We start from the raw sequence: 135,084 nt of genomic DNA, 5'->3' as shown, positions 1-135,084 counted from the left end.
GAGACGGGGTCAGGGGCAGTGGGGGAAGGGATGGGGGCTGCAGGGGGGACTGCAGGGAAACTGGGGGCCGCATGGGAGGAACGGGGGGCCACGGGGAGATGGGGGGTCCGTGGGAGGGGGGGTGTTGAGAGATGGGGCACAGTGCGAGGGGGCAGAACGAGGGCCTGCAGGGAGACAGGGGGCCACGGGGGGGGCTGTGGGGAGATGGGGGAATGGGGGGTGTAGGGAGACGGGGCCACGGGAGGAACGGGGTGCCGCGGGGGGGAGTGTGTCGGAAGACGGGGTGCCGCGGAGCCAGACACGGGGGGTGGGGTGTCGGAAGACGGGGAGCCGCGGGGGGGTTGAGAGATGGGGGCCGTGTGGGGGAACCGGGGGGTGTTGGGAGACAGGGGGGCCGGGGGGGAGAACGGGGGCGGTGTCGGGAGAGAGGGGGCCGCGGGGGGTGCGTGTTGGGAGACGGGGGGCCTGTAGGGAGATGGGGGGCCATGGGGGAGGTGTCAGGAGGCTGTGGGGGAGAACGGGGAGCTGCGGTGGGGAGTCGGGAGACGGGGGGCCGCGGAGGGAGAACGGGGGTCAGCGGAGGGGGTGTCGGGAGATGGGGGCCGTGTGGGGGAACGGGGGGCCGCAGGGGGGGTGTCGGGAGACAGGGGCCGTGTGGGGGAACGGGGGGCCGTGGGGGGGGGTGTCGGGAGACGTGTGGGGGAACGGGGAGCCGCGGGGGGGGGGGTGTCGGGAGACGGGGGTCGTGTGGGAGAAGGGGGAGCCGCGGGGGGGGGGGGGGTGTGGGAGGGGGGGGGGGGTGGGAACGGGGGGCCGTGGGGAGGTGGAGGGGGGGGGGTGTCGGGAGACGGGGGCCGTGTGGGGAACGGTGAGCCGCAGGGGGGGGTGTCGTGAAACGGGGGCCGTGTGGGGGAACGGGTGGGGGTGCTGGGAGACAGGGGGGCCGCGGTGGAGAACAGGGGGCCGCGGCGGGGTGTCGGGAGACAGGGGGCCATGGGGGGGGAATGGGGGCCACGGCGGGAGGTGTCGGGAGACGGGGGCCGCGGGGGAGAACGGGGGGGCCGCGGCGGGGTGTCGGGAGACAGGGGGCCGCGGGGGTGTCGAGAGATGGGGGCCCTGTGGGGGAACCGGGGGGTGTTGGGAGACAGGGGGGCCGGGGGAGAGAATGGGGGGCCGCGGGGAGGGTGTCGGGAGACAGGGGGTGCGTGTTGGGAGACGGGGGGCCTGTAGGGAGACGGGGGGCCATGGGGAGGTGTCAGGAGGCTGTGGGGGAGAACGGAGAGCTGCGGGGGGGCGTCGGGAGGCAGGGGGCCGCGGGGGGGAACGGGGGGCCGCAGGGGGGGTGTCGGGAGACAGGGCCCGCGGGGGGGAACGGGGGCCGCGGTGGGGTGTCGGGAGACGGGGGGCCGCGGCGGGGGAACGGGGGCCATGGCGGGGGATGTCGGGAGACAGGGGGCTGCGGGGGGGAACGGGGGCCCCGGCGGGGTGTTGGAGACAGGGGGCCGCGGGGGGGAACGGGGGGCGTTGGGGGGGAACGGGGGGCCGCAGGGGGGGTGTCGGGAGACGGGGGGCCGCAGGGGGGGGAACGGGGGCCATGGCGGGGTGTCGGGAGACAGGGGGCCGCGGCGGGGAGACAGGAGACAGGGGGCTGCGGGGGGAACGGGAGACGTTGGGGGGGAACGGGGGGCCGCAGGAGGGGTGTCGGGAGACGGGGGGGCCGCGGTGGGGAACGGGGGCTGCGGCGGGATGTCGGGAGACAGGGGGCCGTGGGGGAGAACGGGGGGCCGCAGGGGGGGTGTCGGGAGACAGGGGGCCACGGGGGGGAACGGGGGCCGTGGCGGGGTGTCGGGAGACAGGGGGCTGCGGGGGGGGAACGGGGGCCCCGGTGGGGTGTCGGAGACAGGGGGCCGCGGGGGGGAACGGGGGGCATTGGGGGGAAACGGGGCGCCGCAGGGTGGGTGTCGGGAGACGGGGGGCCGCGGTGGGGAACGGGGGCCGCGGGGGGGGGTGTCGGGAGACAGGGGGCCGTGGGGGGGAACGGGGGGCGTCGGCGGGGAATGGGGGGCCGCGGCGGGGAACGGGGGCTGCGGCGGGGTGTCGGGAGACAGGGGGCCGCGGGGGGGAACGGGGGGCCGCGGGGGGGTGTTGGGTGACGGGGGGCCGCGGGGGGGGAACAGGGGCCGCGACGGGGTGTCGGGAGACGGGGGGCCGCGGGGGGGGAACAGGGGGCTGTGGGGGGGTGTTGGGAGACGGGGGGGCCGCGGTGGGGGAACAGGGGGCTGTGGGGGGGTGTTGGGAGACGGGGGGGGCCGCGGTGGGGAACGGGGGGCCGCGGTGGGGAACGGGGGGCCGCAGGGAGGGTGTCGGGAGACAGGGGGCCGCGGGGGGGAACGGGGGTCCGCAGGGGGGGTGTCGGGAGACGGGGGGCCGCGGGGCGGAACAGGGGCCGCGGCGGGGTGTCGGGAGACAGGGGGCCGCGGGGGGGGAACGGGGGGCCGCGGCGGGTGTCGGGAGACAGGGGGCCGCGGGGGGAACGGGGGGGCGTCGGGGGGGAACGGGGGGCCGCGGCGGGTGTCGGGAGACGGGGGGCCGCGGGGGGGGGGTGTCGGGAGACGGGGGGGCCGCGGGGCGGAACAGGGGCCGCGGCGGGGTGTCAGGAGACAGGGGGCCACGGTGGGGAACGGGGGGCGTCGGGGGGGAACGGGGGGCCACAGGGAGGGTGTCGGGAGACAGGGGGCCGCGGGGGGGGGGTCGGAGACGGGGGGCCGCGGGGCGGACAGGGCCGCGGCGGTGTCGGGAGACAGGGGGCCGCTGGGGGAACGGGGGGCCGCGCGGGGTGTCGGGAGACAGGGGGCCGCGGTGGGGAACGGGGGGCGTCGGGGGGGAACGGGGGGCCGCGGCGGGTGTCGGGAGACAGGGGGCCGCGGGGGGGGGGTGTCGGGAGACAGGGGGCCGCGGTGGTGAACGGGCGTTGGGGGGGGAACGGGGGCCTGCAGGGAGGGTGTCGGGAGACAGGGGGCCGCGGGGGGGTGCCGGGAGACGGGGGGCCGCGGGGGGGAACAGGGGCCGCGGCGGGATGTCGGGAGACAGGGGGCCGCGGTGGGGAACGGGGGGCCGCAGGGAGGGTGTCGGGAGACAGGGGACCGCGGGGGGGAACGGGGGGCGTCGGGGGGGAACGGGGGGCCGCAGGGAGGGTGTCGGGAGACAGGGGGCCGCGGGGGGGGGGTGTCGGGAGACGGGGGGCCGCGGGGCGGAACAGGGGCCGCGGCGGGGTGTCGGGAGACAGGGGGCCGCGGTGGGGAACGGGGGGCGTGGGGGTAACGGGGGCCGCGCGGTGTCGGGAGACAGGGGCCGCGGGGGGAACGGGGGGCCGTTGGGGGGGGTTGGGAGACGGGGGGCGTCGGGTGGGAACGGGGGCCGCGGGTGGTGTCGGAGACGGGGGGCCGCGGTGGTGAACGGGGGGCCGCGGCGGGGTGTCGGGAGACAGGGGGCCACGGTGGGGAACGGGGGGCGTCGGGGGGGAACGGGGGGCCACAGGGAGGGTGTCGGGAGACAGGTCCGGCGGGGGGGGGTGTCGGGAGACGGGGGGCCGCGGGGCGGAACAGGGGCCGCGGCGGGGTGTCGGGAGACAGGGGGCCGCGGTGGGGAACGGGGGGCCGCGGCGGGTGTCGGGAGACAGGGGGCCGCGGTGGGGAACGGGGGGCGTCGGGGGGGGAACGGGGGGCCGCGGCGGGTGTCGGGAGACAGGGGGCCGTGGGGGGGTGTTGGGAGACGGGGGGCCGCGGTGGTGAACGGGGGGCGTTGGGGGGGGAACGGGGGCCTGCAGGGAGGGTGTCGGGAGACAGGGGGCCGCGGGGGGGGAACGGGGGGCCGCAGGGAGGGTGTCGGGAGACGGGGGGCCGCGGGGGGGAACGGGGGGCCGTGGGGGGGTGTTGGGAGACGGGGGGCGTCGGGTGGGAACGGGGGGCCGCGGGGGGGTGTCGGGAGACGGGGGGCCGCGGTGGTGAACGGGGGGCCGCGGCGGGGTGTCGGGAGACGGGGGGCCGCGGGGGGGGGGACCAGGGGCCGCGACGGGGTGTCGGGAGACGGGGGGCCGCGGGGGGGGGAACAGGGGGCTGTGGGGGGGTGTTGGGAGACGGGGGGGCCGCGGTGGGGAACGGGGGGGTGTGGGGGGGAACGGGGGGCCGCAGGGAGGGTGTCGGGAGACAGGGGGCCGCGGTGGGGAACGGGGGGCCGCGGCGGGTGTCGGGAGACAGGGGGCCGCGGGGGGGGGTGTCGGAAGACGGGGGGCCGCGGGGCGGAACAGGGGCCGCGGCGGGGTGTCAGGAGACAGGGGGCCGCGGGGGGGGGAACGGGGGGCCGCGGCGGGTGTCGGGAGACGGGGGGCCGCGGGGGGGGGGTGTCGGGAGATGGGGGGCCGCGGGGGGGAACCGGGGCCGCGGCGGGGTGTCGGGAGACAGGGGGCCGCGGTGGGGAACGGGGGGCCGCAGGGAGGGTGTCGGGAGACAGGGGGCCGCGGTGGGGAACGGGGGGCGTCGGGGGGGAACGGGGGGCCGCGGCGGGTGTCGGGAGACAGGGGGCCGCGGGGGGGAACGGGGGGCCGTGGGGGGGTGTTGGGAGACGGGGGGCCGCGGTGGTGAACGGGGGGCGTCGGGTGGGAACGGGGGGCCGCGGGGGGGGTGTCGGGAGACGGGGGGCCGCGGTGGTGAACGGGGGGCTGCAGGGAGGGTGTCGGGAGACAGGGGGCCGCGGTGGGGAACGGGGGGCGTCGGGGGGGGAACCGGGGGCCGCGGGGGGGGGTGTCGGGAGACGGGGGGGGGCCGCACCTTGAGGTTCTTCCACCAGTACTTGCGCTTGAGCTTGGCGGCGCTGGTCTCGAACTGGGAGGCGCCGGCCTGCAGGGCGTCGGCTCGGTCGTCCAGCTCCGACAGCTTCTGGTCCCGCTCCAGCACCTTGTCCACGTTCACCCGCATGATGTCAACCACCTGGGGGGCGGGGGGAGAGTCAGACCCGGGGAGCCCCGGCCGGAGAAGGGACCCAGGCGTCCGGACGCCGCGCGCCACCCCCCACGCTCACCTCGTCCACCTGGGCTTGAGTCTGCTGCAGCCTCCGGTTGCTGGTGAGGTTGGGGGGCGGTGGGGGGGGGGCCACCCCCTTCTCCTCCGGCGGCGGGGGGCACGGCGGCGGGGGCCGACCTGGGGGGGCAGAGGGCAAAGGTCACAGAGACCCCGCAAGGGGGAAACAGCCCCGAACACGGCCAGCCACAGCGGGCGCTGCCCCCCGGTCCCGCCCCCATAGCTCCCCTCTGTGCTGCCAGCACCCCTCAATCTCACCCCATAGCTCCTCATTCCAGCCCCATAGCACCCTGTTGCCCTTCAATCCTGCCCCATAGCCCCCCCATGCTGCCAGCAACCCTCAATTCTTCCCCATAGCCCCTCTGCACTGCCATCCCCCCATAGTGCCCCCGTTGCCCCTCAATCCCGCCGCATAGATGCCCCCCACTCCTGCACTGCCAGTACCCAATAATCTTGCCCCATAGCTAGCCTCTCCCCACAGCCCCCCCAGCTCCACGGGTGCCCCTCTAACGTGCTTCTTTGGGCAGGGGGCCTGTGGGGCACAGCTGGAGCAGCACCGGGGAATGAACCCCTAGAATTAATCCCCACGTGCAGGGGAAGGCTGCGATCAGCTGGGAAACAGCCAAGTGCCAGAGAGAGAGCAAACGGGGACCGCACTGGGGAGGGCTCTGGGAGGGGAGTGGGATCCAGTGGTTAGAGCAGGGGGCTGGGAGCCAGGACTCCTGGGTTCTCTCCCTAGCTCTGGGAGGGGAGTGGGGGTGAGTGGTCAGAGCGAGGAGGGGGGGACTGGGAGCCAGGATTCAACTTTCATTCATCTTCCAGGCGGGAAGGGCCCACCAGACCATCCGCAGAGAACACCCCCCACCCCGGGGCCGTGTTTCCGGGGAGCCGGGCTGGGATTTGCCCCGGCTGCGGCCTGGGTTAGCCCGTGACCGGCCCCTGCTTCCGGCGCGGGCGGAGGGGCCGGGGGGCAGAGAAGAGCCCCAGAACCGAGCCGAGGGCCGGAGCAAGTGGGGATGCGGCTCCACCTGGGGAGTGGCCTGGGGGGGGGGGGGAATCCCGGGGGCGCCGGACGGGATCGGGCCCCGGTGTTTAACTGGGACGGGGAGGGACCCTTGGAACAAGCTGCCTGGGGCCGGGGGGGGGGGCCGGTCCAGCGTTGGGGGCTCGGATCCGGCTGGGAGGCCTGTCGGGGAAGCGCTTTAGCCAAACTCAAGTTACTGGCTCCAGCCAGGGGGAGATTCTCTGGCCTGGGTGAGCCAGGTTGGCTCCCAGCTCCCCCCCCCCTGCCACCCCCGGCTCTAACCTCTAGCCCCCAACTCCCCTCCCAGAGCCAGGGAGAGAACCCAGGAGTCCTGGCTCCCAGCCCCCCCCCGCTCCAACCACTAGCCCCCACTCCCCTCCCAGAGCCAGGGAGAGAACCCAGGAGTCCTGGCTCCCCCCCCCGCCCTAACCTCTAGCCCCCAACTCCCCTCCCAGAGCCAGGGAGAGAACCCAGGAGTCCTGGCTCCCAGCCCCCCCCGCTCCAACCACTAGCCCCCACTCCCCTCCCAGAGCCAGGGAGAGAACCCAGGAGTCCTGGCTCCCCCCCGGCTCTAACCTCTAGCCCCCAACTCCCTCCCAGAGCCAGGGAGAGAACCAGGAGTCCTGGCTCCCAGCCCCCCCCCGCTCCAACCACTAGCCCCCACTCCCCTCCCGGAGCCAGGAGTGAACCCAGGAGTCCTGGCTCCCCCCCCGCCCTAACCTCTAGCCCCCAACTCCCCTCCCAGAGCCAGGGAGAGAACCCAGGAGTCCTGGCTCCCCCCCCCGCCCTAACCTCTAGCCCCCAACTCCCCTCCCAGAGCCAGAGAGAACCCAGGAGTCCGGGCTCCCAGCCCCCCCCCCCGCTCCAACCGCTAGCCCCTACTGCCCCCCTCCCCGAGCCGGGAACGGAACCCAGGAGTCCTGGCTCCCAGCCCCCCCCCCGCTCCAACCGCTAGCCCCCACTCCCCTCCCAGAGGTGAGGGAGAACCCAGGAGTCCTGGCTTCCCGCCTCCCCCTGCTTTAACCTCTAGCCCCCAACTCCCCTCCCAGAGCCAGGGAGAGAACCCAGGAGTCCTGGCTCCCCCCCCGCCCTAACCTCTAGCCCCCAACTCCCCTCCCAGAGCCAGGGAGAGAACCCAGGAGTCCTGGCTCCCAGCCCCCCCGCTCCAACCACTAGCCCCCACTCCCCTCCCAGAGCCAGGGAGAGAACCCAGGAGTCCTGGCTCCCCCCCCCCGCCCTAACCTCTAGCCCCCAACTCCCCTCCCAGAGCCAGGGAGAGAACCCAGGAGTCCTGGCTCCCCCCTGCCCTAACCTCTAGCCCCCAACTCCCCTCCCAGAGCCAGGAGAGAACCCAGGAGTCCGGGCTCCCAGCCCTCCCCCGCTCCAACCACTAGCCCCCCACTCCCCTCCCAGAGCCAGGGAGAGACCCAGGAGTCCTGGCTCCCCCCCCCGCCCTAACCTCTAGCCCCCAACTCCCCTCCCAGAGCCAGGGAGAGAACCCAGGAGTCCTGGCTCCCCCCCTGCCCTAACCTCTAGCCCCCAACTCCCCTCCCAGAGCCAGGGAGAGAACCCAGGAGTCCTGGCTCCCAGCCCCCCCCGCTCTAACCACTAGCCCCGACTCCCCTCCCAGAGCCAGGGAGAGAACCCAGGAGTCCTGGCTCCCAGCCCCCCCCCCCGCTCCAACCATTAGCCCCCACTCCCCTCCCAGAGCCAGGGAGAGAACCCAGGAGTCCTGGCTCCCAGCCCCCCCCGCTCCAACCACTAGCCCCCATGCCCCTCCCAGAGCCAGGGAGAGAACCCACGAGTCCTGGCTCCCAGCCCCCCCCGCTCCAACCACTAGCCCCCACTCCCTTCCCAGAGCCAGGGAGAGAACCCAGGACTCCTGGCTCCCGGCCCCCCCGCTCTAACCACTAACCCCCACTCCCCTCCCAGAGCCAGAGAAAGAACCCAGGAGTCCTGGCTCCCAGCCCCCGCCCTCCGTAGCACGTGTGGAAGGGAAATTCTCTCTGGTTTATACTGTTCTAAGGTTTTCGTTGCGTTGCAAAGCCCCAGCTCCCGACACACCGACCTACAGAGATGCGAGTGCAGACCCCCCGGGGCCCTAGAGCGTCCCTGGGGGGCATGTGCAGACCCCCCCGGGGCCCTAGAGCGTCAGACAACCCCCGGCTGTAGGGGGCTGAGGTCATCGGGAGAGGGATAGGCAGCTGCCCCTGCTGGAGAAGGGGCTTGGGGGGCAGTGAGATCGGCCAGCCCCCTCCCCCAACATGCACACAGCTCCCCGGGGGCCCCAAAACGGGCACAGCCCCCCATCCCCCCTCACATGGCCAAAGACCCACAGCAGCCCTGCTGCTCGTCCACTGCAGGCCAGGGAGGGCCCCCGTCGCGTGGGTTTTCTCCTGGCTTGTGGGGGGAAGAGGGGGGCTGGCGGGTTTGGGGCTGGAAGCCAGGACTCCTGGGTTCTATCCCCAGCTCGGGGTGGGGGGGGAGGGTCTGATGTGGGGAGGGGTAGGATCACAGCCTTGTCCTGCCCCAATGCCCCTCCAACCTACCCAAGGCCCTGCCAGCCCCACATCCCAACCCCCACGCCCCACTGCTGCCCTGTCCTCCATCCACCCCCCAACCTGCCCTCCAGCCCCACATCCCCCCCATACTACTGCCCTGTCCTCCATCCCTCCCACCCCCCAGGCCCACATCCTACCCTCCCAAATCCCACCACCTGCCCTGTCCTCCCTCCATCCCCCAACCTGCCCCCCAGCCTACCCCCCCCACCCCACTGCTGTCCTGTCCTCCATCCATCCCCCAACCTGCCCTCCAGCCCCACATCCTACCCTCCCACACCCCACTGCTGCCCTGTCCTCCATCCACCCCCAACCCACCCCCTAGCCTCACATCCCCCCCCAAACTGCTGCCCTGTCCTCCATCCCTCCCACCCCAGCCCCAGATCCTACCCCCCCAAACCCCACCGCCTGCCCTGTCCTCCCTCCATCCCCCAGCCCGCCCCCCCACACCTCACTGCTGTCCTGTCCTCCCTCCATCCCCCAGTCAGCCCCACATCCTACCCCCCCAACCCAGCTCACTCCCTTCTCCATCTGTTTCTTTGTGACCTTTCAGTCTCCTCTAAAAATAAAAAACGACACCCCCCCGAAACGATCCCAGCCAGTGGGGGGCTGGGCTAAACCGGCCATGCGGCCCCCACATCGGAGGCTGCGGGGCGCTGGAGAATGGGGGGGGCTGCCCCCCCACCCGGGAAAGCACAACGTGGGGGGGGGGTGCAGGGGGAGAGCCGGGCTGCCAACGAGCAGCCATGTTCAGCGTCATCCTGCCGCCGGAGCTAAAAATACCCGACAGGAGAAATGGGGGACGCAGCCCCCCCCGCTCCAGATCCCCATATTGGGCGGGGCCTCCGATGCCCCCATCTATGTGGGGGGCATTGGGGACCCGCACAGAAATTCAGCTGGGCTGAGGCTCTCCTTTAAACCCAGCATCCCCGGATGGGTGGGGGGCCCCCCCTGCATGACATGGTGGGGGGAGGGATTTCAGCTGCCTGGGTGTGCTGGGGCAGGAGGGAAGAGATGGGGTGATGCTCCTGCTCCCCATCCCAGGCTCCTGCCCCCCATTCCCCTCTTCCTCTGCTCCCCATCCGCGGCTCCTGCCCCCCATCCTCCTCTCCCTCGGCCCCCCATCCCAGGCTCCTGCCCCCCATCCTCCTCTCCCTCTGCTCCCCATCCCAGGCTCCTGCCCCCCATCCTCCTCTCCCTCTGCTCCCCATCCCAGGCTCCTGCCCCCCATCCTCCTCTCCCTCTGCTCCCCATCCCAGGCTCCTGTCCCCCATCCTCCTCTCCCTCTGCTCCCCATCCCAGGCTCCTGCCCCCCATCCTCCTCTCCCTCTGCTCCCCATCCCAGGCTCCTGCCCCCCATCCTTCTCACCCTCTGCTCCCCATCCCAGGCTCCTGCCCCCCATCCTTCTCACCCTCTGCTCCCCATCCCAGGCTCCTGCTCCCCATCCTCCTCTCCCTCTGCTCCCCATCCCAGGCTCCTGCTCCCCATTCCCTTCCCCCTCTGCCCCCCATACCCCTCTGCTCCCCATCCAAGGCTCCCCCAGCTACCCTCCCATGCCAGGCTCCTGCCCCCCTCCCTCAGTCGCCCCCCCCCGACAAGCCCCTGTCCCCCAATCTCCCTCTTCCCCCCCATCCCAGGCTCCCCCCATAGACCTGTGTCCCTCCCCCCCATTCTTCTCTCTTCAGCCTCTTGGCCCCCACCCCCGAGGAGCAATGCAACCCTCCCTCTGTCCCTTTGCAGGGGTCCCCCAACCCAGCCCCCTAGCACCCACTTTCCTTCGTGCATGGCAGGGAACGCAGCCAGGGGCACTCCGGTCCTTTCTGTGCAACCGGGCTTTGCTGGCGCGGGTGTCAACGGGTGTGATCGGACCCCCCCCCCCACGGGTGGGGCAGGAAGATTGCGGCTAGCTGATGCATGGGGGGGCGGTTAATGCAAGCGGAGGTGCATTGCAAGCTATCGATCTCCTTGCTATTGATCCCCTAGTCCTGTCCCTGCACTTGCCCGGCTGCACCCAGCCCCGGGGGCCCCTGGCTTTTGGGAATAAGCCCCCCAAATGGGGAAACGGGCAAGGAAATCACCCGGGGCGATGCAGCCCGGGCATCATCCCGCACCAGAGCCTATTCTTCTCCTTGCCCTGAGGATGCCTCTACCCTGCCTCACTGAGCCCATCCATTGGGAGGGTGGATGAGCCCCCTTCCCTTGACAGGGGAACCTTGCGTGCACCCCGCTTTATGCAGCCTGGAGAGCATTGCACGCTATTTATCTCCTTGCATTGAGCACACCCCAGCCTTAGCTTTACCGAGCTCATCCATTGCGAGGGTGGACAAACTGCCATCCCCTGCGGGGACGGGGGGGAACCCCGGATCTTGCATGCACCCCGCTTTATGCAGCCTAGCGAGCACTGCACGCTATTTATCTCCTTGCACCCATCCATTGGGAGAGTGGATGAGCCCCCTTTCCCTGCGGGGGCGGGGGGGAGCCCGGCTTTGGCATGCACCCGAGGCGATGCAGCCCGGGGACCATTGCACGCTGCTCCCCTTCTTGCATCGGCGGCTACTCACATGTCGGGAGCGGCGGCGGCGCGGGCCGGGGTCTGCGGCGGGGCGGGCGCTCGTCGAGTGGCGCGGGTCCCTGAGCCGAGCGGGGAAGATGGCGGCCGGGCTGGCGCATCCGGGCATCTGGGCGGGGGGCAGGAGGGAGCGGCTGGAACGAGGCCGCTGCAATCAGTGCGGGGCGGGGCCGTACGAGGGGGCGGGGCCACATGGGGAGGGGCGGGGCCACGCAGGGGCAGATGAAGGCACCAGGGGCAGCTGAAGGGGGAGGGGCAGGAAAGGGGGAGGTAACAGAGGAAGGGTGGATAGAAGAGGGGGCAGCAAGGGGGCAGCTGAAGGGGGAGGGGCAGGAAAGGGGGCAGATGAAGGGGAGGTAACAGGAGGGGCAGCAAGGGGGCAGCTGAAGGGGGAGGGGCAGGAAAGGGGGCAGATGAAGGGGAGGTAACAGGAGGGGCAGCAAGGGGGCAGCTGAAGGGGGAGGGGCAGGAAAGGGGGCAAATGAAGGGGAGGTAACAGGAGGGGCAGCAAGAGGGCAGCTGAAGGGGGAGGTAACAGAGGAGGGGCAGCAAGGGGGCAGGGGCAGGAAAGGGGGCAGCTGAAGGGGGAGGTAACAGAGGAAGGGTGGCTAGAAGAGGGAGCAGATGAAGGGGGTGGGGGCAGATAATGCTGGGGGCAGACAGAGTGAGAAAGGGTCATGGGGCAACAAGGGGGGGAGACCAGGGAGATGGGAGCAAATGGGGGGGAGGGCAGAAAAAGGGAGGGGGCAACAGGGGACCGATAAAGGGCCTCGTCAGTCCTATTCTACCCCTCCTCCCCCTCAGGACAGGTGAGATGCCGGGATGGGGGGGCAGGAGGTGCCTGGCCCCCTGTAGCCGTGGGGCTGGGTCAGTCCCATACACACAGGCGAGGCCAGAGGGATCCCCCCCACCCCGAGCTGAGGCTGAGGTTGGGGGGAGGAGATGGGGCAAGCGGTGGGTGAGAAGAGGCTCTGCCCCCAGGTCTGCCCCCCAAGGCAGCACGCAGCGGCACGGGGCACGGTCTGGTGGGTGAGTCCCTGCTAGGGCTGGGGGGCCAGGAAGCCAAGGGCCCCAGGGAGAGGGCCCCAGCACTGGCTGTAGTTCAGGGCAGGGGGCATGGTGTGGGAGAGCGCCCCCTGCTGTGTCCCTGCCCCGCTCCCTGCCCTGCAGCACCCACTAGTGCCCCCCTGGGGCCAGCCCTGCCTGCCAGGAGAGAGGGCCCCCTGCTGAACTCTCCGCCCCCCAGCACCCACCCATCCCGGAACCAGATCCATACGCCCACTCCCCACAGGGGATCCCGGCTCTGTGGGCCCCAAACTGCCCCCCATTGCCCCACACCGTTTTCTCTGCCCCCCCCCCCAACACAGAGACGCAATACGACCCCATGGCAAAGTAAGTCCAAATTTTATTAAAAGGAGGGCGGGGGGCACGCAGCCTCCCGCGGGGACATTTAAAACAGGCGGTGCTGGGGCATCCTCCGGCCCCCGGCAGGAAAGGAGAGGTGGGCAGGGACCCGCTGCCCCTCTGGGCCTGAGGGGGGCGGGCCTAACAGCTGGGAAGGCAGCCAGCAAAAGGGCCAACTGGGGAGGGGGTCCCCCAGCTGGGAAACCCACCAGGGCCAGGGACTGGCAGGTGCACCTTTATTTACAGGCCCGAGCGGGCGTGTCGGCCCCGTGCCCCCTGCCCGGGACCGGCCGAGGGGGGGCAGCACCGAGGGAGGCCAGGTGGAGGCGGCGGGGACTGGCCCCATTCCCCCCTGGCAGAGGGATGAGAGAGGCCGTGGGGCAGGGCTAGTTGGCAGGGGCGGGGTTGAAGACGGGCGGCAGCACCCGGCGGGAGTGGGCCTTCACCCAGGGGTGCTCCAGCACGGCCTGCAGCGGCAGCCGCTCCGCGGGGTTATGGCGCAGCAGCTTGGAGATCAGGTCCCGGGAGCCTTCCGACATGAACGGCGGGAACTGCAGATCCACCTGCCGGGGGCACGCAGAGTCAGAGAGCCCAGACGCCTGGGGTCGAGCCCCGACTCAGGGAGTGGGTCTCGGGGTTAGAGCAGGAGGGGCTGGAAGCCAGGACTCCTGGGTTCTCTTCTCTGCTGTGGGAACTAGGGGAGAACGCTCCTTTGCGCCCGTCTTCCCACTTGGAGCTAGGGTAACGCGCTCAGCCTGGAGCTCAGGACTGAGGTGCCCAGGTGTGAGGGGAGACAGCACAGATTATCCCAGACTTGGGGGACCCCTCATAGGGATGCCAAAGGGGTAGTGGCCCCCTGGCAGCCAAAGCCCACAGCATCAGCCTTAGGGTGATGAGGGATTGCCTGTGCGGCCCCCCACAATGTGCCATGAGTTATTCTGCCACATCTCTCTGGGGCGGGGGCGGCTGATGACAGGGACCCCTCGCCGGGCACCGAGATGTAGCCAGCTCTGAGGCAGGGCGGCTGGTTACTCAGGACCCCTCACCCGGCGCCAAGATGCGGCCACCTCTGGGGTGGGGCGGCTGGCTACTCAGGGACCCCTCGCCCAGCACCGAGATGCGGCCAGCTCTGGGGCGGGGCGGCTGGTTACTCAGGGACCCTGAGATGCAGCCAGCTCTGGGGCGGGGAGGCTGGTTACTCAGGGACCCCTCACCCGGCACCGAGATGCGGCCAGCTCTGGGGCGGGGCGGCTGGTTACTCAGGGACCCTGAGATGCAGCCAGCTCTGGGGCGGGGAGGCTGGTTACTCAGGGACCCCTCGCCCGGCACCGAGATGCGGCCAGCTCTGGGGCGGGGCGGCTGGTTACTCAGGGACCCTGAGATGCGGCCAGCTATGGGGCGGGGAGGCTAGTTACTCAGGGACCCCGAGGTGCGGCCAGCTCTGGGGCGGCGCAGCCCCGCCTCACCTTGGTGATGCGGCGATATGTCTCCGTGTGGGTGGAGCTCTCGAAGGGCGGCTGCCCCACCAGGAGCTCATAGCACAAGACCCCGATGCACCACAGATCCACCTTCTCGTCGTGCGTCTTGCCCTCGATCATCTCGGGGGGCAAGTAATCCAGCGTGCCACACATGGTCCTCCGTCTGTGGGGGGAGCGGTGCGGGGTGAGTGCCACGCTGAGGATGGGGCAGGGATCCCCCCCCCGCCCCTGGCCGGCTCTCACCTGAGCGAGGGCGCGTGCACGGACCAGCCGAAGTCGGCGATCTTGAGCTCGCCCTTGAGGCCCATGAGGAGGTTCTCCGGCTTGATGTCGCGGTGAATCACCTTCTTGGCATGGCAGTAAATGAGCGCGTCAGCGAGCTCCTCCATGAGCTGTGGGGCAGAGCGCGGGCTGTCAGGGGGCTGGGCCGGCCGAAACCCCCCCATTTCCCCTCTGAAATCCAAGCTTTTAAAACACACTGGCGGGGGGGGGGAGGCCTTTGAAACAAGGAAAATATCCACTTGTTTCCACCCGCCCCCTTCTTACTGCCCCTGAAAAACGGGGGCGCACAGGTTAAAAAATAAACATTAGGGGGGAAAAAAATCACTTAGTTCCTCTGCCTGTACAGGAAAATGCTCAACGATATTCTGCTCCCCACAGCACTACGCCCCCTAGCGCCGCCCTGGGGCCAGCCCTGCCTGCCAGGGGAGAGCGCCCCTTGCTGAGCCCCCGGCCCCACTCCCTGCCCCACAGCATCCCCCAGTGCCATGCTGGGGCAAGTCTGCTGATTGGGAAACTGAGGCAACAGAGAGGGGAAGTGACTTGCAGAAGGGCACCCAGGAGGCCAGGAGCAGAGCTGCCACTAGTCCCCACTCCCCCCACCAGGAAAAGAATCCAGGAGTCCCGGCTCTATCCACTAGCCCCCACTCCCCTCCCAGAACTGGGGAGAGAACCCAGGACTCCTGGCTCCCAGCCCCCCCTGCTCTAGCCATTAGACCGCACGCCCCTCTCAGAACCTGGCAGAGAACCCAGGCATCCTGACTCCCAGCCAGATCTACCCACTAGACCATGCTGCCCTCACAGCCAAGGTGGCGATGGCACGTGCCAGGCCTGTATCTAACAGGGGTCTGCAGCCCACATGCTCTGAGCTGGGAATGGCGCCCTCATCTGCCCTTGCCCCTGGCCTGGGGGGCGCTGTGCCTGCTGGACCCCCACACGCTCACCGTGGCGGTCTTCTGCTCGTTGAACTGCCGGCATTTCTGCAGCTCCTTGTAGAGCTCGCCGCGGGGCGCGTACTCCAGGATCAGGTAGACCCGCTTCTTGTCATGGAAGTAATTATAGAGGCGCAGGATGTTGGGGTGTCTGTGGGCCAAAGGCAGGGGGCAGTCAGAGCCGGGCCTGAGCATGGAGAGAGTGCCCCCCGCCCCGCAGCACAGCACCCCCTAGGGAGCCCCCCGCCCCGCCCCCTGCAGCAAAGCAGCCCCTGGCGCCACCCCGGGGTCAGCCCCCCTCCCAGGGGCTAGCACCCCCCACCCCTTTTAGAAGCCCCGGGACCCTTTGGATCCTGCAGCATCCCAGCTACGAGGCTGCTCTGGGAGGGCTGAGGTCAGATCACCAAGGGGCAGGGCAGCTGGGGTGGGGGGTCTCCCCTCCCAATGGGGGGGGCCAGCACTTGTCCCTGCCCCAGATCCCCCCCACCAGAGAGACCCGCACATGCACAGCCTGGGATATTGGTTACTGGGGGGGGGGTGTTGTGTGGGTGCCCCGTGGGTCCCTCCCAGGGCAGGACGGCCCCCCCAGACTGGTCCAATACACGGCTTCAGGGCTGTGCCCGGGACACCCCCACTCCGCTCTGCTTCCCGATCTCCTGGGTCCCTTATCTCCATGCCAGGCTTCGGGGGCCCCCCACTAATCCCTTCCCAGGGTCGAGCCCCCAGCCAGGACCCTGCCCCCCCCCGGGCTGCGGTGGGCAGGGCTCCGTGCCCAGCCACTTCAAGTCTCCCCCGCCCGCGCCCGTCCCCACCCACTGGAGATGGGACTGGATCTCGATCTCCCGCCGAAGCTGGTGCTCCACGCCCTCCTTCTCCATCTGCGACTTGAAGAGCACCTTGAGCGCCACGATGAACCGGGACGCCCGCTCCCGGGCCAGGTACACGTTCCCGAACTTGCCCTTGCCCAGCGGGCGCCCGATCTCAAAGTCATTGATGGTAAAGACTCGCCTGGGGGGGGACCGGGTTAGAGTCGCGGGGGGTGCAGAACAAGGGGTGCCAAGGGATTTGCACGCCCTCGGATCCCCCTCTCCCCCAGGGCCCCACTCCCACGCAGCCCTTCCCCCACAGGGCCTGGCCACCCCAGATCCCCCCCTCCCACCCATAGGGCCTGGCCATCCCAAATCCTCCCCTCCTCCCGGGCAGCCCTCCCCGCAAAGGGCCCAGCCACCCCAGATCCCTCCACCGGATATCAGTTGCCCCACATCCCCCTCCCGTCTGGGCAGCCCTGCCCCCAGATCCCCCTCTCCCACCAGAGAGTGGCCGCCTCAGAAACCTGCCCCCCAAGCCGGGGCCGGCTGCCCCAGAAACTCCCTTCCCCCCAGCAGCCCTTCCCCAGGGCCCGGCCACTCCAAATCCCCTCCCCTGGCCCCAGATCTCCCTAGCCCAGACAGCAGATCTCCAGGGAACCACCTGGATCGGGGTGAGGGGGATGTCAGCCAGGATGGGCAGCCCCAAAGCGAGCACTCTCCCCTCCACAGGAGCCAGATCTCAGTGCTCTCTAAGGGAAAGTGCCACCTCGGCCCCCCACCCCAGCCCCCCACCCCCGCAGAGGCACTCACTGTGGGGTGGGCTGAGCCGCCTGGGGACCGGAGCTGGGCTCGGCGGGCACCCTGCCCGGGACAGCTGCGGAGAGGGAGAGAGAGTCACATCCTAGCATTTCCCGTTGCACCATGTCCACCCTCCCCAAAGACAGGTCCCGGCGGGCTGCCCACAGCTCCCAGCTGAGCTAAACGACGTCCTGTCAGAGTGCGGGCAATGCCCCATCCACCATCTCTGGCCTGGGCGAGCCAGGTCGGGCTGGCTGATCGAATGGGCCCTACTGGACGGTCGGAAATCTCCCCCCCGTGTTTCTCCCCCATTCCTAGCTCCTAGACCCATAGATTCCAAGGCCAGACAGGACCCCAAGATCACCTGCTCTGCCTTCCTGTCTAATGCAGGCTCAAAACTGCCCTGAATTAACACCTGGCTGAGCCTGAGCAGATCTGTTGGGGGGAAGCACAGATCCTCCCTGCCCCCGAGTGTACCCCCAACCTGCCCCTCCTTACCTGACTTCTGGATGCTGGAGGACTTCAGGATAATCTTATTAGTGCTGGCCATGGCTCTCTGCGCCAGCAGCGACTCAGAAGGGGTGCCACTGGGCATGTAGGGATCCTTCCGGGGGACTCGCAGGGGGCCTGGCCCGCTCAGCACCCCATACTGCGGGGAGGAGGGGGGGGAGGAGAGAGAGAGAGAGAGAAGCCGAGGGTTACAGGCAGGCACTGGAGGCCGGAAGGGGTTTCTCCAGGACCCGGCCTCAAAAGAAATCCTAGAACAGATCTGTTAGAAAACCAGCCCATCTCGAGTGGGAAATTGTCAGTGATGGAGAATCCCATTGTCAAATATCGGTTCCCCGTGTAGATATTTAGAGACTTCACCCCTTCACCTTCTGTTTGGTAAGCGAAATAGATCAAGCTCCTGGCGTCTCTCACCCCAAAGCCGGTTTTCTCCCCCTTTAATTGTTCTCGGGGCTCTTCTCTGACCCCTCTCCAATTTATCAGCATCCACCCTAAGTGAACACAGGATCCCAGCAGTGGCCGCACCAAGGCCAAAACCAAAGGTAAAGTCACCTCTGCGCTCCTACTCGAGATTCCCGTTTATACACACCAGGGTCGTGCTGGGAGCTCACGTTCAGCTGATTATCCACATCCTCCTCCTCCAAATCTTTCTCCGATTCCCCCAACCTGTAAGTGTGGCCCACATCCGATGTTCCTAGACGTCTCCATTTACACTTAGCCACGTTAAACACACATCGGTCGCTTGCGCCCAGTTTACTCGATCGCTCGGAATCAGGGCCCTGTCCTTTTCCTTATTTATCACTAGTCTGTGGCAGCTGCTCCTGTACCTTAGCTAGGTACTGAAGGCGCTGAGCGGGGGCTTTCACTTTGGCTCAGCACCTGGCATGGGGGGGCACCTGATCTTGGGCAGGGGAGTCCGCACGGTGCCCTGATCTCGGGGGGAGAAAGGGTCCCCGGCGGCACCGGGGTGGTGGGCCTCGATCTCGGGCGGAAGAGGGTTTTGTGCAGTCCCCAGGTCGGGGGCTCTGATCTCGGGCGGGTGGGGGGGAAGAGGGTTTTGTGCAGTGCCCGGGTGGGGGGCTCTGATCTCGGGCAGGGGGAAGAGGGTTTTGTGCAGTGCTTGGCACAACAGAATCCCTCCCACCATAGGCCCGCAAGCTCAGCTCACCTTGGCCAGGCTGATGCTGGTACCAGGGGTCACATTCTCCTTGTAGGCCATTCTGTGGGGAGAAGCAGACACAGCATCAGCACCAGCCCGTGGTCGCCCGGAGTCCCCACCCGAGACTGCTGCCCATGGAGACCCTGATCGCCAAAGGGCCCTGGATCGGGGAAGGAGGGGGGAAATCCCCGCGGGACACGAGGATCCCCGCTTTACAGAAGAGATCAGAGCGGTTCAGGGTCACACTGGGAGTCGGGAGTCAAGTGCCAGCCCAGTGCCCTAGCCACTAGCCCAGCCTTCCCCTGCTAAACTAGCCGATCTCCTGGCGTCTCTCACTCCCAGGCCGGTTACTAATCCTTGAATCATTCTTATGGCTCTTCTCTGACCCCCCTCCAATTAACCCACGTCCCTCTGGAGTTTAGCTGTACTAAAGCACGTATTTCCCGTGCACCTAGGTCACCAAGCGATCCAGAGTGCCCTGTATCAGTGACCCGACCTGTTCGTTATTCACCATGCCCCCAGCTGTCAGGTCATCTCCAGGCTGTAGTGGGGGACGATTTGTTGTTTTCTTCCAGGCCACTGAGGAAGATGTTAAATAGATCCGATCCCAGTGGGACCCCACTGGAAACAGACCGGCTGTTTGAATCAGCCACGTCAGCACACCCCAGGGGACCTGACGCACAGACACAATTGCTCCCGGGGGACCAATTTGGGGAGGGAATGATTAACCCTCCTTTATGACAAAGACTGGAAAATCGATTTCCTCCCCCAAAATAAGCTAATTCAGCTTCCCCTGCCCCCACTCCACTGGCCTGGCGTTTGCCGGAGGTCTCTGTGGAGGACCAGAGACGCGGACTGAGGATCACCCAATTCTGAAGGGGAACTTTAACACAGAAGTCTTTCCTCCCAGCTGTTTGACAGGTGTTGGAGTGACATAGCTGTGCTGGAGACGCAATGCTCCAGCTCCCCCAGTGCTCGGCCTTCTGGGAGCCGAGCGCTTCCCATGCCTTGATTTCTCTTACCGGCCCTGCCAGCTGAAGGCTTGTTCTCCCATTTTACAGAGGGAGAGCGGAGGCACTGAGGCAGAAATACGTTGTGTCACATAGTGCCTGGTGTGTTCACAGCACAGCTCCCCGTGACTCCAGCTGCAAGCATGTGGCCGGCTGCTCACTTTGGGCACCCAGAAAGGGAGGAAGAACGTCTGGAAAGCATTTGGTGTAAGTGACTTGGCCAATGTCTCCTGGGAACTCTGTGACACTGACAAGGGCAGAATCCCACTCCCCAGGAACAGCAAAAGCCACATCCCTGACACCACGGCCGTGATCCCCGCCAGATTTCAAGTCCCTGCTCCAAAGCTTTGGGGGGGGGGGGCGGGCGCGCTGGAGCGTCTCAAAGAAAGTCCTAAGAATTTAACACGGGGAAAATGCCATATTTTTTTCCTATCTTCCTTCTCAGAAATGGCTGAGCCATTTTGGCTGAAATTTTCTCCCAAAAGTCAGCCTGAGGCAAAGACCTGGACTGGACCATTTCAGTGCAAACGGTTAAAAGTTTGCCAAAGTTATAAGTAGGCCTGGCAGAAGTTGTTTTTTGTTTGTTTGTTTGTTTTTTTAATTTCAATGGATAATATCGATATTTATTTTGAAGCACTTTCCCCATCCCCACCGTTTGCATATTTAAATCCCAGCTGTGCAAAATGATGGTTTTAAGCATTTTCCCCCCAAATGTTTTTCCATTTTAAATTTTCCACAGTCCTCGCAGGAAATTGGCAGGCATCAATTATTTAACGACCAGACAGATTGAAAAAGTGAAAGCTTTGCAATCGTTAAACCACAGAATGTCTAGATCACGTGCCAAAATACAAAGTAAAGACCCTTAAATCAAACTAATGAGTTCTCAAGCAGCATTCTTCTTACTTTGCCTGTCAGTTTCCATTGTTACGCATGGAAGTATTTTTCGTCAGTTTATTGCGTGCAGTGAAATCAACATTCACCCAGAAAAATCTAACCTGTCCAAGCCTAGTTATAAGCAAACTGAAACAGGGCGCCTCTAATAAGCGTTTGGGTTCAATTCACTCCTTCGCTTATAGTGAAAAGCATCTCGCCTGCATAACCAACGCCAACAGTCAGGCCCTCAGCAGCTTTCCTCACAGAACTGCAAAGGTTTTCATTTTGCACAGCATGCATGGGGCCTGTTGGCATTTTGCTAGCAAAGCAAATCACACAGTATGTTATTTTGGGTCTTGTTAAAACCTCTACCAGTTCCCCCTGCCCAGACAGCAGTGGGGTTTTTTACATGGTGAGGATAACAGAACTCAGCCCAGATCAAGCAGAGCCGGGGGGGGGGGGGGAATAGAGATAGGGTGGTGCTTTTTTTCTTTAAACCGTTCAGATTTTCCAAAAAATGTCCATCAGTGACTCTACCAGAAAGGAGACGTTCTCTCTGGCTGAGAAGAATCATTGAAATAGATTGATAAAACAGCTGGAAACCCACGGGAACGCTTAACAACCCCCCACTCTTCCTCAAAGCCTGCTCTAATCTGGAGGTGGGGTGGCAGGGAAGGAAAGATGGGGCCCTGGCCTGGGGGGAAGCGGGTTCTTAATGTTTTCTCTGAATATTATGGGGGTGCCTCAGTTTCCCCTAAGCAGTTCTTGCGTATCTAGGGGGTGGGATCATTGCAGAGCCCTAGAGGGCAGGTGTGTGCAGGGGTCTGGACACAGAGAATGGCTGACACCCTGTTTCCTGACAACTGATGACCTGGGCTCTTCGCCCCTGCAAGGTGAGAGCTAAAGGGTTGGAGAAAAAAGGAATCAGGCGACCTCCTGGCCCGGAAAGGGACAAAGCCCAGAGGAGGAGGGACTGGAGGGGGAGTCAGTTTGGGGCTGGCTGGGGACATGGAGTGAAGTGCAGACATGGTTGTCTGGCTCACTGCCCCCAAAATGGATCCAGCTGAGGGGTCCTGTTCTCTGCACCTACAAGCTCCGTGTTAGACCGTGTTCCTGTCGTCTAATAAACCTTCTGTGTTACTGGCTGGCTGAGAGTCACGTCTGACTGCAAAGCTGGGGTGCAGGACCCTCTGGCCCCCCCAGGACCCCGCCTAGTGGACTCGCTGTGGGAAGCACACGGAGGGGCAGGGGAGGCTGGATGCTCTGAGGTCAGACCCAGGAAGGTGGACGCCGGGTGAGCTGTGTGTCCTGCAGACAGTCTGCTCCCAGAAAGGAAACTCCCCAGAGTCCTGCCTGGCTTTGTAGGGAATAGTTCCAGAGCATCGCCCAGGGACTCCGTGACAACTGGTGGCAGAGGTGGGATGTACTGCACCCCATGGATGGCGCTTCCTGCAGTAAGTGACTGGGGAGCAGTAAAACAAAGGGGGATTGATGAGGACCAGGCATGCTGAAGGCTTAGAGAGGAGTGGTTTCGGGGGGCGGTTAACCCCTGGGAGCGTGTGACCAGCAAGAAGGACTGTGCAGTAATGGGGTTCCCCCTGGGGACTGCGGTGAGCAGTCTCAGGGGCGGAGGAGCCTGCGGCTTGGCCCTGGGAGAGAGAAGGACTTTTGCAGTAACAGGGTCCCCCTGGGGATTGCAGCGAGCGGTCCAAGGGGCGGACGAGTCTGCAGCTCAACCCTGGCAAAGAGGTGGTGACCTGGAGAAGGGCTGGCACACGAGGGGTTCTCCCTGGAAACCGTGGGGAGCTGAGAGCACACAGGCCTGTGAGTCCACAACAACCTGGGAACAGCGGAGTGAGGGCCTGTCACCATCTCCTTAAGAAGGACATTGTCACCCTGAGCAAAAAGAGAGGGTTGGGCATTGGAAAGTTCACCAAGGCACAGTTAATCGTGCAGCTGGAGGAGGAGGATCGCTCTGAGGAGCAGATTCCGGACCCAAATGGGGCTACAGCAGGATCTGGGAGCAGCTGGAGCGGTAGCCAGGCATCCCCAAGACTCCTGTCCCCGACCAGACGGGGGTCTTCACGATCCAGTTCCCCATCGGGGGATCGGAGACGTACGGGATTGGAGCTGAGTCCAAGAGAGCGAGAGGACCGTGAGAGACAGCGAGAGCCCGAGAAAGAGCTGCGGAAGCAGCAGCAGCATGAACTGGCGATGGTGGAGCGGAGAGGCAGAGGGGACCTCCCAGGGGTGAGTGGGGCTAGACCCCGGGGTGCCAGTTCCGCAGGGAACCTTGAGGCTAAATTGCTGCCCCTGGTTAAGGGGGGGGGGATGTGGATGCCCCCTCACTGCCTTTGAGCAGGCTGGAGATTTGAACCAGGGGGACCCTGCGGAAAAGCCCCGGTGTCTAGCTCCCTTGCTGGGTCCCAAGGCCATAGACTCCGTCAGCCAGATGGGTGGGGAGGTGAACAGGCTCCCACTCCTGACCCCAACCTATATGTCTGTGTGGTGTTTCCTGGGGTCAAGCCCCTCCCCAGTTGGAGCGGAAGATGATGGTCAATGGGGAGACATTTCTTGGGTGGCGAGATCCTGGGACAGAGAGATGCTCCCCGCCCCCCTGCACACCGGAGAGGGGGCTTAGGTGGCTCACACTGGATCTGATGCAGTGAGGAAAGTAGCGAGCTTGCTGCCTACCCCCACTGGGACAGCAAGGGCAGCACTGAGCACAGTGGGAGCTGAGACCCCAGCTGAGTGCAGGGAGACACAGGCAGGGCAGGTTATCTCTTGGGAGTGGCAAGGTGCTTCGTAAGGAAATAACTCTGGAATAACAGAGACTTGGTGGGATAACTCACATGACTGGAGTACTGTCATGGATGGATATAAACTGTTCAGGAAGGACAGGCAGGGCAGAAAAGGTGGGAGAGTTGCATTGTATGTAAGAGAGCAGTATGACTGCTCAGTGCTCCAGTATGAAACTGCAGCAAAACCTTAGAGTCTCTGGATTAGAAGTTTAGAAGTGTGAGCAACAAGAGTGATGTCGTGGTGGGAATCTGCTATAGACCACCGGACTAGGGGGATGAGGTGGACCAGGCTTTCTTCCGGCAACTCAAGGAAGTTACTAGATCACAGGCCCTGGTTCTCTCTTCAATCACCCTGATATCTGCTGGGAGAGCAATACAGCGGTGCACAGACAATCCAGGAAGTTTTTGGAAAGTGTAGGGGACAATTTCCAGGTGCAAGTGCTGGAGGAACCAACTAGGGGCAGAATTAGTAGGGGAAGCAAAAGTGGATGGGAACCTGGGAGGCAGTGACCATGAGATGGTCGAGTTCAGGATCCTGACGCAAGGAAGAAAGGAGAGCAGCAGAATACGGACCCTGGACTTCAGAAAAGCAGACTTTGACTCCCTCAGGGAACTGATGGGCAGGATCCTCTGGGAGAACAACATGAGGGGGAAAGGAATCCAGGAGAGCTGGCTGTATTTTAAAGAATCCTTATTGAGGTTACAGGGGCAAACCATCCCGATGTGTAGAAAGAATAGCAAATATGGCAGGTGACCAGCTTGGCTTAACTGTGAAATCCTTGCTGATCTTAAACACAAAAAAGAAGCTTACAAGAAGTGGAAGATTGGACAAATGACCAGGGAAGAGTATAAAAATATTGCTCGGGCATGCAGGAGCGAAATCAGGAAGGCCAAATCACACCTGGAGTTGTAGCTAGCAAGAGATGTTAAGAATAACAAAAAGGGTTTCTTCAGGTATGTTAGCAACAAGAAGAAAGTCAAGAAAAGGGTGGGCCCCTTGCTGAATGAGGGAGGCAAGCTAGTGACAGGGGATGTGGAAAAAGCTAACGTACTCAATGCTTTTTTTGCCTCTGTCTTCACGAACAAAGTCAGCTCCCAGACTACTGCACTGGGCAGCACAGTAGGGTGAGGAGGTGACCAGCCCTCTGTGGAGAAAGAAGCGGTTCGGGACTATTTGGAAAAGCTGGATGAGCACAAGTCCAGGGGGCCGGATGCGCTGCATCCAAGAGAGCTAAAGGAGTTGGCGGATGTGATTGCAGACCCATTGGCCATTATCTTTGAAAACTCATGGCGATCGGGGGAAGTCCCGTGCGACTGGAAAAAGGCTAATGTAGTGCCCATCTTTAAAAAAGGGAAGAAGGAGGATCATGGGAACTACAGGACAGTCAGCCTCACCTCAGTCCCTGGAAAAATCATGGAGCAGGTCCTCAAGGAATCAATTCTAAAGCACTTAGAGGAGAGGAAAGTGATCAGGAACAGTCAGCATGGATTCACCAAGGGCAAGTCATGCCTGACTAATCTAATTACCTTCTATGACGAGATAACTGGCTCTGTGGATGAGGGAAAAGCAGTGGACGTGGTGTTCCTTGACTTTAGCAAAGCTTTTGACACGGTCTCCCACAGTATTCTTGACAGCAAGTCAAAGTAGTATGGGCTGGATGAATGGACTATAAGGTGGATAGAAAGCTGGCTAGATTGTCGGGCTCAACGGGTAGTGATGAATGGCTCCACATCTAGTTGGCAGCCGGTATCAAGCAGAGTGCCCCAAGGGTTGGTCCTCGGGCCAGTTTTGTTCAATATCTTCATTAATGATCTGGAGGATGGTGTGAATTGCACCCTCAGCAAGTTCACAGATGACATTGAACTGGGAGGAGGGGTAGATATGCTGGAGGGTAGAGATAGGATACAGAGGGCCCTAGACAAATTAGAGGATTGGGCCAAAAGAAATCTGATGAGGTTCAACAAGGACAAGTGCAGAGTCCTGCATTTAGGATGGAAGAATCCCATGCACCACTACAGACTAGGGACCGAATGGCTCGGCAGCAGTTCTGCAGAAAAGGACCTAGGGGTTACAGTGGACGAGAAGCTGGATACGAGTCAACAGTGTGCCCTTGTTGCCAAGAAGGCCAATGGCATTTTGGGATGTATAAGTAGGGGCATTGCCAGCAGATTGAGGGACGTGATCGTTCCCCTCTATTCGACATTGGTGAGGCCTCATCTGGAGTACTGTGTCCAATTTTGGGCCCCACACTACAAGAAGGATGTGGAAAAATTGGAAAGAGTCCAGCGGAGGGCAACAAAAATGATTAGGGGGCTGGGGCACATGACTTATGAGGAGAGGCTGAGGGAATTGGGATTGTTTAGTCTGCGGAAGAGAAGAATGAGGGGGGATTTGATAGCTGCTTTCAACTACCTGAAGGGGGGTTCCAAAGAGGATGGACCTAAACTGTTCTCAGTGGTAGCATATGACAGAACAAGAAGAAATGGTCTTAAGTTGCAGTGGGGGAGGTCTAGGTTGGATATTAGGAAAAACTTTTTCACGAGGAGGGTGGTGAAACACCGGAATGCGTTACCTAGGGAGGCGGTGGAATCTCCTTCCTTAGAAGTTTTTAAGGTCAGGCTTGACAAAGCCCCGGCTGGGATGATTTAGTTGGGGATTGGTCCTGCTTTGAGCATGGGGTTGGACTATATGATCTCCTGAGAGCCCGTCCAACCCTGATATTCTATGAATGTTTGGATGAGCCTAGGCAGCCTTGTGAGCTGATGGCTCTGTCTAGTCAGCAGTGTGGGAAGGCGAGGAGAGTGGAAGATGAGTGTCCTGGACCTTACCTGTTACCTGGATGGAGAAGTGTGACAGTGAAGGAAAAGTGCCTGTGTCTGTCAGGGGTATTGACTTGCGTATGGAGGGAGCTATCCCGGTCTCCAAGCAGTTGTCTGTGAACAGCCCTGTGTGCTGGGACCAGGGGAACGAGATCCCAAGCTGCGTGTCTGGTAAAGGAGAAAGCGTCTCCGACTCTTCTCTGTCTGTGGAGCAGACAGAAGGGGCCTTTCAGCCTGTGTTGGTTGAGGATAGTGCAGTTGTCTCAGAGTTGGTTCTGGATTCAGCTAAAGCCCAGGAAGGGAATGGTCCTAAGTTTGTGTCTGCTCGGGAGAATGGCGCTGTAACTAGGTCGCATCCAGTCAGTGTCTATGTAAAATCCCAGGGCCCAGACAATTCTGGTGCTTGTATTTTCCCTGTTGCTAGTGTGTTGTTGGGAAAGGGTGTAGCACTCTGTGTAATCAGGGTGAGATCCTAGCCAGGGCACAAGGAGAGCAGAAAGGTGATTTGATTGTTACACTGACTGATGGTGTGGAAACTTGTAGCAAGAAGGAAAAGATTCCTGAACTTGTGTGCGGCAAAGGGAAGGAGAAGGCTTCTAACCTTTTATCTAGGGAGTCTGCAAGTTTGCCTGAAGGGGGATTGTGTAGGAATCCACCTGATGGGCCAGAGGTGATTCTGGATGTAAGTGAGACCCAGAAAGAGTCTGTTGTTGCTCAGGAAAGTGTTTCTCTAGAGCAAGCCCTAGGTGAAGAGGGTAAGGGCAGAATTTCTGTGAAGGGTGAATTGTTGCATAGAAAAGCCCCTAGGGAAAGGAATCCTCATGGAGTCTTTGCAAGCAGTTTACTGCAACTGAAGGGTGGGAAAGTGATTTAATCAAGAAAGGTTTCAGAGTAGCAGCCGTGTTAGTCTGTATTCGCAAAAAGAAAAGGAGTACTTGTGGCACCTTAGAGACTAACAAATTTATTAGAGCATAAGCTTTCGTGAGCAAATGCATCCGATGAAGTGAGCTGTAGCTCACGAAAGCTTATGCTCTAATAAATTTGTTAGTCTCTAAGGTGCCACAAGTACTCCTTTTCTTTTTAATCAAGAAAGTTTCAGTTCCTAACAGCCAGAAATTTTCTGTTGTGACTGAAGCCTCTGACTTTCCTGTTGAAGGATCCAGTGTGGATAGCTCTGAGAAGGTCTCAGATGGAGTGAAAGCTGTTAAGAAAGTTAAACAGTCCTGTAACCAAGTGGCTGTGTTTGGCCAGCCCGTTGGGGAGACAAGGTTGTTGAGAAAGGGATGTCTCCATGCTAGTTCTGTAAGTGAACAGTATGTGGCCCAGGTCAAGATGGGGGCTCTTAACCAAGAGAGCGGAATTGCAGCCCTCCAGACTGGAGCGCTGGGAGAAGACCCAATCCCAGTTTGACCCCCGGGGGTTTTGAGGTGGCAAAAGGGCACAGACCGCATAAACCTTCCCACATGCAGCATGCGAGTGCTATCGACCACCCCCGACCTAAGGGAGGACGTGAAACTGGAAGGGCCTGGTGTACCTCCCACCAAGCCCCCATAATCCTGCCACTTCCCCACAATCCCCCGCTCCTCCTACCCCCCACATCCCCATAACCCCCCCAGCTCCTCCAGCCCCCCACATCCCCATAACCCCTCAGTCCCCATCTCCAGAACCCCCCAGCTCCTCTAGCCCCGCACATCCCCATAACCCTTCAGTCCCCATCTCCAGAACCCCCCAGCTCCTCCAGCCCCCCCACATCCCCATAACCCCCCAGCTCCTCCAGGCCCCCAGCTCCTCCAGCCCCCCACATCCCCATAACCCCCCAGCTCCTCCAGCCCCCCACATCCCCATACCCCTCAGTCCCCATCCCCAGAACCCCCAGCTCCTCCAGCCCCCACATCCCATACCCCCCAGCTCCTCCAGCCCCCCACATCCCCATAACCCTCAGTCCCCATCTCCAGAACCCCCCAGCTCCTCTAGCCCCGCACATCCCCATAACCCCTCAGTCCCCATCCCCAGAACCCCCCAGCTCCTCCAGCCCCCCACATCCCCATAACCCCCCAGCTCCTCCAGCCCCCCACATCCCCAGAACCCCCCAGCTCCTCCAGCCCCCCCCATCCCCAGAACCCCCCAGCTCCTCCAGCCCCCCGACCCATAACCCCCCGCAGCGCCCCGGCGCTACCTACCCCGGGCTCGCACGCTCCCCTCGCTCTGGCGAGCCGGCCTCCGGCGGGCGCTGACAGGCCGCGCGCTCTGCGGGCACCAGCCAATCGCGGAGACCGGCGGCGCCCAGCCAGGTGCGAACCGGCCAATCAGGGGCCGGAGCTCGCGGTTCAAAAACGCTCCTGGCGGCTCATTGGGCAGGCAGGAAAGCGGAAGGCGGGGCTAGAGTCAGCCGGCCCCCCCCCCCCCCCCCCCCCCATTGGCCGCCGCATCCGAAAGACTCCGCCCACCTCCCTGCTATTAGCCACCGCGCCCGACCGACCCCGCCCCCGAGTGTCCGCCTCTCCCTGCCGGTCCCCGCCCTCTGCCCTGCCATTGGAAGATAACTCCGGCCGACCCCTCCCCCTCAGACTTCCCATTGGCGACCGAGCCCGCCCCTCCAACCCATTGGCCGCCGCGCCTTTCTCCGCTCCATCTGGGACTGTGCCCTCTGATTGGTTGGTACAGCACGCTCGTCACCTTCAGCTCGTTCGCTATTGGCTGTCCGGGCCTGACCGTCCCCTCATTGGCTCTGCCAGCCCCCTATCCCCTCCCCGGCGAACACATGGTCTGAGTAGGCTCGCGCGACCGACGCGGGGGTCCTGAGTCGGGGAGTCTCGCGCCGCTGCTGCACTCGCGTCTGTTGCAACGTCACTAGGGAGCGGACAGGGCTCGCGCCGGCGCCGTTAGGATTAAACAGAAAAAAACGGAGGCCTCTGTCAATCACTCCGTACCGCGGCCAATCAGAGAAGGGAGGCTTGGCGCCCCCTCCTCCATTTTGTGAGGGGTTTGGCTTCTGCCCGGGAAGAGAACGCGGCGACCAGCCAATCACGAGAGAAGAAGAGGCAGAGCCCAGCCAATCACAGAAGCGGGAAGGGTAGCCATCTAGTGGAGGGCGGGGCAGGGGAGGCGCCCAGCCAATCAGGGGTGAGGAGATTCCCCCCCTCCGCCTCAGCCAAGCGCCGGGAACAGATGGGCGAGCGTCCAGCCAATCATAGGGGAGCAAGAGAAAAGGAAGGAGCCGACCAATCACAGTGAAGAGCTGTTGAAGCACCCGGCCAATCAGAGGGAAGGGGGGCAACCCTCAGCCAATCACAAGCAAGAGAGAGGGCTGGGTCCAGCCAATCCCAGGGAAGAGCTGTTGCAACCACCCCACCCCCAGCCAATCAGAGCAGCAAGGATGAAGCTGGTCCCGCCCCTCTGGAAGCCCTTCACCCTGGCCCCAGGGCGGTGGGGGGCTGGGCTCAGAGGCGGGGGTCCTAGGGGCAGCTGGAGCATGGGGCTGAGTCCCTGGCCGGCTTGGCTCATAGCCGGCAGCTGGACCTATGGATTCTGGCTTTCGCCCACATCCAGTGGCAAGGAGTTCCACAGGTTAATCACGTGCTTGGTTTGCAACTGGTGCCCCCCGGCTCACCGTGTGTTGTGCGAAGGGAGTGAAGGACGCTCTGTCCCGGAGTCCCCGGGCGACGCTCTGGAGCTGCTGCCTTCGAAGCCAGGCAGGACCCTGGGGAGTCTCCTTTCTGGGAGCAGCCTGTCAGCAGGACACACAGCTCACCCGGCGTCCCCCTTCCTGGGTCTGACCTCGGAGCATCCAGCCTCCTCTGCCCCTCCGTGCGCTTCCCACAGCGAAGTCCGCCCAGGCAGGTCCTGTGGGGGCCAGAGGGTCCTGCCCCCAACTCCGCAGTCAGACGGGACTCTCAGCCAGCCAGTAACACAGAAGGTTTATTAGACGACAGGAACACGGTCTAACACGGAGCTTGTAGGTGCAGAGAACAGGACCCCTCAGCCGGGTCCATTTTGGGGGGCAGTGAGCCAGACAACCCCGTCTGCACTTCACTCCTCGTCCCCAGCCAGCCCCCAACTGAAACTCCCCCCGTCTTTCTACCCCGCTCGTCTCCCAGGGACTAACATGGCGACACCAACGCTGCAAACACGCCTATCATGTTATTCACATCTCCGGTGGCTTATACTGACGCCGCAAATGTCATTCGCCTCTTGCACGTGACAGAGGGTGATGGTAACATGGTCCCCCACTACGGCAGGAGGCTAGATTGTGACTGTACCGTGATAACGTTTGCACGGGGATAGACTGTGATTGTAATGTTATTGCAACAGGATAGGTTGTGACAGTAACGTTACAACATTGTCCCCTGCTATTACAAGCAGGTAGATTGACTGTAGTGTTACAATGTCCCCACCTATTGCAAGGGTTGTGAGTGTAACATTATGTTGTCTGCTGTTGTTGCAAAGGAATTGACTCTGACTGTAACTTTGTCTCCCCCCGACCCCACCTCTATTTCAAGGGAATTGATTCTGACTGTAATGTTACAGTGCTGTCCCCCGTTAGTGCAAAGGAATCAATTGTGACTGTAACTTTGTTCCACCCCCCACCCCCCCGTGCTATTACAAGGGAATAGAGGTAACTCCCTTCTCTTAATGTGTCAGTATATTTATGTCTGTATCTGTAATTTTCACTCCATGCATCTGAAGAAGTGAAGTTTTTACTCACGAAAACTTATGCTCAAATAAATCTGTTAGTCTTTAAAGTGCCACCGGACTCCTTGTTTTTAAGGGAATAGATTGTGCCTGTCTCGTTGCAGTACTGCCCCCCGCTAGTGCAAAGAGCAGCGCGTGCCTGTAACATTACAGTGTTGCCCCCCGCTAGTGCAAAGAGCAGCGCGTGCCTGTAACATTACAGTGTTGCCCCCCCACTAGTGCACAGAAGGAGAGCGTGCCTGTCACGTTGCAGTGTTGCCCCCTCCAGTGCACAGGAGCAGAGCGTGCCTGTCACATTGCAGTGTTGCCCCCCCGCTAGTGCACAGGAGCAGAGCATGCCTGTCATATTGCAGTGTTGCCCCCCCCAGTGCACAGAAGCAGAGCGTGCCTGTCACATTGCAGTGCTGCCCCCCCGCAGTGCACACGAGTAGAGCGTGCCTGTCACATTGCAGTGTTGCCCCCTCCAGTGCACAGAAGCAGAGCGTGCCTGTCACATTGCAGTGTTTCCCCCCCCCAGTGCACAGGAGCAGAGAGTGCCTGTCACATTGCAGTGTTTCCCCCCCCAGTGCACAGAAGCAGAGCGTGCCTGTCACATTGCAGTGTTCCCCCCCCAGTGCACAGAAGCAGAGCGTGCCTGTCACATTGCAGTGTTGCCCCCTCCAGTGCACAGAAGCAGAGCGTGCCAGTCACATTGCAGTGTTCCCCCCCGTGCACAGAAGCAGAGCGCGCCTGACACATTGCAGTGTTGCCCCCCCCCCGCAGTGCACGCCTGTCACGCTACAACCACAGGGACCCCCACAGCTTCCCCGCCCTACAACAACGCGCCGCGCCCCTAAACTAGCCGCCCGAGGGCCGCCCGCAGCCGCTCGGAGGACCCGCGCAGGCCCCCGTCCCAGCAGCGCCCCCGCCAGGAGGGATCAGACAGGAGCGGGCCGCGGCGTTGCAGACCGCGGCCGCGGAGACTCTAATCACGTCTCATGCGCTCTCCGATCATCACGTGCTGCCCCCGGCGGGGAACAGGTAAGGATGTACCTCACTGACGATACCGAGCCTGCCCCGCCGCCGGGACCCACCGTCCGCCCAGCGCTCTGCCGCTCAGGGTGAGCGCCGCACCCCACCCCGGGAGACACCTCCCCTCCCGTCGCCCTCCCGCCCGCTCCCCTCCCGCCCGCCCGCGGGGAGTGGGTCGGAGGCCCCGCCTGGCGAAAGTCCGCGCGTTACCGGCTCCGTTCTCTTTCCTCCCACAATGCCCCGCGGAGCAGATTTGCATATGCCGCCAGTCGGTAGCGACCGTATGCCTCAGGAAAGAGGGGCATTGGGCTTTTCGTAATAGCGGGGTCAGGGCTCTGACCGTAGCTACCAAAAAAGTCAGGCAAGAGGATGTGTGCGTGTGAACTGACAGTCCCCCCCGTCCCGTGTGCGTGTGAACTGACAGTCCCCCCCGTCCCGTGTGCGTGTGAACTGACAGTCCCCCCCCTGTGCGTGTGAACTGACAGTCCCCCCCGTCCCACCCCCCCACCTCTGGTCCTACTGCACGGACGGGTTTGCATCTTCCATGGGGCTCTGGAGCAGTGGTGGAGGCCCCATTTCCCCCACTCTCTGGCCTCCTTGCTGGTGGGGGGGGCGGGTGTGGGCCCCATCACGCTCATGTCACACAGGGGCACCGAGCCGGCAGCAGCTGTGGCTCCAGGAAGCTGCTCTTGTGATCCCCTATGCGCAGCAGGGAACCCCAGTATGAGCACTCGCCTTTTAACTGCAAGATCTGGGGGTTTCACAGACTGTGTTTTCCCCACAGCTCGCTGGGCGTCAGAGTGACGGGCAGGGCCGCACACCGTCCCACTGCACATCACTGTTAGTTAACGGTGGTACGGGGCATTCATTCTACAGGGCGCTGCCCAGACCCCCCCCCAACCGAGATTGGGGCCCCACGGTGCCGGGCGCTGCCCAGACCCCCCGACCGAGCCAATGGGAAGGCTGGAACTTTGCCCTGGCTGTGTGTGTACAGCTGGAGCCAGAGATGAAACCCCCCAGATCGGCTCCATCGAGAGCTGCTTTGAGCCACCCAAAGGCCTAAGATCTTGCTCCCCCCGACCAGGGTTATTTCGGGTTATTCTGTGAGGCTTGTGGGCTCCTCGGTGCTAACCCCTGATGCTTTTGTTGCTTGTAACCATTAAGCCGGACCCCCAAGGAGGCTGGTTTGGGTGCCTGATGTCTGGAACGGCTGCTTTAAAATCTAGCAAAAGCCTAAGTTCCAGGCTTTCTTTTTGTTTTTAAGAAAATTTCCCTTTTTTAAGGACAGGATTGGATTTTTGGTGTCCTAAGGGGTTTGTGCACCTGTTGTTTAATTTGCTGGTGGCCACAGCTAATTCCCCTTTTCTTTCTCAGCTCTTCCCCGGAGGGGGGGTGAAAGGGCTTGAGGGCGCCCCACAGGGAGGGATTCCCAAGTGCGCCCTCCTGGCTTCAAGGGGTTTTTTGCATTTGGGTGGTGGCGGCATTTACCAAGCCAAGGTCAGAGAAAAGCTGCAACCGTGGGACTTTAATACCAGCCTGGAGCGGCCACTATGAATTGTTACAATCCCTGCGGGCCCTGGGCTCCCCCCCAGCGCCCCTCACTCCTGACCCACAACCCCTGCCAACCCAGCCCTGGGCTCCCCCCAGCCCTGCCGGTGCCCCTCACTCCCGACCCGCAGGCCCTGCTAGCTCAGCCCTTCCGGTGCCCCTCACTCCCGACCCGCAGCCCCTGCCAGCCCAGCCCTGCCGGTGCCCCTCACTCCTGCCCCGCAGCCCCTGCCAGCCCAGCCCTGGGTTCCCCCCAGCCCTGCCGGTGCCCTTCACTCCCAACCTGCAGCCCCTTGGTAGCCCAGCCCCAGGCCCACACTGTATTTCTCCCTCAAGCCTGATGCACCCTCTGCTGAATCAGCCCCCTTCTCATGGGATCACCGCCGTGAGTTCTGCCCCCCAGCCCACGGGGGAGCGGGGAGCGGACTGGAACAGACCCCAGCTCTGGGTAGGAAAGTCAGCTTTATTCATGGGGCAGGGCGGGCCCCGGCCTGGGGGAGGGGGACACAGCCAGAGGGGGAGCAGCTGGTCGAAACAGGAATAATTCTTCTCCCTCGCTGTGTCAGATGCTCCTTAGAGGCTCCACCCCACCGATCCTATCACCGCCATGCAGAGGGGCTGATGCACTGCCGAGTGCAGTACCGCCTGCAGCCATGGGGGCTCTTCGGGGGGGGGGGCGCTGCAAGTTCCCATGGGGCTGACGCAGGGTGCAGTACTGCCTGTCGCCACTGGGGGTCTCCTGGGGGGTACTGCAGATTGCTATGGGACTGATGCAGGGTGCAGTCCCGCCTGTTGCCCCTGGGGGGCACTGCAGGGTCCCCTGGGGCTGACGCAGGGTGCAGTACCGCCTGCCACCACTGGGGTGTCCTGGTGCAGCTCACTGCAGGCTCCTAGGGGGCTAATTCAGCCCTGCCCCCTAGAGGCAGAGCACCAGGTCCTGACAGCCCCATGCAGCCACCCCACCACCTGCTGCCCCGTCCAGCACCCGGCCTGCAGGGCTGAGGAGCAGCGGGGGGGGGGGCCGCTGGCGAGCGCCCCGTCCAGCGTATCCACCCCCCGGCTCAGAGCCTGTGGGGCCAGTGGAACAGACCTCCCGGGGGGCCCGGCTCCGGCTCACAGGGGCCTCCTCTTGAACCCGAAGACGGACACGAAGAGCAGGATCTCGAAGGCAGCAGGCACGGCGCTGGGGGCACAAGGGCAGGCGGGGTCAGTGCCAGGGGCTCTGCCGCGGGCAGGATGTTCCCGAGGGGCCCACCCCACCCCTCCCCCTCGAGGGCATCTACCTGCAGAAGGCCAGGATGTACCAGTAGGTGGCGCTCTCCCAGCGCTCCAAGACGAAGAAGGAGAGGCAGATGGAGGCACTGCAGTGAGCGGCCAGTGCTGGGGAGGAGCCGTCAGGGAAATAACCCGTCGTGGTGAGAACAGGCACCGGGAGACAGGCCCTTTGCCCTCTAGGGGGCATCGGCTGCCATCCAGACCCACAGCAGGCTGGCTCAGGGGGTGGGGAATAGGGCACGGGGCTTGTCCCTCTAGGGGGCGTCGGCTCCCATCCAGCCCCAGGGCAAGGATGGCTGGTTCAGGGGGTGGAGAATGGGGTACGGGGCCTGTCGCCTCTGGGGGGCGCCGGTTCCTGGTGTGCTGTGCTCCTGCCAGTCTCTGACGCTGGGCAGAGGGAAGGGGCTGCGGCTCCTGCAGGGGGCGCCACTGACCTGCAGAAGGCAAAGATCCACCAGTAGAGGCTGCTGTCCCACTGGTCGAAGAGGAAGAAGAGGAGGGCCACGGCCGCGGCAGCGTGGGCCCCGATGGCTGGTGGGGGGTAGCAGAGTCAGGGACCAACAACGGGGACCGATGTGGGGGGCGGATGCAGCTGGGGCAGGGCAGGGGGCTGCCCCCGTCCCGTCTCCCGGACCCATCCAGGCCCTGGTCTCTCCACTGTGGATGCCAACAGTGCTAACCAGGGTGATCTTTGGGGTCAGCTGAGTGACACCCCCTCCTTCCCATTCCCCGCCCCCCCGAGCCAGCCAGTCCCCGCCCTGGGGCTGGATGGGAGCTGGCGCCCCCTAGAAGGGACAGGCCCCTGCCCCATTCCCCACTCCCCTGAGCCAGCCAGTCCCCGCCCTGGGACTGGATGGGAGCTGGCGCCTCCCCGGGAGGGGACAGGCCCTGTGTCCCGTTCCCCATCCCCCCAAATCAGCCAGTCCCTGCCCTGGGGCCAGATGGGAGCCAGCGCCCCCTACAGGGGACAGGCCCCTGCCCCATTCCCCTGCCCCTCAGCCAGCAAGTGCAGATCAGAGGTGGCGCCCCCGGGGGACGACAGTCGTTGTGCTGGGGGGGGGGAAGAGCAGGCAGGTCCCCAGGGAGATGCGATAACACCACTTGGGGGTGGGGGGGAGAGTTCATTCCCCCCCCAAGCAGGGCGGAAGGATACAGAGCAGACTCTGCGTGTTGTTGAACATGGACACCCCGGAGAGGAAGCCGGCCAGCTCCACGGCGAACAAGCCCAGCGTCACTGACAGGGCCACCACCAGCCTGGGGTCAGCGCCGACACCCGGACGGGAGACACAGGGTTACACGGGCCCAGGCCGGGCCAGCCCGCCCCCCCGGGCCCTGCCTTCCCTCACTCCCAGGCCACTTCTGCCTGCCCCCGTCTCCCCACAGGCCCAGCCCCCCTGCAATCTCATGCCTCCCCCACCTCTCTGAGCCCACTTCCGCCCCCTCTGCAGTCCCACCCTCCTCCCCCCCATGCCGTGCTGGACCCATCCTCCTCCCACCTGTCCCCCTGCCATCCCAGGTGCCCCTCGCCCCCCCTACAGTCCCTGGCTGACTCACTCCACGTCCTGGCGCTGGTACTGCTGCTGGCTGTATTGCAGGGGCAGCGAGGCGAGGACGTTGTTGTCCTGGAAGACAGGGGGCGCTGAGATCAGCCCTGCAGGGAGTGCGGGCTGGGGTAGAATCAGGGGAGCAGAGCAGAGGCAGGGGAAAGGATGCCATCCCGACTCCCAGCCCTCCCCTGCTCTAACCCACCAGCCCCCACACCCCTCCTAGGGCCGGGGAGAGAACCCAGGAGTCCTGATCCACCTTGGCTACCCACCTCCCTGCAGCCACAACCCCTCCCAGATTCCTGAAGCCAGTGCTCCCCACACCCCTTCTCTTACCTCTGGAAAGTGACTGTGTGTGTGCGGTGAGTGTGTGTTCAGGTGCACACACTGGGGAATGGGCGAGGCACGATGTGTGAGAGAGATGGAAGGCCCTGCTGTGTGAGGGGTGGCGTTGGAGGATCGTGTACACCGTGTTAGGTGGTGAGTGTGTTGGGAGATCTGTATGTGTCTCGCAGGGCTGTGCATGGTAGTGGCAGGCGGGTGTTTCCGGGGCAGCTGTGCATGTACAAGTGGTGCGTCATATGGATGGGTGTTGGATGGGTGTGTGTCGATGGGGCAGGTAGCCATTGTCAGGATGGGCATATGGTATGGGGATATATTGTAGGTGTGGACGTTGTAAGGGCAGGTGTGTGTTGAAGGCATGGTCGTCGTATGGGTGTACGTCACAGGCATCAGACAGCTGTGTGTCATCATGGTCGGCGTGTTGTAAGGGTGTACGTCATAGGCACAGGTATCATAAAGGTATGTGTCATCGGGGCAGACATGTTATTCAGGTGTACGTCACATGGGTGTACATCCTTGGGTGAGCAGGCAGGCACGCTATATGGGCATACCTCACGAGCATCATATGGGTGTGTGTTGTCAGGGTGGGCAGGTGTCTCTGGGCGGGAGTGTGTATTGGTGTGCATTGTCAGAGCATGCTACATGGGTGTACCTTGTGGGTGTCATGCAGGTGTGCGTCGTCGGGGTGGATGGGTGGGCATGCTGTATGCGTGGGCAGGTGTGCTGTAGAGGTATACGTTGTGCATGTCACACGGGTGTGCATCGTCAGGTTGGACGGGAGGGCATGCTGTCTGGGTGTAGATCATGGGTGTGAGCGATGTCAGGGTGGACAGGCGGGCATGCCGTCTGGGTGTAGATCGTGGGCGTCACACGGATGTGCGTCATTGGGGTGGATGGGCAGGCATGCTTTCTCAGTGTAGATCGTGGGCGTCACACGGGTGTGCATCGTCGGGTTGGACGGGAGGGCATGCTGTCTGGGTGTAGATCATGGGTGTCACATAGGTGTGAGCGATGTCAGGGTGGACGGGCGGGCATGCCGTCCGGGTGTAGATCGTGGGTGTCACACGGATGTGCGTCATGGGGGTGGACGGGCGGGCATGCCGTCTGGGTGTAGATCGTGGGCGTCACACAGGGGTGCGTCGTCGGGTGGACGGGCGGGCATGCCGTCTGGGTGTAGATCGTGGGCGTCACACGGGGGTGCGTCATGGGGGTGGACGGGCGGGCATGCCGTCTGGGTGTAGATCGTGGGCGTCATACGGGGGTGCGTCGTAGGGGTGGACGGGCGGGCATGCCGTCTGGGTGTAGATCGTGGGCGTCACACGGGGGTGCGTCGTAGGGGTGGACGGGCGGGCATGCCGTCTGGGTGTAGATCGTGGGCGTCACACAGGGGTGCGTCGTCGGGGTGGACGGGCGGGCATGCCGTCTGGGTGTAGATCATGGGCGTCACACGGGGGTGCGTCGTCGGGGTGGACGGGTGGGCATGCCGTCCGGGTGTAGATCGTGGGTGTCACACGGATGTGCGTCATGGGGGTGGACGGGCGGGCATGCCGTCTGGGTGTAGATCGTGGGCGTCACACGGGGGTGCGTCGTCGGGGTGGACGGGCGGGCATGCCGTCCGGGTGTAGATCGTGGGCGTCACATGGGTGTGCATCGTCGGGTTGGACGGGAGGGCATGCTGTCTGGGTGTAGATCATGGGTGTCACATAGGTGTGAGCGATGTCAGGGTGGACGGGCGGGCATGCCGTCCGGGTGTAGATCGTGGGTGTCACACGGATGTGCGTCATGGGGGTGGACGGCGGGCATGCCGTCTGGGTGTAGATCGTGGGCGTCACACGGGGGTGCGTCATGGGGTGGACGGGCGGGCATGCCGTCTGGGTGTAGATCGTGGGCGTCACACGGGGGTGCGTCGTCGGGTGGACAGGCGGGCATGCCGTCTGGGTGTAGATCGTGGGCGTCACACGGGGGTGCGTCGTAGGGTGGACGGGCGGGCATGCCATCTGGGTGTAGATCGTGGGCGTCGCACGGGGGTGCGTCATGGGGGTGGACGGCGCATGCCGTCTGGGTGTAGATCATGGGCGTCACACGGGGGTGCGTCATGGGGGTGGACGGGCGGGCATGCCGTCTGGGTGTAGATCGTGGGCGTCACACGGGGGTGCGTCATGGGGGTGGACGGGCGGGCATGCCGTCTGGGTGTAGATCGTGGGCGTCACACGGGGGTGCGTCGTTGGGCTCTCTTACCCGGGACCAGAAGATGGTGATGACGATGACGAGATGGGCCGTGAGGGTCAGGAAGCGGGCGGGCACCAGCCCGCTGACCAGCGCCATCGCCAGGCGCCCCACAGCACCCACACAGGCAGGGTCCCTGGGCAGGGCCTGGCTGGGGCGGAGGAAGCAAAGGTGTCAGGCTGGGGTGACAGCACCAGGTCCCCTCCTGCGGATCCCCCATCACCCCCGTCCCCACCACAGACCCCCCCAGGGTTCCCCCCAATCCCATGGCCCCCCATCGCCGCCACCCCCGTGGAGACCCCCATCCCCGCGCCCCCCTCGTGGAACCCCCCCTCCTCCCTCCCCATGCCCCCCTCATAGGGACTCCTCCCACGCTCATGCCCGCCCTGCGCCCCCCCCATAGACTCCCCCTCCCCCTTCCCCGCACCCCCCCATAGAGACTCCCCCCCCCCCATGCCCTCCACCCCATCCCCGCACCCCCCCCATAGGGACTCCCCTCCCCAGGGAACCCCCGCCCGCGCGCCCCCCACATAGACTCCCCCTCCCCCATGCCCTGCACCCCCACATAGACTCCCTCTCCCCCCATGCCCGCCCCCCCATAGACTCCCCCTCCCCCATGGAACCCCCGCCCCGCGCGCCCACCCCGGGCTCGCGCTCGCTCGCTCAGGCTCCGCGCCCCGGCCCTAGGCCCCCTACGTTGCCCCTGGCAACCGACCGGTGGCTCCCGACTCCGCCCCTCGCCGCCCCGCGCGCGCGCCCGTACGCTCGGAAGAGGTCCCGCGAGAACGGCGCGGCCGGCGGCGGCGAGCCCCACGCCGCCATCTTGAATGAGGGCAGGAAGAAGGGCAGCGGCCCCTCCCTCCTGCTCTGTGCCCTCCCTTAGGGCCATAGGGGACATATAGGGACTCCCCCTCCCCAGGGCAATAGGGGACCCTCTCCCCCAGGACCATATGGGACATATAGGGACTCCCCCTCCCCAGGGCAATAGGGGACCCTCTCCCCCAGGACCATATGGGACATATAGGGACTCCCCCTCCCCAGGGCAATAGGGGACCCTCTCCCCCAGGAACCATATGGGACATATAGGGACTCCCCCTCCCCAGGGCAATAAGGGACCCTCTCCCCCCAGGACCATATGGGACATATAGGGACTCCCCCTCCCCAGGGCAATAGGGGACCCTCTCCCCCAGGACCATATGGGACATATAGGGACTCCCCCTCCCCAGGGCAATAGGGGACCCTCTCCCCCAGGACCATATGGGACATATAGGGACTCCCCCTCCCCAGGGCAATAGGGGACCCTCTCCCCCAGGACCATATGGGACATATAGGGACTCCCCCTCCCCAGGGCAATAGGGGACCCTCTCCCCCAGGACCATATGGGACATATAGGGACTCCCCCTCCCCAGGGCAATAAGGGACCCTCTCCCCCAGGACCATATGGGACATATAGGGACTCCCCCTCCCCAGGGCCATACAGAGACCCCGTCCCCCAGGGCCATACAGATCCCCCTCTCCTCCTAGGGTCATAGGGTATCCATGAGGCTTAAAGGCTTCCAGTCTGCTGAGGGCAAATCCAGCTCCCACGGCCTCCAGGAGCCTCCCCCCCCCCCATCAGTCCCCTCTCCAAATTTTTGTCCAGTCCCTCTTAACCGCAGGCCCATGCCCGCTCCTGACCGCACCCTGGGGGCAGAAAGTGGAGTGAGATCGGCCCTGGGCTCTCCAGGTGGATGGGGCAGGGAACGGAGTTGGGGAGCTGGGCCGAGAACCAGGCATGGAGAGGTGTTCTCACAGGGGTAGAGGGCTCACCTATGTGTGGGGGATGTAGCTCAGTGGTAGAGCGCATGCTTTGCATGTATGAGGCCCCGGGTTCGATCCCCGGCATCTCCAGGGGTTTTGTTATTGCAGCTGGAGCTGTTTCCCTGGGAGGTTGTAGCTCCAGGCGGCTCGCGAGGAGCTGAAAAAATGAAGGTTTCAGTAAAGGCAAGATCCAGCAGCAAAGGGCAAATGATTTATACCCAGGTATTTGCCAAGCAACAATGGGTAAAATGATTTACACCCAGAAATCCGCCAATCAGCGAGAACAACATGACTTATACCCGGGTATCTGCCAATCAGCAAGGAACAAAATGATTTATACCCAGGTGTCCGCCAATCAGCAACAGGGAAAGTGATTTATACCCAGGTATCCGCCAGCCAGCAAGGAACAAACTGATTTATATCTAGGTATCCTCCAATCAGCAAGCGGCAAAATGATTTATTCCCAGGTATCTTCCAATCAGCAAGGGACAAAATGAGTTATTCCCAGGTGTCCACCAATCAGCAAGGAGCAAAATGATTTATACCCAGGTGTCCGCCAATCAGCAACAGGGAAAGTGATTTATACCCAGGTATCCGCCAGCCAGCAAGGAACAAACTGATTTATATCTAGGTATCCTCCAATCAGCAAGCGGCAAAATGATTTATTCCCAGGTATCTTCCAATCAGCAAGGGACAAAATGAGTTATTCCCAGGTGTCCACCAATCAGCAAGGAGCAAAATGATTTATACCCAGGTGTCCGCCAATCAGCAAGGAACGAAATGATTTATATGCAACTATCCTTCCATCATCATTGGACAAAACGATTTACACCCAGCTACGCTTCAATCAGGAAGGGGCAAAATGATTTACACCTGGCTACGCTCCAATCAACGTACAAAACAACATGATCAGCGAATGCTCCTCGCTGACTGCGTTTGAAGAATGGTTGAGTCTTGAAACTACGGGCAGAGGGGGGGAAATCTGGAAAAAATGTATTTCTCATCTAGTTTTGATTTCATAAAGTAAACGTTAAGGAACGGAATTTCTCTATCTACCCCTACCCGAGCTGTCTATGCACTCCTTTGCTGACACCCCCCCTCTATTTACCTATCTACTCACCCCCCCCCAGAAATGTGCCTACTGACAAAGCCAGAGCTCTGAGCCTTAACATCCCCATTGCACCCACAAAGAACAGACTTTCTACAGCAGGAGGGAGAAGCAGTCACACTACCCAGCTGTGATGGCCGAGTGGTTAAGGCGTTGGACTTGAAATCCAATAGGGTTTCCCTGCGCAGGTTCAAATCCTGCTCACAGCGGTTATTTGATTTTGCTCAGCAAGGTGACGCCTGGAGATCTTGCTGGCTCAAGGCATTTTCGGCAGCGAAATGCCAGGCAGGGACCTGTGGGCTGGCACTAGTGGGTTCAGGAAAAGCAAATTCTGGGACCATGGGGAATGACCCCCAAATGCCTCAGTGGGGCTGGCGAGGGGATCCCCCGACACTCGGAGACACACGCCCTGGGAGGCCAGTGTTCAGGAGTCGCTCTCTGACCCAGGGCACCCAACAAACCCCTCATCGACTCTCCAGCCAAAAACCTGCCACTTTGGGTGGCCCCGGCTCCGGTGGGATCCTGCCCTGGGGCCAATCTGGGGACGTGAGCTCGGAGCCAGAGCCCCGATCCCCGCAAAGCGGCCTCCCCAGCCAAACGCCGGCAGGGACGTGGCCACCGACAGGCCGGGACAGAGGTACCGTGGAGATGCCCGGCTGGATTGGCAGCTGCGGGCTGGAACTGGCCCCTGCAGGACCAAGCAGCTGGCATTGTCCAACCCAGAGTGAGACCCCCCATGGCACAGAGAGCCAGAAGGGTTCAGATCCCCGTGCCACCTGCCCCCTGCCAGGGCCTGGGTGGGGAGTGGGGGGCTGATCCTCTGTGTAAATCAAGAGTCACTCCACTGGAATCAGAGGCGCCGATTCCCCTCTCGCTCACCCCAGTCTTTGGGCCAGCACATGGGATGGAGGGCAGAGGGCATCAGCCCAAAAGCTGCCTTCACACGGTCATCCCTGATGACCCTCTTCCGAGCCCCTCCCACCAAATAAGCTCCACCCATTTGAGCCACTGGCTTTGTCTACACTAGGAAATTGACCAGTGCATTGTCAAGAATTAGGGCTGGCGGCAGAAGCCCTTCCCTTAGCCAGATGGCCCGACTGGCTGGAGGAACCCATGGACCTGCGCTAAAGTCCAGCAGCGGCGGTCGATAACCACTCCGAGTCCCCCTCGCATGGGGAAGAACAGAATTGCCTGCATTGCCCTTGGCATGATCGCCGTGTTTGCAACGCGGCATTTGGACCACAGCGCCAATCCACTCTCATGCTTCAGGGCTGCAGCCGGTCAGGAAGTATGTCTCGGCCCCTCCTGTTCTCTGCCAGTTTCATCTCCTGAGAGCTAAGTTGCTTTGGTCTAACTAAAGTCACTCTAGGGGTAGCTGCTTGAAACTGACCGGCCTAGAGGTCAGAGTAGATGCTCTGGTGGGCTCTTAAAACGTGATGGAACAATGCTAACTTTCCCTTCCGTGGTGCTATCTGTCCTACCGATACAACCCACAGTTTTCAGAGTAGCAGCCGTGTTAGTCTGTTTTCGCAAAAAAGAAAAGGAGGACTTGTGGCACCTTAGAGACTAACAAATTTATTTGAGCATAAGCTTTTGTGAGCTACAGCTCACTTCATCGGATGCATTCGGTGGAAAATACAGTGGGGAGATTTATAAACACACACAGAGGCCATGAACCAATGGGTTTTATCATACACACTGTAAGGAGAGTGATCACTTAAGATGAGCCATCACCAGCAGGAAGGAGGGGGGGAAAGGAGGAAAACCCACAGTTGCTAATTAACTTTAGACTGCCCGCCTTGTGAGATTTGCCTTTCACTGTTTCAGGGATGTCGCACCCTGCAGGGATTTTACCCTGGTTCGTCTGCAATCAGAGTGCGGTGTCCCTAGCCTCGGTTTGCCAGAAGCTGGGAATGAGCGACAGGGGATGGATCACTTGATGATGACCTGTTCTGTTCATTCCCTCTGAAGCACCTGGCATTGGCATTGGCATTGTCGGAAGTCAGGATACTGGGCTAGATGGACGTTTGGTCTGACCCAGTCTGGCCGTTCTTACGTTCTTACATCCTGCGTCGGTTTTTCCGCTGGCAAGATCTTTTTTTCCAGGGAGCAGCGTTGAGCATAGGTAGCCGGTTTCTAGCTCCCCACCCACCCTTCCTCAATCCCCAGGTCCTGGGCTGTCTTTCTCCCGCAACTTTTCCTCTGAATTCAGGGGCACTAGTATAGTCTCGGCCCTACAAACAAGCTAGGGGTGGCTTTCCCCACCACGCTTCCGTGGCACAGCCCAATTGTTCCAAGCATTCACGCACCCCATTTCCTAATGGGTGTGCGTAGGCCAGGGTGGTATTTTCCTGACAAGTTTGGGAGGAAACTGGTTTGCTGGAGTTTTGATATCAGTTTGTTAGAGCATCAATCTGATTTCCTGGCTAGTCAGTTTCACCCTGATACCCCTGTACTGAGCCAGAGATTTTAGCTAGGCAAAAGTATTTCACTTCGTGGGAGATTAAACTGGCAGAGAACCAGGCCCGTGGGGTGCCGGGAAAGTTTGGTCCCTGGCAATTCTGCAAAATAATAGCAAAATAATTCCAGGCCAAACCACAAACCGATTTTTGTTTTGGACAGTTGCAGCCAAACAAAACAAACAGAACATTTTGTGTTTGTTTCGGTTGAACAATTTGTTTTTGTTTCTGCCTTTTTTTGTTCCATTTTAAAAAGGAAAACGACAGGGCCTTTCTCAAGAAAGCCTGCTTTCAAATTAAAACATGTCAAAACGAAGCACGGAAAATGTCACCTGGGATCGAAAAGAGTTTCCTTTTTATTTCCAGCATTTTTTCCTCACCTATTTTAACTTAAAAAAAAAAAAAAAAGTGAAACTGAAGGGAATTTAGTAATGAAAGTCAGGGAGGGTCGAAACGTTTTGTGACTTTCAAAACGCACCATGGTGATGTTTTCTATTTTTTTTTTTCATTTTTTTTGTTGGTCAGACAAACAAATGGATGAAACTGACACCAATTCACAAAAGTTTCCCTGGCAGTTGAATGAGAGATGACCATTATCTGTCTCCATTCAAGCCATGTCTGATAGCCCTGACGGCCATTCTACCCACACTGGAGTTGATTTAGATTGCCCCAGTTGGGCTAGGACATTGCAACAGCTGCGCCATCCTGGTGCACCCCCTTCTGGCCATGCAGCGGCTCTGCCTCAGTTTCCCCACCGGAGCTCTAAATGTGGTTCAGTCTGCCCGGCCCTTCTAGGGTAACAGAGCCCAAACCCAGCAGGAGCATAAAACAAGAGTCTCTCCTGCCCTAGCCATGTAACTGCAAACCAGCTTGCGCCCACTCCTGCCTCCACCAGCCATCCGGCAATTCTGACAGCTGCCGATCCACCCTCTTGCGTGAGCTTCCTTTCTGTGACACTGGCAGACCGGAGGCTAGCTTGTGCCGAGGTCCCAGGCCCCCCTGAACCCTGACAAATGCCTAGCTGGAAACCTCTCTGGGTCACGTGGGTGTCAGCGTCATCAGAATAAACATTAGATGTTGTGTCACTAAGCGTTTTACAAACTGCGCGCAGGATGCGCTGCGTGTATTGTTCTCACCCAGCAATACTCCGGGCTATAATGTAACAGCAAATGTTGGCCTTGTGCATACCCCTATACCGAAATAACCCGCCCATCGAGATCGAAGCCTCGTGGAATACAACTGACAAGCTCTTGCGAGAAGCTGGTAAATCCTGTCCGCTGAACGCAAATGAGGATCAAAGACTTTAGACCCGCGTGGGAACTGTTGCTGTAAATATGGGCAGGCGGAAACATTTTTCACGTAGCTCACGAAAGCTTATGTTCAAATAAATTTGTTAGTCTCTAAGGTGCCACAAGTCCTCCTTTTCTTTTTGCGAATACAGACTAACACGGCTGCTGCTCTGAAACCATTTTTCATCTATGGACTGTTCTGATTCCAACTCTGGGTAGCCTTGGGAGACTTTTGGGAAACTGGCAAATTACTAAATCTCTGCTACCACGTGGACTTACAGACCATGACTCACCTGTATGTATATTTGACCTGCTTTCAGCTCTCCATGCCTGCCATTTCTTCTTCCGAGCTAATACACCTTGACAATAGAATTGGCTACCAGCGTTGTCTTTGGTCAGTGATCTAGGAGGCACGTTGATCTGGATTTTCATTTTTCTGGGTGGGTGCTCCAGCCCCGAGGCTCCGCCCCCACTCTGCCCCTTCCCCCAAGGCCCCACCCTTGATCCACCTCTTCCCACCCCCTGCCCGCCACCAAACAGCTGATCAGTGGGTGGCTGGTGGTGTGACCAGACAAGAAGTGTGAAAAATTGGGACAGGAGGTGATAGGCAATAGGTGCCTATATAAGACAAAGCCCCAAATAGTGGGACTGTCCCTATAAAATCGGGACATCTGGTCACCCTAGGTAGGTGCTGACCCATTAATAGACTTAACTTCCATGAATGTAACCAGTTCTCTTTTAAACCCTGATATAGTCCTAGCCTTCACAACCTCCTTAGGCAAGGAGTTACACAGGTTGACTATGCGCTGAGTGAAGAAGAACTTCCTTTCATTTGTTTTAAACCTGCTACCTATTAATTTCATTTGGTGGCCCCTAGTTCTTGTATTATGGGAACAAGTAAATAACTTTTTCCTTATTCACTTTCTCCACACCACTCATGATTTTATAGACCTCTATCACATCCCCCCTTAGTCTCCTCTTTTCCAAGCTGAAAACTCATATGGGACCCGTTCCAAACCCCTAATCATTTTAGTTGCCCTTTTCTGAACCTTTTCTAATGCAAGTAGATCTTTTTTGAGATGAGGGAACCACATCTGTACGCAGTATTAAAGATGTGGGCATACCATGGATTTATACAAGGGCAAGCAGATATTCTCCATCTTATTCTCCATCCCTTTTTTAATGATTCCTAACATCCAATTTGCTTTTTTGACTGCCACTGCGCACTGCGTGGACATCTTCAGAGAACTATCTACGATGACTCCAAAATCTTTCTCCTGATTAGTTGTAGCTAAATTAGCCCCCATCATATTGTATGTACAGTTGGGGTTATTTTTCCCAATGTGCATTACTTTACATTTATCCACATTAAATTTCATTTGCTATTTTGTTGCCTAATCACTTAGTTTTGTGATTTCACCGCAGAGGTGTTAAGTGCCCTGCCAGCCCTGAGCTGCTGCTCCTTTGAGATGGCAGGCCTGGTGCTTTTGTGAGTCGCCAGCGCCAGGGGCTGGAGATCACAGGGGAATGGTGGGTAGGGACCATAATGTCCAGGGGATGGGGCGGGCTAAGGGGGGCCAGTCTAGAGCAGGACTCAAGGGGTCAGATAGCGGGGAGGTCAATCAGTATTGGGGACATCCGGGGCGATGCTTGTGTGACGAAGCGGGACTGTTCTTAATGTTTCCTCTGAATAGTATGGGGGTGCCTCTGTTTCTCCTATGCAATTCTTAGGTATCTAGGCGGTGGGATAAGGGTGTATGATCATTGCAGAGCCCTAGAGGGCAGGTGTGTGCAGGGGTCTGGACACAGAGAATGGCCGACACCCTGTTTCCTGGCCACTGATGGCCTGGGCTCTTCCCCCCTGCAAGGTGAGAGCTAAAGGGCTGGAGAACAAAGGAATCTGGTGACCTCTTGGCCCGGGAAAGGGACAAAGCCCAGAGGAGGGGGGGTGGAGAGAGTTTCAGTTGGGGGCTGGCTGGGGACATGGAGTGAAGTGCAGACATGGTTGTCTGGCTCACTGCCCCCCCAAAATGGACCCAGCTGAGGTGTCCTGTTCTCTGCACCTACAAGCTCTGTTTTAGACTGTGGTCCTGTCATCTAAAACCTCTGTTTACTGGCTGGCTGAGATCATGTCTGACTGCGGAGTTGGGGTGCAGGACTCTCTGGCTTCCCCAAGACCCAGCCTGGGCGGACTCGCTGTGGGAAGCGCTTGGAGGGGCAAAGGATGCTGGATGCTCCGAGGTCAGACCCAGGAAGGTGGATGCCGGTTGAGCTGTGTGTCCTGCAGACAGGCTGCTCATGGAGAGGAGACTTCCCCAGAGTCCTGCCTGGCTTCGTAGGGAGCAGTTCCAGAGCATCGCCCGGGGACTCCGTGACAACTGGTGGCAGAGGTGGGATGTACTGCACCCCATGGATGGCGCTTCCTGCAGTAAGTGACTGGGGAGCAGTAAAACAAAGGGGGATTGATGAGGACCAGGCATGCTGAAGGCTTAGAGAGGAGTGGTTTCGGGGGGCGGTTAACCCCTGGGAGTGTGTGACCAGCGAGAAGGACTGTGCAGTAATGGGGTCCCCCCCGGGGGACTGCGGTGAGCAGTCTCAGGGGCGGAGGAGCCTGCGGCTTGGCCCTGGGAGAGAGAAGGACTTTTGCAGTAACAGGGTCCCCCTGGGGATTGCAGCGAGCAGTCCAAGGGGCGGACGAGTCTGCAGCTCAACCCTGGCAAAGAGGTGGTGACCTGGAGAAGGGCTGGCACACTAGGGGTTCTCCCTGGAAACCGTGGGGAGCTGAGAGCACACAGGCCTGTGAGTCCACAACAACCTGGGAACAGCGGAGTGAGGGCCTGTCACCATCTCCTTAAGAAGGACATTGTAACCCTGAGCAAAAAGAGAGGGTTGGGCATTGGAAAGTTCACCAAGGCACAGTTAATCGTGCAGCTGGAGGAGGAGGATCGCTCTGAGGAGCAGATTCCGGACCCAAATGGGGCTACAGCAGGATCTGGGAGCAGCTGGAGCGGTAGCCAGGCATCCCCAAGACTCCTGTCCCCGACCAGACGGGGGTCTTCACGATCGAGTTCCCCATCGGGGGATCGGAGACGGACGGGATTGGAGCTGAGTCCGAGAGAGTGAGGGGACCGTGAGAGACAGCGAGAGCCCGAGAAAGAGCTGCAGGAGCAGCAGCAGCATGAACTGGCGATGGTGGAGCGGAGAGGCAGAGGGGACCTCCCAGGGGTGAGTGGGGCTAGACCCCGGGGTGCCAGTTCCGCAGGCAACCTCAAAAATAAATTGCTGCCCCTGGTTAAGGCGGGGGGGGGGATGTGGATGCCCCCTCACTGCCTTTGAGCAGGCTGGCGATTTGAACCAGGGGAACCCTGCGGAAAAGCCCCGGTGTCCAGCTCCCTTGCTGGGTCCCAAGGCCATAGACTCCGTCAGCCAGATGGGTGGGGAGGTGGACAGGCTCCCACTCCTGGCCCCGGCCTATATGTCTGTGTGGAGTCTCCTGGGTCAGGCCCCTTGAACCCTCAGTGGAAACGGAAGGTGATGGTTGATGGGGAGACATTCGTGGGGTGGCGAGACCCTGGGACAGAGAGAACGGTTGTCAGGCCTCGGATGGTGCAGCCCCCCCAGATGCTGTGGGTCTGTGTGACCTGTGTGAAGGTCCCAGGGATGAAGCCCATCGCCCTGCCTATGGCCCAGATCCCTGTGCAGACCCAGGAGGGGTGGGGCTGGCTGGTCGTTGGGGTTCTCCAGTATATCAGCTGTGAGACCCTGTTGGGGGGTGACCCCGATCACAGGTGGGTGACCCCTCACCCCGAGTCCTGCTCGCCTGGGCCCTCGGGAGCCCCCAGGCACAGAGCAGGATGATTGGGATGGGCGAGACGCAAGCGGCTAGAGACCCCAGTGCTGCTTGTGCCAGGCGCTGCCCAGACCCCCTGAACCGCAATCCGGGACCCCCTTGTGCCAGACCCCTCCGACTGCAATCAGGGACCCCCTTGTGCCAGGCACTGCCCGGACGCCCCCGACCGCAACCAGGGACCCTCATGTGCCAGGTACTGCCCAGACAGCCCCTCCTGGACTGGGGACCCCCATGTGTCAGGTGCTACCCAGATGCCCGCTGACCGCAACCGAGGACACCTGTGTGCCAGGCGCTGCCCAGATGCCCCCTCCCCCAACCGGGGACACCCTTGTGCTGGGCGCTGCCCAGACCCCCCCATCGCAATCGGGGACCCCCTTGTGCCTGGCACTGCCCAGACCCCCCCCGAGATCAGACCCCCCCTCTTGCTGAACCGTTAGCCCCATTCTCCAGTGGCGGGAGGCCTTGGCCCTGAGAGATGCCCCAAGCTGCCACCGGGGCAGGACTCGGACCCGGGTCTCGAGTCCCGGCCCGGCGCATTAACCCTGCGGCTGCCCTGCCCGTGTCCCCCCAGAGTACGTGCGGGCGCACTGGAGAGAGGACACATTCTTTGGGTACCAGTTTCTGAACGGGGTCCACCCAGTGGTGATCCGGCGCTGCACAGAGCTGCCCTGCAACTTCCCCGTCACGCCGGCCATGGTGGCCTCCTCCCTGGGGGAGAGCACCAGCCTCCAGGACGAGCTGGCGGCAAGTGGGGCGCCAGGGACACCCCTGGGGGGACTCGGCCGTGGTCTGGCCTCTCGGCTCCCGCTCCAGCGTCACTCTGGGCATGAGCAGCCACGGGTCAGAGGTGTCCAGCCGGCCCAACTCCAGAGCCAGGGGCCGCACACGCACTGGCCACTCAGTTCCAGGGGCTAGTCCCAGGGCACTGCTGCGGGGAAGCTCACAGCGCGGGGAGAGGGCACTGCTATGGGGAAGCTCGTAGTGCTGGGGTCTCAGCTTTCCCCCACTTCCTGGGGTCCCCGCTCTGCACCCCCAGATGCGCTGGCCCCCACCAGCCCCCGCACTCCACTCTGCTCCCTCTGTGCCTTGCAGAAGGGGAACATCTTCCTCGCCGACTATCAAATCCTGGAGGGCGTCCCGGCCAACACGATCAACGGCTACCAGCAGTACATCACCGCGCCCCTCTGCCTGCTGCTCCTACAGCCCTCAGGGGAGCTCGTCCCCATAGCCATCCAGGTAACAGCTCCCGGCCCCCCCACGCTGCCTGGCAGGACCCCCCCACAGCCCCGACCCCTGCACAGTCCCAGAGCTGGGCATTGCCGTGTAAGAGACCGGCCCAGGGAGAGAACCCAGGAGACCTGGCTCCCAGCTCCCCTGCTTTAACCCACCAGCCCCCACTCCCCTCCCAGAGCCGGGGAGAGAACCCAGGAGTCCTGGCTCCCAGCTCCCCTGCTCTAACCCACCAGCCTCCACTCCTCTCGCAGAGCCGGGGAGAGAACCCAAGAGTCCTGGCTCCCTAATCCCCCCCAAACCCTTCTGTGTGCCTGCGTGTACCCAGTTGTGTGTGTGTGTGCACGCACACCCCAGCTCTGTGTGTCTCCTCTTCCTAACACTGGATTTGTTGCACCATCATGTCCCCACATCCTGGCACCCGGGTCCCAGCCCCTGGGCCCCCCGGGGGAAGCAGCAGGATTCACATACCTGGTTTGTGCCAACCTGCCCCAACCCCAGCCCTCCTGTGTGTCTTTCCCCCCCCACCGCCACAGCTCAGCCAGAGCCCAGGCCCCAACAGTCCCATCTTCCTGCCCAGCGACCCCGAGTGGGACTGGACCCTGGCCAAGACCTGGGTGCGCTACGCCGACTTCCTGACACACGAGGCCGTCAGCCACCTGCTGCTCACCCACCTGATCGACGAGCCTTTCGCCCTGGCCACCCTGCGCCAGCTGCCCCTGTGCCACCCGCTCTTCAAGGTGAGAGAGGGACCGGGGGGCCAGCTGTGCCCAGATGTGTGGAAGGGAAGAGCCCAGCTGGGGAAACGTGCCGGACGGGCCCTGCCCCCGGCATCCAGCTGTGCCCAGCTGCCCGTGCGTGTGCCCGGCAGGGTGCGTGTGCCTGGCGTGCCAGGCTGGGCGTGCCCCACGCCAGCATCTCCCCCACCTCATGGATGATGGGGGAGAAGGAGCTGCCGCTGGCTTCTCGGTGGGGCCGGATCCTTGCCCCTCCCCGGATATGTGCAGGGGTGGGCTGGGGTGGCTGCCTGCTTGCCCTCACCCTCCCCTGTGTCTCTTCCCCGCCTTAGCTGCTGCTGCCCCACACCCACTACACGCTGCACATCAATGTCCTGGCCAGGACCCTGCTATTCAGACGTGGAGGGATCATCAAAAGGGTGAGAAGATGCCACGGGTCAGGGGCATTGGCCCCCGCTCCCCTCCCAGAGCTGGGGAGAGAACCCAGGAGTTCTGGCCCTCAGTCCTCCTACTCCTACCACTAGGCCCCCCCTCCTGTCCCAAAGCCGGGGAAAGAACCCAGGAGTCCTGGCTCCCAGCCCCTTCTTCTCTAACCATTAGACCCCACTCGCCTCCCATAGCTGGGGACAGGACACAGGAGTCCTGGCTCCCTGCTCCCACAGCTCTAACCACCAGCCCCCACTCCCCTCCCAGAGCCAGGTACTTGGGAGTAAAATGCGCCTGTCGCCCGAGTTACCGGCCTCACCTGGAAGAGGCTCTCTTCCTGTATTGTCTCGCCGTGAAAACCGCATCGGGAACCTCCCAGAGATCAAATCCTTCTGGCCATCCTCCATCTCGGTTGGTCCCAGCGTTTGCACCGGACGGCTCTGCGGATGCAGCTGCTTCTTCATAGAATCATAGAAGATCAGGGTTGGAAGGGGACCTCAGGGAGGTATCTAATCCAACCCCCTGCTCAAAGCAGGACCAACCCCCAACTAAATCAGCTTTTTTCAGCTCATCGATACTGTTAGCAATTAGTTAGTTACTGTTAGTAACTTCAAGAACTCCTGGAGGACAGGTGAGGTCCCAGCAGGCTGAAGGAGGGCAAACACGGTGTCTGTCTTCAAAAAGAAGAACAAAGGACCCAGGGAATTATAAACCAGTCAGTCTAACTGGAAGATACTGGAACAAATTATTAAACAATCAATATGTACCCAGAGAATCATAGGGTTAGAAGGAATGGCCCAAATGGATTTGTCAAGAACAAATCATGCCAAACCCACCTAATTTCCTTCTTGGACAGCGTTGCTGGCCTAGTGGCTGGGGAAAAGCAGTAGACATGATATGTCTTTATTTTAGTCTTTCGACACATCCTATGTGCCAACTAGGGAAATTTGGGCTGGATGGAATTACTATGGATGGTTGAAAGACCAGATGCCAAGAGTCAAAGAGGGAGGGGCGAATCCAGTGGGGGTCCCACAAGAGGTCAGGCCGGGTTTCGGCACTATTCAAGATTGTCATGAATGACTCGGATATGGAGTGGAGAGTTTGTTGATAAAATATGCGGCTGACACCAAGCCAGGAGGAGTTGCAAGTGCTTCAACGGGCAGGATGAGAACTCAAAGTGACTCGGAAAGTTGGGCTGAAATCGACAAGCTGAAATTCAATGAAGACAAGAGTAAAGTGTGCCACTGAGGAAGGAAAAATCCAATGCCAACTCCACAATGGGACATAGATTCATAGATACTAAGGTCAGAAGGGACCATTCAGATCATCTAGTCTGACCTCCTGTACAATGCAGACCCCAGAATCTCACCCACCACTCCTACGAAAAACCTCACCCTGGGTGGGGTGGGAGGCAGGGTCATACTGCACAAAAGGATCTGGGAGTTATGGTGGACTATAAGACAACAATGGAATATAAGATGACAATGTGACGCAGTTGGGAAAAAGGCTAATATCATTCTAGGCTGTATTAACGGGAGTGTCGTGTGTAAAACCCGGGAAGTTATTGTCTGGCCCTAGTGAGACCTCGGCTGGAGAACGGGGGTGGGGGTGTCACGTGTTAGGAAAGATGTGGCCAAATTGGAGAGAGTCTGGAAAAGTGCAACAAACATGATAAAAGGTTTCGAAACCCTGATCTATGAGGCCAGCTTAAAAAGAACTGGGCACGTGGAGTCTTGAGAGAAGAAGACCAAGAGGGGGGACCTGATAGTCTTCAAATATGTTACAAAGAAGACGGTGATCAATTATTCTCTGGTCCTGCTGAAGGCAGGACAAGAAGTAATGGGCTTAATCTGCAGTACGGGAGATTTAGGAAAAGCTTTCTCTCTCTAAAGATACTTAACTCTGGAGCAAGCATGGAGGTTTTGGAATCTCCATCATTGGAGGTTTCTAAGAACTGGTTGGCCAAACACCAGTCAGGCGTGGTCTAGGTTGACTTGGTCCTGCCTTGGCGTGGTGGGGCTGGACTCGGTGACCTCTCAAGGTCCCTTCCAGCCCCACGATTCTACGGTTCTATGAAAACACGGGGGTTGCGAGTGATCAGTCATTTTGGGGTACAACACAGAGTGAAAGATCGGGGAGGCACATTTGTCACGGGGCGTATTGTGCGTTGTCGTGTTGCACTGAAATAGAATGTGGAGGTGTTTCATTCTAACCCACCCCCCCGGCCCGGTGGCTCGGAGGTTGAAGGCTCTCTCTCTGGTGCCTTCCCAGGGCATGGGCTCAGGGCTCGAGGGGACCAAAGTGCTGATGGCCAACGGCATGTCCTGCCCGACCTATGCCTCCCTCTGCTTCCCTGATGACATCCAAGAGCATGGGGTTGACTGCAACCCCAATTACTTCTACAGGGATGATGGGCTGAAGATCTGGTCAGCCATTGAGAGGTAAGGAGCAGGAGCCAGGGCAGAGGGTGGCGAGGAAGCAGATGGCATGTGGAAAATTCCCACCGGCCCAGAGTTGCTTGCAAACACGGCTTTCCTACTACATAAAGAATTCTGAGTTAAAGAAAACTGGAATTCCCCAAAAGGCACTTTTTCAAACACACTGGCCCCACGTAGGCCAAACGGCGATGGGCCTCATAAACACTGCAACGCCCCGGCCCTACGTCCACTCATCTGTTTTGGGAGTGTCCACGTGTCAAGAATATCTGGTAGAAGGTGGGTCAAAAGACCAATTTGACATTGAGTGCTAAGTCGAAACCTTCCTCAAGTTTCATTCTTGGATATGGTGACGGGATCCTCGGGATGCAACCTGGAACTGGGCTGCGCCCCTTAACTCTCCAGCCTGGGCTGTCTCTCCTAATGCTCACAAATGCCTCCAGAAGTTATTCTCACTGAGCACAACAGCATGTGGAACCCCACACACCAAACTAGATTGCATGAATACTCCCAGAGCCACTCCTGAATCGCACGAAGAAGGGCACCAGCCAATTCTTCCCAGCCTTGCACACCAGAACTATCCCATCTTGTCCTGCTCAGAAGCCTGGCCAGTTTAAGTTTTATTACCTAGTCCGCCCCTCCCTCAATGTGGAGAGGACTTGCACCAGTCTTTGTACCAGAGCTGTGATTTCCTGAGCACTTCAACCAAACCAAATTGTTTTAGGTAAAATATAAATAGGTTTATTAACTACAGGAAGATAGTGGTGTGGGGTTTTTTGGGTTTTTTTTAGTGATATACATGGTAGGCATAAGAGGTTAGAGATAGTTACCAAAGAAAATAAAAGGTAAGTGCACAGTCTAAATCTCAAACCTTATTACACTAGGCAGCATTTAGATCAAAAAATTTCTCATCCGACGGGATGTTACAGTTCTTAATACACAGGCTTCTCTGAAGCCTGGGACCAGTCTCCTTAGTTAAAGTGTTCGTCTTCCAGCATTCTTGTTGCTTCCAGCGTAGGTGAGGGAGCGACAGGCCAAGGCATGATGCTGCTGTCCCTTATTTTATACCCTCTGTCCATGCCCAGACATGTCCTGGTGGGCTTTGCTGAGTCACTGGGTTGAGCAATCCCCCTGGTGGGTCTTGTGCAAATGAGTCAGAGAGGGGAACAGTCCCATGTGTGGTGTTTAGGAAGCCTCACTGAATTGTAAATCCCTTGATTACAACTCCCTGCTGATTAATGATCGTTCAACACGCTCCTGGGTGGGGGAAGTTCTTGAATGTCACTAGGAAATTTACAGCATATTTCAGTAACAACCACCCAGCAAAATCTCATAACTTCATATACATTAACGATATATATTTGGAAAGAACGGGTTTCAGAAGTTCATGACCTTTCAATGATATTGTACATGGCATGCTTTGTATGAAATATCAAAACTATATATGAATGACGCTATGGATTTTACAGGGAGCTATTTTGAGGTACAGTGTGTCACAGATTATATTCCTGATACCTGGAGGTTCCCGGACAACAAGGCGGCGTGCTGCCAACAGGCGGCTTTGGGCACTAAAAAATTAACCCTACCACAATGGAAAAGTCAACAGCCATCAATATTGATGCCTGGCTGGTGATCTGGCTGATCACACAGCTAACGAATGACTGGCATTCCAGAGAAAGGGAATGCCTGAAAAATTCAAAGCAATTGGGGCTGACTTATTAGAGGTCTATGATCAATATAGACACTGAAGATAGATGTGTCACATCCTCTCCCCTGCCTTTATCCTAACCTCCTTTACTTACTTTGTGTGGTAGATTGGTTGGCTTTGGAAAAATGAACAAAAACTTGTAAATACACAAAAATGGAGAGGAAAAGCCAAACTTTGGGGAATTTTGCCCAAAACCAAATTCCAGGAAAAGGTCTTGTTGCGGGTGAATGGAAACACTTGGTTTCAGTCAAGCCAAGAGTCAATGGCGACTCTTGTTTAACATATTAAGTTCCACAAGAGCAAGTCCAATTTGAAATGAAAAGTTCAACTCTGCCGTAGATGAAATCCAGGATCACCGGGAGGTCAGGCCGGAAGCTTGGCCACCAGGCCATGCTCCCACAGCTAGGAAAGGGCAAAGTGGAGGGGACACTACATACCAGCAAAAGTGCATGGTAGCACTGGGCTGTTTGCAGTCGCTGGCTGAGTGACGCTGGCGCACTGAGGAGCGATGAGGCCTGCATTGACCCACCAAGCTGACACATCTCTGCTCTCTCCAGCTTCGTCTCCGGCATCGTCAGACACTATTACCCCAATGACACCCACATCCTGGCCGACTGCGAGCTGCAGACCTGGGCAGACGAGATCTTCAATCAAGGTTTCCTGGGGAACGAGGCATCCGGTAGGGGCCATGTGAACCCAGAGCTGCAGTCGCCAGTCACCGGGCTCCATGCGGGGTAGCTGGGGGGCATCTCCAGACTGTGTGACTGTCAGCCAGATCCCAGCTGGTTGTCAATGGGCGTCTCTCCATTGGAGTCAATGGGGCCAGATCCCAGCTGGTGTCAATGGGCGTCTCTCCATTGGAGTCAACGGGGCTAGATCCCAGCTGGTGTCAATGGGCATCTCTCCATTGGAGTCAATGGGGCCAGATCCCAGCTCCTATCAAGTGGCCCTGCAGGGGACAGGGAGCAAGATCTCCGACCCCATAGGGACAGGGTGGCCTGGGTCATGGCAGGGGGACGGGGTCGTGGGGTGACTGGGAACGGCCCCGCCATGGGAAAGACACGTGGCCGAGCTGCGGCCCGTAGCAGGGGAGCGACTCACTGGGGGAGGCTCCGGCTGAGGGAGGCATCGAACCCGGCTCTACGGGTCCCAGCCCAAGGCCACGGAGCAGGGCAGGGCCGGGTCAGCGATGCCCGTTCTCCGTCCCGCAGGCTTCCCCTCATCCCTGCAGAGCATCCCTGAGCTCATCAAGTACCTGACCATGTGGATCTACTGCTGCTTGGCCCGGCACGCTGCCCTCAATAGCGGGCAGGTAGGGAGAGGCCAGCCTGGGCACTCGGGGCCCATTTCCTGCCCCCCCAGAGCGCTGGGGTCCAGCCACCGACACCCCCACCCTGCCCCCCATAGGGTCCCTGGGGTCCAGCCACCGACACCCCCACCTGCCCCCACACGGGGCCCTGGGGTCCAGCCACCAACACCCCCACCCTGCACCCCACCCCACTGACACCTCAATCTGCAGGACCTGCTCTAGCAGCCAATCCCCCAACCATCAGCCAACCACAGTGAGACCCCAGAGACCTCAGGACCCTCCCCACCGCCGCCCTCAGCACCCCGACCCCAGCCTTGACTTTCCTACCGTTGCCCGTGGGTGAGACTGTGACCAAGCCCCAGGTGCTCAGGTCTCTTGGCTGAGCCAGACCTTCCCTGCGCTGGTGCCCCTGGGTGGGGTGAGGAGGGGATCCCTGGCTGGGCTGGGGGGTTCCCAGCTGCTCTGACTGCGGGGGGTCTCTCTGGGCTGCAGTATGACCTTGGCGCTTGGATGCCCAATTCCCGGGCACCTGAGGAACCCCGCCCCAGGCCAAGGGCACACTCGCTGGAGAGCTACCTGGACACCATCCCGGAGGTCAGCACCAGCCTCGCTATCTACATCCTCTGGGCCCTCTTGCTGCGAGCCGGGGGACTCGGTGAGCACACGGGTGCCAGGGGCGTGTGGGGCAAGGGGGCTCAGCAGGGGGTCTCTCCCTGGCAGGCAGGGCTGGTCCCAGGGTAGTGCTAGGGGGCACTGTGGGGCAAGGGGCAGAGACAGGGGGCTCAGCAGGGGGTGCTCTCCCTGGCAGGCAGGGCTGGCCCAGAGCAGCACTAGGGGGCGCTGTGGGGCAGGGAGTGGAGCAGGGGGCTCAGCAGGGGGGTGCTCCCCTGGCAGGCAGGGCTGGCCCCAGGGCAGTGCTAGGGGGCGCTGTGGGGCAGGGGGCGGGGCAGGGGGCTCAGCAGGGGGTGCTCTCCCCTGGCAGGAAGAGTGGCCCAGGGCAGTGCTAGGGGGCGCTGTGGGGCAGGGAACAGGGGGCTCAGCATGGGGCACTTCTCCTGGCAGGCAGGGCTGGCCCCAGAGCAGCGCTAGGGGGCGCTGTGGGGCAGGGGGCGGGGCAGGGGGCTCAGCAGGGGCGCTCTCCCCTGGCAGGCAGGGCTCCCAGGGCAGTGCTAGGGGGCGCTGTGGGGCAGGGAACAGGGGGCTCAGCATGGGGCACTCTCCCCTGGCAGGCAGGGCTGGCCCCAGAGCAGCGCTAGGGGCGCTGTGAGGCAGGGGGCGGGGCAGGGGGCTCAGCAGGGGCGCTCTCCCCTGGCAGGCAGGGCTGGCCCCAGGGCAGTGCTAGGGGGCGCTGTGGGCAGGGAACAGGGGGCTCAGCATGGGGCACTCTCCCTGGCAGGCAGGGCTGGCCCAGAGCAGTGCTAGGGGGCGCTGTGGGCAGGGGGCTCAGCAGGGGGCGCTCTCCCTGGCAGGCAGGGCTGGCCCAGGGCGGTGCTAGGGGGCGTGTGGGGCAGGGAACGGGGGGCTCAGCAGGGGGCACTCTCCCCTGGCAGGCAGGGCTGGCCCCAGGGCAGCACTAGGGGGCGCTAGGCTGCGGGTGTCTGTTGAATGAGCCATTCCGCTGAGTTCTCCGTCTCCTCCCTTGTGGTCGCAGTAAAGGACCGCTGACATTCACATGAGCCGGGGTTTGAACCAGGTCGTCCTGGCCCAGTCGCACTCTGGGGGACACCCATAAATGCCCCCCTGTTGTTTCAATCGGCCGCAGGATTCTCCTTCCCTCCCTGGCCTGAACTCTTCCCAGTGTTGCTACACAGCTGTTAAATACCTGCCCTGTGCTCTAGGCCCAGGGCATGAGGGATCCTTGTGTAACCGGCCGCCCCGCCCCAGAGGTGGCTGCATCTCAGCGCCGGGCGAGGGGTCTCTGTATAACCAGCTGTCCCGCCCCAGAGGTGGCTGCATCTCAGCGCCGGGCGAGGGGTCCCTTCCGGGCTGCCCCTCACCGCTCTCCCGTTCCCTTGCAGAGATCCCTGGGCACGTACCCCGACGAGCACTTCACAGAGGAGCCCCCCAAGCGGCTGTTCGCAGCCTTCCGGGGTGCCCGGCCCAGATCTCCCAGGAGATCCAAGAGAGGAACAAATCCCTGCCCATCCCCTACCATTACCTGTATCCCCACCAAATCGAGAACAGCGGGTCCATCGGAGCCCGACCGGAGAGCCCCAGGGACGGGCCGCATGTGGCCGCTGGCATCACTGTCCCTGCGATCCTGTCCTGGGAGCCAGAAACCACAGCCTGGTTCCATTCTGAATGGCTGATTCTGCCTAGTGGGGTACAGCACGCGGGGCTGGGAGCCAGGACGCCTGGGTTCTCTCCCCAGGTCTGGGAGGGGAGTGGGGTCCTGGTGGGTTAGAGTAGGGGGGGCTGGGAGCCAGGACTCCTGGGTTCTCTCCCTGGCTCTGGGAGGGGAGGGCGGGTTTAGTGGTTAGAACGGGGGGGCTGGGAGCCAGGACTCCTGGGTTCTCTCCCTGACTCTGGGAGGGGAGGGCGGGTTTAGTGGTTAGAACAGGGGGGGGGCTGGGAGCCAGGACTCCTGGGTTCTCTCCCTGACTCTGGGAGGGGAGGGCGGGTTTAGTGGTTAGAGCAGGGGGGGCTGGGAGCCAGGACTCCTGGGTTCTCTCCCTGGCTCTGGGAGGGGAGTGGGGTCTGGTGGGTCAGAGCGGGGGGGTGTTGGGGAGCCAGGACTCCTGGCTTCTATTGTCCATAGGTAATAGGCATAAGTCTCCTGTGCTCACTGTGCCTCAGTTTACCCCTCATCAAAAGGAGATGATGTTCCCAAGCTCCACCACAGGGGGAACTAAGATTAGCCTGGGGCAGGGCCAGGTTCTGACCCCGAGGTCAGCCCCGAGTGGCAATAATGAGTCCCCCCAGGGAAGGACACACCTTGAAATCTCTAGCCTGACCCTTTATTTACATGGTCACATACAGTCGTTAACGACCCCAGTCGTGAGGTGTCTAGTTCATCTCCTCCCCCCACCCCGACACGTTATAAATATATATATAGTCCCCTGCCCTTCCCCCGCCACCCCGGCTGCTTCCCTCCCCCCAAGATACACCCAAAAGTCATTGCCAAAAAAAAAAAGTACAGTTTGTACACGAGTCTATGAAAAATGATAGACAATCAGATTTCCAGACCGGGTGGCCGGCTCCTCCCTCAAAGCTGTGAGCCTCCCGGGCCTTTAAAACACGGCCGATCACGGGCCACCCCTTTAAGAACATTTTTTTTGGTCTGCAGACAAATATTTACCAAGCACATTGAGCGTCATCAGAAATGCAGGTTGGAGAAAGATGGCCGTTCACAGGCCACCCCTTTAAGAGATGGATGATTACATGCCACCCCTTTAAGAAAATTTTTTTTGGTCTGCAGACAAATATTTACCAAGCACATTGAGCGTCATCAGAAATGCAGGTTGGAGAAAGATGGCCGTTCACAGGCCACCCCTTTAAGAGATGGATGATTACATGCCACCCCTTTAAGAAAATGTTTTTTGGTCTGCAGACAAATATTTACCGAGCACATTGAGCGTCATCAGAAATGCAGGTTAGAGAAAGATGGCCGTTCACAGGCCACCCCTTTAAGAGATGGATGATTACATGCCACCCCTTTAAGAAAATTTTTTTGGTCTGCAGACAAATATTTACCAAGCACATTGAGCGTCATCAGAAATGCAGGTTAGAGAAAGATGGCCGTTCACAGGCCACCCCTTTAAGAGAGACACAGCCCCCCCAGAAAAGTTTTTTGTCTGCAGACAAATATCTTCCAAATAAATCAAACCACCATGAAAAATGCAGCATAGACAAAAATGACCACCCCTTTAAGGAAAAACAAAGCTACAGATTAAAAAATGACCATCCCTTTAAGAAATATATTTCCCCCCTGCCCCCCCCACCGCCGCAGACACATCCTGACCAGGTGCATGAGGCACCTCATTCCCACTGCAACAAGATATTGACCGAGTACAGTGGGCCCCTTGGCCTCCACCTCTGGGTGGGTTTTATGGGAGGGGAGTTTCTTGTTGGGTTGGGGGACCGGTGTTTGTCTGCAGATCATTATTGACCAAGTCCGTCGAGCAATGACAAAAAGCCCATGTGGCAGAACCTAGCCAATCAGCCTCGAGCCCTTTATGACTATATTTTTTGCCCACAGATAATATTAACCACGTGCACCTGGGCTGGCATTGCGATAATTTTCCAGACAGGTCACTGGATCCTTGGACCGCAAGGTTGGGCATATTACGATTATTTTTGGCCCAGTTTTTCACAGGCCATTGTAGCTGACTAATGATCTGGATGGGTTAGGCCCCCGCCAAGGGGAAACCTGATCACGAGGCGAGGGCATTTCCAACCATTTCATAACAACTGCGGGGGTATTGCTGTGGGGGAACAGCTATTTCACTCACACAACCAACAAACAGCAGGGAGAAAAGTCATCCCGGCTAAAGAGTCGGCACGGCCGAGAACGCCGAAGACTTGCTATTCCAAGCAAAAAACAACTGGGCGGGGGGAGCCACATTCGTTCAGCCCCCCACCCCCACGGCTGGGGGCAGGAACTGAATGCAGGACCTCAGGCCCCACAAAGCAGCTGTGTTAGCAGGGAGTGAGCAGAACGTTGTTCCCATCACTGCCCCTAGAGGGAGCTAATCCCCCAGCACCCAGATTTATAGATAGATTAGAAAACAAACCTTGAAGGTCCTCTTTACCCATCCCAAAGAAGCAAAAAAGGAGCAAAAAAATATTTGTTCATAGCTTCCAAGGCCAGCTGGACATTTTGCTCAGGTAGTTTGACCTTCTGGAGAACATAGGCAATAGACCTGCCCCAAAATAATCCCTTTCTGGGCGAGCGAAGCTCTTTAAAAACAAAAAACGCACCCAATCTTGACTGAAAACTTGCCCAGGATGGAGTATTCACCCCACACCGCTCGGTAACTTGGCCCAACAGATTTGTGCCCTTTAAAGTCACACCGCCACCTTTAAGAGCAATGGGATAGTAAGGACCTGGGGATTACCATGGAGGAGAAGCTGGCTAGGAGTCAGCAGTGTGCCCTTGTTGCCAAGAAGGCCAACGGCATGTTGTATTAGTAGGAGTGTTGCCAGCAGATGGAGGGACGTGATTATTCCCCTCTATTCGGCACTGGTGAGGCCACACCTGGAGTATTGCATCCAGTTTTGGGGCCCCCACTACAGAAGGGATGTGGACACATTGGAGAAAGTGCAGCGGAGGGCAATGGAAATGATCAGGGGGCTGGGGCACAGGACTTACGAGGAGAGGCTGAGGGATCTGGGGTTGTTTAGTCTGCAGAAGAGTGAGGGGGGATTTGATCGCAGCCTTCAACTACCTGAAGGGGGGGTCCCAAAGAGGCTGGCGCTCGGCTGGTCTCAGTGGTGGCAGATGACAGAACAAGGAGCAATGGTCTCACGTTGCAGTGTGGGGGGCTCTAAGTTGGATATTAGGAAACACTATTTCACGAGGAGGATGGTGAACCCCAAGGGGTTCCATAGGGAGGTGGTGGAATCTCCATCCTTAGAGGTTTTTAAGGCCCGGCTTGACCCCTGGCTGGGGTGATTTAGTTGGGGTTGGTCCTGCTTTGAGCAGGGGGTTGGACTAGACACCTCCTGAGGTCCCTTCCAACTCTGATCTTCTACGATCTATGATGATGGGGGGGCGGGGGGGCCCGTCTCTGACTGCCGTCTAGCGGCCAGCTGCGTGTACTGCATTTGCTTGAGATTTTTCCTTTTTTTAACCCCTGAAACGCCAGGTGAATAAAGAAAAGTCCAGTTGGGGGTGGGCCCACGTCCCCCAGGACAGCCGCCCTGCCGGGATCCCCCACATTCCTCTTGGGCACCGTTCGCGTGGTGCATGAGGAGACAATCCTGGGTGGGTCCAATGGGCACGTCCGGGGGCAAGGTCTGTGGTTTTAACCCCCCCCCGCAGGAGGAAGAGCACAGCCCAGACGTAGGCCAGTGACTGAAACTCAATCCATGAGGAGACGGTAGATTTCAGTGTTACCTGGTGGATCCAGCCCTGGCCCCAGACGGATTCACTCCCAGCCCACTTGAGACAATCGCCTTCTCCCATCCTGAAGATGTGGAAAAGCCCCGTGCCCCATTCCCTGCCCCCCTGAGCCAGCCAGGCCCTGCCCTGGGGCCAGATGGGAGCTGGCGCCCCCTAGAGGGAACAAGCCCCGTGCCCCATTCCCACCCCCTCATGCCCCAGTCCCTGTCCTGGGGCCAGATGGGAGCTAGCGCCCCCTAGAGGGGACAAGCCCCATGCCCTATTCCCACCCCCACATGCCCCAGTCCCTGCCCTTGGTCTGGATGGGAGCTGGCGCCCCCTAGAGGGGAAAGGGCCTGTGTCCCATTCCCTGCCCCCCTGAGCCAGGCAGTCTTGGCTCTGAGGCTGGATGGGAGCCAATGTCCTCTAGTGGGGAAAGGCCCCGTGCCACATTCCCATCCACCCTGTGCCCCAGTCCCCACCCTGGGCCAGATGGGAGCTGGCGCCCCCTAGAGGAGAAAGGCCCCATGCCCCATTCCCACCCCCACCCCCCATGCCCCAGTCCCTGCCCCCTGGAGCCATATGGGAGCCCAAATATTACAGTGCTGGATAGGGAAGCCTCATGCATACAGCCAGCACGGCCGTGGGTAGGAACTGAACCCAGACCTCCAGCCCCCACAAAACATCTTTTAGCAGGGAGGGAGCAAAACATTGTTCCCTTCGCTGCCCCTACAGGGAGCTAATCTCCCGGCACTCAGCCGGCAAACTGCAGTAACCCCATGGGGGCGTCGCTCCATTCCCCCATCTTGTCTGTCCGGGGTTCTCTGCAGAAAGCAATTAGGGTCTGAACAAATCACCCAGCCACCCCCATCTCCTCGCAGTGGTACAGTCTGAACCCCTGAAGAAAGGGGGGGGAGAATGGCTGGTCCCGGGGGACACTGCCCATTACAGGAATGAATGTGAATTCCCAGGTTGACTGAAGTCCCATGATGCACCTGGGGTCCTTGGTTGGAGGTGAACGGTAAATCCCAGGTTGACTGAAGTCCCATAATGCACCTGGCTCTTCGGCTGCAAAGCAAACAGCGATTCCTAGGTCAGGGCCACAGTCCCACAATGCACCTGGGGAGGCGGGACCAGTGCACACAAAGACGAGTCCATTTCTGGTAACCGGCACCAGTTGCCCACCTGCCCCAGCCCATCCTCCTTCCACAGGGTGTGATGGGGTCGAGGTGGGGGAGCAATCTGAGTCTGCCCCGCGGCAGAAAGGCCCACAGGGACTGGCCGGAAAGTGTCAGGTGGTGTTGGCCGCAGATCTGGATAAAGGGGGTGGGGAGGGGAGACAGAATTAGTCACATCAGAGCCACTCGGTCTCCCCCAGTTTCCCCCCGCTCCCGCTTTTATTGGGGAGGCACTCTAGGCCACATTTCTATAGCTAGGGAGAGCTGGAGGACTCTAAATGCAATAGAGTTGGGCCTGTCCATGACCATAGGGCTTGGGCCAGGGCAATGGGCTGTAGGGTGGGCAGAGTGGCTCTATGTAGGTGGGTGCTCTGGGCCCTGTCTCTATGGTTCAGGAGAGTTGGAGGACTCCAAATGGAATTGAGCATTGGGGTGATCTCAGTGGGGGCAACCTGTAGGTCACCCATGACCATAGAGCTCATGGCTAGAGCGGTGCTACCATCCCAGGCATTCTAGCCTCGTCTCTATGGTTATGGGTCAGTCCATGGGAGTGGGAGTGGAACCGGGCTCCTGGAGGCGGCTCTGTGATCAGGGCTGGGTGGGAGATTGTTGGAGGGGAAATTCGGAGGGAGGGTGAAGGGGAACGACATGGTGGAGTTATGCAAATGATCTGGTGCGTATTAATCAAATATGTAAATGAGAGCAATGTTCATTTGCATAGACCTGTGATTTCTGGACCTGGCTGCGGTTGGGGGGGATTAGGGATTTGCTCCTGGGGAAAGAGGAGAAGCTAAGAGCTGCCGGTGGCCGCTGATGGCGTGTCTAAGGGGGAGGAGCCCAGGGTAGCCCCGCCTTCCAGGAGGTGGGGCCAGGAGGGGCGTGGCAGTTGCCTCTGTCTCCCAGCATGGCTTGGCCTTGCCGAGTTGCTCCTGGGGGCTCCTTTATTCGCAGGGGGGCGGTTATCGCAACTCCCCTGTCCCCCAGCCCTGGCCTCACCTCGGCCCAGCATGGCCTCCCGCTCGCTGGCCTCCCTTGCTACTTGTTCTGCCGGGCTTTCTCCAGCTTCTTCCGCCGGTCCTCGGGGATCTCATCCAGGCTGATGCCATGGTTACTCGCCCTGAAGGAGGGGGGCAGAGTGAATCCTGGTGCCCAGGCCGCTCCCCTGCTCTAACCACCAGCCCCCACTCCCCTCCCAGAGCCGGGGAGAGAACCCAGGAGTCCTGGCTCCCAGCCCCCCGTGCTCTAACCACTAGCCCTCACTCCCCTCCCAGAGCCAGGGAGAGAACCCAGGAGTCCTGGCTCCCAACCCCCCGTGCTCAAACCACTAGCCCCCACTCCCCTCCCAGAGCCAGGGAGAGAACCCAGGAGTCCTGGCTCCCAGCCCCATCCTTCTTTCCATGCGTCCCCTCCCATCTCCCTCAAGGCCCTGGCTGCCCCACTCCTCTGCCCTCTCAGGGTGGCCTCAGGGCCTGGGCACAGACGGTGGCCACCCACCCCCTCCCGTCCTGCCCCTCCCATCCCCCCGTGGAGATCAGAGGGGGCTCCAGGCCCATGATGCTCTTACCCCGGCTGCAGGTCGGGGGGAGTAGGGATGGGTTTGTTGAATCCATCTCGTCCCACCAGCCAGTACGTGTCTTCTACACCTTTGCCCTACGGCAAGGCAGAGAGAGAGAGAGACTGTGAGCCCAGGGCCGGAGTGGTGGGGGCTGCAGGTCGGGAGTGAGGGGCACCGGCAGGGCTGGGGGACCCAGGGCTGGGCCAGCAGGGGCTGCGGGTCGGGAGTGAGGGGCACTGGCAGAGCTGCAGGGGGCAGGGCTGGGCCAGCAGGTGCTGCGGGTCGGGAGTGAGGGGCACCGGCAGGGCTGGGGGGCCCAGGGCTGGGCCAGCAGGGGCTGCGGATCGGGAGGGAGGGGCACCGGCAGAGCTGCGGGGGGCAGGGCTGGGTCAGCAGGGGGCTGCGGGTTGGGAGTGAGAGGCGTTGTTACCTTGAGCTCCGTCTTGCCCCGAATCTCCAATTTGAATCCCTCCTTTAGCGAGTGCAGGATGGTGACCGTGCTGATGTTCACGTGGATCCGGTAAGCTGTGGGGGGTGGGGGGCACCAAGAACATGGGGGAGTGAACACCCCTAATAAAATCCCCACCCTCTGCTCTGTCCACCCCCCCTTTACCCCCAACGTACAAACACCCCTGGGTGCCATCCCAGGAGAGTCTCTCCCACATGCCCCAGCACTGCCCCGGGGACGAGGGGGGGGACTCACGCAGGCCGGTGGACTCCATGCGGGAGGCGGTGTTGACGGTGTCCCCGAAGAGGCAGTACCGGGGCATGGTGAGCCCCACCACGCCAGCCACGCAGGGCCCTGAGGGGGAGACAGGCCAGGAGATGGGTTACGGGGGGGACAGACAGGATGACAGGGCACTGGCCTGGGTAGGACTGACACAGCAACATGGCCTGAGATTTCAGAGAGCCTGAACCCATTGTTCTGACAGGGGGAGGTGCCCCCTGAATCTCAGTGGGGAGTTATCTCTGAACCCCATTGCTCTGGGGGGGGGGCCCAGCCAGCCCCAATCCAACAGGGAGGTTGTGGGGGGGAGCGGCCCTGATTCCCCACCACCACTCAGTGAAGTAAACCCCAGGGAAAATACCGGGATCCCACTGCTGACACCAAAACCTCTCCAGGGGTAGGGGTGGGAAGAGTTACCTGGTGGGGGGGAATGAAGGACCCAATTATGGTACCACTCCAGATGGGGATCCGGTAAGCTGTGAGGGGGGCATGGGGAGGGCAGAGGAAAAGGGGCATGGCCATCATGAATGAGCGGAGGCACACAGGGGGGCGTGGCCACGGAGGAGGGGGCATGGCCATGGCATTGTGCCTGCGCCATACCGGAGTGCAGCCCAATGCGGATGCGGATCGGCACGTCGGGCATGTGGCGCATGCGGAAGGAGCCGACGGCGCTCAGGATGTCCAGCGACATGTTGGCGATTTCACCCGCGTGCCGGTTCCCGTTCCGATGGGGCAGCCCTGAGGCCACCATGTAGGCATCTCCGATGGTCTCCACCTGCCGGGGAGGGGGGGTCAGAGGGGGAGCCCTGTCCTCACCCTGCGGGGCGCCCCACCCCCAGAGCCCACGAACTCCCCAGTCCCCTGTCACCCACATCTCTGCTCCCCCGCCCCCCAACCTCCACCTGCCCCTGGTTGGGCCCCCCAACCTTGCCCCTACAATCCTGCTCCCCTGTGTCACCAGGCACTGCCCCCCACCTCGGGGCCCCCAATCCCTGGATCCCCCAATTCCCACCCCCATCCCGGGGCCCCCTGCCCCCTCGTTCCATGACTGGACTCTGGATCCCTGCCCTTGCCCACAACCTCTGCCTCTCTCAGGCTGGGCTCCCCCATCTTGGCCACCCCAAGTCTGGGCCTCTGTCCCCACAGCCACTGCCCCCCATCTCTGGGGTCCCCAATTCCCCTATGTCAAGATCTTCCCCTCTGTCAATGCCCTGCCTCCCCTCCAGGCCGGGCCCCACCCCCCAGGCCAGACCCCACCCCACGGGCCCGGGGATGGGGGCAGCACCTTGTAGACATCGTGGGAGCCAATGATGGCGTCGAAGAGGGTGTAGAGGTCGTTGAGCAGGTCGACCACCTCGATGGGCTCGCTCATGGCCGAGATGGTGGTGAAGCCCACGATGTCGCTGAAGTAGAGGGTCACCTCCTCGAAGTACTCGGGCTCCACCGGAGTCCCCATCTTCAGAGCCTGCGCCACCGACCTGTGCCACCAGGGGCGTCAGTGGGGCTGGAATGGCCCCCCAAAGCCCCCCCCCCTCGGTCCCCCACCGCCTCCCCGGAGCCTGCACCACTGACCTGCGCCACCAAGGGGCGTCAGCGGGGCTGGAACAGACCCCAACCCTGGCAGTCCCCCACCGCCTCCCCAGAGCCTCCGCCACCGACCTGCACCACCAGGGGGAGTCAGTGGGGCTGGGACGGACCCTGACCCCCGGCCTCCCCAGAGCCTCTGCCCCAGTCCCCAGTCTCAGGTGGAACCTGGCAACCGGGCCGCACGTTGTTTCTCTGGGTACCGCCGGCTTGGGGATGCGGGGCGCGTCTGGTCAGGTGCAGTCTGGCCACTGGGAGGCCTTGGGGGGCTGGCTGGTGTACAGGCCCCCCCCCAGTGGCACGGCTGTGCCGGCCTCGTGGGTCTGTCCTGTATGGCTCCGGGCTCCCCCCCGGCTGGGACTCACGGCGGCAGCATCTGGGTGAGCAGCTTGTCCGTCTTCTGCTTCTCGATCTCCAGCTCCTCCGTCCGCTCCCGGATCAGGTCCTCCAGGTTGCTGGAGTACTGCTCCAGCATGCGCAACATGGAGTCGATGATGTTGGTCTTCCGGCCCTTGTTGATGTTCTTGAACTGCGGCGGGGGGTGGGGGGGAAGGCGTGAGAGAGACGGCTCCCGCCTTGGCTCCGGCGCCCCCCCCCCATGGCTCCGGCGTCTCGGCTCCCTGCCTCGGCGTCCCCACTCCCTATTGACTCTGGCTCCAACATCCCTGCTCCTCAGGGGCACTGGCTGCAACATCCCTACCGGCTCCAGCGCCCCCTGTGCCCCATCCCCCATGGGCCCCCCACTACCTGGTCAAAGATCTGGTCGATGGTGGGCCGCCGCTCGGGCTGCTCGCTCCAGCATTGCTTCATCAGCTGGATGCACTCCAGAGGGGCCTGGTCCACCGAGACCGAGGGCCGGCAGAGCGGGGGTGGCTTCTCCACCTTCTGGATGATCTCTGCCCACGAGAGGAGACCCACGGTCACCACGGGCGCCTGCCGCCCCGCTCTGCCCTCGCCTACTGCCCCCGCTGGAGCTGGGAGGCAGCCCGGGGCTAGGCTAGCGGGGGGCTGTGGGTCGGGAGTGAGGGGCACCGGCGGGGCTGCGAGTCGGGAGTGAGGGGCCCTGGCAGGGCTGGGGTGGGAGGGGGCAGGGCTGGGTTAGCAGGGGGCTGTGGGTCGGGAGTGAGGGGCACTGGCGTGGCTGTGAGTCGGGAGTGAGGGGCACCAGCAGGGCTGGGGTGGGAGGGAGCAGGGCTGGGTTAGCAGGGGGCTGCGGGTTGGCAGTGAGGGGCCCCAGCAGGGCTGGGGGGGGGCAGGGCTGGGCTAGCAGGGGGCTGCGGGGCAGGAGTGAGGGGCACCGGCAGGGCGGGGCGGGAGTAGGGCTGGGCTAGCAGGGGCTGCGGGGCAGGAGTGAGGGGCACCGGCAGGGCGGGGCGGGGGCAGGGCTGGGCTAGCAGGGGCTGCGGGACAGGAGGGAGGGGCCCTGGCAGGGCTGGGGGAGGGGCAGGGGCAGGGCTGGGCTGGCAGGGGGTTGCAGGTCGGGAGTGAGGGGCCCTGGCAGAGTGGGGAGGCGGGAGCTGGAGGAGATGGGGGCACAGACCCTCCCCCCCGTACCGTCGGCCGGCATGTCCAGCATGCAGTAGGGGGCGCTGCGGCAGATCACCTCCTGCATGATGATGGAGATGCTGTAGACGTCCCCGCGGAAGGTGCCCTTGCGCTCCAGCGACGGGTCCCGCAGCAGCTCTGGCGCCGTCCAGAACCGCTCTGGGGCCAACAACAAGCAGGGCCGGCTCAGTCGCCTATAGCCCCGTGTCCGCCCCCAGACACCGCGACCTCTCCAGCCGGCCCCCCCACTCTCCGCCCTGATGGGCCCCGGCCCTGCCCCTCCCCCCCGCCTGACACTCCCCCGGGGCATCACCTTCGGGCCTGGGCGGGTCGTGTGGGATCTTCTGGGCCTCCAGCAGCTCGTTGTAGCCGTGGTCCGTCACCTTCAGCACGAAGCGCCCGTCCACCACGCAGTTCCGCGACTTCAGCCGCCCGTGGACCATCTCCCGGTGATGGAGGTACTTCATCCCCTGCGGGGGGGAGCGGGGGGAGAGAGACGGGGGGTGAGATCGACCTTTCCCACCCCCGGCTGGTCCCCAGGGCCGCCAGCAGCACTGGGATCCACTCTGACTGTGCGACAGCCCCGATTGGCCATGTGGGAGATCCAGTGGATCCCTCCAACTGAGCCGGGGAGTTTGCTGCTTGGTTTATTTGGATCAACAGGTCCCAGGGGATCTCTGGTCCTGAAGCCCGGTCGAGCGAGTGGATCCCTCTGGCTGACCCAGGATTGAATGGAGCTTATGTTCTTTGTGGATGACCGGGCTCCGGTGCCTAATCGATCCAGTGGATCCATCAGTTTGATCGAGTAATTGATACGGTGAGTTTCCTCTCTGATCGATGCATTGAATCAGTAGGTCCAACTGCCTCGGGATTGGTTCGATAAGTCCATCTGCCCCAGCCAGTTGATCTATCCGGTGGATCCTCAGACCAGATTTTTTGGCCAGTGTATCCCAGTGGGTCCCTGACCAGCACCTGGCTGATCCAGTAGATCCTTGCCATCACTAGATCTACTGACTAGCTTCCCTGGGGTGTCTAATTCATAGCTCCCAATGGATTCCCAAGCCTGCTGTCTGAATGATCCAGTGGATCACTCTAACCATGCCAGTTGATCTATCCAGTTGGCATCTTGCGTGGTGTGTTGTACCAGTGGATCAAAGATTGACCCTGTTTTGATCCAGTGGATTTCTCCACTGCAGACAGTTTCGGCTATTCATTGGGATCCCTGTCCAGTTAGTGTGTTGTACCCATTAGAGTGTGGGGGAGTCCGGGCCCTGCACCCCCCTCTTCCTGGGATTCACCGTGACTCTCAGCCAGCCAGTAAAACAGAAGGTTTATTGGACAATAGGAACACAGGCTAAAACAGAGCTTGTGGGTACAACCAGGACCCCTCAGTCAAGTCCTTCTGGGGGGCAGGGAGCTTAGACCCCAGCCTTGGGGTTGCCTGCATTCGACTACCCAGCCCCAAACTGAAACCAAACCCCGCCCCACCAGTCTCACTCCTCCTCCCCCCAGCTCCTTCTCCAGCCTTTGTCCAGTTTCCCGGGCCAAGGTGTCACCTGGGTCCAACCCCCTCCTGGCTCAGGTGACAGGCTCAGGTCTCCTCACTCCAGTGGAGTCACCCCCTGCTCTCCCATCCCCTGTGCAGATAGTCCCAGCAGAACTAGACGGCATTCCCCGGTCAGTCCACCCCACTCCCTGCTCCGTCACAGTACCAGTGGATCCCCAGTCAGCAGATCGATCCATAGATTCATAGATACTAAGGTCAGAAGGGACCATTCTGATCATCTAGTCCGACCTCCTGCACAGCGCAGGCCACAGAATCTCACCCACCCACTCCTATGAAAAAACCTCACCCATGTCGGAGCTATTGAAGTCCTTAAATCATGGTTCAAAGACTTCAAGGAGCAGAGAAGCCTCCCTCAAGTCAACCATGCCCCATGCTACAGAGGAAGGCGAAAAACCTCCAGGGCCTCTCCAATCTGCCCTGGAGGAAAATTCCTTCCCGACCCCAAATATGGCAATCAGCTAAACCCTGAGCATATGGGCAAGATTCACCAGCCAGATACCCAGGAAAGAATTTTCTATAGTAACTCAGATCCCATCCATCTAATATCCCATCTCAGGGGATTTGGCCTATTTACCCTGAATATTTAAAGATCAATTACTTACCAAAATCCCATTATCCCATCATACCATCTCCTCCATAAACTTATCGAGTAGAATCTTAAAGCCAGATAGATCTTTTGCCCCCACTGCTTCCCTTGGAAGGCTATTCCAAAACTTCACTCCTCTGATGGTTAAAAACCTTCGTCTGATTTCAAGTCTAAACTTCCGGTGGCCAGTTTATACCCATTTGTTCTTGTGTCCACATTGGTGCTGAGCTGAAATAATTCCTCTCCCTCTCCTGTATTTATCCCTCTGATATATTTATAGAGAGCAATCATATCTCCCCTCAACCTTCTTTTAGTTAGGCTAAACAAGCCAAGCTCCTTAAGTCTCCTTTCATAAGACAAGTTTTCCATTCCTCGGATCATCCTAGTAGCCCTTCTCTGTACCTGCTCCAGTTTGAATTCATCCTTTTTAAACATGGGAGACCAGAACTGCACACAGTATTCTAGGTGAGGTCTCACCAGTGCCTTGTATAACGGTACTAAAACCTCCTTATCCCTACTGGAAATGCCTCTCCTGATGCATCCCAAACCGCATTAGCTTTTTTCACAGCCATATCACATTGGCAGCTCATAGTCATCCTATGATCAACCAATACTCCAAGGTCCTTCTCCTCTTCCGTTACTTCTAATTGATGCGTCCCCACTTATAGCTAAAATTCTTGTTATTAATCCCCAATGCATAACCTTACACTTCTCACTATTAAATTTCATCCTATTACTATTACTTCAGTTTACAAGGTCATCCAGATCCTCCTGTATAATATCCCGATCCTTCTCCGAATTGGCAATACCTCCCAGCTTTGTATCATCTGCAAACTTTATTAGCACACTCCCACTTTTTGTGCCAAGGTCAGTAATAAAAAGATTAAATAAGATTGGTCCCAAAACCGATCCCTGAGGAACTCCACTGGTAACCTCCCTCCAACCTGACAGTTCGCCTTTCAGTAGGACCCGCTGCAGTCTCCCCTTTAACCAGTTCCTTATCCACCTTTTGATGTTCATATTGATCCCCATCTTCTCCAATTTAACTAATAATTCCCCATGTGGCACGGTATCAAACGCCTTACTGAAATCTAGGTAAATTAGATCCACTGCATTTCCTTTATCTAAAAAATCTGTTACTTTTTCAAAAAAGGAGATTAGGTTGGTTTGGCACGATCTACCTTTTGTAAAACCATGTTGTATTTTGTCCCATTTACCACTGGATCCCTTCTATCCTCTCACCGAGTAGACCACTCTGTCCTGTGGTTGGTTAGCCCAGTGGATCCCCCAGCCCTACCAATGAGCACAATCTAGGAGTGGATCCTATCCAGCCTCCCAGCCCTTGGAGTAGATCCCCTTCCCCTGTTGTGAGTGGATTCCCCTGGACCTTCCAGCAGATCTCCTCCACCTAGTGCTTTGGGCATCAGGACACCTTCCTGAAGCCGGGGCTGCATGTGACTGGATCCCCTCTGCCAGGATCCTGCAACATCACAGCGGATCCCCTCTGCTTAGTGCTCTGTGTGAGATGGATCCCTTCCCGAAGCGACAGCAGGCTCACTCTTCAAATGGATCTCCCTGCAACCTTCCAGCCAGCATCATCTGGAAATCAATCCCCTCCAAACAAAGCCAGATCCCCGCCCTGCCAGCAGACCTTTCCTGTGTGAACAGATCCACCTTGGCAGGTGATTTCTGGCAGTGGATCCCTGAGCTCCCAGCAGATACTTGGTGTCACGGGATCCCCATTGCCTAGCCATCCAGCAAGTGGATCCCCTCCATGCCCAATGAACAGCAGATCCTGGCTGGCAATTCACACAGCTGGATTCCCCTGCCCACCCCCATCAGATCTGCCATGTATCAGTGGATCCTGGATGGCTTGGCAATCCCTGCAAGTGGATCTCCTGGACCTCTCCGCAGATCTGTCATCTGAACAGGATCCCGTGTGGTGATTTCAAAGTGGATCCCTTCCCCCCGCACATGCCACACCGCTCCTAGCTGATGCCCCATGTCCTTAAATTCACTCACCAGTGGATCCCCGGGGATCCTCCCCCACCAGGCGTGATTTCCACCCCCGCCCCAGACCCCAAGGTAGGATCTCTGCCCTGTCCTGCCCCCTTCCTCCCGGCTGTACCTTGATGAGGTCGATGAGCAGGGAGGACTTGAACATCCAGTCGAGCTTCATGTCCTGGTTGCGGATGAGGTCCTCCAGGCTGCCGCGGGAGCAGTGCTCCGAGACGATGGCGAACACCCCACAGTCATAGAAGAACCCCAGGAACAGGTTCACGTTCTCATGCCGGAGGTCCCGGAGCTGGAGGGGGGGGGGAGACGGGGGAATCCCAGTGGCCAGGCAGGGGAATGTACAGGGTGTTTCCCCCCACCCTCCGGAGCAGCAGTGACACCCAGTGGCCAGGCAGGGGAATGCACAGGGTGTGTCCCCCCCCACCCGGAGCAGCGGTGACACCCAGTGGCCAGGCAGGGGAATGCACAGGGTGTATCCCCCCACCCTCCGGAGCAGCGGTGACACCCAGTGGCCAGGCAGGGGAATGCACAGGGTGTATCCCCGCACCCTCCGGAGCAGCGGTGACACCCAGTGGCCAAGCAGGGGAATGCACAGGGTGTGTCCCCCCCACCCGGAGCAGCGGTGACACCCAGTGGCCAGGCAGGGGAATGCACAGGGTGTATCCCAGCCCCCCTGGAGCAGCGGTGACACCCAGTGGCCAGGCAGGGGAATGCACAGGGTGTATCCCCCCACCCGGAGCAGCGGTGACACCCAGTGGCCAGGCAGGGGAATGCACAGGGTGTATCCCCCCACCCGGAGCAGCGGTGACACCCAGTGGCCAGGCAGGGGAATGCACAGGGTGTATCCCCCCCACCCGGAGCAGCGGTGAGACCTAGTGGCCAGGCAGGGGAATGCACAGGGTGTATCCCAGCCCCCCTGGAGCAGCGGTGACACCCAGTGGCCAGGGAGGGAAATGCTCCCTGTGTCTCAGCACAGCCATTACACTGAGACCCCCCACTGCTGTTCACACTCACCTTGCAGAAGCTGGTTTTGGTGGCTGGCTTGATCTCCGTGTGCTTTTCCCCCGGGAACTTCTTGAGCCAAACCCAGTCACCCTAGGGGAGGAGACAGAAGGGCAGCCCGTTAACCCCAGAGCTGGGAGAGCGGCGGATTCCCTCAGCCAGTCACACCAGGGCAGGAATCAGAACCAGCCAGGTTTGCAGCAAACCAAGCCAGAGACACCCCACCCCATCTCATGCTGCCCACCTGGCCCCAGCACGCCCTCCAGAGGTGTCCAGTGGGAAGAGCAGCAGAAGCCGGTCTTCCCAATGGCGAGGAGAGGGCAGCAGAGATGCTGCAAACATGAGGGGGGATGGGGGCTGTGTGACGGAGCAGGGAGTGGGGTGGACTGACCGGGGAATGCCGTCTAGTTCTGCTGGGACTGTCTGCACGGGGGATGGGAGAGCAGGGGGTGACTCCACTGGAGTGAGGAGACCTGAGCCTGTCACCTGAGCCGGGAGGGGGCTGGACCTAGGTGACACCTTTGCCCGGGAAACTGGACAAAGGCTGGAGGAGGAGCCGGGGAAGGAGGAGTGAGACTGGGGGAGGGGTTTTTTTGTTTCAGTTTGGGGCTGGGTAGTCGAATGCAGGGAACCCCAAGGCTGGGGTCTAAGCTCCCTGCCCTCCAGAAGCACTTAACTGAGGGGTCCTGGTTGTACCCACAAGCTCTGTTTTAGACTGTGTTCCTATTGTCCAATAAACCTTCCACTTTACTGGCTGGCTGAGAGTCACAGTGAATCCCAGGAAGAGGGGTGCAGGGCCCAGACTCCCCCACAGTCCATGACAACTGCTGGCAGTGGTGGGATGTACTGCACCCCATGGATGGCACTTCCTGCAGTAAGTGACTGGGAAGCAGTAAAACAAAGGGGATTAACGAGGACCAGGCATGCTGAAGGCTCAGAGAGGAGCGGTTTCGGGGGAGCGGTTACCCCTGGGAGTGTGTGACCAGTGAGAAGGACTTTTGCAGTAACAGGGTCCCGCTGAGGATTGCAGTGAGCAGTCCCAGGGGTGGAGGAGTCTGCAGCTCAACCCTGGCAAAGGGGTGGTGACCTCGAGAAGGGCTGGCACCCTAGGGGTTCTTCCTGGAAACCGTGGGGAGCAGCGAGCACACAGGCCTGCGAGTGGCCAGCAAGGAGTTAGAATCATAGAATCATAGAATATCAGGGTTGGAAGGGACCCCAGAAGGTCATCTAGTCCAACCCCCTGCTCAAAGCAGGACCAAGTCCCAGTTAAATCATCCTAGCCAGGGCTTTGTCAAGCCTGACCTTAAAAACCTCTAAGAAAGGAGATTCTACCACCTCCCTAGGTAACGCATTCCAGTGTTTCACCACCCTCTTAGTGAAAAAGTTTTTCCTAATATCCAATCTAAACCTCCCCCATTGCAACTTGAGTCGTATAGCAAACACCTTAAGAGCGACCTGGTGGAACTGTGCAGGCAGAGGGGGCTGCGCATTGGGAGGCTCACCAAAGAACAGCTGATTGCCCAGCTGGAGGAGGGAGATCGCTTGAATGAACTGATCCCTGTCTCTGAGAGAAGCAGCCTGGCAGATGCAGCGCAAGCACCGGTATCTGTCCCAGCGGGGAGTAAACAGGTGGCTGCTGAGGGCTTCCCGAGACCGCTCCTACCTATCCCTAGGGGAAGCGCCAGAAGGAGCCCAGCAAATACTGAGGGCACTGTGATTCTCCCGGCAGAGCTCCCCATCCCTGGAGCTGAGGCGGCTGCAATGGGAGAAGGAGCTAAAACTGAGAGAGTTGGAGCTCAGGCAGCGGGAACTCCAGGAGGAGGGGGAAGAGCGGGAAAAGCAGTATCAGGAGTGGGAAAAGCAGCGTCAGCATGATCTGGAGGAGAAGGAAAAACAGAGATAGTATGAGCTGGAGTTGGCCAGGCTGAGGAGCAGCAAGCCCTCAGCTGCGGTGAGTGATGGAGGACCCCGGCCGGCACGGAGCTTTGATAAGTGCCTCCTGGCCCAGCGTAAGGAGAGGGAGGACACAGATGACTTCCTGGATGCCTTTGAGATGGTCTGCGAGCTGCATCAGGTTGATCCTGTGGACAGGCTCTGGTTTCTCACCCCCTTACTGGACCCCAAGGCCATGGCATTGTACCACCAACTGGAAGGGACGGAGAAAGGGGACTACAAACTATTCAAAAAGCCCCTGCTCCGCGATTTTGGGCAGACTCCTTAGATGTATCAGGAAAGGTTCCGGAGTCAGTGTAAAACCCCTGAGGCCTCATATCTGCAACTATCCGTTCGCATGGAGGGATATGCCACCAAGTGGGCAGAGGGGGCTCAGACAAAGGAGGACCTGGTTAAACTGATTGTACTAGAGCAACTGTATGAGCGGTGCCCATCTGACCTGAGGCTATGGTTGGTGGACAAAAAGCCACAGAACCTGCGACAGGCAGGGAAGCTGGCCGATGAGTTTGTGAAGAGCCTGACGGGGTGGCAGGGAGGAGTCCCAAAGGAACAGGCTTGCTACAATGCAGAGAGAGAGTCACCATGGGACCTCCCAGCAGGGAAATATGGAGAACATCTTCCCAAGGGGAACATCCAGCGTCAGGGCCAACCAACCGGCTCGAGGGGACCAACCAGCCACCTACGGACCCAATGCCCAACGCTCAATGACAGACTAAGCAGAATGCATCCAATGAAGTGAGCTGTAGCTCACGAAAGCTTATGTTCAAATAAATTTGTTAGTCTCTAAGGTGCCACAAGTCCTCCTTTTCTTTTTTGCGAATACAGACTAACACGGCTGCTACTCTGTAAGCAGATCGAACTCACCCAGGGTTAACTGGGTAGAGACCCAGCCAGATGAGGGGCAGGCTTCCCAGGCAAAGGGGGCTGGCAGCTTATCAACTGCTCAGGACGGGGAGGGCCCCAGGCCAGTTCCTCTGGGGGGGGGTGAATGCCCCAGACTCAAGGGTCTTCATTTACAGGGTGGGCAGGGGCTGTCCCTGTGGAGCAAATGCCTTGTTCCCCTGGAGGTGGATGGGAAGAAGGTCAATGGATACTGGGATACGGGTGTGGATGTGACACTGGCCTGGCCCGAGGTGGTGGCGATAGATCGGGTGATGCCCAACATCTACTTGGCCCTGACGGGGGTGGGCGGGACCCCATTCAATGTGCCCATAGTGAGGGTACACCTGAAATGGGGGGCCAAGGAGGGCCCCAAGGATGTGGGGGTGCATCACCATTTTCCCACTGAGGTGTTAATGGGAGGGGACCTGGAGGACTGGCCAAGCAAACTCCAGAGTGCGGCTCCCCAAGGAAGTCTTGACAGACCAAGGGGCCAACTTCATGTCGGCCCTGCTCCGGTGCTTGTGGGAGAAATGTGGAGTCCGGCACAACTGGGCCTCAGCTTATCACCCCCAGTCCAATAGGCTGGGGGAGAGGTTCAGTGGGATGCTAAAGATGATGCTGAAAACCTTTATGAACCAGCACTCGCAGGACTGGGAGAAGTACTTACCTCACCTGCTGTTCCTGTACAGGGAGGTACCCCAGGAGTCCACCGGATTTTTGCCTTTCAAACTGTTATATGGCAGGAGGTAAGGGGGCCCCTAGACCTGATGAGAGACGAATGGGAGGGGAAGGCCACTCCCGATGGAGAATCCGTGGTGGAGTATGTCCTGATCTTCCAAGAGAGACTTGCTGAACTCATGGGCCTGGCGAGGGAGAATCTGGCCAGAGCCCAGAAGAAGCAGAAGGTCTGGTATGACCGCACAGCATGGGCCCACACCTACGCCACCAGGGATCAGGTGATGGTTCTCATCCCCGTGAGAAAGAACAAACTACAGGCCACCTGGGAAGGCCCTTTCAAGGTTGTCAAGCAGCTAAATGAGGTAAACTATGTGGTGGAGCTGTCGAACCAGGTGCACCACCGCTGGGTGTACCATGTGAATATGATGAAGCCATATTATGCCAGGGAGAATGTGGTGTTGGCCATGTGTGAACATTGGGAGGAGCAGGGCGATGACCCTTTAGTAGATCTATTCCCTGGGACTAGAGCTGGTTCCCCCCTGGAAACAATTCCCCTCTCGGATCAGCTAACCCCTCCCCAGCAAGCTGAGATCAGAGGGGTGCTGCATCCATACCGGACAGCTGTTTTCCAACCAGCCTGGACGCACTAATCTGACTGTCCACCGGGTGCAGATAGGATTGCACCCACCGATAAGATGCTCCCCCTTCTGCGTCACAGGGAAAACTGCTCAGGACCTGGAAGAGAGGTTAGGGACATGCTGGCTTTGGGGGTGATCCAGCCATCTGCCAGCCCTTGGGCCTCGCCGGTGGTGCTGATCCCCAAAAAGGATGGGTTGATCCGGTTCTGTGTAGACTATTGGAAGCTCAGTGCCATCACTGTATCTGACGCCTACCCCATGCCCAGGTCTGACAAGCTCCTAGACATATTGGGAGGAGCCTGGTACCTTACAACCATGGATCTTACGAAGGGCTACTGGCAAGTGCCGCTGGATGCAGATGCCCGGCTGAAATCAGCCTTTATCACCCCCCTGGGGCTCTATCAGTTCCTGGCCCTGTCTTTCGGCCTCAAGGCAGTGCTGGCCACCTTCCAGCACCTGGTGGATCAGCTACTGAGGGGGATGGAGAGTTTTGCCGTTGCATATAGTGATGACATCTGTGTTTTTAGCCAGACCTGGGAGGACCATGTGTCCCAGGTTAGACAAGTGCTGGACTGACTCCAGGAGGCAGGGCTGACCGTAAAAGCTGAGAAGTGCAATGTGGGGTTGGCTGAAGTATCTTATCTTACCAATGTGATATGGCTGTGAAAAAAGCTAATGCGGTTTTGGGATGCATCAGGAGAGGCATTTCCAGTAGGGATAAGGAGGTTTTAGTACTATTATACAAGGCACTGGTGAGACCTCAGCTGGAATACTGTGTGCAGTTCTGGTCTCCCATGTTTAAAAAGGATGAATTCAAACTGGAACAGGTACAGAGAAGGGCTACTAGGATGATCTGAGGAATGGAAAACTTGTCTTATGAAAGGAGACTTAAGGAGCTTGGCTTGTTTAGCCTAACTAAAAGAAGGTTGAGGGGAGATATGATTGCTCTCTATAAATATATCAGAGGGATAAATACAGGAGAGGGAGAGGAATTATTTCAGCTCAGCACCAATGTGGACACAAGAACAAATGGGTATAAACTGGCCACCAGGAAATTTAGACTTGAAATTAGACAAAGGTTTCTAACCATCAGAGGAGTGAAGTTTTGGAATAGCCTTCCAAGGGAAGCAGTGGGGGCAAAAGATCTATCTGGCTTTAAGATTCTATTTGATAAGTTTATGGAGGAGATGGTATGATGGGATAATGTGATTTTGGTAATTAATTGATCTTTAAATATTCAGGGTAAATAGGCCTAATCCCCTGAGATGGGATATTAGATGGGTAGGATCTGAGTTACCCAGGAAAGAATTTTCTGTAGTATCTGGCTGGTGAATCTTGCCCATATGCTCAGGGTTTAGCTGATGCCATATTTGGGGTTGGGAAGGAATTTTGCTCCAGAGCAGATTGGAAGAGGCCCTGGAGGTTTTTTGCCTTCCTCTGTAGCATGGGGCACAGATCACTTGAGGGAGGATTCTCTGTTCCTTGAAGTCTTTAAACCATGATTTGAGGAATTCAATAGCTCAGACATAGGTGAGGTTTTTCGTAGGAGTGGGTGGGTGAGATTCTGTGGCCTGCGTTGTGCAGGAGATCGGACTAGATGATCAGAATGGTCCCTTCTGACCTTAGTATCTATGAATCTATGAAAACCTGGGCCACCGGGTGGGGAGTGGCTGCCTAAAGCCGGAACCAGCCAAAGTGGAGGTGACCAGAGACTGGCCTGCTCCCCAAACCAAAAAGCAGGTTCAAGCCTTTATTGGGATGGCGGGATAGTATCAAAGATTTGTGCCCCACTTTAGCACCATAGCCACCCCCATCACTGGGCTAGGCAAGAAGGGGAAACCAGACAAGGTGGTCTGGACCAAGCAGTGCCACAGGGCTCTCTGCACGCTGAAGGAGGTTCTGATCAGTTGCCAAGTTCTGGCAAACCCAGACTTTGACAAGCCCTTTATGATGTACACCGACACCTCAGACACGGGGCTGGGTGCGGTGTAATTGCAGGAGGATGAAAATGGGGAGAGACACCCCATTGTGTACCTGAGCAAGAGGTTGATACCCCGGGAGCAACAATACGTGGCCATCAAGAAGGAGTGCCTAGCCATGGTGTGGGCCCTTAAGAAACTAGAGCCCTATCTATTTGGGCGACACTTCCCCGTGTACACCGACCACTCTCCCCTGACCTGGCTACACCAGATGAAAGGAGCCAACGCCAAGCTCCTGAGGTGGAGCCTGCTACTGCAGGATTAGGACATGGATGTGGTCCATGTGAAGGGAAGTGCCAACATGATAGCGGATGCGTTGTCCCGGAGAGGGGGCCCTGAACTTCCCCAGGTCACTGGTCAGAGTGACCCCACTCAGTTCAGTCTTGAAGGGGGGAGAGATGTGACGCAGCAGGGAGCGGGGTGGACTGACCGGGGAATGCCGTCTACATCTGCTGGGACTGTCTGCACGGGGGATGGGAGAGCAGGGGGTGACTCCATTGGAGTGAGGAGACCTGAGCCTGTCACCTGAGCCAGGAAGGGGTTGGACCCAGGTGACACCTTTGCCTGGGAAACTGGACAAAGGCTGGAGGAGGAGCCGGGGGGAGGAGGAATGAGACTGGCAGAGGGGGGTTTTTTAATTTCAGTTTTCGGCTGGATGGTCGAACGCAGGAACCCCAAGGCTGGGGTCTAAGCTCTCTGCCCCCCAGAAGGACTTGACTGAGGGGTCCTGGTTGTACCCACAAGCTCTGTTTTAGACTGTGTTCCTATTGTCCAATAAACCTTCCACTTTACTGGCTGGCTGAGAGTCACGGTGAATCCCAGGAAGAGGGGGGTGCAGGGCCCGGACCTCCCCCACACTCTGTGACAGGCTGCCCCCTGCATTTTCAGCACCAGGTCCTTCGGTTCTTTACCCCTCACTGCACCAGGCTCTCGGGTCAGTCCCTGTTGTCCAGCCCTCCCTCTTGCTCTGATCACTAGACCCCACTCCCATCCCAGAGCTGGAGAGAGAACCCAGTAGTCCTGGCTCCCAGCCCTTCCCCTTCTAACCAACAGGCAAAGGGCTGCTCAGTGTTTAGTGCTAGAGCTTTAAAAAATGTATCCTCCTTTTCCATGCCAGAGCTCCACCACCCCATGCCCTGAACAGAATTGGCACCTGGCCTGGAAGGCTGTGGGGGTAGGTCTGGGGATGGCAGAAGGAGGTTGAGTTGTTAGTTGCCCCTCCCAGCTGGCTAAGACCCACCATCAAAATTGCTCCATCCCAAAACTTTGGCCTCATGCCTTCGTCCTCAGCTGGGGAAAGCCATGCCCACGATCACCCACTCCAGCCAGAAAGAAAACAAACCCAGCATGAGCGGGAAGCCACTCAGCCAGCTATGGCACCATCCCACCAGTTGCTATGGGGGCTATGATTCGGGGGGAGGGCAAGGTTTGCGCCAGGCTAAGGTTTCCTTCTCAAAACCCCATTTCACAGGTCTTTGTTGATCTCTCCCCAGTAGAGGCGGTAGGAAAATTCTCAGCAAAACAGTTTCCCATTGGCAGATGCCGTTTGGGCCATGCCAAAATTTTTGGCATCAATTTCATTCAAAAAATTGGGGAAGGGGCAAGAGGGGAGAGGGCAATTTCAAAAGGGTGAAAAACATCTGATTTGGGGGCAAAACATTTGTGTGGGTTTTTTCCCATTGTGAAATGACTTTTCATTACTCGATCGTCAAAGAGAATTCAAACCAACCATGGAAAAAGTTCAGACTGAGCTGAACGAAACATTGGAATTCCTCAAGATAAGAGACTTCCAGCTGAAACTAAATCTATTTCACAATTGAGTTTTGCCCTTCAAATTCTGAAATTTTGAAGGTTCAAAATGTTCCCCCCTCAAAAAATTTTGTTTGATTTTTCCCCCCAAAAAAAAATCTAAAAAAAAAAAAAATTACAAGACAGAAAATCCATTTCTGACCAACTCGATTCAAAACTCCCTGATTCACCAGCACACTTCCACACAGATTGATTCTGAAGTTCCACTCAGATGGACGCGTTAGCCAGAATTGGAGTGGAAAACACCAATCATGCATGAGACAGATCCATTGATAAGATCGGGGCCCTCGGGACCCGAAAGACCAGAGCTGTTTTTCGGCGGGGGGGAAGGGTGGTCCAGTAGTATATGGCTGAATAGCATTCATCACCATGTCTTTTTGACAGGTTTCCATGCTCCATTCAGGGCTTATATCCCACCCTCCATCCCTGTTTCCGTTGGTGTCGAAGTTTGGCGCCATCGGCCATTTGGAAAAAAAAAAATTGATTATTTTTTAATCTTTAAGCTCTCTCATGCTATTCTTTCAAACCTTTTTCGCTAAACAATCAATCAAATGTATCAAAGCAGAAGCATACAACACCCCCCATTCAAACATAAAACATAATCAACAATTTTTTTTTCAAAATGGCCAATGGCACTGAACTTCGACACCAATGGAAACGAGGAAGGAGGTGGGATATAAACCCTAAATGGGGCTTGGAAATCTGTCCAAAAATATATGGTGGATGATGCTATCGAGCTGTATACTACTGCGATCAACCTGATGGGTTCGAACCCCATTTTCCAGCATTTCAGATAGGCAGTGGGCACCATTTACCCAATTTCCCAGGGGTGTGTGAGTCGGGGGGAAACTGAGGCCTGGAGTAGATCTCAGCCCTTTCCCCCAGGTCTCACCACCGAACCAAGAACAGAACCCAGGTGTCCCTGCCTCTTTGCTATCAGACTCTGCTTGATGCAACTCAAACAAAGCAGCAGAAACAAGAAAAACTGGGGTATTCTTGGTAAGAAAGCCAAAATTTTAGAGCCAGGGTTTCAAGGGTCATGGGGGGGAGTCATGGCAGGGTTACAAAACCCTCCCGTTCTTTATGGCTAAGTAACATGTCATTGGGTTTAGCACAGGGAGAAATTGTGTCATATGCAGGAGGTTGAACGCATCTGGCTTCCAACCCTCTGAACTTTTGCCTGGAGCTGCAAATCGGGATGGGGTGTCCTCCATCCGCGGGGTTATTCTGCCAAGGATGCCAGCGGGGATTGATTTGAGGCCTCGTGTCAAAGAACAGAGATAAAATTCCAGGCTGTTCTGCTTGGCACAGAAGAACAGGACAATTTCGGACAGCAGCTGTCAAAATTCACCCATTGCCATACCCGGACTGGCCACTGGTGGGCAACAAGGAGCCCCCCCCAGTGTTGGGAGAGTCCCCAGTGGGGGACCGCGGCTGGGAATCCCACTATTCCTGCCTTGGTGCTGGGAAATCTTCAAGAGTTCAGCTCCCGGGGCAGGGGGGGAGAAACTTCATATTGTCACACACACCCCCAAACCCTGCTGCCTGGTGAGAGGAAATCGAGTCTCAGCCTTGAGGAGACCCCACTGGCCGATGCATCAGCTGCTGGATGTGGGCTCAGGAGGGTTGCAATGTTGGGTGGCATGCAGCTCCTGGAGTACGAGGATCGTTAACGGGAGGATCACAGCCCAGATCTGGTTTTGGATCCGTGCAGCACCTGGCCAACAGGGCCCAGATCTGGGTCGGGATCCGGGCAGCACCTGGCCCAACAGGGCCCAGATCTGGGTCGTGATCCCGGGCAGCACTGGCCCAACAGGGCCCAGATCTGGTCGGGATCCGGGCAGCACCTGGCCCAACAGGGCCAGATCTGGGTCGGGAGCCGGGCAGCACCTGGCCCACAGGGCCCAGATCTGGGTCGGGATATGGGCAGCACCTGGCCCAACAGGGCCCAGATCTCAGTCGGGATCCGGGCAGCACCTGGCCCAACAGGGCCCAGATCTGGGTCGGGATCCGGGCAGCACCTGGCCCAACAGGGCCCAGATCTGGGTCGGGATCCGGGCAGCACCTGGCCCAACAGGGCCCAGATCTGGGTCGGGATATGGGCAGCACCTGGCCCAACAGGGCCCAGATCTCAGTCGGGATCCGGGCAGCACCTGGCCGCAACAGGCCAGATCTGGGTTCTGGGTCCAGGCAGGTGCCACGGCATGAGAGGCCCGGCCCCTCGTCGGGTCTGGGCAGCACCCGGCACAATGGGGTCCCCGGTGAGTGGTAGCCTGGCCCACGTAACACCAATAATAGGAACCACTCCCCCCTTCCTCCAGAGGGGCCCCCCTACTGCGTGCCATGTGCATCATGGGTAGAAATTCTCACTTCTCGCACCATAAAAAAAAAATCAAAAACCCGCCCCCAGCAAGGGGGATCCCCTCTCCCTCCAGGGACAGGCAGATCCAACAGGCGGGTGATGTGGCTGACAAGGAGATTGGACCCAGACCCCAGACTGAATGCAGGTGACGGGGAAGTGGGGGGCGGCTACGGGTGCCATAGCCTCTGCTTTCCCTCCTGTCCTTGGGAGGGAGCCGAACCCGGGGGGCAGGAAGGGAAGAAGCCGAGGGGAAGGATGCGGGAGCCCAAAGGCAGTGCCTGGAGCCTTGGCCGCTTACCTGCACGGCTGCCACTAGGCCCTTGGTTGTTAACAAGAAGGAGGAGGAAGGGGACGTGGCTGTTGCATTTTTGTGCTTCTCATCTCCCTAAGGATGGCAGGAAACAAGTGGTCAATCATGCAGCCTGGCGGGGTGGGGGAGAGAGAAGCGGTGCGAGGGGGGGACGCCCCGAATGCCGGCGGGGTGGGGAAAGGGGGTAGGGAGGTGGAGGAGCAGAGGGGATCCCTGTTCAGACTGAGGGAGGGGATGGCTGCACTGGAGGGCGGTATGGGAAGCACAGGTGTCCCAGGGGAGCTGGCATGGCCGGGGTGGTGGGCAGAGCCATCCCAGAAGACACGGAGGGAGTGAAACCCAGGTGGATACTTACCCAGGGGGTATGTTCCCAGCAAGAGGTATTTACCCCAGGAAGGGGTATTTACCTGACAGAGGGTGTCCTGGGGTAAATACCCAGTGCGGGACAATACCCAGGGGGTATTTACCTCGTGGTGCACCTGCAGGACACTGCCCCGGGGGTATTTTACCGGGTGGGAGCACCCAGGGCTGTGCACAAGTGCATTATCTGGTGGGGGCACATGGGGGCAGTGCCCATGGGGTATTTACCCGTAGGGAAAGGTCTGTGCCCTGCGGAGCAGTGCCCAGGGGGTATTTAGCTGGTGGGGGGGTCTGTGCCCTGGGTGCAGTGCCCAGGGGGAATTTACCCAGCAGGGGGGGGTCTGTGCCCTGGGGGCATGCCCAGGGGGCTATTTAGCCAGTGAGGGGGTTCTGTGCCCTGGGAGCAGTGCCCAGGGAGTATTTAGCTGGTGGGGGGGTCTGTGCCCTGGGAGCAGTGCCCAGGGTAGTATGTAGCTGGTGGGGGGGTCTGTGCCCTGGGAGCAGTGCCCAGGGGGTATTTAGCTGGTGGGGGGGTCTGTGCCCTGGGGCAGGGATGTGCAGTGTGGGGTAACAATGTGGTATTTAGCTGGTGTGGGGTCGTGTGCCCTGAGAGCAGTGCCGCAGGGGGTAATATAGCTGGTGGGGGAGGTCGGGTGCCCTGGGGGGCAGTGCCCGGAGTATTACCCAGTGGGGGGTTCAGTGTCGTGGAGGAGAGGCCGGCCGCAGAGGAAGGGGGTGCCAGGGGGCGTCAGGGGGGGCCGGAGGAAAGTTACCTCGCGACAGCCACATTGGGTGTTGTCGGGGGCAGCTGCCAGGCTCTTGAAGGCTCCGCATGTCAGAGACACTCTTCCCTGCCAGGCTGGTGCGACTCTCGTCCATCTTCCTGCCGGGGGCCAAGGCAGAGCATCAGCCTGGCTTTGGGGGGGCCTCTGACCCCAGATCCCTTCCACCCACTGAACTCCCTTGCATTCTGACCCCTGACCTCTAGGGTGTGCCCCCTGTCCCCCCAGGGAGCATGACCCCCAGTTGGCATCTCTGACCCCAATCCCCCAGCCCTGGGGGTGTCTCGCCCTCTGCCCTGGGGGCACACTAGCCCAATGTCCCTGACCCCGAGGCATGTCTGTGACCCCAGGAAACATGTCTGATCCCCCTGGCCCCTGGCCCCCTAACGCCGTCACCATGGCCGTCCTACCTGACCTCCGACCCTCCTCCCGCTTCACTCCACCGTCCCGAACCCCTGACCCCAAGGACTTCCAACCCTTCTGAAGACTCACTTTCCCAGCTCCGCCCCACCCATCACCCTGGACAGCCCCTGCCCCTTGGCCCCAGTGGGTCCCCCCTGTGCCGTCCTTTGCCCCCCCCCAACTCTGCTTCTTACTTTGTTGCTGCTCTGGGTGTGGATGAAGGTCAAGTCCATGGTCAGAATGATCTTGTTGGGCCCCTTCATCAGCTGGGCATGCAGGATCCGGCGCCTGCAAGGTGTGGAAAACAGATGCATGGGGAGTGAGCCCCGAAGTGTGTGGGGGGGCATTGCACCTCCCCCCTGACGGCTGGGAAAGGATGTGGAGAACCCAGCTTGGGAAATGGCAGGGGGGAACCTTGCTTGGGCTACCTCCCCTGCTGGGCACTGGGACATGGAAACACCAGATGACCCCCTGCCCCCCCAGGATTAATTAAAAGTGGGAGTCTATGGAGATAGTAGGGCAGCAGACATGAATGTGGGGTCTCCCCCAGCAACCTCTGCCTGCCAGTCCTAGGAAAAGCCAAGAGACGGCATGGTTGTCAATACAATTGTTACCCCTCAGCTAGTGATAAGGAACAAGGATTCAATATGGATGGGCCGAGACCCAACATGGCTGCCAATGACACCACAAGCCCACAACGGAATGGGCCAGAACCCAACATGGCCACCATTGACGCCACGAGCCCACAACGGGACGGGACGGGACCCAACATGGCCGGCAATGATGCCATGAGCCCACAACAGGATGGGCCGGGACCCAACATGGCTGCCAATGACGCCATGAGCCCACAACCGGATGGGCCGGGACCCAACATGGCCACCAATGACGCCACGAGCCCCCAACGGGATGGGCTGGGACCCAACATGGCTGCCAATGACGCCATGAGCCCACAACGAGATGGGCTGGGATCCAATTTAGCCGCCAATGACGCCATGAGCCCAGAGCAGGAAGTTGCCCACCACAGCTCTCACCTGATGTAATAAGCAAGAATCGTTCCCCCAACAATGAAGCTGGAAACCAGGATGAAGAGGAGCAGGATGAAGCTGGGATCCACCCCTACAGGAGAGGGAGAGCAGGGGCGGGGTTACGATGGAGGGCAGGGGAGACCTCCAGCTCCCCCAGCCTACTCAGGATCAGCCCTCCATCTCCCCTTGAAACTCACCCAGGAATGCCCCCATTTCCCTGCCCCCCACAATCCCATACAAGGGTTTCCGGGGTCTGACCTCTTCTTCTCCCTGTTCCAATACCCCAAAAGGATCCCCTCGTCTCCCCCAATCTCACCCATACGGACCCCTCCTCTTTCCCCATTTCTCTCAGCAGAACTCCTCCCTTTCCCCTCCTCCATCCCAAAAGGCTTCCCCCCTCAATCCCTGCCACCCCACAGATGGAGGGCAAGGAAGGGGATTCTCTGACTATTGGCAGCTCAAGTGGTCAGGGATAATGAAGGCTCCAGAACCAAGCCAGGAGGTCCCAGGGCAACCGTCAAGCATCAAACTGGGCAAATCCGTGGCCATCTGAGGAATTCCCGGCTGGTGCAGAGCCATGAGTCGCCTGCTCCGAAAACACAGGCTCCAGCCAAAGGAAACTCTCCAGGAATAGAAGCAGTATGGGGTCTATGACACACAGGGAGGGGCTCTGCGTCCAGCCAATAAAGGTCAGCTCAAAGTAAAATAGCCAGCCCAGTGCATTCAATGTACAGCGGGAAGTGCCAGGATCCAACATGGCCACCACTAAAGTCCTTCACCACAAACAGGAACTGGACAGAGACAGACAGTTCGAGGTGTGTATGGAAATGGATGGGTGTGCAAGGGATGCGTGATTGGATGGAAAGGTGAGTGGATGGATGGACAGATGGACAGATGGGTGGGTGTGAGGAGGGAGGGACAGACAAATGATGGGTGGGTGGGTGAATAGATGGACAGATAGGTGGGTGCTAATGGGAATGGGCGGATGGACAGACAGATGGGTAGATGTGCATGGATGGATGGATGGATGGATGGATGGATGGATGGATGGATGGGGGTTTGTGCAGGGGGTTGGATGGGTGGACAGAAGGATGGATGGACGGATGGATGAGTTTGCATGCAAAGGAGGGAGGGAGGGAGGGACGGACAGACAGACAGGTGGGTTTGTGTGGGGAGGGAGATGGATGGGAGGTTGTTGGGAGTGCAGGGATAGATGGATAGACAGGTGGATGGACGGACAGAGGGTGGGTGGGTATACGTGAGGACGGATGGTTGGCTGGGCAGGGATGGGTGGATGGACAGTTGGATGTGTGTGAAGATATGGATGGATGGGGATGGATGTGCATGCAGAGGGATGGATGGACAGACGGATGGGTGGATGCACTTGAGAATTGATGGATAGAAGGACAGGTGGGTGCAGAGGTGGTGGGAAGGTGTGTGTGGGGACAGATGGCTGGATGGACAGACAGATGGGTGCATATGGGGACAGACAGATGGCTGGACAGATGGGTGGAAGGGGCGTGTGGGGACAGATGGACGGACAGATGGGCATATGGGTGCATGTGGGAACAGATGAACAGATGGGGGCGTATGGCTGCATGAGGGGACAGACAGCTGGACGGACAGGCGGAAAGGGGCGTTATTGACATAACCTGTGATCATGTAGATCATTGTTGAACCACTGTTATATTTTGCAGCAAATATTGTACAAAGGTTGTCATGTAACGTGTCTATAGGAAGTTTATGATTTGCTGATTATGATTATGCTATCTCTGTGTGTGTATCATTCTTGTAGTTGAAGTTTGAATATTGGCTATGGACTTGTATCTCAGTATGTTTTGATTCAAAGTAGCCTCAGCGAAGCATTTGGTCAGCTTCTTGAGAAGGGACTATTCTCAGTAAGTGCCCAGTCAGAAAACACTTAACGACAATGGACTTTGGGAGATGCCAATACCGCATCTGAGCTTTCCTGGGAACATTCAAATTAACATGTAAACAATGGCGTCGGCCTGCAAACTGAGTCATGAGTGGACATGTGACTTGCCCATTTACGCCAGACTCCATCTTGCTGCTGTGAGTCGTCCTCAGGGCAAGGATATAAAAGGCTGCTTGCAGCTCCTCCATCTTGTCTCACTCCTGCTTCTTGCCTCTGGAGGGACTTGGCTACAAACTGAAGCTCTGACAAAGAACTGAAAGCCCCATCCCAGCTGTGGATGTTCTCCAGAGACATGATTTGAACCTACAGTTTATTCCATCACTGCAACAAGCCTGAACCAAGAACTTGGCCATTACTCTATGGAATTGATTCCAGTAAAACCAATTCTAGCTCTCATCTCTTACCTTTTCCTTTTATGAATAAACCTTTAGATTTTGGATTCTAAAGGATTGGCAACAGTGTGATTGTGGGTAAGATCGACTTGTATATTGGCCTGGGTCTGGGGCTTGGTCCTTTGGGATTGGGAGAACCTTGTTTCTTTTACCGGGTATTGGTTTTCATAACCATTTGTCACCATAACGTGGCACTGGTGGTGATACTGGGAAACTGGAGTGTCTAAGGGAATTGCTTGTGTGACTTGTGGCTAGCCCAGTGGGGTAAAACCAAAGTCTTCCTCTGTTTGGCTGGTTTGGTTTGCCTTGGTGTGCAAAGGAACCCCAGCCTTGGCTGTAACTGCCCTGCTTTAAGCAATTTGTCCTGAATTGGTATTCTCATTGGGTCCCATCAAAGCCAGCATCGGTTACAGGACGCATGGGGACGGATGGCTGGATGAACGGGTGGAAAAGGTGAAGGGGGACAGGTGGGGTTGGTGCACATGGAATGGATGGCTGAATAGATGAGGGGGTGGCGGCATAGGAACAGATAGATAGATGGACAGGAAGGTGCACATGGAGATGGATAGATAAATGGACAGGTGGATGGGCGAACATGGGGATGGATGGCTGGCAGATGGTGGATGAGTGCACAGGGGGACAGATGGATAGACAGATGGGTGTGTGGGTGTGTATGGGGCAGATGGATAAATGGACAGGGGGTGGAATGCGCATGGGGACAGATGGCAGGACAAATTGGGCATGCAGTGGGGACGAATGGCTGGATGGGCGGAGGGATGTGCGTGGGAACGGATGGCTGAACAGACGGACAAACGGTGGAGTGTAGGAACAGATGGCTGTAATGGACAAGCGGATGGGTGCCCATGTGAACAGATGGCTGGAGGGACAGCGGAAGGGTGCATGTAGGGAACATTGGCTGGACAGACAGGTGGTGTGGCTCATGGGAATGGATGGCTGGACAGACAGGCAGATGCATTCATGTGGGGACAGATGGCTGGATGGGCGGACGGGTGCGCGTAGAGAAGATTGGCTGGACAGATAGGTGGGTTGGTGCACGTGGGAATGGATGGCTGGATGGACAGATGGGTGCACGTGGGGACTGATGGATAAATGGATGGGCGGATGGCTGCGTGTGAGGATGGATGGACTGGAGGACGGGTGCTTGTGGAGACGAATGGATGGACGAGCAAATGAGTGTTCATGGGGACAGACTGTTGGATGGACAGGCAGACTGGTGCGTGTGGGGACAGATGGAAAGACGGACGGGTGGATGGTTGCATAGGGATGGATGGTTGGATGGATGACCAGAGGGGTACTCTTGGGGATGGATGGCTGGACGGATGGGCTGATGGGTGCTCATGGGGATGGATGGATGGATAGATCAACAGGTGGATGGGTGCTCGTGCAGACAGATGGATCAATGGATGCGTGGATGGGTGCACGTGGGGATGGACAGTTGGACAAATAGGCGGATGGGTGCGCATGGGGACAGATGGCTGGACCGACGAGGGGGTGGCGCACATAAGAACAGATAGATGGACGTACAGGTGCACGTGGGGATGCATGGATAGATGGATGGGCAGATGGGTGCGCTTGGAAATGAATGGATGAACGAGCGAATGGGTGCACATGGGGACGGATGGCTGGACGGGCGGATGGGTGCGCGTGTGGACAGATGGCTAGACGGAGGGGTGGAAGGGTGCGTGAAGGGAAGATCAGCTGGACGGACGGGCAGATGGGTGCGTGTGAGGACGGATGGCTGGATGGACGGGCAGATGTGTATGCATGGGGACAGTTAGATGGACAGACAGGAGGATGGGTGAGCATGGGGACGGATGAACAGATGGACAGGTAGATGGATACATGTTGGGACGGACGGCTGGCTGGATGAGTGGATGGGTGCTCGTAGGGATGGACGGACGGGTGGATGGCTGCGCTTGGGGACAGATGGCTGGACAGCAAGACAGATGGGTGGGCATGAACAGGGGTGGATGTCCAGCTAGACAGACAGACCAGACGCATGCAGGGAGGGACACATCGGGAGGCTGGAGGACAGACGGACAGACAGCAAGCACTCACCCCCAGAACAGACAGACGTTGGGTCGAACCAGCAGCTCGAGTCGGTGCCGGGGCTGGCACTGTGGGGCCAGTGGATGGTGTGCCCCAAGTAGCGCAGCCCCTCGGGCCCTGTGGCCACGCTGTAGGTGGGCCAGAGGTGGTTCCCTTTGCCGTCCGTGTCAAGGATGATGTACCTCACCACGGGGTCACCATCCTTGTCGGCCGCCAGCGGCTGGCAGAAGCCGTCCAGTTGGAAGTCCCGGGCGTGCTCGGCGACGCTGGAGCCCATCACCCAGCGGCCAGCCTGCCGCGTGCGCTCCACCGCCTTGGCCAGGTAATAGATGGAGTTGTAGATGGTGCCGAAGAGCGGGTGCACCTGGGGGCAGAGGGGGAATGGGGTCAGGGGCAGCGGGTGGCGGGTCTTGGCATGCCGCCTCCAGCTGCCCAAGGGTGCTGTCTCCTCACTAGTCACATCTGTGCACCTCCAACCCATGGTCCCAACACCCCTACCTCTCTGCCCATCCCAGGGTCAAGACCAGCACCCTACGGCCTGTGCCCTCCATGTCCGGTGCCCACCTGTGTGGGGTCCAGGTGAGCCGGCAGCTCGTGCGCCCGCTGGGCATCCTGGAAAGCCTCACGGAAGCTGTGCTCAGGGGCGTCGATAGTGACGGTGAGCACAGCATCGTAGGCCAGCCGCAGCTTGGTGTTGTTGCCCAGCACGGGGTAGGGGGTCTGGCGGTAGGGCAGGCTGTATGTCAGCGTGTCGTAGGGGATGAAGATGAAGGTGCCATCTGTCATGCGCAGGTCCTCGGCCTTCTCCAGCAGGAGGCGCTGCTCCTCCCCGCCCAGCAACACCGAGTGCATGCACATCACCACCACTGTGGGGGACGGGGGACATGGGGGGCAAGGGGACATTGGGGGGGAGGGGAGGAAGATGCACCAGAAGGCTGAAAAGTGCCTGTTAGAATGGTGGGCAGAGCTGGTCCCCCCTCTGGCCCCCAGCCCCCCACGGGATCGGGCTTCCCCCTTGCACCAGGACTTCGGTGTTCCACCCATCACCCCAAGAGTCCTCTGACTTCCCATCCCCGCACACCCTCTATTCCCCCCACGTCTCTGTCTCCATCCATCCTCAAGCACTTCTATCTGTCCATCCATCCATCCCCCACACACTTCTCCGTCTGTCCGTCCATCCACCCACACACCTCTCCATCCTCCATCCATCCATCCATCTCACACACCTGTCCATCTGTCCATCCATCTACACACCTCTCCGTCTGTCTGTCCATCCACCCCACACACCTCTCCATCCTCCATCCATCCATCCACCTCACACACCTCTCCGTCTATCCATTCATCCACCCCACACACCTCTCCGTCTGTCTGCCCATCCATCCATCCCCCACACACTTCTCCGTCTGTCCGTCCATCCACCCACACACCTCTCCATCCTCCATCCATCCATCCATCCATCTCACACACCTGTCCATCTGTCCATCCATCTACACACCTCTCCGTCTGTCTGTCCATCCACCCCACACCCCTCTCCTTCCTCCATCCATCCATCCACCTCACACACCCGTCAGTCTGTCCATCCATCTACACACCTCTCCATCCATCCATCCATCCACCACACACACATCTCCATCCATCCATCCATCCATCCATCCACCACACACACATCTCCATCCATCCATCCATCCATCCCACACACCTCCCGTCTGTCCATCCATCCATCCACCTCACACACCTCTCCGTCTATCCATTCATCCACCCCACACACCTCTCCGTCTGTCTGCCCATCCATCCATCCATCCATCCACCCCACACACCTCTCCGTCTGTCTGTCCATCCATCCACACACCTCTCCGTCTATCCATCCATCCACCGCACACACCTCTCCGTCTGTCCATCCATCCACACACCTCTCCTTCTTTCTGTCCGTCCATCCATCCCCTACACACCTCCCGTCTGTCCGTCCATCCACCCCACACACCTCTCCATCTGTCTGTCCATCCATCCGCACACCTCTCCGTCTGTCCGTTCGTCCATCCCCCACACCTTTCTGTCCATCCACCCCCATACAAACATTCTTGTGCCTTTATTTATCTATCCGTTCCCCCTACATCTCTCTGCCCGTCCATCCCCCTATACCCACACCCATCTTCTCTATCTAGGCACCCAGCCCCTGGTAAATTCACACATCTCCAGGCCAGCAGGGCTGGCCAGAGCCCAGTGGACCTCGCTGACCTCTCCCACCATCGAACCTGCAGCTTCCAGCTCAACCAGTGCGTCCCCTCGGCCGTGAAAGTCTCCCAGTGATGGGGCATTCTCCCTCCTTTGGAGGCTGTTCCCAGGGGCTGATCCCCCTCCCGGGGCAACATGGCCCCCTTATTTCCTGTCGGAATTTGTCCGGTTTCAGCTCCCAGCCATTCCCGACTCAGAAATCCTGGCTCCTCTGCTCTAACCACTAGACCCCACTCCCTTCCCAGAAGCAGGAGAGAACCCAGGAATCCTGGCTCCCAGCCCCCCCTGCTCTAACCCACTAGACCCCTCTTCCGCTACCCTCCCAGAGGTGGGGAGAGAACCCAGGAGTCCTGCCCCTCCCCCACCGGCGTACCTCTGACGTTGTCGGCTCTCTGCACCCTCCGCAGGGCATTCCGGGCCCCGTCGGCCCCGGGCTCCATGGTGGTCACCACGCCCACGGGCAAGCCCAACTCGCGCAGGGAGCTGGCCAGGCCCTGCCCCACCTCCACCCACAGGTCCTGCCGGGAGGTGACCACGGCCACGTGGGCCCAGCGGAAGAACTGGAGAACGGCGTAGAGGACGGCCGAGGCCCGGGGCAGGGGCCGGGCGAAGGTGCCCCAGCGCTCGACCTCGGCGTCCCCGTTCAGGCAGGCCCAGGAGAAGAAGGGCTTGTTCCAGGCCCGGCCCAGCGGCCCGGCCGCCCCGCAGGACCCCGGGTTGAGCGGCCCGATGAAGCCAGAGGCGTAGCGCTCGGCCTTGACCAAGGCCACCAGCGCCTGGCTGGTCTGGCACTCCTCGTTCAGCAGCACGTAGTCGAACCAGTAACCCTGGTTCACGGTGGGGTCCCTGTTGAGCCGCCCCACGGCCAGCTGGGCGGCCACCTCGGGCAAGGCCTGGGCGAAGATGGGGTCACAGGTCCAGGGCCCCATCACCCCCACCTTGAAGGTGGCTGGCTGGACCCAGGCGGGCCAGCCCAGGAGCAGGAGCCAGAGCAGGGGGGCCTGGGGCCGCCGGCGTCCCCACCTGGGGTGGTTGGAGAGGCGCAGCAGAAAGCTGTGGACACCGAACCAGACGGGAGGCATGATTCAAGGGAGCCTGGAGGGGACGGGTGCAAGGCGGGGAGAGGGCACCGGGCTCTTTAGCCCCTTGGGGGCCAGGACCCGGATGCTCGGGTGGAAAGAGGTCCGGCCGCCGCGCCCAACATCACGGGAGGGGAGGTCACTGCCGCCGGAGCTACGGGGAACGGTGCGCCTGGAAGAGAGAGGAGACAGATGTCAGAATGGGAGGCAGAGTGGGGGAGATGGGAGCCAGGACTCCAGGGTTCTCTCCCCGGCTCTGGGAGGGAAGTGGGAGCTGGTGGGTTAGAGCAAGGGGGGCTGGGAGCCAGGACTCCTGGGTTCTCTTCCCAGCTTGGGGGGGGGAGGTGAGTGGGGGCTAGTGGTTAGCGCCAGGGGGCTGGGAGCCAGGATTCTCCCCCTGGTTCTGGAGAGGGGAGTGAGGTGTACTGTACTGTCTTGCTACCCAACGGCAGCCATCTTACTGCCAGGGGCAGCCCTCTTGTTGCCGGTGGCAACCACCCTACCTCCAGGGGTGGACATCTTGCGGCTAGGACCATCCATCTCACAGCTGATGGAGACCATCTTGATGGCAACAGTGACCACAATGCCAACTACGGCGGCGGTATTGTCCACAACGGCAGCCATATTCTTAACGTTGGTGGCCACCAGCCATATTGTCACTAATGGCAGTCATATTGCTAACAATGGTGGCCATATTCTTAACTTCGGTGGCCAACTGCCAAGGGACTGTGCATAAATTACACAACATTTAGTGGGTGGGTCCTGACTTGTGCGGGTTTGTTTCAGCATCGCAAAGCGTTACAAGGGGTGAGCAGCTCTTAAAAGTCACCAGGAAAGTATGTTGCGTCAATTATGGCCAGCCCCACCCCCCCCCCCAATGGTGGCCATATTGTGACCATGCCAGCAATATGTTCGTTAATGGTGACCCTGTCGCCAACAACGGCCGCCAAACTGTTAACAGCAGCGGCCATATTGCAAACAGTGGCAGCCATATTGCGAACAGTGGCAGCCATATGGCGAACAACAGTAGACAAATTGTTAAAAACGGCCATATTGCCAATATGCCAGCCATATGGTCACTAACAGTGGCCATATTGCTAACAACGGTGGCTATATTGTGAACTGTAGACCTACTGTTACTGGCAGCCATATTTGTGAATAACAGTGGCCCTATATGGCCACCAGTGGTGACTATAATGCTAACAATGGCAACCATCTTTCCAGTGCATGGCCCCACACCCCGTACCAGCCCGCCATGACCCTTGCCTTGACCGCAGGCAACCCAGTCCCCTCGTCCCTCCAGCCCCATGCGCATGGGGCCTTGCATGGCATGTTTCCACGGCAGGCCAAGCGGGAGGGTCACGGCGGGCGAGGACAGCTGTCCTGGCCTAAATCCACCTGATCTCATCAGCCTCGGCTGGTATTAGCCAAATCACGGCGACACGTGGCGCCCGGCACGTCCATAAACCTGCCTGCTCCCCTCTCTTGCCCCAATCCTAATCCCCCAGCTGAGCTAAACTGGGATTAACCCTTTGGCCCCAGCTGCCCGGTCGCATTAGGTGTGAAGCAGCCCAATGGCCCAGGCAGCCACGTGTGAGCTCAGCTCTGGTGGCCCCAGCCGGCATGTTGCCTGCCCCACGTGGATGGATTCTCAATGGTAGCAGATGACAGAACGAGGAGTAATGGTCTCAAGTTGCAATGGGGGAGGTTTAGATTGGATATTAGGAAAAACTTTTTCACTAAGAGGGTGGTGAACACTGGAATGCGTTACCTAGGGAGGTGGTAGAATCTCCTTCCTTAGAGGTTTTTAAGGTCAGGCTTGACAAAGCCCTGGCTGGGATGATTTAACTGGGACTTGGTCCTGCTTTGAGCAGGGGGTTGGACTAGATGACCTTCTGGGGTCCCTTCCAACCCTGATATTCTATGATTCTATGATTCTATGATGGGCCAGAGCGGGGGGGCTAGAAGAGGCCACGGGCAAGGTGGGGCAGGATGGAGGGAATAGATGGGTGGCCAGGGGAAGTCAGTGGTGACTTTGGTCCTCAGTCGGTTCTTGGGCTAAGCAGGGAAGAGAGTCAGGGAGTGGGGCGGGGGTCTCAGCAGGGGGCGCTCTCCCCTGGCAGGCAGGGCTGGCCCCAGGGCAGCACTAGGGGGCACTGGGGGGCACTGGGGGGCGGGAGGCTCTGCAGGGGTTGCTCTCCCCTGGCAGGCAGGGCTGGCCCCAGGGCAGCACTAGGGGGCACTGGGGAGCACTGGGGGGCGGGAGGCTCTGCAGGGGTTGCTCTCCCCTGGCAGGCAGGGCAGGCCCCAGGGCGGCACTAGGGGGTGCTAGGGGGCACTGTGGGGTGGGAGGCTCAGCAGGGGGCACTCTCCCCTGGCAGGCAGGGCAGGCCCCAGGGCGGCACTAGGGGGCGCTATGGGGCAGGGAGAAGGGCAGGGGGCTCAGCAGGGGGGCGCTCTCCCCGGCCACTGAGAGTTTGAGGCTGGAGGAGACCATACGATCATCTAGAGTGACCTCGCACTAACTAACCAACGCACTCAACCCCCAACATTAAACTGCGGTATCCCAGCCCACAAGTGACTCAACTGGCTGAGAACAGGCGGGACCAAGATGCCCCCCGTGCCCGCAGGGAACTGACTACGTGAGACGGGCCCAGATAAGTCCCACGGGGGAGCTGCGCCCTATGTAACAGAGGAAGGCATACCCCCCCCATGGTCCCTGTCACTCTGACCCATGGGGGAAAATTCCTTCCCGGCCCAAATCAGGTGATTGGCTGGATCCTGAACCCGTGAGTGAGACCCACCGGCCAGGCTGCTGGCGAGAGGATGCTCCGAACCCTGACCCGTGTCCGAGCTCTGCCCAAGTGCTGCTGCCTCAGAAGAAGCAAGCACACCAATGCATGAACAGCACCAGGAGCCACCAGGGTGATTATCCTTCCTGACCCTTGCAGGTGACCAGCTGGGGGCCTGAAGCATGACCATTAGGAACGTGAGACCTAAACCGGGGGGAGAAAGGGGGACCCAGAGCCTGGCAAGCCCTGCCCCCGATCCTCATGAGCAACCCCCTCACTCAACCCCTCTCAGATATTTCTCCAGCTCTTTCGCAAAACGAATTAAGCCATTTGGCCCCCACAGCACCTCGTGGGAGGCTGTCCCAGGCCCACCCATCTCCAGTGGGTAGAAACCTTCTGTTCTCCGGCATCCACTGATCCCTGGCCCATTGATCCCCATTCGTTCTGGTGCCAGCATTGTCCTGGGGCTGGACTCCCACTGATGGATTTAGGTACAGCCACCATGCCCCCCTCGCTGACTGCATCTCCGGCTGACAAGGCATGCTCAGCGAGACAGGCTCTCTGGTCCCCTGGGCATCCTCATGGGTCTTTCACCCTCCCCCCTGCCCCAAGTCATTCCCAGCTGGTGAGCCCCCAGCCCCATGGCCACACAGGCAGTCCTCGCCAGGAGGCCAGCCGCGGTTTTTGCCACAGCCGGAGACGTTCGGCATGCAGTCCTCTCGGCTCTCTGTGCATCCCACAATGCATTGCTCTGCTCTGGGAGACCCACCTGGATTTCCCAGCATGCATTGCTCAGTGTGGGCCAGCTGATGCTTTCTGGGAGAACTGCCTGGATTTTCCCAGCCTGCATTGCTCAGTGAGAGTGGCTCCAGCTGATGCATTCTAGGATAACTGCCTGGATTTTCCCAGCCTGCATTGCTCAGCGAGAGTGGCTCCAGCTGATGCATTTTGGGAGAACTGCCTGGATTTTCCCAGCATGCATTGCTCACTATGGGCTACATGCCACCTAAAAAATCTCTTTTCTTGAACTTTTCCCTCCGCCATTTTTGTTCCCTCTTGTCCCTTGCATCTCTTTCCCTTGTCTTTTCGTCTAATAAAACAAAAAGGGCCTAGTTTTACTAATCCCTAAACCACTGCTCAGCCGCAGCTCTCCCTGCACTTTGGGGGTGAAACCGAGGCACGGCGCAGGGGGAAGCAGCTTCCCACGGGCACCCAGCAGACTCCAGGCGTTCGGAGTCCCTCTCCTGGTGACACAGTTGCATCCAATTCAGCCTGGTTATAAAACAAATAAATTATTATTTTTTTAAATCCAGCCATTGGCCCTGTCTCCCAACCTCAAAGCAGCTTGTAGCATTGCCGACTGGTTCAGTCTCTCTGGGCAGAGATGGCTGGTACCTGCTAAGAGTGGGGGCGGGGGCACAATTTAAAGGTTCCCCCCTGAACAGTTTGAGTCTCTCCCTGCCAGGCAGGCGCCCCCCTCTACAACTCCCAGCTTGTGAGGGTGCTGCCCGTGGGAGCCAGCTGAGGTCACTCAATCAGGGTGAACTGGAAACAAAACAGGGCAGACAAACCCCGAATGCTGGTGGATATTCCAATACTTAGATTTACCCAGCCAGCCCAAAACAGCTTCTGTAGTACCTCCCTGGTTACTCAGACGTCCAAACAATGCAGTTCCCTTAAAGTGATCCAGCCTCCGGCCTCCATCCAGACACACATGTCAAACATATGATGATAAATTCTGAAAATCTTATCTCATCATATAAAAGAAAAGGACCCCAAAGGACCAAGCCCCAGACGCAGGTCAAATGGTAACTCAGATCTTACCCAAAATACACTTATAGTCAATTCTTGTTATCTAAGCTAAAATTTATTAAAAACGAAAAGAGAGAGAGTTGGTTAAAAAATCAATATACATACAAACTTGAATTCAATTCTTGAGGTTCAGATACATAGCAGAGATGAGCTTGTAGTTGCCAAAAGTCCTTTTAGAAATAGTCCATAAGTTATAGTCCAATGTCCATATTGAGGGTGACTCCAGTCAGTGACTGGGGATCTCAATTCTTATGGTTTAAGGTTTCCCCCTCTTGAAACCCAAAGCAGATCTGAGATGAAGAAGGATCGTGTCCCAAGGTTTTTAGACATTTCCTGCAACCTTTTGGCCTGAGAAAACAATAGGCTTAACTTTCCTTCTCCCAAACATCATGGCAATTGGCACAGGGTAATATATCCATTGAACAGTTCAGGTACAGGTTACCACAACCTTCAAAGAGACATAGACAATAACACTATTTCACTCAAGTGTCTTCCTAAATGTTAATATTCCCTTTTTGATCTTTGCACCAAAGCTATAGCAATAGACAAGACTTGTTTGCTGACATTACAAGACCTGAGCAAACATCTACCCTTCTATCTCTAATAATGCCGGCTGCATTTCAAAGCTCTGTTTATTTACATCTCTTCCTAACCAGTCTTTAAAGTTCGGCCATGGGTCAGGTCAGTCTGTGAGTTAATTAACTCTTTCTGGCCCTCTCACCTTTCAATGAGATATATTACATTCATAACGTCACACAGCTGTTTGCTGCTGCCTTTCCCCATGGCCGCAGCTTGCACCTCGCCAGCTCCTGAAGCTGCCGCACAAGGTGAGGGCCCAGCCGGCAAAAATCTGGCAGAAATCTGTGGGAGAGGGAAGGCCCCCACATGTGCCCCCCCCACACACGTCACTTCTGTCTTTGGGGACAGGGGTTCAAATCTCCCTCAAGGCTCCACGTTTCCCAGCATCCGCTATTCAAGACGGATGTTGACAAATCGCCACGGGTCCAGCATGCTTCCATTCCCAGCACGACTGCTGCTGGAATCCTGTGCCCACTTCTGGTGCCCACGGTTCCAGGAGGAGGCAGGTCAATTGGAGATGGAGCCTGGGAAGAGCCATGAGGGGGACAGGTTAGTTCATGAAGCAATTGGTCATGAGATGGGTCCCTGGGAAGGGATGGGGAAGGAGGGCGGTTGGGAGGGACAGAGGTGAAATAGATGGCATAACCAAGAGATTATGACCTCCAAAACCTACTTGGTGAATGAGGCTGGAACTGGAAGAGGTGACATCCGAAGGCTTTGAGACTATGGCAGCAGGTTCAGACTCCCAACCAAGCCATCAGCACAGGCACTGAGGGGATGTGGACAGCTGGGATGAACTAGATGTGGCACTAAGCTGGCTTCTTTTTGGCATCCCTGGGTCGGAGACTCCTGTCAGCCACAGAAAGTAGCCGAGTGAGGTGGGCGAGGTCTTTGCCTGCAACTCCTTCGGCGCGTGAAGGGAATCGTCCATAGAGTCTGAAGATCATTTGCGATCTCTAGCAAAGCCAGAGAGCCGGAGCCAAGATGCTCGTTCCATCACAATCATGGTGAAAACGGACCAGGCTGGAGTTCCAGCGGTACCTAAAAAGCCCTGCGAAGACATCTTTGCCAAGAGTTGACCTTCACCCGGGATGGGCCTTAAAATCGGGCCTGGTGTTTTGGTGGCAAATCGTCAGTAAAGGTGTTAAATTCAGAGTTGCATTTTGACACAAGTGCCTGATTCGCTCTCCGGGATGATAATGTCACAGAGGAGTAGCTTTTCATAGACCTATAGAAGATCAGGGTTGGAAGGGACCTCAGGAGATATCTAGTCCAACCCCCTGCTCAAAGCAGGACCAACCCCAACTGAATCATCCCAGCCAGGGCTTTGTCAAGCTGGGCCTTAAAAACTTCTAAGGATGGAGATTCCACTACCTCCCTAGGGAACCTATTCCAGTGCTTCACCACCCTCCTCGTGAAATAGTGTTTCCTAATATCCAACCTAGACCTCCCCCACTGCAACTTGAGACCATTGCTTGGGACCAACTTGAGACCTTCGGCCCTTCTGGTCCTTGGTATAGGGAGCAACCTTGGCATGGTGTCACCTCCCAAGGTCATTAACGCCATCCACAACCAAGGAATTGGGAGTTAGGTGTGAGAATAAAAATTCCGAATCCTTCTTCAGGGACATGAGTATTTTTTGTTGGCTCATCAATAAATGCAAAGTAATGCACATTGGAAACCACAATCCCAACAGTGCATGCAAAACGATGGGGTCTATTTTAGCAGTTGTGATGAAGCAAAGGGTTTTCTTGTTGTTTCCAGTGGTTTGCACGCAGAGGGCGTTGGACTCAGTTTTCCTGGGTGTTACTGGTTGAACAAGGTGATAGGAGAGGGAGTTTGTTGTTACAGAGGGCCAGCAAATGGCCTGGAGAATGGAGACCCCAGTGACCAGGTGACCGGGAGGCCCAGCTCGGGACTCACAGCCAGTTCCGGCCAGTGGGAGGACAATGGGCTGCGAAGAGAGGACCCCGGTGACCTGACTAGCCGGTTCCAGCCACAGGGGAAACAAAGGATGGATGAGAGGAGAGGAGGCCCAGGGAGGCCTGTTTACTTGGGACAGAAAACAAAGGACAGAGGTGGGATTTGGGGGAGGTGATATCAGATGCCCGGGTGGGAAGCAGGGGGTCTCGGAACTGGAGAGAGGGAGCAGGCAGAGCCCCTCTGGATGCAGAAGAGGCCAGGCTTGAGGGCCTGGACAGTTTCCTGTGCTGGGTTCAGATGCTCAATAAACCCTCCTGTTTTATGCAGGGGGAGAGTTGCTCCAGTCTAGAGAACAGGGGGGCATTATTCCCTCTGGGCATGGAGGCCCCGGGGGTCCAGAGCCAGTGGACTCCCTGAGGGGGCCCATAGCGAGAAACAGGTGTGCTAAGGCTCAGAGAGGTGCGGCTCCAGGAGGTGGAAAGGCTTAATCTCCGAGAAAGTGGACCCCCGAGAAGGGCTGTTGCAATGAAGGGGGTTCCCCACAGGGACCGCACGGGCCAGGAGTGGGTCTGACCTGTGAGTCCGTGACAACATGGTAGCAGAGGATGGTTGGTGGCTGCACCCTGTACACGGTTGGCGCCGAGCGCCGGCGTTTTGCAGTGAGTGGCTGCCAGCGATAAAACAAGGGAACTGAAGGAACCAGGGCGGAAATGGCCTAGAACCAGCTCCGTAAGAGGAACCTGGCACATCTGGGCATGGAGAGATGGCTGAGCATGGGGAAGCTCACTAAGGAGCGGCTGATGGCTCAGCTTGTGGGGAACGACCAGTCTGAGGAACAGGCTCCAGACCCCAGTGTGCCCGGCGAGCCGGGGAGGAGCCATGGGGAAGATCAGAGTAACAACCGGGTGTCTCTCAGACCCAACTCTCCAGTCAGCACAGGGGGACCCCAGTCAGGTTTCTCCCTGGAGGAGCTGTGGAGACTGGAGCTGGAAGCAAAGGCGATGGAGATGGAGGAGCGGAGGCTGGTGGACCGTGCAGAACAGCAGAAGCACGAGTCAGAGTTGGAGGAGCGGGGGGCCAAGAGATCCTGCCAGGGGGTAAGTGGGGAAGGGCCCTGAGACACCAGTGTTGTGGGGAATCTAGACCCCAAACTGCTGCCCCGGTTTAAGGAGTGGGGGGGATATTGATGCTATCTCACAGACTTTGAGAAGGCTTGTGAGCTGAACCAGATTGACCCCGCAGACAGGCTTCGCTGTCTGACCCCACTGCTGGATCCCAAGGCCATAGAGGCGTTCAGCCAAAGGGATGGTATTGAGACGGGGGACTATGATCTGGTCAAACAGACTTTGCTACTGAAATTTGAACGGACCCCCAAGGCGTACAGGAAACGATTCCGGGGTGTACGCAAGACCTCAGGGGTCACTTACAAGAAGGTCGCCGACCTGCTAGGGAATATCTCCGTAAGTGGGGGCCACCCTTTTGAGTTGGGGTTTGGAAGGAGAAAGAGGGGACCCCTAGACTTGATGAGAAAAAAATGGGGAATGGGTGGTGGATTCTGGGGAAAGCTCACTGAGCTCATAAGTATGGCCAGGAAGAATTTAGCCGGGCCCCAGGAACAGCAAAAGGGCTGGTATGACAATGTGCTTGATCGGGACCAGAAGAGGGGAAAGGGAATCTCTCTCCTAAACCAGGAGCTGACCTCCCTTCTGGAATAACTTCCCCTCTCTGGCCAGCTAACCCCTGCCCGCCAGCTGAGATCAGAGGGGCTGCGTTTATACCCGCAGCCAAGCACCAGCTGGCCTGGGCTCACTAATCTAGCTGTGCCTGTGGGGAGGGGAGGTGTTCTCCATTCACAGTCACCGGGAAAGCAGCCCAGGATCTGGAAAGAGAGGTCAGTGACGTGCTGGCGTTAGCGATGATCCAGCCACCCACCAGCCCCGGGACTCACCCATGGGGCTGGACCCCAACTAAGATGGGACAATCAGACCCGGGGTGCACTATTGGAAACTCAAGGCCGTCACCATGTTTGTTACCTGCCCCAAGCTTAGGACTAACAAAATCCTAGACAGGGGGCAGGGGGTGGGTGTTATCTCACTATTATGAATCTCACCAGGGGCTACTGGCAGGTGCCTTTGGACCCAGTTTCTGGGTTTAAATCTGCTCCCATCCCCGTATAGGGCTCTGAGATCCTGTTGTGACATTCTGTACCTCATGGGAACACCCTACACTCCCATGTTCATCCTTATGATTGTGTGGTATCCAATGCAAAGTTGGTCATGTCAGGTGCCTTCGGAAGGCTCATGATGCACTGAGCATGGTTGTTATAGTAAGGTTATAGTCAATGTTGTTATAGAAATGTTATACTAATGTTATAGATCGTAATTTCATTATTGTAATTATGAGACTGAAAATGCGTCTTCATGGCTTAAAGCAAGCCCAGGAAAAAACTCCCCAAGAGCAGAGAGGCAGTTCACACCTCATCAGGGCAGGTAAGGGACAAACACACCCTAGCCTCACAGGAACACAGGACGCGGGCCTAGGCAACAACAAAAGAATCTGTTGGACTCTCAAGGGAGTCACCCCCCTTCCTTTGGTCAGTTTGGGACTGCGATGATGTAATGCTCACCTCATTCTGAATGGGGGGGGCAAAGTCAAGAGGGAGGAAAGGACATGATAAAAGGGAAAGATGTTTGCCATGCTCTTCCTCCTACATCTACAGACACCACCACCAAGCAACTGAAGTGCTGATCAAAGGGGAGAGCCTGGCTGAAGAGCAACCAGCCAGCCTATAGTGAGAAGCATCTAAGTTTGTAAGAACACTGAAAGTGCTAAGATCAGGTTAGAATGCATTTTGCTTTTATTTCATTTGACCAGATCTGACTTGTTTTGCTTTGACTTATAATCACTTAAAATCTATCTTTATAGTTAATAAATCTGTTTGTTTGTTAGACCTGAAGCAGCGTGTTTGGTTTGAAGCGTGTCAGAGTCTCCCCTTGGGATAACAAGCCTGGTGCATATTAATTTCTTTGTTAGATTGACGAACTTATATAAGTTTGCAGCATCCAGCAGGCATAACTGGACACTGCAAGAAGGAGGTTCCTAGGGCCATGTCTGGGACCGGAGATATTAGATCAGGGTTGGAAGGGACCTCAGGAGGTATCTAGTCCAAACCCCTGCTCAAAGCAGGACCAATCCCAACTAAATCATCCCAGGCAGGGCTTTGTCAAGCCGGGCCTTGAAAACCTCTAAGGAAGGAGATTCCACCACCTCTTTAGGTAACCCATTCCAGTGCTTCACCACCCTCCTAGTGAAAAAGTTGGCGAGTGTCATTTGGTTGCACAATCCAAGCAATTTACATGCCAGAGGCTGTGCGTGAACAGCCCGGGATTGGGGGTTCTCACAGCAGAGCAGGGTCAGGCTGGCTCCCAGAGTCAAGGATTGGCGTGACCTAGCAGATCACCGGTCCAGATAACACCAGAGGGGAACATCACACCTGACCCTACCTTTTGGTCTCAAAGGGGCGCCTGCCACCCCTCAGAGCCAGGGAGATCAGTTACCAAGGGGGGTGAAGGACTATGCCTGGCTACATTATGATATCTGTGTCTTCGGCCTGAGCTGGGAGAACCGTGTGTCCCAGTGAAGAGGGGCCTGGGGCGCCTCCAGGATGCAGGATGGGATGATAGAGGCCGGAAAGGGTAAGATGAGGGTGGCAGAGGTCTCGTACCTGGGCCACAAGGTGGGAAGCAGCTGCCTAAAGCCAGAGCCAGCCAAGGGGAAGGTAACCAGAAATTGGCCAGTTCCTCAAACCAAGAGATAGGCCCAGGCCTCTAATGGGATGGCCGGGTACTATTAAAGGTCTGTACCCCACTTTAGCTCCCATTACAAAGATTGGTAAATTGGACGAGCCTGACAAGGGGGTCTGGACCGAGCAATGCCAGGGGGCGCTCTATGTGCTGAAGGAGGCTGTAACCCAGGGGCTGGGGCTGGTAAACCCAGACTTGGACAAACCCTTTAGGGTGTTCACTGACATGCCTCAGACACAGGGCTGGGCACGGTGCTGACGCAGGCCAATCCGAAGGGGAAGAGACACCCCCATCGCGTACCTGAGCAAGAAGCTGCTCCTCTGGGAGCAGAACTATGCGGCCATCGAGGAGTGCCTGGCCCTGGGATGGGCTCCTAAAAAGCTGCCTCCATATCTATTTGGGGGGCGCTTTACGGTGTACACTGACCACTCGCCCCTGACAAGTGGTTCTCGGCTCACACCGGATGAAAGGGGCCAATGCCAAACTCCTAGGGTGGAGTCTGATCCACCAGATGATCCTCTGGGGGTTATCCATGTTAAGAGGAGTGCAGATGTTATAGCGGATGCTGTGTCCCGGAGAGTGGCGGCCTGAACTTCCCCAGGTCACCGGCTGAAGTGATCCCGCTCAGTTCAGACTCAAACGGGGGAGAGATGTGAGGAAGTTGGGGATTTTTGTAGTGTTTTACATGATAGTGTCTGCGCGCCTCAGTTTCCCTGTATGCTACAAGGTGGTGGGAGAGGGTTGGTGCAGAGAACCAGGTGTGACCTCGTCTGGCAGCCGGGACCCCCAGACAACAGCCTGGAGATGGGGAACCCTAACAACTGGTGACTAAGAGGCCCACCCCAGTTTGGCCATCAGCCGGTTCTGGCCAGTGAGATGACAATGGACTGAGGAGGACCCCGGTGACCTGTTTACCTGAGACGGAAGACAAAGGATGCAGAGGAGCTGTTGGGGCCACTGATATCTGATGCCCAGCTAGGAAGCAGGTGGGCACGGGACTGGAGAGAGGAAGCAGACAGAGCCCACCTGGATGCAGGGGAGACTTGGATGTGCGGTGCTGAGGGAGGCCAGGCCTGGGGGCCCAGAGATTTTCATGTGCTGGGTGCAGACCCTCCTGTTTTACGCTGTTTTACGCTGGCTGAGAGTCGCCCCGGGCTAGAGATCAGGGGGACATTATTCCCTTTGGGAGTGCAGACCCCAGGGGTCCAGAGCAAGTGGACTCCCTGAGGAAGCCCACGGCGAGAGACAGGTGTGCTAAGGCTCAGAGAGATGCAGTTCTAGGAAGCAGAGGGGCTGAACCCCCGAGAGAGGTACCCAAGAAGGGCTGTCACACTGAAGGGGGTTCCCCCCAGGGACCACATGGGACCAAGAGTGGGCACGACCTGGGAGTCCGTGACAGCGGGATGGACAGATGGAGAAAGGGGAGTGAGGGAGATGGATTGATGGACAGAGAGAGGGGAGTGAGGGGGACGGACGGACAGACGGAGAGAGGGGAGTGAGGGGGACGGACGGAGAGAGGGGAAGGAGAGGGAGCAGGGTACAAGACAGGAGGCCTCCTGATTCATACGGAGAAAGCAGGGCAATCGGATAGTTATCTTAGGTGCCTGTACACGAACGCAAGGAGCCTGGGAAACAAGCAGGAAGAATTGGAAGTCCTGGCACAGTCAAGGAACTCTGATGTGATTGGAACAACAGACTTGGTGGGGTAGCTCCCATGACTGGAGCACTGTCATGGATGGGTAGAAACTGTTCAGGAAGGACAAGCAGGGGAGGAAAGGTGGATGAGTTGCACTGAAGGATTGCTCAGAGCTCCAGTATGAAACTGGAGAAAAGCCTGTTGAGAGTCTTTGGGTTAAGTTTAGAGGCGAGAGCAACCAGGGTGATGTTGTGGTGGGCGACTGCTATAGACCATCAGACCAGGGGGATGAGGTGGACGAGGCTTTCTTTGGATAACTAACAGAAGTTTCCAGATCACAGGCCCTGGTTCTCATGGGGGACTTCAATCCCCCTGACATCTCCTGGGAGAGCAATACAGCAGTGCACAGACAATCCAGGAAGTTTTTGGAGAGTGTTGGGGACAACTTCCTGGTGCAAGAGCTGGAGGAACCAACTAGGAGCCCTGCTCCTCTTGACCTGCTGCTCACAAACAGGGAGGAATTGGTAGGGGAAGTAGAAGTGGGTGGCAACCTAGGGAACAGTGACCATGAGATGGTCGAGTTCAGGATCCTGACAAAAGGAAGAAAGGAGAGTAGCAAAATACAGACTCTGGACTTTAGAAAGCAGACTTGGACTCCCTCCGGGAACTGATGGGAAGGATCCCCTGGGAGGCTAATATGAGGGGGAAAGGAGTCCAGGAGAGCTGGCTGTATTTTAAAGAAGCCTCATTGAGAGCACAGGAACAAACCATCCCAATGTGCAGAAAGAATAGCAAATATGGCAGGCGACCAGCTTGGCTTAACAGCTAAATCTTCAGTGAGCTTAAACACAAAAAGGAAGCTTACAAGAAGTGGAAACTTGGACAGATGACTGGGAGGAGTATAAAAATATTGCTTGAGCATGCAGGGGTGTGATCAGGAAGGCCAAAGCGCAACTGTAATTGCAGCTAGCAAGGGATGTGAAGGGTAACAAGAAGGGTTTCTACAGGTATGTTAGCAACAAGGTGGTCAGGGAAAGTGTGGGACCCTTACTGAATGGGGGAGGCAACCTAGTGACAGATGATGTAGAAAAAGCTGAAGTACTCAATGCTTTTTTTGTCTCGGTCTTCACAGACAAGGTCAGCTCCCAGACTGCAGCACTGGGCAACACAGTATGAGGGCGGGGGGTGAGCAGCCCTCAGTGGTGAAAGAACAGGTTAAGGGCTATTTAGAAAAGCTGAACATGCACAAGTCCATGGGGCCAGATGCGCTGCATCCAAGGGTGCTGAGGGAGTTGACTGATGTGATTGTAGAAATCTGGCTAGATCATCAGGCTCAACGGGGAGTGATCAACAGCTCAATGTCTAGTTGGCAGCCGGTATCAAGTGGAGAGTCCCAGGGGTTGGTACTGCGGCCAGTTTTTTTCAACATATTTATCAATGATCTGGATGATGGGATGGATTGTACTCTCAGCAAGTTTGCAGATGACACTAAGCTGAGGGGAAAGGTAGATATGCTGGAGGGTAGGGATAGGGTCCAGAGGGACCTAGACAAATTGGAGGATTGGGCCAAAAGAAATCTGATGAGGTTCAACAAGGACAAGTGCAGAGTCCTGCGCTTAGGACAGAAGAATCCCATGCACTGCTACAGGCTGGGGACTGACTGACTAAGCAGCAGTTCTGCAGAAAAGGACCTGGGGTTACAGTGGAGGAGAAGCTGGCTAGGAGTCAGCAGTGTGCCCTTGTTGCCAAGAAGACCAACGGCATATTAGGTTGTATTAGTAGGAGCATTGCCAACAGATCGAGGGACATGATTATTCCCCTCTACTCATCACTGGTGAGGCCACACCTGGAGTACTGCGTCCAGTTTTGGGCTCCCCACTACAGAAGGGATATGGACACATTGGAGAGAGTCCAGGAGGGCAATGAAAATGATCAGGGGGCTGGGGCACATGACTTACAAGGAGATGCTGAGGGAACCGGGCTTGTTTAGTCTGCAGAAGAGAAGAGTGAGAGGAGATTTGATAGTAGCCTTCAACTACCTGAAGGGGGGTCCCAAAGAGGATGGAGCTCAGCTGTTCTCAGGAGTGGCAGATGACAGAACAAGGAGCAATGGTCTCAAGTTGCAGTGGGGGAAATCTAGGTTGGATGTTAGGAAACACTATTTCACTAGGAGGGTGGTGAAGCACTGGAATGGGTTCCCTAAGGAGGTGGTGGAATCTCCATCCTTAGAGGTTTTTAAGGTCCATCTTGACAAAGCCCTGGCTGGGATGATTTAGTTGGGGATTGGTCCTGCTTTGAGCAGGGGATTGGACTAGATACCTCCTGAGGTCCCTTTCAACCCTAGTCTTCTATGATTCTATGACGGATGAATGAAGAACTGGGAGTGAGGAGGATGGATGGACGAAGAAAGTGGAGTCAGGGTGTGACACTCTGTACCTCGGGGGAACACCCTGCACCCCCATGTTCATCCTTATAATATGATTGTGTGGTATCCAATGCAAAGTTGGTAATGTCGGGTGTCTTCGGAAGGCTCATGATGCACTGAGCATCATTGTTTTAGTGATGTTATAGGTTGTAATTTCATGTATATAATTATGAGGCTGAAAATGTGTCCTCATGGCTTAAAATAAACCCAGGAAAAAACTCTCTGGGAACAGAGGAGCAGTTCACACCTCATAGAATCATAGAATATCACTGTTTGAAGGGACCTCAGGAGGTCATCTAGTCCAACCCCCTGCTCAAAGCAGGACCAATCCCCAACTAAATCATCCCATCCCTAATCATCAGGGCATATATGAGACAAACCCAGCCCAGCCTCACAGGAACAAAGGATGCTGGCCTAGGCAGCAACAAAAGGATTGTTGGACTCTCAAGGGAGCCATGGTCAGCTTGGGACTGTGGTAAGGTAATGGTCACCTGACCCTGAAGGTGGGGGCAAAGTCAAGAGGGAAGAAATGACATCATAAAAGGGAGAGACGTTTGCCATGCTCTTCCTCTCTCTTCCACCTACATCTACAGACATCACCACCAAGTGACTGAAGTGCTGATCAAAGGGGAGAGCCTGGCTGAAGGGCAACCAGCCAGCCTGTGGTGAGAAACATCTAAGTTTGCAAGGGCACTGAAAGTGTTAAGATAAGCTTAGAAGGCGTTTTGGTTTTATTTCATTTGACCAAATCTGACTTGTTTTGCTTTGACTTATAATCACTTAAAATCTATCTTTTGTAGTTAATAAATTTGTTTGTTTATTCTACCTGAAGCAGCGTGTTTGGTTTGAAGCGTGTCGGAGACTCCCCTTGGGATAACAAGCCTGGTACATATCAATTTCTTTGTTAAATATGAACTCATATAAGTTTGCAGTGTTCAGCGGACATAACTGGACACTGGAAGACGGAGGTTCCCAGGGTTGTGTCTGGGACTGGAGATATTGGCTAGTCTCATTCGGTTGCACAATCCAAGGAGCAGCTGACATGTCAGAGGCCGTGCGTGAACAGCCCAGGAGTGGGGGTTCTCACAGCAGAGCAGGGTCAGGCTGGCTCCCAGAGTCAAGGATTGGCGTGACCTAGCAGATCACCGGTCCGGATAACACCAGAAGGGAATGTCACAGTGGTGCATCGAGCAGGGTATATGTGCGGTTTGTTACTCCAAGTGAAGTTCACACTTTAAACACTGATATTTGTGATTTTAAGTGAGTCTTAAGTGCAGTGGCTAAAAGTAGCCAGGAGGAGGTCACAGTTTTCTTATTTCCTGTTTGCTTATTTCAGGAAAGGGAAGCAAGAACAGAAAAGCAGGAAAATGAGTGAGAGCAGTGAAGCAATTGCGAAGTTGGAGCTTTTTCGGCTGCAGGCCGCAGAAAAGGAAAGGGAGCACCAGAGATTATTGCAACTGAAAGAACTGGAGATGAAAGAAAAAGAGAGAGAGAAAAAAGAGAAAGAGAGAGAAAACACCAGCTGGACCTGCTATAGAAGCAGAACCAGAACTCCCCAACCGCAACGACTCCCATCACTCCAAAAATCCACAAGTGGGAACACTTATGTCCTACGTCCAGTGAAGAGGATGATATTGCTGAATATCTGACTACCTTCGAAAGGCTGTGAAATCCCTAATGATAAGAGAGTTCCTACCCTGATTGTGAAATTAACGGATAAAGCTCAAAATGTATTCAATGGAGTGCCTGTTGAAGATGCTTTAGACTATTGTAAATTTAAAGATACTGTTTTGGGAAGTTTTCACATCACCCCTGAAACATATAGAGTTAAATCTAGGAATCTTAAAAGGGATATTGGGATGAGTAATGGGGAATATGTAAACAAAATGAAAGCTTTGTTGGGAAAACAGATGAGGGGCAAAGAGGTGGCAAGTTTTGAAGGAACGCTTGATCTTGTTGCTCAAGAGCATTTCCTAGGCACATGTCAGGCTGATGTGAAGCAGTGTCTGTGGGATAAAGATGTCAAGTCTGTAGAGGAGATGGCTTTTTTATATCATGCCTTGGAACAGACTCCAGCGTCTATTGAGGGCAGGCCACAGAAAGAGGGATTTAAAACTGGTGGGGAGGGAGGATCCCATTTTGCCCCTGGGAAGAGAGCCGGGGGTTGGGAGCCTAAACATTCCTCTAACCCTCATCCCAAATCTCCGGTAAAAGTAGACGAGCCCAGAAGGTGCGATCAGTGTAATTCCACTGATCCTCTGAGGAATAAACGCCCTGTGCTAGGAGGAAGCAGGCAACCAATAGCTCATGTTAGTTCTGTTGTCCTCAGCACAGAAACCCCCCAAGCAATTGAAACCGAATTGGCTGTGGGAGGTTAGCCTCTGCAGAACCAGATATGAAGCATGTTACGGCTGTCAAAATTAATGGCAGGGAATACTTGGGGCAGAGGGATACAGGGGCCCAGATCCCTCTGGTTAAGCAGAGTGTGGCCCCAAAGGCCACTATGTTGCCTGGCAAAATGGCAGAGATTGTGGGGGTGGGCGAAAGCAGATTCCTTGTACCACTAGCTAAAATCCATGTGGTGTGGGAAGGTTTGGAAAGTGTTTTGACTGTGGGGGTAATGAAACACCTTCTAGTCAACCTGCTTCTTGGTAATGATTTTTTCCATGTAGCTCAGGTTAAAGTATTTGCTTGCAGCAGGAGGGAGTGTAATGCTGGGACCCATGAGGGAAAGGGAAAGGGCTCAGGAACTGCTGAGAGAACGGGAGAGAGTCTCCTTGATTCTTCTACAGCTGGGAGAAGCCATATGCTTCCAGGTGGGAGCGTGGTTGAGACCAACTCTTGCACTGCAGCTGAAGTGAACACCACATCAGGGAGGGATGGGGGTGTGATGCCTGCCAGGGAGAGAACTGTCCAGGTGATTAGCTGCCAGCAGGTTGCTGCTGAACCAGACAAACCCGGCTCTAGGGAGCAGAGAGAAGTGTGTCCCAGAGGAGAGCCCAGAGAACGGGCAGGGGATCTCAGAAACCACCGAGGTGGGTGAGGATTCCTGTGGCCCTGTAACACAGGGAAACAGGGTGCTTCCAAGTATGGGAGGGGCTGAGACTAGCTCCTTTCCAGCAGAAGGCAACATGCCCTCAGGGACAGGGGCAGGAGAGGCGTTGACTGTAATTAAGGAAACTGTCCCAGTTGTTAGCTGGCAGAGTATTGCAGCTGAACAAGAGATAGATCCCTTCTTACAGAGCACAGAGAAATGTGTCCTAGGAGGGGGCCCAGAGGAGGAAAGGGGGAAGGAATAGTCGGGGTACAGGAATGTCTCCTCACTAGTCACTTGGGGCAGGATGCCCAGGACATTAGGAGGATGGCTGGGTCAGTGTCTGTGCACCCAGGTACTCAGCCCGTGACCCAGGTTTGGAGAGGGAATTGTGTAACTGACCTCCTGGAGGGGAGCCGTCACACCACTGACTTCTCAGGGACAGAGAAGGGGGTGTTTTCCCCCAGGCTGATGAGAGATAGGGAGCTGTTATGGGAGAGCTACTGGGAAAAGGTGCATCTGATCAAAGGCTACACACACCTAGCCCACAGAGCACAGATCACAGCCCTCTAGGGGGCAGGGGAGGGTTGCTGGGAGGGGGAAAACACAGGGTAACCCCAAAAGGAGAGCTGGATTTTCTGAATATGTACAGTCCTGGGCTTGGGAGACCACTCCCCAAAGGGCCAGCCAATGTGCAAGATCCCCCGAACACCTATCCTGCCAGACCCTGAGGCACCAAAATGCCAGAATGATGATTAAATTAAGAGCCCACACAGAGGGGAACACTGAAAAGCCAGTGACTGATTACATGGGAGAGAGTCAAAGGACACCATGGGTAATGAACAAACTAACCTCAAATTATACTATCTGAACAGAGGGCGTGGCATCATAAAGATACTTGTAAATGCCCATCTGTGATAAAAATTTTGGTATTAATGTTAAGTTTGGTATTTGACACAGATGATAAACCTTATGATAATGCTACTTTTCAATGAATACCTGTAAACAGGTTTAAAGCTTATCACAGGAGAGGAACCATAAAAAACCTGGTTTGCCATGTGTGAATGGGAAAACTGAGGCACGCTGCCTCATGGCCTTAATGGCTGGATGCCAAGAGAACTATAACAAACTGACTTCGACATAGTCAGTGACTAACCCTTTGCAGTAAACTAAGAGGGGAGGTGTGATGCTCTGTGAACAGCCAGCACCCCCATGTTCATCACTGTAAAATGATTGTGTGGTATCCACTGCAAAGTTGCTCATGTCGGGTGTCTTTGGAAGGCTCAGGATGCACTGAGCACTGTGGTCATAGTGATGTTACAGTGATTGTTGTTACAGTCATGTTATACTAATGTTATACGTTATAATTTCATGTATATAGTTACAAGGCTGAAAGTGTGTCTTCATGGCTTAGCATGACAAATGGGAAGGAGGATATAGTAGCATGACAAATGGGAAGGAGGATATAGAGGTAGATATTACCATATCAGAGGTAGAAGCAAAACTGAAACAGCTTAATGGGACTAAATCGGGGGGCCCAGATAATCTTCATCCAAGAATATTAAAGGAATCGGCACCTGAAATTGCAAGCCCATTAGCAAGAATTTTTAATGAATCTGTAAACTCAGGAATAGTACCAAATGATTGGAGAATTGCTAATATAGTTCCTATTTTTAAGAAAGGAAAAAAAAAAGTGATCCGGGTAACTATAGGCCAGTTAGTTTGACATCTGTAGTATGCAAGGTCCTAGAAAAAATTTTGAAGGAGAAATTAGTTAAGGACATTGAAGTCAATGGTAAATGGGACAAAATACAATATGGTTTTACAAAAGGTAGATTGTGCCAAACCAACCTAATCTCCTTTTTTGAAAAAGTAACAGATTTTTTAGATAAAGGAAATGCAGTGGATCTAATTTACCTAGATTTCAGTAAGGCATTTGATACCGTGCCACAAGGGGAATTATTAGTTAAATTGGAGAAGATGGGGATCAATATGAACATCAAAAGGTGGATAAGGAATTGGTTAAAGGGGAGACTTCAACGGATCCTACTGAAAGGAGAACTGTCAGGTTGGAGGGAGGTTACCAGTGGAGTTCCTCAGGGATCGGTTTTGGGACCAATCTTATTTAATCTTTTTATTACTGACCTTGGCACAAAAAGTGGGAGTGTGCTAATAAAGTTTGCAGATGATACAAAGTTGGGAGGTATTGCCAATTCGGAGAAGGATCGGGATATTATACAGGAGAATCTGGATGACCTTGTAAACTGGAGTAATAGTAATAGGATGAAATTTAATAGTGAGAAGTGTAAGGTTATGCATTTAGGGATTAATAACAAGAATTTTAGTTATAAGTTGGGGACGTATCAATTAGAAATAATGGAAGAGGAGAAGGACCTTGGAGTATTGATCATAGGATGACTATGAGCTGCCAATGTGATATGGCTGTGAAAAAAGCTAATGCGGTTTTGGGATGCATCAGAAGAGGCATTTCCAGTAGGGATAAGGAGGTTTTAGCACCGTTATACAAGGCACTGGTGAGACCTCACCTAGAATACTGTGTGCAGTTCTGGTCTCCCATGTTTAAAAAGGATGAATTCAAACTGGAGCAGGTACAGAGAAGGGCTACTAGGATGATCCGAGGAATGGAAAACTTGTCTTATGAAAGGAGACTTAAGGAGCTTGGCTTGTTTAGCCTAACTAAAAGAAGGTTGAGGGGAGATATGATTGCTCTCTATAAATATATCAGAGGAATAAATATAGGAGAGGGAGAGGAATTATTTCAGCTCAGCACCAATGTGGACACAAGAACAAATGGGTATAAACTGGCCACCAGGAAGTTTAGACTTGAAATCAGACGAAGGTTTTTAACCATCAGAGGAGTGAAGTTTTGGAATAACCTTCCAAGGGAAGCAGTGGGGGCAAAAGATCTATCTGGTTTTAAGATTCTACTCGATAAGTTTATGGAGGAGATGGTATGATGGGATAATGGGATTTTGGTAATTAATTGATCTTTAAATATTCAGGGTAAATAGGCCAAATCCCCTGAGATGGGATATTAGATGGATGGGATCTGAGTTACTATAGAAAATTCTTTCCTGGGTATCTGGCTGGTGAATCTTGCCCATATGCTCAGGGTTTAGCTGATTGCCATATTTGGGGTCGGGAAGGAATTTTCCTCCAGGGCAGATTGGAGAGGCCCTGAAGGTTTTTTGTCTTCCGCTGTAGCATGGGGCATGGTTGACTTGAAGGTGGCTTCTCTGCTCCTTGAAGTCTTTGAACCATGATCTAAGGACTTCAATAGCTCAGATATGGGTGAGGTTTTTCATAGGAGTGGGTGGGTGAGATTCTGTGGCCTGCGCTGTGCAGGAGGTCGGACTAGATGATCAGAATGGTCCCTTCTGACCTTAGTATCTATGAATCTATGAATCTAAAATAAGCCCAGGCAAAACCTCCCCAAGAGCAGAGGGGCAGTTCACACCTCATCAGGGCATGTACAGGACAAACCCACCCCAGCCTCACAGGAACAAAGGACACGGGCCTAGGCAACAATAAAGGATCTGTTGGACTCTCAAGTAAGTCACCCCCCTTCCTTTGGTCAGTTTGAGACTGCGATGAGGTAATGCTCACCTGACTCTGAAGGGGGTGAGGGGGGCAAAGCCAAGAGGGAAAAAAGAAAATGATAAAAGGGAGAGATGTTTGCCATGCTCTCTGTCTTCGACCTACATCTACAGACACCACCACCAAGCGACTGAAGGGCTGATCAAAGCGGAGAGCCTGGCTGAAGGGCAACCAGTCAGCCCGTTGTGAGAAGCTTCTAAGTTTGTAAGGACACAAAGTGCTAGATCAGCTTAGAATGTGTTTTGCTTTTATTTCATTTGACCAGATCTGACTTGTTTTGCTTTGACTTATAATCACCTAAAATCTATTTTTGGAGTTAATAAATCCGTTTGTTTATTCTACCGGAAGCGGTGCGTTTGGTTTGAAGCGTGTCAGAGGCTCCCCTTGGGATAACAAGCCTGGTACATATCAATTTTTTTATTAAATTGATGAACTCATATAAGCTTGCAGTGTCCACCAGGCATAACTGGACACTGCAAGACAGAGGTTCCTAGGATTGTGTCTGGGACTGGAGAGATTAGCTAGTGTCATTTGGTTGCACAATCCAAGAAGCCGCTTACATACCAGAGGCTGTGCATGAACAGCCCAAGAGTGGGGGTTCTCACAGAAGAGCAGGGTCAGGCTGGCTCCCAGAGTCAAGGTTTGGAGAGGCCCAGCAGATCACCAGTCCAGATAACACCAAAGGGGAACATCACAGGGGGATTGATGGATGGACGGAGAAAGGGGAGCGAGGGGGATGGATGGATGGAGAAAAGGGAGTGAGGGAGATTGTTACTTATCAGCTCTGTGTTCTTGGGGAACCAGGGAGCAGTACCCAGCCTGTCTGAATCACCAAAGACCTTTCCCCCACTATTCCCCACCAGCCTCTGCTTGAACCAAAACCGATCAGAAGACAGACTTACAAAAAGCAATGAAAAGGCAGTGGGAGACACACCTAAGCCGCTAGGATAAGGGTGACAGGATTAAGGCAACTCCCCTCACCTCATTTGCATCGAAGATGGGACAAGGAGGCATCCCCATTAGCTTACAGAATGGAGAATGGAGATTCCAAGGCAAGAACCGCAGGGAACTCTGGGACCAGAAAAGCAGGGAAGCACTGCAGGATGGGGGATCTCAGCTCCAGATGCGAATAAACCCATGCCTGCACACCCCCAGCTCAGTAGTTATCAGACCAATTCTAGTAATAAATCCTTTATTGATATCCAAAATAGTGAAGCTCCCTAATTGCATTGTGAGTTCGCTCCAAAGAACACTGCTCACAGCCAGGAATGATCACCTCCCATGGTCTAGCCTGAACAAAACAACTTTAGGATCCTCCCTTGAGCCATCAGTTTACCCACGAACAAATCTAGTGTTCTCCCTCGAACCTCTGTTGTTTCCCTACAAAAACCCCGACCCACGCTCCAGCAAGTGCTCTGATGCCTGGATCCAAAATCTACGGCAGTTCCGATGGGACTTCATCTCCTGACTGATCATGCTGGGGGCTCTGCCTGACTCCAGCACTCCAGACCCTCAGCTACCTCCACCACCTGGGACTCCTGATCAATTCAAGCGTCACAGAGTGGTGAGAATCCATCTCTCTCTCTCCCCCCCCCATGGGTATTTTTTGGTTTCCTCATTCGCTCTGCAGCAACACTCCTCATACCTAAGCTAAAAGGTCCCTGCAGCGCCCAAAAATCCTGTGGGGTTTGCTCATCAAGTGGGTTACTACCAGAACGTGAAAATGGGGATAGAGACATGCTGAACCAGGGCATATGAGGTTGACAGCTTGGCGGTGCTGTTTAACCCATTCTGCTGAGTCCAAGGGCCTATGAGGGTGACAGTTTGGAAATGCTGCTCGACCCAGCCTGCTGAGTCCAGGGGTCAGCTTGGGAGTGCTAATTAACCTGGTCCTCTCAGAGGCACTCTGTTAATGTGTGTTCATCTAATTCTGGGGTTGGAAGAACCCAGCCCTGGGAAACCTAGGTCCTGCAGGATAGCTCCATTGGGAGGGAACTTACAGCAGGGAGAAGTAGAGCTCCATATGAGAACATAAGTGACACAAGCAGGACATTGATAGAAGTACAGAAACGCCCCCCACCCCCCAGAAGAGTAACCCTAATAAATGAGCATACCCCCAAAGTAATGGGCAAAACTGGTAACAAATTGGTGGAGAATGCAGGCAGCCCATGACCCTAATCACGTGTTACTTGTTGAGTAGTTGCTGTAGAGTTGGGAAACTGAGGCACAGACCCGCGCAAACTCTCTTTTTCAGACTAAGCTCCTTTAGCGAGGTCTCTCTTTCTCTCTCATAGAATATTTGGTAACGTCCTGTAACTTTTAAGTTAAGAATCATGCTTAGAATAACTGTAGGACCATGCAATAAGTAGTTAAAAAGTTGTGCCTTAAAAGTAAAGATTTTAGAGCAATACTGTGACTGAGTGAAAGGGCTTTTAGTAGGGATCATTAACGTAAGGGAACTATGAGATGGCTGGAAAAAAACGCTTGGCTCCTCATTTGAGTCAGGAGAAAACCAACAAGTTAGAGAGATGGGTAATGAAGAAGGGGAAATGCCCCTGGGAAAGGGGGTACTTTAAGGGTGAGAATCCCCTGATTGAAGTGCGTTTGAGCTTTGAACAATGTTGCACAACCTTTAAGGGACGGGATAGCCCAAATAATGCAGCAGCTACATGGGCATTATTTTATGCATGTCTGGACAGGGTTGAAATGGTAAAGGGAAGGCAGGAATTGGAGCTGGAGATAAAGCAGTTACAATAGCGTTTGAACAAAATGTGAGACAGACGGGTGTGAATTTATAACAGAAAAGCTTAAAATGGTTACTGTAGTTAGAAATATGCAAGACGAGGGAGACAAGGTAAACAGGAACGCAGAAAAGAGTTAACACACAAAAATTTTGTTAGAAGCGAGAGCAGCAATTCGCTTCCTTGTAGATGAGAATAAGGCAGCGGCAGGCAGCAGCAGGAGTGTGAGGCAGAGATTAGTTAATTGTGTGCCCAATTTAGTGCCCATAAATTCAGTTTATGGTCAGCTCCCAGACTGCTGCACTGGGCAGCACAGTATGGGGAGGGGGTGAGCAGCCCTCAGTGGTGAAAGAATAAGTTAAGGACTATTTAGAAAAGCTGGATGTGCACAAGTCCATGGGTCCAGATCTAACACATCTGAGGGTGCTGAGGTAGTTGGCTGATTTAATTGCAGAGCCATTGGCTATTATCTTTGAAAATTCGTGGCAATTGAGGGAGGTCCCGAATGACTGGAAAAAGGCAAATGTAGTGCCCATCTTTAAAAAAAGGGAAGAAAGAGAATCCGGGGAACTACAGACCGGTCAGCCTCACCTCAGTTCCTGGCAAAATCATGGAGCAGGTCCTCAAGGAATCCATTCTAAAGCACTTGGAGGAGAGGAAGGTGATCAGGAAACAATCAACATGGATTCACCAAGGGCAAGTCATGCCTGACCAACCTGATTGCCTTCTATGATGAGATAACTGGCTCTGTAGATATGGGGAAAGGGGTGGACGCGATATACCTTGACTTTAGCAAAGCTTTTGATACAGTCTCCCACAGTATTCTTGCCAGCAAGTTAAAGAAGTATGGATTGGATGAATGGACTACAAGGTGGATAGAAAACTGGCTAGATCATTGGGCTCAACAGGGAGTGATCAATGGCTCCATGTCTAGTTGGCAGCCGGTATCAAGCAGAGTGCCCCAGGGGTCGGTCCTGGGGCCGGTTTTGTTCAACATCTTCATTAATGATCTGGAGGATGGTGTGAATTGCACCCTCAGCAAGTTCACAGATGACACTAAGCTGGGAGGAGAGGTAGATACGCTGGAGGGTAGGGATAGGGTCCAGAGGGACCTAGACAATTAGAGGATTGGGCCAAAAAAAATCTGATGAGGTTCAACAAGGACATGTGCAGAGTCCTGCACTTAGGATGGAAGAATCCCATGCACCGCTACAGGCTGGGGACCGACTGGCTAAGCAGCAGTTCTGCAGATAAGGACCTGGGGATTACAGTGGATGAGAAGCTGGATATAAGTCAACCACGTGCCCCTGTTGCCAAGAAGGCCAATGATATATTGGGCTGTATTAGTAGGAGCATTGCCAGCAGATCGAGAATTATTGCCCTCTACTCATCACTGGTGAGGCCACATCTGGAGTATTGCGTCCAGTTTTGGTTCCCCCCACTACAGAAAGGATGTGGACACATTGGAGAGAGTCCAGTGGAGGGCAACGAAAATGATCGGGGGCTGGGACACATGACTTATGAGGAGAGGCTGAGGGAACTGGGGTTATTTAGTCTGCAGAAGAGAAGAATGAGGGGGGATTTGATAGCAGCCTTCAACTACCTGAAGGGGGGTCCCAAAGAGGATGGAGCTTGGCTGTTCTCAGCAGTGGCAGATGACAGAACAAGGAGCAATGGTCTCACGTTTCCCTGGGGGAGGTTTAGGTTGGATATTGGGAAACACTATTTCACAAGGAGGATGGTGAAGCACTGGAATGGGTTCCCCAGGGAGGTGGTGGAATCTCCATCCTTAGGACAAAGCCCTGGCTGGGATGATTTAGTTGGGGTTCGTCCTACTTTGAGCAGGGGGTTGGACTAGACACCTCCTGACGTCCCTTCCGACCCTAATCTTCTATGATTCTATGAAGAGCAGAAGCCAGGAGAGGCCCCCGCAGCTTATCTAATTTGAAAAAAAGATGCTAGCAACTTTCTCTAATTCATTACCCCAGCCAGAAGAGAATGGGATTATCACTTCCCATTATCAGGGACCCGAGTTAGTACAGAGCACTTACACGGGACTAAATTCTGAGACAAAAATGACCATGGGGGCTGTGGGTATAGAACACCTAACCTGGCATGAACTAGTGGCAAAAATCAAATAGGCAAGGGATTTGCTGCAAGAGGCGGGCATCTTAAAAAGATAAATCAGCAAAAAGACTACCTCAGAGCCAGTACAGGCTATCACATTTGCGAATAATGGTCCTCACTCTGCCAGTCGCCCTCCCAATTGTAATCCCCCTACCTCCCACAACCGTGGACAGCACCAAGTAGACGCTTAGGAACATGATTAGGAAGGAGCTGGTGAACTCAGGGGAGGATATGGGGGAAATATAATAGTCAGCCCCTCAACATCTTGATTAATGCTTGGTCTCAGGTCGTGCGGAAAGCCAAATTAATGCAGGGAGCTCCCCCATGACCCATTGCCCAGTACAGAGTGCATCCCCCACGCCCACTCTCTGTCTAAAGCCACATCCCTGCCTCCTCTTCTGAGTGGAGGCTCTCGAGGGAGTTGGCCGAGCTGTATGGGCACCCAGGTCCCTGCGGGCCTCCTCAGCTGTCTGCAAGACTTTACTGAGACACGTGGGGCAGACCCACTGTGAGGGCTATAGGGATATTTGCCCAAGTGCTAGTGGACACTGGAACATCCGTAAATATTCGAAGTCCTTGGTGGCTCTCCAGAGGGAGACCCACTGATAAAGAAAAAATCTGGGGACACCTGGGTGACTCACACAAAGGGGCATCAGAAAAATCATTCAGAGGAAGGAAGTGGAACAACCAAGCTGCTGGCCTTAGCCAAAGCTGCTGCTACTAATAACCACACTACAGCCACAGACCAGGTCGAACAAACAGAGGCAGTAACTACCCGGGGAAAATCTTTAGGCAAAGGAATGGATACCTTGGACTTAAGTACCCTTCAAGGTGGGGATACAGAAATCCGGTCCTTAGCCAAGACAGGGACAGATCCCACAGGAAAATACAGGATTGAGCAGGTTGGAGATGTCAAGTGGGCAGTGGATGCAGGTGGTCAAAGGCACTGGATAGTCCCCAGCCAGGTACGGGGAGGAGGGGGGACCTGATTCAGTTTGTGCATGAGCAATGGCATAGAGGAATAAACAGGGTTAAAGATACAGGGGATGGCCAGGCATGAAAGCAGAGATAGATCCGTGGTGTGGTAATTGTCTGCAGCGGGCCATGGTTAATGCTGATCGCCAGGTTTGAAAAAATGCATTGGGGCACCAAAGAACAGTGAGTCGCTGGTCCTGGATTCAGACAGATTACACAGACCGTTTACCCACCACCAGTAGAGGGAATAAATACAGCCTGGTAATCATAGAATATCAGGGCTGGAAGGGACCTCAGGAGGTCATCTAGTCCAACCCCCTGCTCAAAGCAGGACCAATCCCGAATTTCTGCCTCAGATCCCTAAATGGCCCCCTCAAGGATTAAACTCACAACCCTGGCTTAGCAGGCCAATGCTCAAACCACTGAACTATCCCTCCCACAACAGCAGATCCCTTCTCCAAGTGGGTGGAAGACATCCCTACTAAAACCAACCCTGCCTTGGGCAAGGCTAAACAGTTCTTTCACACGGTTTTCTCAAGAAGAGGAATTGATTCAGATTTGGGGGAGATGTTATGCACGAGCTAGGTAAGGCTTTCAGGATTAAGCACTGTTTCCACATAGCTGGACACCCGGAGTCCTCTGGAGACTTTGTACGAACTAATCACACACTAAAGAAGGCTTTGATCAACAAGAGTTCAGGGAGGGACGGGGATGACAACCAACCAACCATCTTAACGCCTTGAAAGAAATCTGTGGGTACATTCCCTTTGAAGTTATGACTGGAAGGGAAATGCCCATGCCTGGAAGTTGGTAGCTGGGAGTAAAGCTGCCTAGTGCCTGGGAAGGGAAGGTGGGAACAGGTACAACCCTTAGTGGAGATGACAGCTGCTTTACACAAGCGAGTGGCAGCACAACTAGGCATCGTACAGTGAAACACGGGCGAAAACTAGGCTGGGGAAAACCCCCTTTAATATGGGAATGAGGCCAACCAGTGATGGACAGATGGTTTTCAGTGAAGGAGAAGTCTATGACACACATCTGGGATGGCCCCTGCTTTCCTGTGAATTGGGCCAGCCCCCGTGTTTATCGGGTAGAAATCCTGAATGGAAAACATGGGAAACCCTGGTGGCAATGGTTTCATTCCTCACAGCTCGAAGAGTGGAAGAGTAAGCCACCTGACCCACAGGGGATAGTATAACTGTCTTCTCCATCCTGCCAGCCACCCTTCTTGGCTAGCAAGGAGGAACAGCTTGGGTCCGTTGCAAAACACAGGTCGGGTGGGCTTATCAGTGCCTACCCCGATGTTGAGGCAGGAAAAGGCCAGAGAAGTCCTCGATTTATTCTGGTCACTCTCACATAGGTCCCTGCTTCATGTTCATCCTGCAATATTGGTCCCAGATTCTCCCAGTGCAAATGGGGGCGAATGTGGGAGTTTGTTCCCTCCTCTTTGCCCCCTCACAGGTCCCGAACACGAGCCATGACATTCCACTGCTGCTCCAGCCCTCTGCTGTTCATAAGCGTCTGGAGTCTGACATTATCCCAGCTCTCTGCTGAACCTGTGATCCCTCTGAACCTCTGGAGGTGCTTGCCAACTGGAGCCCAGGATGTAGAATTGCTGGGCCACATTCATGGATTCTGTGGAAATGGTAACAACCCCATGGCCCTGCCGCACTGCTACCAGTTCTACGCTGTCAGCAACTCCTCGGGTTGCCCCCGGGAAAGCATTACCAATTGCACGCAGAATTCCTCAAGTTTTGTTATGAAACTAAGACCACACCAGACTCGTCCCATTCTTCTGTAAGCTGGTGTGGTCTCAAAAGGGACGTACACCATTAAACACAACCAGTGACAGCCTCCCGGGTGACAAAAGGTGCAGGATAGTCCTGGTTTCCTCCACTGTTTGGGCAGCTGTGATGGAGTCGGTCACAGAGACCCACTTGGGACTGTCACCTGACATGCTGGAATTACCTCAGAGCCTGTTTTCCCTGCCAGCTTGGGACTCCAGAATAGTGCCTTGTTGAGCTAGACATGCCAGCCTGCTGTAACCCAGCCCCCAGAGCTGCAGACTTTATCTAAAAACAGCTCAGCAGGTCACCTGTTTCCAGCACCCAGACACCCAGGTCCCAGTGGGATCCAAACCCCAAATAAATCTGTATTACTCAGTACAAAGCGTATACAGGGTAAACTCAAATTGTTTGCCCTCTATAACACAGAGAGAGAGAGAGATCTGCACAGCTGTTTGCTCCCACAGGTATTAATCACTTACTCTGGGCTCATTAATAAACAAATGTGATTTTATTAAGCATAAAAAGTAGGATTTAAGTGGTTTCAAGTACTAACAGAACAAAGTCAGTCACCAAGCAAAATAAAGCAAAAACACGCAAGTGTAAGCCTAATACGTTAAGAAACTGTTTACAGGTAAAATCTCACCCTCAGAGATGTTCCAATAAGCTTCTTTCACAGACTAGACTCCTTCTGAGTCTGGACCCAATCCTTTCCCCTGGTACCGTCCTTGTTAATTCCAGGAGGTATCTTAGGTGGAAAGCAGGGGTGTTCTCATGACTGGGACCCCCCCGTTTTTTTCCATCCCCTTTTGTATCTTTGGCACAAGGTGGGAATCTTTTGTCTCTCTCTGGGTTCCCACCCCCTGCTTCTATATGGAAAAGCACCAGATTTAAGATGGATTCCAGTATCCATGGTCACATATCACTAACACCTCATTCTTCCTACCCAGGGAGGTTTGCAAGTAAACAGAGCCATTTACAACCAATTGTCCTAGTCAGTGGGAGCCATCAAGATTCTACACCACCATTAACGGCCCACACTTTGCATAATTACAATAGGACCACAGAATAATACTTCATATTCCTAGTTTCAGATACAAGAGTGATACATTCATACAAACAGGATGAACACGCTCAGTAGATAAGCTTTGTAATGATACCTTACAAGAGACCTTTTGCTTAAAGCATATTCCAGTTACTTCATATTCACACTCAAGCATATTTCCATAAAACATTATGGAGTGCAACGTCACAAGAGCAACCATGTCCCTAAGTGTTGTCATTAGCGTCGGAACCCAGACACCTCCGTTACCCGGAAATGAACTGTAGCTATCTCTGATCACTCCAGCAGGCAAGAATATCACATGGTTCCTCATAAACTGGGAACCGCCGAACTGGACTTTAGCTGGACAGGACTTGATTCAGCAAGGTCCCCCAGATTGGGTAGTTCCAATAAAGGGCACACATTGTGACAAGCTCATGCCAACAATTTGGTTTAAATTCTATGGGCACGTTGCCATTTCGGAGGGATTCCATGAGCCCGGATTGTATAGAATGGAACTGGGCCAGCAACAAAAAACAGCTTTAAATTTTGATCCTCTGATCACAAACCTCGCTCCCCTCCGATGTTTAAGAGCCCCAATTTCAGGACCCTGTGTGTTGAAATTGGATCAACAAGAAGATTTGGTTCTTCAACCTCAGACTTCTTTGAAGGAGGTTCAAATCCACTTTGAAGGTATGAATATCTCTCACATAGCACCTGTATGCGCTCCCTTGACTGGAACTAGCCATAAGGGTTGGGATGAATAGGTAAGAATGTGGCAAAGCGCAGACCATGTAAATAGAGTAAAAAAGGGAATTAAGTGATTGGATTGCACCTGTAGGAACAGGAATCTCTTTGGTTGATGCCGCAAACATAGAAGTTCTGGCTAATAAACTATGATATGCCACCGAAAATATAGGGAAGATGGGAACCCCATTAACAGCATCTTTGAAACAGTTAAGTAAGGAAGAGCAGTTAATCAGTAAGGTATTTCCCGGGTGGGAAAGACGCATAGAAAAAGATGAAGTGTTAATGATGTCTGGTGTACAGTCCCTCCAGAATAATGTCTCATTGACCTCAGCATATGACAAACTCAGGTTTCCACCGTAGTCATGGGAATGATTCGGCAAGCCATAGCAGGATAAATTCCCCTGGAGGCAATCAACTTGATTTGGCCCCATGTGACGGAGGAAGAATTAGTCCTCTGGCCCGGGGGGAGACTAGATAATGCTTCGTACAATCACCACCAGCAAAGCTTGCAGTTATTCCTGATAACTGGGGCAGGCAAAGAAATTAGAGTAATCTACCCAGTAGGCCCACTGGGATTACAGATGAATGATAACTCAGCAATGTACTCCAGAGATCCTAGCACTTGGGCCTGACAGAAAGACTAATGTGTTGAACACAGTAAACGTAAAGGGGTGGTGGAGAAAAGAAAAAGAAAAAGAGAAAAGAGAAAAGGTTTGGGCTGTATCTGTGAAGACCAAGCATTGGAGGAACAGGACGAATGCTTCTTCCCACAACCTGGGAATAAGTCTCACTGCTCTTTCGATGGTATCCAGGAAGAGGGGTCTGTTATTGTCTAGTGGGTAAAGCTTGTATGTGTGTAAGAACGAGCCGTAATATTGTATCGATTAATGGACACTGGAGTCAACCCCATGGTGCCGTATGGTAATCGCCGTTTCTGTAACACCATTGTTAGTTGTGATGTTAAATTTCCTGTGCCTATATGGACTGCTCGACGTTTGAAAGCCAATCTTGAGCTCCCCGAGGAGGTTCCCCCATTTCACTGGGAATGGGTCTCACTGCCATTCAGGGACGATTAACTCATCCCTCTTTAGAAGTTGAGCTGCAAAGGCTCAGAACTTTGGGGGAGAAAAACTCGAGATTCAACACCACAACTAGGAGATCTCTCAGCTGGCAGCTACAGTTAAAAACATGGGCCACCACTCCTTGGGGGAGACTTTGCTTGGGTGGAGCCCCAGTGACGGACAGAGAAAGGGGCGTGAGGGGAATGGATGGACAGACAGAGAAAGGGGCGTGAGGGGAATGGATGGACAGACGGATGGAGAAAGGGGCGTGAGGAGGATGAATGGACGGACATACAGATGGAGAAAGGACAGCTGGACAGCTACAGGATGATGGATGGGGATGGACTGGACTCATTGGGGCACGGCTCACGCTGTTCTGACACCCACAGCTCCCCCCCCAGTCACCCCCAGCTCCTTCTATCTGACCCCTGCTCACAGCTGGGCCTGTGCAGAACCAGCCCCCGGGGTGCTCCCTGCCACAGGCAAAGAGGAGAGCCCCTTTCCCAGCCGCCTCCCTCCCCCACTGCCCCGTTCAGCTGCCATGCCCATCCCCAGCCATGGGCAGCACTGAGTGCAAGCCCCCTCACTCCCACTGGCTGCCCCCTGGCAGGGTCCCGTGGGTCCAGGCAGTGTGTGCAGGGTGGCTGCCCGAAATTACCGTGGAGAGCATAGAGGCTGGGCTGTCCCCACCCTGCAGTGGGGCCAGGGGAGGTGCAGAGGCACCCCCAGAGGTAAGGGGAGGGAGACTGCCAGCAGCGAGGTGTTCTCGTCCCGTGGCAGCTCAGACCCCAGCCAGCAACACCCTGACTGTGGCTCTGTACAGCCCCCGTTACTAACGCACCATGCGAGTCAACTATTAACCCATCGAAGCGATTAGCCCACCCGGAGGCTCTCGCTCTACAGGAAAAGGAGCGGGCCGAATGGTGAGCTGTTCTGAGTACAGGCACCCAGCTGTTCCGACAGCGTCAGCCAGGTCATAAGCCGAACGGGTCTCAACTCACCCTCCCCCCCAAAAAAAATGCCCTACACGAAAGGAGCTTAGTGTAACTATAGCTAGGAACAGAGAATGCCGGCCAGACCTCCAGGCTGGGGGACTCCCTCCTGGGGAGCAGGGCCTCAGGAAAAGATTCAGGGGTTGGTGGCAGAGAATCGGCTGAACGCGAGCTCCCGGCACGACGCTGTGGCCCAAAGAGCTAACGCGACCCTGGGGTGTATAAACAAGGGAATCTGGAGTAGGAGCAGAAAGGTGACTTTACATCTGGATTTGGCCCTGGTGCAGTCACCGCTGGGATCCTGTGTCCAGTTCTGGTGGCCCCAATTCAAGAAAGAAGTGGCTAATTTGCAGAGGGGATCAAAGAAGATCCACGAGAATGATTCAAGGGTTAGAAAACCAGCCTTATTCATGATAAACTCCAGGTGCGTACTCCAGCTATTCAGCTTACAGAGACTTTTATAGGGTGACTTGACCCCAGTTTGTGGGGGACACATTTAATCTAGCTGAGAAAGGTTGGTAGATCATGGTCCAACAGCTGGGAGTTGAAGCTAGACAAATTCAGATGGGAAATAAGATGCAAATTTTTAACTGTGACTGAGAGTAATTAACTACTGGGGAGAATTTGCCAAGGGTCCCAGCGGATTCTTCGTCATTGGCACTTGTTTTGAATCCAGATTGGCTGTTTTTTCTAGAAGATCTGCTCCGGGAATTATCAGGGGGCTGTTCTCCGGCCTGCATCCTGGCCTTGAAGTCGATGAGCAACAGGTCACTCTTCTGCCAATGAGGCCAAGTATCCGGAGAAGTGATCGACCAGCGTGTTGCCAGGCTGCCGTGGCATCTCACTAAAGCATCTTGGGTCAGCCACAGGCCTTGCGCTCAACGGGACGGCATTTCTCCACTGGGAGTGGGATGCGACCGCTTTTGAATGCCGCACCCAACCTGCTCCAAAATTTCAGGGACTCTTCCAGGCATCCCTGGGCAGAATTAATGTTGATCAATGCAAATTAATGCACGTTGGAAAACATAATCCCAACTATACAGATAAAATGATGGGGTCTAAATTAGCTGATAACACTCAAGAAAGAGGTCTTGCAGTCATTGTGGATAGTTCTCTGAGATCATCCACTCAATGTGCAATGGCATCAAAAAAGCAAACAGAATGTTGGGAATCATTAGGAAAGGGATAGATAATAAGACAGAAAATATCCTGTTGCCTTTATATAAATCCATGGTACGTCAACACCTTGAATACTGTGTGAAGATGTGGTCGCCCCATCTCAAAAAAAGATATATTGGAATTGGAAAAGGTTCAGAAAAGGACAATAAAAATGGTTGGGGTCCTATTCTCTATGAGGAGAGATTAATAAGACTAGAACTTTTCATCTTGGAAAAGAGGTGACTAAGGGGGGGGGGATATGATAGAAATCTATAAAATCATAACTGGTGTGGAGAAAGTAAATAAGGAAGTGTTATTTATTCCTTCTCATAACACAAGAACTAGGGGTCACCCAATGAAATTAATGGGCAGCAGGTTTAAAACAAGCAAAAGGAAGTATTTCTTCACACAACACACAGTCAACCTGTGGAACTTCTTGCCAGAGGATGTTCAGAAGGCCAAGACTGTAACAGGGTTCAAAAAAGAACTAGATACGTTCATGGAGGATGGGTCCATCAGTGGCTATTAGCCAGGCTGGGTAGGGATGGTGTCCCTAGCTTTGTTTGCCAGAAGCTGGGAATGGACGACTGGGGATGGATCACTTGATGATGACCTGTTCTGTTCATTCCCTCTGAAGCACCTAACACTGGCCACTGTTGGTAGACAGAACACTGGGCTAGATGGACCTTTGGTCTGATCCAGTATGGCCATTATTATGTTCTTAATCCTATTCATTTGCAGGGGAAATTGGAAGGGGGAATGGTGGGAAAACAGGGGACATGCCAAGGCGCTGACAGCCGGTTAGGGCAGCCCCGACTTCCAACACCTCTACAGTTGTCTACAGCTCAAAGCACCGGTCGATGTCCGCCATTAATGTCTCCCAGCACCGATTCATCCCCCAGCTCATCTCCGCCTGGCCCTCCTGAACAACTCTTCTTCCAGAGAGGAACTAACTCACACTGGGTGAATAATGGAGAGGAAAGAGGCGAGTACGCTCAGGAAACCCGGCTGCAGATGGACGCAAAATTAGCGCCCAAGTCCCCATCAATCCTGCCCAAAGGGCGGAAACGTGATATCAACGCAGCAAAAAGAAACGCTCAGGCGAGCCCCAGGGGCCGAGACAAGACAGATGCACAGAACCCAACTGGCTGATGCGCTGCTATCTATTGGACATTCAGGGCATGGGACCCGGCAGCCACGGAAGGGCCGAACGCATCACCGCATAGTTCTTGTGGAGCCACAGGAAGTCCCGCCTCGGAAGGCCAGACTGACAGCTTCTCTCGTGACCCCTGATTGATCCCGGCCCCCTCTATCTGCCCCAGCCCTGAGCAACCAGGCCCCAGCCGTGATACAAGGTTGCAAGGACTCCCTCGGCTTTACGCAAGGGGAGAAAGCAAAATCACAACAGTAGCTAAATGAAAACCGAACGCTGGCATGACCCGAACGCCGCTGTGACAGTGGAGATTGCACGGAAACTGCCAATAGTACAGATGCCACCACTCACAGCTCGTGGCACGACACCCGGGCCAAACGATTCACACAACAGACCCATAAGCAAGACCAAAAGACACCTCCAGAGCTGACGAGGCACCGTGGCCTCCTGCCGCAAAGCGGCTAAAAGATCACCCCCACGTATTCGAAGGGCTGCGATGTCTACGAGACATGATCTGCCCAGAAATAGATCAAAGAGGTCAGCCAGGATGGTGCCTGGCAATTACAGGCAGGGACTTCAGCCTAATTTCAATGCCAGGGAAATCGGTAAAACTCTAGTAAAGAGGCGAATGATCAGACGCAGAAATGAACACGATTTGTTGCGGGGGAAGAGTCAACGTGGTTTTTGTAAAGGAAAATCACGCCTTGCCAATCTACTATAATTCTTTGAGGGGGTCGACAAGCATGTGGACCAAGAGGGACGCAGTGGATATAGTGTACTTAGATTTTTAGAAAGCCTTCAACAAGGTTCCTCACCAAAGGTTCTTACACAAGGTAAGCTGTCGTGGGTTAAGAGGATAGGGTCCTCTCATGGATTGGTAACTGGTTAAAAGATAGGAAACAAAGGGTAGGAATAAATGGTCAGTTTTCCGAACGGAGAGAGGTAAATAGTTGTGTCCCCCAGGAAAAAAAAAAAAATTCACCCAGTTCCAGTTCACAGGATTAGGGACTGATACCAGACTGGCCTGGGGATACACACACACACACACACACACACACACAAAAGCCTACATCCCATGCAGGGGACCATCCCCCCTTCCCCCGGCGCACAATCTCCCCAGTGTTCCAGTAGCCGATTGGCTGATGCTGCTCCCACACACACACACACACACACACACACACACACACACACCCTGTTGCTCTGAAAGCCAATGGGAGAGTGGGATACATAGGGAGTATCTCTGGTCTGGAGCCCATAGCTAGCATATCCTCCCCCACCCCAAGGGTCAGAGCAATGCAGGCTTGTGAGGTACAACTCACACTGAAAAAAGAAAAGGAGAACTTGTGGCACCTTAGAGACTAACAAATTTATTTGAGCATAAGCTTTCGTGAGCTACAATGAAGCGAGCTGTAGCTCACGAAAGCTTATGCTCTAATAAATTTGTTAGTCTCTAAGGTGCCACAAGTCCTCCTTTTCTTTTTGCGAATACAGACTAACACGGCTGCTACTCTGAAACTCATACTGAGGGGACCAGCACCACACATACGCAGGCCCAGAGACCCTACAATAACACAGCCACACATGCAGCCCCAGCACCCCCAGAGACCCTACAATAACGCACCCGCAGACACAGCCACAGCGCCTCCGGAGACACTACAATAACACCCCCCCCATACATCCCATCCCCCATCCCTCCTCTTCACCCCTCCCTGCATCCCCCCATACACTCCATCCTGCCCAGCCTGGGGCAGGCCCCCAGCTCTCTCCACCAGTGGGGTAGGCAGGCTGTGTTATTAATTGGCTTTAACATTTAACCCTGCGCTTCCCAGGCCACACTCACCCCCACCCCGCAGGGGCCCAGCAGAGCTGCTTATCGAGACGGACAGGTGTGAGCCGGCCTAATCCCCCCCACCGCTGGCAGCCAGCTCCCTCCACACACTGGCAGGGCAGGATCGGCCCCGTCCTCTATTCCCCGCCCTCCCCAAACTCTACGTCCTCCCCCCAGGGCAGACAGCTCCCAACTGCACCCCTCGTCTCCTACCCCAAAGCCCCTTCTCCGCTGCCCCCCTCTGGGGAGTTAGACTGTGCCCCCCCCTTGGAGTGTGTCAGGGGGCTCTCTGCCCAGGCTGGCACCCAGAGCACTCGATAGGTAAGAGGAGCAGGAATGACCCACCTCCAAATCTTATTTTCTACCGGGGGAAACTGGCAAAACCAGCGAATAAACAGAATTCACCCAGCAAGAAACTGAAAAGGACCCAGGAGTCCTGGCTCCCAGCCCCCCCACCCCGCTCTTAACACTAGACCCCACTGCCCTCCTAGAGCCAGGGAGAGAACCCAGGAGTCCTGGCTCCCAGCCCCACCCCACTCCAACCCAAGACACCCTAGAGTCCTTGCCCCAGTCCCTTACCTGGCTCTGTGGTCCGGGTGACTCACGGATGCTGTCCGAAATATTCCAGGCCCCGGACGGGGCTGTTGGGGGGGAATCCCAAAATGGGGTTGAGCAAAGAAATAGCAGCGTGGGGGCAGGAATCCCAGTCCAATCCTGGGGGGCACTGCCGGTCCTTGGGAGGTCCCCGGGTTAAAGGGGGTGCCCACGCCGCAGAGCTCCAGGTCTCGCAGAGCTGGCCTCTGGCCGTGGGGTCCCCCTGCACTGGCTGAGCCCCCCAAGAGCGGCAGGTCTGTGCGGCTTGTGTGGACGGGGCTGCCAGCACCTGGGGATGGGACCGGGGCGGGGGGGCAGTTAACACCCATAATCCTCACCCTGTGTCTTTGCCGAGCTAATCAGCTTATGGGTCTTGGGGGTGGGGGGAGCTGGGACGGGCGGGGGGGGGACAGGAGCACCGGGGTGGCTGGTTCCCAGCCGAGCCAGGCAGACGGTGCCGGGGAAGCGGCGCGAGCAGACGGGGGTGCCGGTGGGGGGGAGCACTAGGGGGAAGATGGTGACCAATGGGTTGCCTGGGGCTGTGAGGGTGAGATGGGGGACGCACAGGGGTTGCAGAAGGGAGATGGGATGCTGAGAGTATGTGGGGGTGCCAGCGTTTATGGGGCAATGGCGGCGCACAGGGGTGATGGGGGCGCACGGGAAGATGGGGGATCACAGGGGGCACTGGCCAGGAGCCGTGCAGCTGGCTGCGCTTGCAGGCTGTGGGGGACGTGGGGGTGCATGCACTGGGCAGGTTGGGTGTGGGTCTGTGTGTGGGGAGACCAGGCTGTGTGTTGGTGTGTGTTAGAGCAAGTTGTGCATGGGGGGGGTGGAGAGCAGGTGGTGGGTGGACGTGCAGGTGGGTGTAGAGGTTGTGTGTGTTTTGTGTGTGGGCATGCATGAAGATTGCGTGGTGTGTGCATACAGGTTGTGTGTTGAGGGGGTGAGGGGTGTAGAAGTTGTGTTGGGATTTGTGCATGGAGGGCATGTGTGTGTGTGTAGGGCGTGTGGGAGGTGTGCATGGAGGGCATGTGTGTGTGCGTGCAGGTCGTGTGGGAGGTGTGGGGGTGTGTGTGTTGGGATTTGTGCATGGAGGTTGTATGTTGGGGTGCGTGTGGATGGTGTGTGCGTGCATGCGTCTGTGGATGGTGTGTGCATGTAGGTTATGTGCAGAGGTTGTGTGTTGGGATTTGTATGTGGAGGTTGTGGTGGGGGTGGAGGTTCGGTGTGGGTGTGCATGGAGGTTGTGTGGGGTGTGTGTTTTTGGATTTGTGCAGAGATTGTGTGTGTGGGTGTGTGTTGGGATTTGTGTGTGGAGGTTCTGGAGAGGTTGTATGTTGGGATGTGCATGGAAGGTGTATGTGTGTCTCTGTGGAGGGTGTGTGTAGAGAAGCATGTAGAGGTTGTGTGTTGACATTTGTATATAGAAGTTGTGTGGGTGTGTGCAGAGGTTTTGTGTTGGAGGTGCCAGCATCTATG

General features: G+C 57.2%; 4 protein-coding genes and 3 non-coding genes across 13 annotated transcripts; 3 read left to right on the top strand and 4 right to left on the bottom strand.

Moving 5' to 3' along the window:
- Nucleotides 1-12,612: 12,612 nt before the first annotated feature.
- AURKB (aurora kinase B) lies at nucleotides 12,613-29,844 on the bottom strand. 4 transcript variants are annotated; one of them, XM_038386265.2, is made up of 9 exons: nucleotides 29,708-29,844; nucleotides 18,603-18,654; nucleotides 17,426-17,576; nucleotides 16,940-17,003; nucleotides 16,137-16,328; nucleotides 15,333-15,471; nucleotides 14,353-14,501; nucleotides 14,098-14,272; nucleotides 12,613-13,194 (listed from the first exon to the last, which is right to left on the bottom strand). In XM_038386265.2, the coding sequence occupies exons 2-9, from the start codon at nucleotides 18,651-18,653 to the stop codon at nucleotides 13,018-13,020; spliced, it is 1,098 nt and encodes a 365-aa protein (XP_038242193.1). In that variant the 5' UTR covers nucleotide 18,654; nucleotides 29,708-29,844; the 3' UTR covers nucleotides 12,613-13,017. The 4 variants fall into 4 exon arrangements, with proteins under 4 accessions (XP_038242193.1, XP_038242194.1, XP_038242192.1 ...); XM_038386266.2 differs by lacking the exon at nucleotides 29,708-29,844 and adding an exon at nucleotides 28,774-28,888; XM_038386264.2 differs by lacking the exon at nucleotides 29,708-29,844 and adding an exon at nucleotides 28,278-28,441.
- Nucleotides 29,845-31,705: 1,861 nt separating this feature from the next.
- Nucleotides 31,706-31,832, bottom strand: LOC119849451. Its single transcript, XR_005290498.1, has one exon. It is a non-coding gene; the product is annotated as a U8 small nucleolar RNA (small nucleolar RNA).
- A 1,959-nt stretch (nucleotides 31,833-33,791) lies between these two features.
- Nucleotides 33,792-39,473, bottom strand: TMEM107 (transmembrane protein 107). 4 transcript variants are annotated; one of them, XM_038386284.2, is made up of 6 exons: nucleotides 39,451-39,473; nucleotides 38,748-38,882; nucleotides 36,178-36,245; nucleotides 35,777-35,877; nucleotides 35,058-35,154; nucleotides 33,792-34,531 (listed from the first exon to the last, which is right to left on the bottom strand). In XM_038386284.2, exons 2-6 carry the CDS (start codon nucleotides 38,832-38,834, stop codon nucleotides 34,462-34,464), a joined length of 423 nt encoding a protein of 140 aa, XP_038242212.1. In that variant the 5' UTR covers nucleotides 38,835-38,882; nucleotides 39,451-39,473; the 3' UTR covers nucleotides 33,792-34,461. The 4 variants fall into 4 exon arrangements, with proteins under 4 accessions (XP_038242212.1, XP_043359606.1, XP_038242210.1 ...); XM_043503671.1 differs by lacking the exon at nucleotides 35,058-35,154 and adding an exon at nucleotides 34,632-34,728 and having other exon boundaries at nucleotides 38,748-38,886; nucleotides 39,451-39,466; XM_038386282.2 differs by lacking the exon at nucleotides 35,058-35,154 and adding an exon at nucleotides 34,632-34,728 and having other exon boundaries at nucleotides 39,378-39,462.
- A 1,080-nt stretch (nucleotides 39,474-40,553) lies between these two features.
- Nucleotides 40,554-40,625, top strand: TRNAA-UGC. Its single transcript has one exon. It is a non-coding gene; the product is annotated as a tRNA-Ala (tRNA).
- Nucleotides 40,626-41,770: 1,145 nt separating this feature from the next.
- Nucleotides 41,771-41,852, top strand: TRNAS-UGA. Its single transcript has one exon. It is a non-coding gene; the product is annotated as a tRNA-Ser (tRNA).
- Nucleotides 41,853-45,271: 3,419 nt separating this feature from the next.
- On the top strand, nucleotides 45,272-60,396 carry LOC119849240 (hydroperoxide isomerase ALOXE3-like). Its single transcript, XM_038386058.1, is given in 14 exon segments — nucleotides 45,272-45,365; nucleotides 49,350-49,673; nucleotides 49,813-49,985; nucleotides 50,334-50,477; nucleotides 51,008-51,211; nucleotides 51,541-51,627; nucleotides 53,906-54,075; nucleotides 56,335-56,456; nucleotides 56,989-57,089; nucleotides 57,579-57,724; nucleotides 57,726-57,741; nucleotides 59,105-59,174; nucleotides 59,177-59,409; nucleotides 60,373-60,396. Coding segments are annotated over 14 exon segments (1,908 nt in total).
- A 3,248-nt stretch (nucleotides 60,397-63,644) lies between these two features.
- On the bottom strand, nucleotides 63,645-95,945 carry GUCY2D (guanylate cyclase 2D, retinal). Its single transcript, XM_038386314.2, has 18 exons — nucleotides 95,073-95,945; nucleotides 93,032-93,333; nucleotides 92,477-92,831; nucleotides 88,076-88,160; nucleotides 87,161-87,332; nucleotides 74,902-74,982; nucleotides 74,000-74,176; nucleotides 70,032-70,188; nucleotides 69,728-69,877; nucleotides 68,921-69,069; nucleotides 68,539-68,702; nucleotides 67,875-68,067; nucleotides 67,190-67,364; nucleotides 66,566-66,664; nucleotides 66,293-66,387; nucleotides 65,872-65,957; nucleotides 65,304-65,424; nucleotides 63,645-64,442 (listed from the first exon to the last, which is right to left on the bottom strand). The coding sequence occupies exons 1-17, from the start codon at nucleotides 95,779-95,781 to the stop codon at nucleotides 65,343-65,345; spliced, it is 3,231 nt and encodes a 1,076-aa protein (XP_038242242.1). The 5' UTR covers nucleotides 95,782-95,945; the 3' UTR covers nucleotides 63,645-64,442; nucleotides 65,304-65,342.
- Between the last annotated feature and the right edge of the window lie 39,139 nt (nucleotides 95,946-135,084).

The sequence above is a fragment of the Dermochelys coriacea genome, chromosome 28 (assembly GCF_009764565.3).
Source record: "Dermochelys coriacea isolate rDerCor1 chromosome 28, rDerCor1.pri.v4, whole genome shotgun sequence".
NCBI classification, from domain to species: domain Eukaryota; kingdom Metazoa; phylum Chordata; order Testudines; family Dermochelyidae; genus Dermochelys; species Dermochelys coriacea.
The sequence above is the reverse complement of the archived record's forward strand: the minus strand, read 5'-3'. Positions and strand labels throughout refer to the sequence as shown.

Coding starts and splice junctions, on each gene's coding strand:
- AURKB (XM_038386263.2), bottom strand. CDS start 19,647: ATGGGAGAACAAGCCTTCAGCTGGCAGGGCCG. Junction 17,004..17,425: donor CTCCAGCATCCAGAAGTCAG/GTAAGGAGGGGC, acceptor CCCTCTCCGCAG/CTGTCCCGGGCAGGGTGCCC. Junction 13,195..14,097: donor CATATCGCCGCATCACCAAG/GTGAGGCGGGGC, acceptor TGCCCCCGGCAG/GTGGATCTGCAGTTCCCGCC.
- TMEM107 (XM_038386284.2), bottom strand. CDS start 38,834: ATGGCGCTGGTCAGCGGGCTGGTGCCCGCCCGCTTCCTGACCCTCACG. Junction 35,155..35,776: donor CAACACGCAGAGTCTGCTCT/GTATCCTTCCGC, acceptor ACCCCCCACCAG/CCATCGGGGCCCACGCTGCC. Junction 34,532..35,057: donor TGGATCTTTGCCTTCTGCAG/GTCAGTGGCGCC, acceptor TTGTGCCCCCAG/CGCCGTGCCTGCTGCCTTCG.
- GUCY2D (XM_038386314.2), bottom strand. CDS start 95,781: ATGCCTCCCGTCTGGTTCGGTGTCCACAGCTTTCTGCTGCGCCTCTCC. Junction 87,333..88,075: donor ATTCTTGCTTATTACATCAG/GTGAGAGCTGTG, acceptor CACACCTTGCAG/GCGCCGGATCCTGCATGCCC. Junction 66,665..67,189: donor CCGCATTGGGCTGCACTCCG/GTATGGCGCAGG, acceptor TCTCCCCCTCAG/GGCCCTGCGTGGCTGGCGTG.